The following is a 144,179-nucleotide window of genomic DNA, read 5'->3' on the forward strand; positions in this document are numbered from 1 at the left end:
ACAAGTAATGGATGATCCGTGGACTGTATACACCTTACAAGAGAAATTAGCATTTTTAGATACTGATTTGTCACATACCTTCATGTGATCAGGAGCATCTGTTTTTTACAGAACAAAAAAAATATCTATACTAAAAATTGCCCGTCGCCAGTTGCGCATCCATCCTTAAAGGAATGTTGGCTGCGCGAGGCAGCCAAAAGAATCCACCTGGATGCAGCGTAGGCAAACCCAAAGCCTTAAAAAAAAAACAACAAAAAAAACACTCAACCGCCTGCACGAAATAACGAAAAGACATGTAACTGCCCGCAAAAAATAACAAAAAAAACCTAACTGCCCGCAGAAGTATAACAAAAAAACCTAACCTTCCACACAAAGTATTAACACCTAAACCGCAAACCCCCACATCGCAAAATAATCAAGTAATTAACCCCTAATCATTTAAAAAAAATATTAACCCCTAAACCGCCAACCCCCACATCGCAATAAACCTAATTAACCTATTAACCTCTAAACCGCCCAAAAAAACACAAAACAAATAACTAATTTAATTACTAAGCCCCCTAACCTAACACACCCTAAATTAACCCCAATACTAAGTTACAATAAAAATAAAACCTAACATTAAATTACAAACAAAAAATCTAAAATTACAAAAAATAATAAACTCTAAAATTACAGAAAAAAATAAACAAAATTATCAAAAATAAAAAAATAAACCTAATCCCTATGAAAATAAAAAAGCCCCCCAAAATAGACTACTAATAGCCCTTAAAGGGGCCTTTTGTAGGGCATTGCCCTAAGTTAAACAGCTCTTTTACATTTAAAAAATACGAAGTCCCCCCTAACAGTAAAAAACCCCAACCACCAAACCCCCCAAAATAAAGAAAAACCTAACACTAAACTAAACTAAACTACCCATTGCCAATAAAAGGGGCATTTGTATGGGCATTGCCCTTAAAAGGGCATTCAGCTCTTTTACTGCCCTTAAAAGGGCCATCAGTTTTTTTTACAGCCCATTAAATTCCTAAACTTAAAAATAAAAGAAAAACCAAAAATAAAAAAAAATCCTAAGACTAAGTCCGAAATAGGTACTCACTGTTCCTGAAGTCTGGCGGAGGTTTTCTTCCAGGCGGCTCCATCATCTTCTATCTTCATCCGGAGCAAAGGTGGCACGGAGCGGAGGTGCGGAGCTGGTTTCCCTGATGCACGGATACTCAGCGGTGGTCCTCAGTGGCGTGGAGGCTCCTCTTCATGCGATCGTCCGTCGCACACTGAAGTTTGAATGCAAGGTACCCCATATTTTTTAGGGTACCTTGCATTCCTATTGGCTGAAATTTTGAAATCAGCCAATAGGAAGAGAGCTACTGATATCTTATTGGCTGATTTGAACAGCCAATAGACTTTCAGTATCTCTTATCCTATTGGCCGATTTAAAACATTTTAGCCAATAAGAATGCAAGGTACCCCAAAATTGAATGCGGTACCTTGCATTCAATCTTCAGTGTACGACTGACATCGGATGAAGAGGAGCCTCCATGCCGCCGAGGACCACCGCTGAGGATCCATACATCTGGGAAGACAGCTCCGCACTGCCTTTGTTCCGGATGAAGATAGAAGATGAGGGAGTCGCCTGGAAGACGACCTTCTCCACCAGACTTCAGAAATGGTGAGTACCTATTTGGGGCTTAGTCTTATGCTTTTTTTTATTTTTTGGGGTGGCTTTTTATTTTTTATAGTTTAGGGGTTTTTTGGGCTGGAAAAGAGCTGATTGCCCTTTTAAGGGCAGTAAAAGAGCTGAATGCCCTTTTAAGGGCAATGCCCATACAAATGCCCCTTTAGTTTAGTTTTTTTTTTAGTGTTAGTTTTTTTTTTGGGGGGGGGTTTGGTGGTTGGGGTGTTTAACGGTTAGGGGGTAATTGGTAATTTTTTTTAGGTAAAAGAGCGGTTTAACTTAGGGCAATGTGCTACAAAAGCCCTTTTAAGGGCTATTGGTAGTTTAGTATTAGATTAGGGGGTGTTTTTATTTTTGGGGGGATTTTTTATAGGGTTTTATTTTAGGTTTACATTTTTTATTTTGGATAGCTTTATTTTTTCTATAATTTAATTTTTTTTATTTTGTGTAATTTTAGCTTTACGGTTTGTAGTTTATTTTTTAAATAGACTGCCCTCTGGGCAGGCTTATCGCCTAGTAATATCTCACAAAAAACATAATTTATGCTTACCTGATAAATTCCTTTCTTCTGTTGTGTGATCAGTCCACGGGTCATCATTACTTCTGGGATATAACTCCTCCCCAACAGGAAATGCAAGAGGATTCACCCAGCAGAGCTGCATATAGCTCCTCCCCTCTACGTCAGTCCCAGTCATTCGACCAAGAATCAACGAGAAAGGAGTAACCAAGGGTGAAGTGGTGACTGGAGTATAATTTAAAAGATATTTACCTGCCTTAAAACAGGGCGGGCCGTGGACTGATCACACAACAGAAGAAAGGAATTTATCAGGTAAGCATAAATTATGTTTTCTTCTGTTATGTGTGATCAGTCCACGGGTCATCATTACTTCTGGGATACCAATACCAAAGCAAAAGTACACGGATGACGGGAGGGATAGGCAGGCTCATTATATAGAAGGAACCACTGCCTGAAGAACCTTTCTCCCAAAAATAGCCTCCGAAGAAGCAAAAGTGTCAAATTTGTAAAATTTGGAAAAAGTATGAAGCGAAGACCAAGTTGCAGCCTTGCAAATCTGTTCAACAGAAGCCTCATTCTTAAAGGCCCAAGTGGAAGCCACAGCTCTAGTGGAGTGAGCTGTAATTCTTTCAGGAGGCTGCTGACCAGCAGTCTCATAGGCTAAACGTATTATGCTACGAAGCCAAAAAGAGAGAGAGGTAGCAGAAGCTTTTTGACCTCTCCTCTGTCCAGAATAAACGACAAACAGGGAAGAAGTTTGGCGAAAATCTTTAGTTGCCTGCAAGTAGAACTTGAGGGCACGAACTACATCCAGATTGTGTAGAAGACGTTCCTTCTTTGAAGAAGGATTTGGACACAAGGATGGAACAACAATCTCTTGATTGATATTCCTGTTAGTGACCACCTTAGGTAAGAACCCAGGTTTAGTACGCAGAACTACCTTGTCTGAGTGAAAAATCAGATAAGGAGAATCACAATGTAAGGCTGATAACTCAGAGACTCTTCGAGCCGAGGAAATAGCCATTAAAAACAGAACTTTCCAAGATAACAATTTTATATCAATGGAATGAAGGGGTTCAAATGGAACACCCTGTAAAACGTTAAGAACTAAGTTTAAACTCCATGGCGGAGCAACAGCTTTAAACACAGGCTTGATCCTAGCTAAAGCCTGACAAAAAGCCTGGACGTCTGGATTTTCTGACAGACGCCTGTGTAACAAGATGGACAGAGCTGAAATCTGTCCCTTTAATGAACTAGCTGATAAACCCTTTTCTAACCCTTCTTGTAGAAAAGACAATATCCTAGAGATCCTAACCTTACTCCAGGAGTAATGTTTGGATTCGCACCAGTATAGGTATTTACGCCATATTTTATGGTAAATCTTTCTGGTAACAGGCTTCCTAGCCTGTATCAGGGTATCAATAACCGACTCAGAAAAACCACGTTTTGATAAAATCAAACGTTCAATTTCCAAGCAGTCAGCTTCAGAGAAGTTAGATTTTGATGTTTGAATGGACCCTGTATCAGAAGGTCCTGTCTTAGAGGTAGAGACCAAGGCGGACAGGATGACATGTCCACTAGATCTGCATACCAAGTCCTGCGTGGCCATGCAGGCGCTATTAGAATCACTGATGCTCTCTCCTGCTTGATTTTGGCAATCAATCGAGGAAGCAGCGGAAAGGGTGGAAACACATAAGCCATCCCGAAGTTCCAAGGTGCTGTCAAAGCATCTATCAGAACCGCTCCCGGATCCCTGGATCTGGACCCGTAGCGAGGAAGTTTGGCGTTCTGGCGAGACGCCATGAGATCTATCTCTGGTTTGCCCCAACGTTGAAGTATTTGGGCAAAGACCTCCGGATGAAGTTCCCACTCCCCCGGATGAAAAGTCTGGCGACTCAAGAAATCCGCCTCCCAGTTCTCCACTCCCGGGATGTGGATTGCTGACAGGTGGCAAGAGTGAGACTCTGCCCAGCGAATTATCTTTGATACTTCCACCATTGCTAGGGAGCTTCTTGTTCCTCCCTGATGGTTGATGTAAGCTACAGTCGTGATGTTGTCCGACTGAAACCTGATGAACCCCCGAGTTGTTAATTGGGGCCAAGCTAGAAGGGCATTGAGAACTGCCCTCAATTCCAGAATGTTTATTGGAAGGAGACTCTCCTCCTGATTCCATAGTCCCTGAGCCTTCAGAGAATTCCAGACAGCGCCCCAACCTAGTAGGCTGGCGTCTGTTGTTACAATTGTCCAGTCTGGCCTGCTGAATGGCATCCCCCTGGACAGGTGTGGCCGATGAAGCCACCATAGAAGAGAATTTCTGGTCTCTTGATTCAGATTCAGAGTAGGGGACAAATCTGAGTAATCCCCATTCCACTGACTTAGCATGCATAATTGCAGAGGTCTGAGGTGTAGGCGTGCAAAAGGTACTATGTCCATTGCCGCTACCATTAAGCCGATCACCTCCATGCATTGAGCTACTGACGGGTGTTGAATGGAATGAAGGACACGGCATGCATTTTGAAGCTTTGTTAACCTGTCCTCTGTCAGGTAAATCTTCATTTCTACAGAATCTATAAGAGTCCCCAAGAATGGAACTCTTGTGAGAGGAAAAAGAGAACTCTTCTTTTCGTTCACTTTCCATCCATGCGACCTTAGAAATGCCAGAACTAACTCTGTATGAGACTTGGCAGTTTGAAAGCTTGAAGCTTGTATTAGAATGTCGTCTAGGTATGGAGCTACCGAAATCCCTCGCGGTCTTAGTACCGCCAGAAGGGCACCCAGAACCTTTGTGAAGATTCTTGGAGCCGTAGCCAATCCGAATGGAAGAGCTACAAACTGGTAGTGCCTGTCTAAGAAGGCAAACCTTAGATACCGGTGATGATCTTTGTGGATCGGTATGTGAAGGTAAGCATCCTTTAAATCCACTGTGGTCATGTACTGACCCTCTTGGATCATGGGTAAGATTGTCCGAATAGTTTCCATTTTGAACGATGGAACTCTTAGGAATTTGTTTAGAATCTTTAAATCTAAGATTGGCCTGAAAGTTCCCTCTTTTTTGGGAACCACAAACAGGTTTGAGTAGAACCCTTGTCCTTGTTCCGACCGCGGAACCGGATGGATCACTCCCATTATTAACAGATCTTGTACGCAGCGTAGAAACGCTTCTTTCTTTATCTGGTTTGTTGACAACCTTGACAGATGAAATCTCCCTCTTGGGGGAGATAATTTGAAGTCTAGAAGGTATCCCTGAGATATGATCTCTAGTGCCCAGGGATCCTGAACATCTCTTGCCCAGGCCTGGGCGAAGAGAGAGAGTCTGCCCCCCACTAGATCCGGTCCCGGATCGGGGGCTCTCGGTTCATGCTGTCTTTGGGGCAGCAGCAGGTTTCCTGGCCTGCTTGCTCTTGTTCCAGGACTGGTTAGGCTTCCAGCCTTGCCTGTAACGAGCAACAGCTCCTTCCTGTTTTGGTGCAGTGGAGGTTGATGCTGCTCCTGTTTTGAAGTTCCGAAAGGGACGAAAATTAGACTGTCTAGCCTTAGCTTTGGCTTTGTCTTGAGGTAGGGCGTGGCCCTTACCTCCTGTAATGTCAGCGATAATCTCTTTCAAACCGGGCCCAAATAAAGACTGCCCCTTGAAAGGTATATTAAGTAATTTGGACTTAGAAGTAACATCAGCTGACCAGGATTTTAGCCACAGCGCCCTACGTGCCTGTATGGCGAATCCTGAGTTCTTAGCCGTAAGTTTGGTTAAATGTACTACGGCCTCCGAAATGAAGGAATTAGCTAGTTTAAGGACTCTAAGCCTGTCCGTAATGTCGTCTAGCGTAGATGAACTAAGGTTCTCTTCAAGCGACTCAATCCAAAATGGTGCCGCAGCCGTAATCGGCGCGATACATGCAAGGGGTTGTAATATAAAACCTTGTTGAACAAACATTTTCTTAAGGTAACCCTCTAATTTTTTATCCATTGGATCTGAGAAAGCACAGCTATCCTCCACCGGGATAGTGGTACGCTTAGCTAAAGTAGAAACTGCTCCCTCCACCTTGGGGACCGTTTGCCATAAGTCCCGAGTGGTGGCGTCTATTGGAAACATCTTTCTAAATATTGGAGGGGGTGAGAACGGCACACCGGGTCTATCCCACTCCTTAGTAACAATTTCAGTTAGTCTCTTAGGTATAGGAAAAACGTCAGTACTCGCCGGTACCGCAAAGTATTTATCCAACCTACACAGTTTCTCTGGTATTGCAACGGTGTTACAATCGTTGAGAGCTGCTAAGACCTCCCCTAGTAATACACGGAGGTTCTCCAATTTAAATTTAAAATTTGAAATATCTGAGTCCAATCTGTTTGGATCAGAACCGTCACCCACAGAATGAAGCTCTCCGTCCTCATGCTCTGCAAGCTGTGACGCAGTATCAGACATGGCCCTAGCATTGTCAGCGCACTCTGTTCTCACCCCAGAGTGATCACGCTTGCCTCTTAGTTCTGGTAATTTAGACAAAACTTCAGTCATAACAGTAGCCATATCTTGTAATGTTATCTGTAATGGCCGCCCAGATGTACTAGGCGCCAAAATATCACGCACCTCCCGGGCGGGAGATGCAGGTACTGCCGCGTGAGGCGAGTTAGTCGGCATAACTCTCCCCTCGCTGTTTGGTGAAATTTGTTCACATTGTACAGATTGACTTTTATTTAAAGTAGCATCAATACAGTTAGTACATAAATTTCTATTGGGCTCCACCTTGGCATTGGAACAAATGACACAGATATCTTCCTCTGAGTCAGACATGTTTAACACACTAGCAAAAAACTTACAACTTGGTTATAATCTTTTTTAGTAAAAAACGTACTGTGCCTCAAAGAGGTACTAACGATTAAATGATAGTTGAAATAATGAACTGAAGAACAGTTATAGCATCAAACTTTAAAACAACAAAACTTTTAGCAAAGGTTTGTTCCCATTAGTAAAATAACAATAATTAAATTTGACATAAAAAATACAAAGCAACGTTTTTATTCACAGTCACTATAAGAATTCTCACAGCTCTGCTGAGAGAATTTACCTCCCTTCAAAGAAGTTTGAAGACCCCTGAGATCTATCAAATATGAACCGGATCATGCAGGAAATATAAAAGTAACTGACTGGTATTTTTTGATGCGTAGCAAAGAGCGCCAAAAACGGCCCCTCCCTCTCCCACACAGCAGTGAAGAGAAACGAAACTGTCACAATTAAAGCAAAAAAACTGCCAAGTGGAAAATAATGCCCAAATATTTATTCACACAGTACCTCAGCAATGTAAACGATTCTACATTCCAGCAAAAACGTTTAACATGATAAATAGTTATTAAAAAGGATTAGTGACCTTTAACAGAGTAGTTCCGGTGAAATACCATCCCCAGAATACTGAAGTGTATACATACATGTCATTTTAACGGTATGGCAGGATTTTCTCATCAATTCCATTCAGAAAATAAAAACTGCTACATACCTCAATGCAGATTCATCTGCCCGCTGTCCCCTGATCTGAAGCCTTTACCTCCCTCAGATGGCCGAGAACAGCAATATGATCTTAACTACTCCGGTTAAAATCATAGTAAAAAAACTCTGACAGATTCTTCCTCAAACTCTGCCAGAGAAGTAATAACACGCTCCGGTGCTATTTTAAAATAACAAACTTTTGATTGAAGTCATAAAAACTAAGTATAATCACCATAGTCCTCTCACACATCCTATCTAGTCGTTGGGTGCAAGAGAATGACTGGGACTGACGTAGAGGGGAGGAGCTATATGCAGCTCTGCTGGGTGAATCCTCTTGCATTTCCTGTTGGGGAGGAGTTATATCCCAGAAGTAATGATGACCCGTGGACTGATCACACATAACAGAAGAAATGAGTACACCCCTCACATTTTTGAAAATAGTTTTATATCTTTTTATGTGACAACACTGAAAAAATTACACTTTGCTACAATGTAAAGTAGTGAGTGTACAGCCTGTATAACAGTGTAAATTTGCTGTCCCCTCAAAATAACTCAACAAACAGCCATTAATGTTTAAACAGTTGGCAACAAAAGTGAGTACACCCCTAAGTGGAAAATTGGGCCCAATTAGCCATTTTCCCTCCCCGGTGTCATGTGAATGGGGAGCAAGCGTGTTAAAATTGGTGTTCTCGCTCTCACACTCTTTCATACTGGTCACTGGAAGTTCAACATGGCACCTCATGGCAAAGAACTCTCTGAGGATCTGAAAAAAAGAATTGTTGCTCTACATAAAGATGGCCTAGGCTATAAGAAGATTGCCAAGACCCTGAAACTGAGCTGCAGCACGGTGGGCAAGACCATACAGCGGTTTCACAGGACAGGTTCCACTCAGATCAGGCCTCGCCATGGTCGACCAAAGAAGTTGAGTGCACATGCTCAGCGTCATATCCAGAGGTTGTCTTTGGGAAATAGACATATGAGTGCTGCCAGCATTGCTGAAGAGGTTGGAGGAGTGGGGGGTAAGCCTGTCAGTGCTCAGGCCATACGCCGCACACTACATCAAATTGGTCTGCATGGCTGTCGTCCCAGAAGAAAACCTCTTCTAAAGATGCACAATAAAGCCCGCAAACAGTTTGCTGAAGACAAGCAGACTAAAGACATGGATTACTGGAACCATGTCCTGTGGTCCGATGAGACCAAGATAAACTTATTTGGTTCAGATGGTGTCAAGTGTGTGTGGCGGCAACAAAGTGAGGAGTACAAAGAGAAGTGTGTCTTGCCTACATTCAAGCATGGTGGTTGGAGTGTCATGGTCTGGGCCTGCATGAGAGCTGCCGGCACTGGGGAGCTACAGTTCATTGAGGGAACCATGAATGCCAACATGTACTGTGACATACTGAAGCAGAGCATGATCCCCCTCCCTTCGGAGACTGGACCTTTTCCAACATGATAACGACCCCAAAGACACACCTCCAAGACGACCACTGCCTTGCTAAAGAAGCTGAGGGTAAAGGTGATGGACTGGCCAAGCATGTCTCCAGACCTAAACCCTATTGAGCATCTGTGGGTCATCCTCAAATAGAAGGTGGGGGAGCTCAAGGTCTCTAACATCCACCAGCTCTGTGATGTCGTCATGGAAGAGTGGAAGAGGACTCCAGTGGCAACCTGTGAAGCTCTGGTGAACTATATGCCCAAGAGGGTTAAGGCAGTGCTGGAAAATAATGGTGGCCACACAAAATATTGACACTTTTGGCCCAATTTGAACATTTCCACTTAGGGGTGTACTCACTTTTGTTGCCAACGGTTTAGACATTAATGGCTGTGTGTTGAGTTATTTTGAGGGGACAGCAAATTTACACTGTTATACAGGCTGTACACTCACTACTTTACATTGTAGCAAAGTGTCATTTCTTCAGTGTTGTCACATGAAAAGATTTAATAAACTATTTGAAAAAATGTGAGGGGTGTACTCACTTTTGTGAGATACTGTATATACATTTTAGACAGATATTTTTCTCTATAAAAAGTTAAAACTTATGTTAAATTGTTTGTGTAGAACTTCACCATCGATGCATTTTAGGTGCTTGTGCTTTATGTCTGGATAATTTTCCCTGCAGTTAATCACTTCAAGTCCTCATCATGAGCAAATAGTAATTATGCTGAAGGCATGACAATAAAAAATAAAGTGCAATACTAGAAACTTTATTGTGGAATAAATGCATACAGAACCATTAATTGCTAGCGGATAGCAAGGTACAGCATTTGTTTAAATAACTTTTTGTTTAACAAAATGTAATACTATATTTGGTATACAAATAAATACTCTAAATATCACAAAACAGTGGCATATTTCAAACAGCAACAGATGATCACACAACATTATTTGCTTTGTAATGGTCCTCTAACATTTTCTTCTATTGACACTATATCATTTTGCTTAAAGGGACATGATACCCAAAGTGATGCAGCATAGCTGTAAAAAGCTGACTAGAAAATGTCACCTGAGCATCTCCAAGTAAAAAAAAGATATTTATCTTAACATTTCCTTAGTATTCATACCCTATTGTAAAGGGACTTTAAGCAGCCAATCAGGATACAAGTCCCAGGACTTGCAAGTGAGCATGGACCTGGCACGTGCAGGACCAGTTATGTTATTTCCCTATTCAGTTTAAGGAAGTTTAATAAGAATTCTCATGAGATTTCAGTAAAATCTCATGAGATCACAGCAAAACATAGCATGACTGCAGCACTGCTGATTGGCTATTGATTTTTTTTCAACTAGCAGCTGAAGAATAACTGCTCACAGAGCACTTACTCTTGTGAGCTGAAGAAATTGAGGTAAAATAAAACTTTCTTTTTTACAGAGATGTTCAGGTGATATTTTCTTGTCAGCTTTCTACAGATATGCTGCATCACTTTCAAGTGATTTAGCACATGGGCATTATGTCCCTTTAACTTTAATTAGAGTGAACAAACATAACTTGCAAATCCATTTCAGACACTTATCTTAGCTCTTGCTGTGTAATGCTAGTGACTTGCGTATGTTGTAACGTCACTTGGCTAAAGGAGGAGAACAATCCCTTCAGGCAACTAGTATAGCTGTATTGTGCCATTGTCAAAGAACCAAATTGAGGAACCTTATTAAGAAACTTTAACTTCCATCCTATTACAGTAACTTCTGCAAATAAAAGCCCCTACTCAATTTAACAGCCATTTCTAAAAATATACATTTAAAAATAATAATAATGGCTCTCCAGAAATCTTGTGCTTTGCCTCTTCTGAAAGCGCACAGTGCACTGCTGTCTTTGTTGAGTTCTTTAGCCTGCAAATTCACTCTCCCTGGCATTACTCCCAAATGTGCTATTGACTGTTACCTGACTATAGAAGTGCCGAGAGCCATTCCAGCTCCCTACAGATGATACAGCAATTCACAGCACTGTATGAGTAGAAACAATGGAAAGGCCCAAAGGCTCACTGCAGTGAGTTTTAAACAATAAACTCATTAAAATGCCTAACATATTGAATAAAGACCTTTATGCAATTTTTTAAAAATAAATCTTTTTAGTAGACAGCAAAAGAGTCCATAATCCAGGAACATGATGTGATGTTTAAAATTCCCTCTACAAATCGGCTGCCCAGTGTACAACAGCTAAGCTAATGTATGGGTGCACGAGTCACCGTTTTGCCCAAACTGTGCCTTTTACAACATAATAAATGCTTAACAGAACCAGATACACACTCAGCAAACACCTACGCAGATCTGCATCTGGATGAAACAAACATTTGTTTAGAACCTCCTAATTTGGTAAACAAAAGTCTGCTGTTATGCTAATTTATTCACAATATTGTCAAGGCAAATATCCATGGTTCTACTTGTGCACTGGGGAACAACCACAGAGCAGAGTGATAAATTTAGTATTGTGCGTTGACCACAAGATAAGGGATATCAATTAGTAATTTAAGGTCATGTAAAGTAATAAATAAGTCATTCTATATTATTTCTCCAGGGCTTGCAAATATTTAGTAATGGTAATTTGCAAAAAACATCTATAAAATGTGTTAAATTTTCCAACATGTTGAGAGTTTGCACAGTCTTCTCAGGCAACTGCAAACCTGCAAGCCTTCCAATATTATTTTACAGTAAAAGAAAATACTTGCAGATAATCAAACAACAATGTTTGTCAATTGTTTAACCAGCTAAGTGCTATGGAGACAGCTTGAGGAGGTTTGTTAAGGGAAACTACATTAATTTGTGAACTTCCCACTAATCATGAGAACCATTATATTTATTTTCCAGAGAAATTATCTAATTTAAGACTGTTACAGTATGTTAACTGTAATATAACATCTGCTTAATCATTTATATTCTAAAAAAAGAACATGACGATCTCAAGAAATACAATTTTCTCTAATCTGGGCATCCAGCAAGCCAGTAATTACCCAGAAGCGACTATAATTGTCCTCTGTAGCTTTCTAAAAAACATTGTTAAAGTTCTCTGCTTAACTGGACTGAATTAAAGGGAATACATCAGCAACCAATAACAGTTTCTACTATATACAAGTATACCAATTATTAAGGGGGATTTATACAGAATATATTTTACCAATATATATACTGTTTATATATATATATATATATATATATATATATATATATATATATATATATATATATAATTTTTTTAATGAGTAAAGTAGCAAGAACATTGCTAGAGGTACCTGGGTATGGTTTAAAAAATGTTTATTTTTTATTTTTTCAAGATCATGTGCACAACTAATATTTTGGCTTACTAGATCAGCCAAAACAAAAGGGCACTCAACCAAATTGGGTTGGGGTCTAACAAGGTATGGCTGAGAGTATGGGTTCAGATAGCCTAGAATCTGGCTTTTTGGACACAGCAAAAAAAAAAGAGATAATCTCCTTAGCTCGTTACAAGTGTAAGGATTTTGTTTAGATTTTTTTATTCACTGTACAACTTTAAAGGGTTAGTGTATCAGAATATTTCTTCTGATTTCTAATGGACTTTCACTACAGAGCTATAGAAACTTTTGATATGTTTTTTATTTGTGTTCTACCTATTTTAAAGCACATATGTAGTATACAATTAATATTTTATGTGTCTTGAATCACTAATGTGCTATATTCTACTGTAATTACTACACTTGCTGGTATTCAGATGGCCCAGTGCAAGGTCTACATATGGCTGTTCCTGAGCGGGGTATAGTAAGGGCCCACAAAGCTCAACGAGATAACATGGAACTCTCTGATGCTGTCTACTAAAAGCAGGGGAATGCAAGGAAAAAGGAAGAAGTGCTGAATATAGGCTCCAGTTTGTAAGTGCCCCACTGAACGCAGAACACAGGTGACTTCTGTAAGGACAGTAAGTATATTTATACAACCCACTAACAACAAGTAATGTTATCTTATGCTAAACAGTATATTTTGTGCATTTAGCCAACGCATGTTTCTTTTTGTACACAGTAACCCTCTAATATCTGTGCTAGTATTACCATGTAAAGACGTCCTGTGCCATCTAAATACCAAAAGGTACCTACACTGATATAAAAACATCTATTTACAACCCTGCAAATGTGTTTTTCAGATGACACCGGACCATTCCATTTAATATTACCATTAATTAGATGGATGTTGCTAAAGCCTTTACATGGTGCTAGGACAACTGGATACTCACCAAAACTATATAGATACCTTAAAATAAGGACTCTGAAAACACTATTTAGCATGTCGGCTCCTCTGAAACAAAACATGTTTGACAGCGTTTTGTTGTATGACACTAAAACACACGTAGATTACAGTTTTTGTCCAATACATTGTTTAAATCTGTAAATGCCGAGAGGTTCTAGCACATTCATGTGGGTATTAATATCTGAAGTTTTACTCTTCAACTGGAAAGGAAAAAAAAAAAAGAAAAAAAGTTTAACCGAATTCTGTTGTGCAGTTTCCAACACAATGTACTCTATTATAAAGCTTAAAGCAATGAACTCCTTATAAAATGTTTAAGAATTTATAAGGATTAACATGTTGTATGTTTGATTTTTATAGCGTCTCATGTATATTCTGTAATTACACTTAAACCAAAAAATATGCATTTTTTTTCTAATTTATCAGAAAATAAAAATTAACCACTTTCTGAAAAAGAATAAACGTCCTAGTACACGTGCCTTCTATCTTAAAGTGATATTACAAATAACAATGGCAAGTTTATACAGTTATATTTACTTTGCTATTGTTATGGAAGAGGTTTATGCAAAACAAATGTTGTTCCTTTTTACCTAAAGGCTCAAGTAGCGCAACACTCTTAGGTACAGCTGACCGCCATGCATGTAACCCAGCTGTACAGAGAAGAGCGCACATAATTAGGTACTGCTGACGGCCATGCATGTAAACCAGCTGTACAGAGAAGAGCGCACATAATTACGTACAGCTGACCGCCATGCATGTAACCCAGCTGTACAGAGAAGAGCGCACATAATTAGGTACAGCTGACGGCCATGCATGTAAACCAGCTGTACAGAGAAGAGCGCACATAATTAGGTACAGCTGACGGCCATGCATGTAAACCAGCTGTACAGAGAAGAGCGCACATAATTAGGTACAGCTGACGGCCATGCATGTAAACCAGCTGTACAGAGAAGAGCGCACATAATTACGTACAGCTGACCGCCATGCATGTAACCCAGCTGTACAGAGAAGAGCGCACATAATTAGGTACAGCTGACGGCCATGCATGTAAACCAGCTGTACAGAGAAGAGCGCACATAATTAGGTACAGCTGACGGCCATGCATGTAAACCAGCTGTACAGAGAAGAGCGCACATAATTAGGTACAGCTGACGGCCATGCATGTAAACCAGCTGTACAGATTAGAGCGCACATAATTACGTACAGCTGACGGCCATGCATGTAAACCAGCTGTACAGATTAGAGCGCACATAATTAGGTACAGCTGACGGCCATGCATGTAAACCAGCTGTACAGAGAAGAGCGCACATAATTAGGTACAGCTGACGGCCATGCATGTAAACCAGCTGTACAGAGAAGAGCGCACATAATTAGGTACAGCTGACGGCCATGCATGTAAACCAGCTGTACAGAGAAGAGCGCACATAATTAGGTACAGCTGACCGCCATGCATGTAAACCAGCTGTACAGAGAAGAGCGCACATAATTACGTACAGCTGACGGCCATGCATGTAAACCAGCTGTACAGATTAGAGCGCACATAATTACGTACAGCTGACGGTCATGCATGTAAACCAGCTGTACAGATTAGAGCGCACATAATTACGTACAGCTGACGGCCATGCATGTAAACCAGCTGTACAGATTAGAGCGCACATAATTAGGTACAGCTGACGGCCATGCATGTAAACCAGCTGTATAGAGAAGAGCGCACATAACTAGGTACAGCTGACGGCCATGCATGTAAACCAGCTGTACAGAGAAGAGCGCACATCATTAGGTACAGCTGACGGCCATGCATGTAAACCAGCTGTACAGATTAGAGCGCACATAATTAGGTACTGCTGACGGTCATGCATGTAAACCAGCTGTACAGATTAGAGCGCACATAATTAGGTACTGCTGACGGGCATGCATGTAAACCAGCTGTACAGATTAGAGCGCACATAATTAGGTACTGCTGACGGCCATGCATGTAAACCAGCTGTACAGATTAGAGCGCACATAATTACGTACAGCTGACGGCCATGCATGTAAACCAGCTGTACAGATTAGAGCGCACATAATTAAGTACAGCTGACGGCCATGCATGTAAACCAGCTGTACAGAGAAGAGCGCACATAATTAGGTACTGCTGACGGTCATGCATGTAAACCAGCTGTATAGATTAGAGCGCACATAATTACGTACAGCTGACGGCCATGCATGTAAACCAGCTGTACAGAGAAGAGCGCACATAATTAGGTACAGCTGACGGCCATGCATGTAAACCAGCTGTACAGATTAGAGCGCACATAATTACGTACAGCTGACGGCCATGCATGTAAACCAGCTGTACAGAGAAGAGCGCACATAATTAGGTACAGCTGACGGCCATGCACATAAACCCAAATTCCCTTCAAAGTGCTGCAAATCAATAGCTGGTTTAGAGATCTTGCAGCATTACGTTTTTTGGTCTCTCTAGGGAACATGCACACGCTATTCTAGCACTATAAGAAGGAATAGTCATGGATCCATAATAAAAATTTGGGTTTGACAAGTAACAAATTTGTTTTTTTCCCTACATTTAACAATGAATTAATTATAAACTTTCTCTTTCCCAGTTAACAATTTCCCTGCTCAGTAAACCACAGTGATATTTGTTTTTTCATTCCTGGCTATATGGGTTTGATCTTTTAATTTAAAAGGACAGTCAAGTCCAAAAAAAACTTTCATGATTTAAATAGGGCATGTAATTTTAAACAACTTCCTAATTTACTTTTATCACCAATTTTGCTTTGTTATTATTATTCTTTATTTATAAAGCGCCAACAGATTCCGCAGCGCTGCCCATGGTACAAGGATAACAGTACAATGGAGAAAAAATACGATAAAAGACAAAATTTTACAGACAAATACAGGGGGAATTGAGGGCCCTATCCTGTGGGAACTTTGTTCTCTTGGTATTCTTAGTTAAAAGCTAAACTTAGGAGGTTCATATGCTAATTTCTTAGATTTTGAAGACTGCCTCTAATCTGAATGCATTTTGACCACTAGAGGGCATTAGTTCATGTGTTTCATATAGATAACATTGAGCTCATGCACGTGAAGTGACATAGGAGTGAGCACTGATTGGCTAAAATCCAAGTCTGTCAAAAGAACTGAAATAAGGGGGCAGTTTGCAGAGGCTTACAAGGTAATTACAGAGGTAAAACGTGTATTATTATAACTGTGTTGGTTATGAAAAACTGGGGAATGGGTAATAAAGGGATTATCTTTCTTTTTAAACAACAAAAATTCTGGTGTTGACTGTCCCTTTAATAATAAATTACATTTTATAAATAAATCCTATACTATAAACATGCTACGTTAAGTGACTAATTGCACAATTCTGCATAAAGAGTTGAATGATTTGAGAATCTAAATGACTTAAGGGTTTAATAATTAAATGTTTAACTCAACATGTGTAATAATTAAACACAGTAATGTCACCAATCTGATTCCTATCAACAGTACTTTTGCTATTCATTGCTACATAAAAACCTAATAAGGGGTTGAAATCTTGTGACTGCATATGTCAGATGTAGAGGTTTTATTTAGCTCTGGGTAAGTTCTCTCTCACCTCATCTCCTAGGATTTTCATTAACTACATAATGACGTTAACTCAACATCTCATGTGCTGTCCAGGCTTGGAATGCTGTAGAAAAGCATTACTTCTCCGTTTACCTGCCTAGTAAAAAGAACATTGGGGTGATTTTAAATAGCATTATAATTAATGTGCTCAAAGAATTCAGTTTTTTTTTATGTATTTATTTATTTATAAAATATTTTACCAGGAAGGATACATTGAGATTTCTCTCGTTTTCAAGTATGTCCTGGGTCCACAAGACATTGCATTGATACAATAGGGTACAATAAAATACAAAAACAAAATTAATACACAATATATACAAAATTTAACATAGAACAGGCAATTAATCAACCATGACAGGTGCATTCTGTTTTGAGATATGTAGAGAGGGATCTCTTAAAGGATTTTAGGCTTGGGGAAGGTTTGAAAGTGTGCGGGAGGTCGTTCCATAATTGTGGTGCTCTGTAGGAAAAGGAGGATCGAGCTGCTTTCTTTTTGTATTGAGGCAAACTAAATAATGTGCTGGTACTGGATCGGAGGTTATGGGAGGTGGGAACAGCCCGGGAGAGCATACTGCTCAGGTAGGGTGGGAGCTTCCCAGAAAGGCTCTTAAACACAAGGCAGGAAAGATGGAGGGTGCGTCTGGATTCCAGTGACAGCCAGTTTAGTTCTTTTAGCATGTCACAATGGTGGGTCCTGTAGTTACGAGACCATTATATGTCAGCCTTTACGGTATATGATATCTATAGTGAAAGATTATCCAAATGTACAGATTAGGTTGCTGTGAGAATATGAAGGAAACTGTATTCAGAATTAATATTTTTTTTCTTGAAATCTCCTTGATGAGATAAAAAAAATTCAACTAAAACAATTGCATGATGGACTATGTAATCTCTTATTTGAAAAACATACGGTTAGATTTAGAGTTTTGCGTTAGAAGGGGTGCGTTAGCTACGCGTGTTTTTTCCCCCCCCACACCTTTTAAATAACGCTGGTATTGAGAGTTCTCTTAAGGGCTGCGTTAGGCTCCAAAAAGGGAGCGTACAGGCATATTTACCGCCACTTCAACTCTCAATACCAGCGTTGCTTACGGACGCGGCCAGCTTCAAAAACGTGCTCGTGCACGATTCCCCCATAGGAAACAATGGGGCAGTTTGAGCTGAAAAAAAACCTAACACCTGCAAAAAAGCAGCGTTCAGCTCCTAACGCAGCCCCATTGTTTCCTATGGGGAAACACTTCCTAAGTCTGCACCTAACACCCTAACATGTACCCCGAGTATAAACACCCCTAACCTTACACTTATTAACCCCTAATCTGATGACCCCTGCATTTTATTATTAACCCCTAATCTGCCACTCCGTACACCGCCGCAACCTACATTATAGCTATGTACCCCTAATCTGCTGCCCCTAACATCGCCGACCCCTATATTATATTTATTAACCCTAATCTGCCCCCCCCAACGTCGCCGCTACCTACCTACACTTATTAACCCCTAATCTGCCGACCGGACCTCACCGCTACTATAATAAATGTATTAACCCCTAAAGCCAAGTCTAACCCTAACCCTAACACCCCCCTAAATTAAATATAATTTAATTCTAACGAAATAAAATAAATCTTATTAAATAAATTATTCCTATTTAAAGCTAAATACTTACCTGTAAAATAAACCCTAATATAGCTACAATATAACGAATAATTATATTGTAGCTATTTTAGGATTTATATTTATTTTACAGGCAACTTTGTATTTATTTTAATCAGGTACAATAGCTATTAAATAGTTAATAACTATTTAATAGCTACCTAGTTAAACTAATTACAAAATTACCTGTAAAATAAATCCTAACCTAAGTTACAATTAAACCTAACACTACACTATCAATAAATTAATTAAATAAACTACCTACAATTATCTACAATTAAAGGGACAGTCAACACCAGAATTTTTGTTGTTTAAAAAGAAAGATAATCCCTTTATTACCCATTCCCCAGTTTTGCACAACCAACACAGTTATATTAATATACTTTTTACCTCTGTAATTATCTTGTATCTAAGCTTCTGCTGACTGCCCCTTATTTCAGTTCTTTTGACAGACATGCAGTTTAGAGAATCAGTTCTCAGTCCTAGGTCACTTTACGTGCATGAGCTCAATGTTATCTATATGAAACATGTGAACTAATGCCCTCTAGTGGTCAAAATGTATTCAGATTAGAGGCAGTCTTCAAAGTCTAAGGCCTAGATTTAGAGTTGGGCGGTAGCCGTCAAAACCAGCGTTAGAGGCTCCTAACGCTGGTTTTTACCGCCCGCTGGTATTTGGAGTCAGTCAGGAAAGGGTCTAACGCTCACTTTCCAGCCGCGACTTTTCCATACCGCAGATCCCCCTACGCCATTTGCGTATCCTATCTTTTCAATGGGATCTTTCTAACGCCGGTATTTAGAGTCGTGGCTGAAGTGAGAGTTAGAAATCTAACGACAAAACTCCAGCCGCAGAAAAAACAGAATTTATGCTTACCTGATAAATTACTTTCTCCAACGGTGTGTCCGGTCCACGGCGTCATCCTTACTTGTGGGATATTCTCTTCCCCAACAGGAAATGGCAAAGAGCCCAGCAAAGCTGGTCATATGATCCCTCCTAGGCTCCGCCTACCCCAGTCATTCGACCGACGTACAGGAGGAAATATGCATAGGAGAAACCACATGATACCGTGGTGACTGTAGTTAGAGAAAATAATTCATCAGACCTGATTAAAAAACCAGGGCGGGCCGTGGACCGGACACACCGTTGGAGAAAGTAATTTATCAGGTAAGCATAAATTCTGTTTTCTCCAACATAGGTGTGTCCGGTCCACGGCGTCATCCTTACTTGTGGGAACCAATACCAAAGCTTTAGGACACGGATGAAGGGAGGGAGCAAATCAGGTCACCTAAATGGAAGGCACCACGGCTTGCAAAACCTTTCTCCCAAAAATAGCCTCTGAAGAAGCAAAAGAATCAAATTTGTAAAATTTGGCAAAAGTGTGCAGTGAAGACCAAGTCGCTGCCTTACATATCTGGTCAACAGAAGCCTCGTTCTTGAAGGCCCATGTGGAAGCCACAGCCCTAGTGGAGTGAGCTGTGATTCTTTCAGGAGGCTGCCGTCCGGCAGTCTCATAAGCCAAACGGATAATGCTTTTAAGCCAAAAGGAAAGAGAGGTAGAAGTTGCTTTTTGACCTCTCCTTTTACCAGAATAAACAACAAACAAAGAAGAAGTTTGTCTGAAATCTTTAGTGGCCTCTAAATAGAATTTTAGAGCACGGACTACGTCCAAATTGTGTAAGAAACGTTCCTTCTTTGAAACTGGATTCGGGCACAAAGAAGGTACAACTATCTCCTGGTTAATATTCTTGTTGGAAACAACTTTCGGAAGAAAACCAGGCTTAGTACGCAAAACCACCTTATCTGCATGGAACACCAGATAGGGCGGAGAACACTGCAGAGCAGATAACTCTGAAACTCTTCTAGCAGAAGAAATTGCAACCAAAAACAAAACTTTCCAAGATAATAACTTAATATCTACGGAATGTAAGGGTTCAAACGGAACCCCTTGAAGAACTGAAAGAACTAGATTGAGACTCCAGGGAGGAGTCAAAGGTCTGTAAACAGGCTTGATTCTAACCAGAGCCTGAACAAACGCCTGAACGTCTGGCACAGCTGCCAGCCTTTTGTGAAGTAAAACAGATAACGCAGAAATCTGTCCCTTCAGAGAACTTGCAGATAATCCCTTCTCCAAACCCTCTTGTAGAAAGGATAAAATCCTAGGAATTTTTATCTTGTTCCATGGGAATCCTTTAGATTCACACCAATAGATATATTTTTTCCATATCTTATGGTAAATTTTTCTAGTTACAGGCTTTCTAGCCTGAATAAGAGTATCTATTACAGAATCTGAAAACCCACGCTTTGATAAAATCAAGCGTTCAATCTCCAAGCAGTCAGTTGGAGAGAAACCAGATTCGGATGTTCGAATGGACCTTGAACAAGAAGGTCCTGTCTCAAAGGTAGCTTCCATGGTGGAGCCGATGACATATTCACCAGGTCGGCATACCAAGTCCTGAGTGGCCACGCAGGAGCTATCAAGATCACCGAAGCCCTCTCCTGGTTGATCCTGGCTACCAGCCTGGGAATGAGAGGAAACGGTGGGAAAACATAAGCTAGGTTGAAGGTCCAAGGTGCTACTAGTGCATCTACTAGAGTCGCCTTGGGATCCCTGGATCTGGACCCGTAACAAGGAACCTTGAAGTTCTGACGAGACGCCATCAGATCCATGTCTGGAATGCCCCATAATTGAGTAATTTGGGCAAAGATTTCCGGGTGGAGTTCCCACTCCCCCGGATGGAATGTCTGACGACTCAGAAAATCCGCTTCCAAATTTTCCACTCCTGGGATGCGGATTGCAGACAAGTGGCAGGAGTGATCCTCCGCCCATTGAATTATCTTGGTCACTTCCTCCATCGCCAGGGAACTCCTTGTTCCCCCCTGATGGTTGATATAAGCAACTGTCGTCATGTTGTCTGATTGAAACCTTATGAATTTGGCCTTTGCTAGATGAGGCCAAGCTTTGAGAGCATTGAATATCGCTCTCAGTTCCAGAATTTTTATCGGGAGAAGAGAATCTTCCCGAGACCATAGACCCTGAGCTTTCAGGGGTTCCCAGACCGCGCCCCAGCCCACCAGACTGGCGTCGGTCGTGACAATGACCCACTCTGGTCTGCGGAAGCTCATTCCCTGTGACAGATTGTCCAGGATTAGCCACCAACGGAGTGAATCTCTGGTCCTTTGATCTACTTGAATCGTCGGAGACAAGTCTGTATAATCCCCATTCCACTGTCTGAGCATGCACAGTTGTAATGGTCTTAGATGAATTCGTGCAAAAGGAACTATGTCCATTGCTGCAACCATCAATCCTATTACTTACATGTACTGCGCTATGGAAGGACGAAGAACAGAATGAAGAACTTGACAAGAGCTTAGAAGTTTTGATTTTGTGACCTCTGTCAGAAAAATTCTCATTTCTAAGGAGTCTATTATTGTTCCCAAGAAGGGAACTCTTGTTAACGGGGAAAGAGAACTTTTTTCTATGTTTACTTTCCATCCGTGAGATCTGAGAAAGGCTAGGACGATGTCCGTATGAGCCTTTGCTTTTGACAGAGACGACGCTTGAATCAGGATGTCGTCCAAGTACGGTACTACTGCAATGCCCCTTGGCCTTAGAACCGCTAGAAGGGACCCTAGTACCTTTGTGAAAATTCTCGGAGCAGTGGCTAATCCAAATGGAAGTGCACAAACTGGTAATGCTTGTCCAGAAAAGCGAACCTTAGGAACTGATGATGTTCCTTGTGGATAGGAATATGGAGGTACGCATCCTTTAAATCCACCGTGGTCATGAATTGACCTTCCTGGATGGTAGGAAGGATCGTTCGAATGGTTTCCATTTTGAACGATGGAACCCTGAGAAATTTGTTTAGGATCTTGAGATCTAGAATTGGTCTGAACGTTCCCTCTTTTTTGGGAACTATGAACAGGTTGGAGTAAAACCCCATCCCTTGTTCTCTTATTGGAACTGGATGAATTACTCCCATCCTTAACAGGTCTTCTACACAATGTAAGAATGCCTGTCTTTTTATTTGGTTTGAAGATAATTGAGACCTGTGGAACCTTCCCCTTGGGGGTAGTTCCTTGAATTCCAGGAGATAACCTTGAGAAACTATTTCTAGTGCCCAAGGATCCTGAACATCTCTTGCCCAGGCCTGAGCAAAGAGAGAAAGTCTGCCCCCCACCAGATCCGGTCCCGGATCGGGGGCATTCCTTCATGCTGTTTTGGTAGCAGTGGCAGGCTTCTTGGCCTGCTTACCCTTGTTCCAGCCTTGCATCGGTCTCCAGGCTGGTTTGGGTTGAGAAGTATTACCCTCTTGCTTAGAGGATGTAGAAATAGAGGCTGGTCCGTTTCTGCGAAAGGGACGAAAATTAGGCTTATTTCTAGCCTTAAAAGACCTATCCTGAGGAAGGGCGTGGCCCTTTCCTCCGGTGATGTCTGAAATAATCTCTTTCAAATCAGGCCCAAACAGTGTTTTGCCCTTGAAAGGGATGTTAAGCAATTTTGTCTTGGAAGACACATCCGCTGACCAAGACTTCAGCCAGAGCGCTCTGCGCGCCACGATAGCAAACCCTGAATTTTTCGCCGCTAATCTCGCTAATTGCAAAGCGGCATCTAGAATAAAAGAGTTAGCCAATTTAAGTGCATGAACTCTGTCCATAACCTCCTCATACGAAGATTCTTTATTGAGCGACTTTTCTAGTTCTTCGAACCAGAAACACGCTGCCGTAGTGACAGGAACAATGCATGAAATTGGTTGAAGAAGGTAACCTTGCTGAACAAACATTCTTTTAAGCAAACCCTCTAATTTTTTATCCATAGGATCTTTAAAAGCACAACTATCTTCTATGGGAATAGTAGTGCGTTTGTTTAGAGTAGAGACCGCCCCCTCGACCTTAGGGACTGTCTGCCATAAGTCCTTTCTGGGGTCGACTATAGGAAATAATTTCTTAAATATAGGGGGAGGCACAAAAGGTATGCCGGGCCTTTCCCATTCCTTGTTTACTATGTCCGCCACCCGCTTGGGTATAGGAAAAACATCGGGGGGCACCGGAACCTCTAGGAACTTGTCCATCTTACATAATTTCTCTGGAATGACCAAATTGTCACAATCATCCAGAGTAGATAATACCTCCTTAAGCAGTGCGCGGAGATGTTCTAATTTAAATTTAAATGTTACAACATCAGGTTCAGCTTGTTGAGAAATTTTTCCTGAATCTGAAATTTCTCCCTCAGACAAAACCTCCCTCCTGGCCCCTTCAGATTGGTGTGAGGGTATGTCAGAAGCGTTATCATCAGCGTCCTCTTGCTCTTCAGTGTTTAAAACAGAGCAATCGCGCTTTCTTTGATAAGTAGGCATTTTAGATAAAATATTTGCAATAGAATTATCCATAACAGCCGTTAATTGTTGCATAGTAATAAGTATTGGCGCACTAGATGTACTAGGGGCCTCTTGTGTGGGCAAAACTGGTGTAGACACAGAAGGGGGTGATGCAGTACCATGCTTACTCCCCTCATCTGAAGAATCATCTTGGGCACTATTATTATCTGTGGCATCATTGTCCCTACTTTGTTTGGACACCATGTCACAATTATCACATATATTTAAATGGGGAGACACATTGGCTTTCATACATATAGAACATCGTTTATCTGATGGTTCAGACATGTTAAACAGGCTTAAACTTGTCAACAAAGCACAAAAAACGTTTTAAAATAAAACCGTTACTGTCACTTTAAATTTTAAACAGAACACACTTTATTACTGAATATGCGAAAAAGTATGAAGCAATTGTTCAAAATTCACCAAAATTTCACCACAGTGTCTTAAAGCCTAAAAAGTATTGCACACCAAAGCTTTAACCCTTAAAATAACGGAACCGGAGCCGTTTTTACATTTAACCCCTATACAGTCCCAGGAATCTGCTTTGCTGAGACCCAACCAAGCCCAGAGGGGAATACGATACCAAATGACGCCTTCTATAAGCTTTTTCAGTGGATATTAGCTCCTCACACATGCATCTGCATGCCTTGCCTTCCAAAAACAACTGCGCATTAGTGGCGCGAAAATGAGGCTCTGCCTATGACTAGAGAAGGCCCCCATCTGAAAAAGGTGTCCATACAGTGCCTGCCGTTTTTTAACAACAATCCCCAAGATTATAATAACTATAAAGCGCTATAATCTGTCAAATATGCTTAGCAAGTAATCGTTTTAGCCCAGAAAAATGTCTACCAGTTTTTTAAGCCCTTATAAAGCCTTTATTCTTTTACTTAATCTAAGAAAATGGCTTACCGGCCCCCATAGGGAAAATGACAGCCTTCCAGCATTACCAAGTCGTGTTAGAAATGTGGCCATCATACCTCAGGCAGAAAAGTCTGCCAACTGCTTCCCCCAACTGAAGTTACTTCATCTCAACAGTCCTGTGCGGAAACAGCAATCGATTTTAGTAACGTTTGCTAAAATCATCTTCCTCTCACAAACAGAAATCTTCTTCTCTTTTCTGTTTCAGAGTAAATAGTACATACCAGCACTATTTTAAAATAACAAACACTTGATTGAAGAATAAAAACTACATTTAAACACCAAAAAACTCTTAGCCATCTCCGTGGAGATGTTGCCTGTGCAACGGCAAAGAGAATGACTGGGGTAGGCGGAGCCTAGGAGGGATCATATGACCAGCTTTGCTGGGCTCTTTGCCATTTCCTGTTGGGGAAGAGAATATCCCACAAGTAAGGATGACGCCGTGGACCGGACACACCTATGTTGGAGAAAAGTCAGTAGTTAAGAGCTTTCTGGGCTAACGCCGGTTTATAAAGCTCTTAATTACTGTGCTCTAAAGTACACTAACACCCATAAACTACCTTTGTACCCCTAAACCGAGGCCCCCCCACATCGCCGCCACTCTATTAAAATTTTTAACCCCTAATCTGCCGCTCCGTACACCGCCGCCACCTACATTATCCCTATGTACCCCTAATCTGCTGCCCCTAATACCGCCGACCCCTATATTATATTTATTAACCCCTAATCTGCCGCCCCCGCTATCGCTGACCCCTGCATATTATTATTAACCCCTAATCTGACGCTCCGTACACCGCCGCAACCTACATTATCCCTATGTACCCCTAATCTGCTGCCCCTAATACCGCCGACCCCTATATTATATTTATTAACCCCTAATCTGCCGCCCTCAACGTGGCCTCCACCTACCTACAATTATTAACCCCTAATCTGCCGACCGGACCACACCGCTATTATAATAAATGGATTAACCCCTAAAGCTAAGTCTAACCCTAACACTAACACCCCCCTAAGTTAAATATAATTTAAATCTAACGAAATAAATTAACTCTTATTAAATAAATTAATCCTATTTAAAGCTAAATACTTACCTCTAAAATAAACCCTAATATAGCTACAATATAAATTATATTGTAGTTATTTTAGGATTTATATTTATTTTACAGGCAACTTTGTATTTATTTTAACCAGGTACAATAGCTATTAAATAGTTAATAACTATTTAATAGTTACCTAGTTAAAATAATTACAAAATTACCTGTAAAATAAATCCTAACCTAAGTTACAATTAACCCCTTAATGACAACTGACGTACCAGGTACGTCCTGCAAAAACTAGCAGTTAGTGACAATGGACGTACCTGGTACGTCAGTTGTCTAAGAGAGTGCTGGAAGCGATCGCAATCGCTTACAGCAGCTCTCAGGGTATTGCAGTGATGCCTCGATATTGAGGCATCCTGCAATACCCTTTAAAAAGCATCCGATGCAGAGAGAGCCACTCTGTGGCCCTCTCTGCACCGGTAGCGATGGGGCCGTTCGTTGGTGGGTGGGAGCTTACAAGGGAGGACTGTGGGCGGCCCATCGCTACCCGGCATCCGGTTCCTACAAGTGCATTGTGCACGCCGGATGCCGGGAGCGAGCAGAGGGGGGCCTGCGTGCGTGCGCGCGCAGCAAACACTGCCACCAATGAATTTTGTTAAGAGGGAGGGGGGGGCAGCAAACTGTAAAAAAATTAATAATAATAGGATCTGGTAGGGTTAGGGGGGTGGGGGTACTGGGGGGGGCAGCTACACTACAGAAAAAATGAAAAAAAACATTTAAAAATAAAAAAAAACACACTTTATTTTTTGGGGAAAACTGGGTACTGGCAGACAGCTGCCAGTACCCAAGATGGTGGCAAATAGGTAGGTGGGGAGGGTTAGAGAGGTGTTTGGGGGGGATCAGGGAGGTTGGGGGTTAAGGCAGGGGTCCATCACAGCTGAATAATTAAAAAAACAAACAAACAAAAAAAAAAAAACACCTTTTATTTTAGTACTGGCAGACTTTCTGCCAGTACTTAAGATGGCGGGGACAATTGTGGGGTGGGGGAGGGAAGAGAGCTGTCTGGGAGGGATCAGGGGGTGGGATGTGTCAGGTGGGAGGCTAATCTCTACACTAAAGCTAAAATTAACCCTGCAAGCTCTCTACAAGCTACCTAATTAACCCCTTCACTGCTGGGCTTAATACAAGTGTGGTGCGCAGCAGCATTTAGCGGCCTCCTAATTGCCAAAAAGCAACGCCAAAGCCATATATGTCTGCTATTTCTGAACAAAGGAGATCCCAGAGAAGCATTTACAACCATTTGTGCCATAATTGCACAAGCTGTTTGTAAATAATTTAAGTGAGAAACCTAAAATTGTGAAAAATTTCACTTTTTTTTTAATTTGCTCGCATTTGGCGGTGAAATGGTGGCATGAAATATACCAAAATGGGCCTAGATCAATACTTTGGGTTGTCTACTACACTACACTAAAGCTAAAATTAACCCTTCAAGGTCCCTACAAGATCCCTAATTAACCCCTTCACTGCTGGGCATAATACACGTGTGGTGCGCAGCTGCATTTAGCGGCCTTCTAATTACCAAAAAGCAACGCCAAAGCCATATATGTCTGCTATTTCTGAACAAAGGGGATCCCAGAGAAGCATTTACAACCATTTGTGCCATAATTGCACAAACTGTTTGTAAATAATTTCAGTGAGAAACCTAAAGTTTGTGACAAAATTTGTGAAAAAGTGAACAATTTTTTTTATTTGCTCGCATTTGGCAGTGAAATGGTGGCATGAAATATACCAAAATGGGCATAAATCAATACTTTGGGTTGTCTTCTAAAAAAAAATATATACATGTCAAGGAATATTCAGGGATTCCGGACAGATATCAGTGTTCCAATGTAACTAGCGCTAATTTTGAAAAAAAGTGGTTTGGAAATAGCAAAGTTCTACTTGTACTTATTGTCCTATAACTTGCAAAAAAAGCAAAGATCATGTAAACATTGGGTATTTCTAAACTCAGGACAAAATTTAGAAACTATTTAGCATGGGTGTTTTTTGGTGATTGTAGATGTGTAACAGATTTTGGAGGTCAAAGTTAGAAAAAGTGTGTTTTTTTCCATTTTTTCCTCATATTTTATATATTTTTTATATTAAATTATAAGATATGATGAAAAAAATGGTATCTTTAGAAAGTCCATTTAATGTCGAGAAAAACGGTATATAATATGTGTGGGTACAGTAAATGAGTAAGAGGAAAATTACAGCTAAACACAAACACTGCAGAAATGTAAAAATAGCCATTGTCATTAAGGGTAAGAAAACTGAAAAATGGTCCGGTCATTAAGGGGTTAAACCTAACACTACACTATCAATAAATTAATTACATAAAATACCCACAATTATCTACAATAAAACAGGTACAATTGTACCTGGTTAAAATAATTACAAAGTTGCCTGTAAAATAAATATTAATCCTAAAATAGCTACAATATAATTATAATTTATATTGTAGCTATATTAGGGTTTATTTTACAGGTAAGTATTTAGCTTTAAATAGGAATAATTTATTGAATAAGAGTTAATTTATTTAGTTAGATTAAAATTATATTTAATTTAGGGGGGTGTTAGTGTTAGACTTAGCTTTAGGGGTTAATACATTTATTATAGTAGCAGTGAGATCCGGTCGGCAGATTAGGGGTTAATTATTGTAGGTAGGTGGAGGCGACGTTGGGGGAGGCAGATTAGGGGTTAATAAATATAATATAGGGGTCGGCGGTGTTAGGGGCAGCAGATTAGGGGTACATAGGTATAATGTAGGTTGCGGCGGTGTACAGAGCGGCAGATTAGGGGTTAATAATATGCAGGGGTCAGCGATAGCGGGGGCGGCAGAATATGGGTTAATAAGTGTAAGGTTAGGGGTGTTTAGACTCGGGGTACATGTTAGGTGCAGACTTAGGAAGTGTTTCCGCATAGGAAACAATGTAGCTGCGTTAGGAGCTGAACGCTGCTTTTTTGCAGGTGTTAGGTGTTTTTTCAGCTCAACAGCCCCATTGTTTCCTATGGGGGAATCGTGCACAAGCACGTTTTTGAAGCTGGCCGCGTCCGTAAGCAACGCTGGTATTTAGAGTTGCAGTGGCGGTAAATATGCTCTACGCTCCCTTTTTGGAGCCTAACGCAGCCCTTCTGTGAACTCTAAATACCAGCGGTATTTAAAAGGTGCGGGAGAAAAAAAGCCAGCGTAGCTAATGCACCCCTTTGGCCGCAGAACTCTAAATCTAGCCGTAAGAAATTAGCATATGAACCTCCTAGTTTTAGCTTTCAACTAAGAATACCAAGAGAACAAAGCAAAATTGGTGATAAAAGTAAATTGGGAAGTTGTTTAAAATTGCATGCCCTATTTAAATCATGAAAGTTTTTTTTGGACTTGACTGTCCCTTTAAATCAACTAAACTAAATTACAAAAAAAACACACTAAATTACAAAAAAAAAAAAAAGATTACAAGAATTTTAAACTAATTACACCTACTCTAAGCCCCCTAAAAAAATAACAAAGCCCCCCAAAATAAAAAAATGCCCTACCCTATTCTAAAATAAAAAGTTAACAGCTCTTTTACCTTACCAGCCCTTAAAAGGGCCTTTTGCGGGGCATTGCATTTTAAACAAACATACAATACCCCCCCAACATTACAACCCACCACCCACATACCCCTAATCTAACCCAAACCCCTCTTAAAAAACCTAACACTAAGCCCCTGAAGATCTCCCTACCTTATCTTCACCACGCCGGGTATCACCGATCCGTCCAGAAGAGGGTCCGAAGTCTTCATCCTATCCGGCAAGAAGAGGACATCCGGACCGGTAGACATGTTCATCCAGGCGGCGTCTTCTATCTTCATCCATCCGGCGCGGAGCGGGACCATCTTGAAGCAGCCGACGCGGATCCATCCTCTTCTTCCGGCGACTCCTGATGAATGAAGGTTCCTTTAAGGGACGTCATCCAAGATGGCGCCCCCTCGAATTCCGATTGGCTGATAGGATTCTATCAGCCAATCGGAATTAAGGTAGGAAAAATCTGATTGCCTGATTAAATCAGCCAATCAGATTGAAGTTCAATCGGATTGGCTGATCCAATCAGCCAATCAGATTGAGCTCGCATTCTATTGGCTGTTCCGATCAGCCAATAGAATGCGAGCTCAATCTGATTGGCTGGGAGTCGCCGGAAGAAGAGGATGGATCCGCGTCGGCTGCTTCAAGATGGTCTCGCTCCGCACCGGATGGATGAAGATAGAAGACGCCGCCTGGATGAACATGTCTACCGGTCCGGATGTCCTCTTCTTGCCAGATAGGATGAAGACTTCGGAGCCTCTTCTGGACCTCTTCTTGCCGGATAGGATGAAGACTTCGGACCCTCTTCTGGACGGATCGGTGATTCCCGGCGTGGTGAAGATAAGGTAGGGAGATCTTCAGGGGCTTAGTGTTAGGTTTTTTAAGGGGGATTTGGGTTAGATTAGGGGTATATGGGTGGTGGGTTGTAATGTTGGGGGGGTATTGTATGTTTTTTTTAAAATGCAAAAGAGCTGTTTTCTTTGGGGCATGCCTCGCAAAAGGCCCTTTTAAGGGCTGGTAAGGTAAAAGAGCTGTTAACTTTTTATTTTAGAATAGGGTAGGGCATTTTTTTATTTTGGGGGGCTTTGCTATTTTTTTAGGGGGCTTAGAGTAGGTGTAATTAGTTTAAAATTCTTGTAATCTTTTTTTTTTTGTAATTTAGTGTTTGTTTTTTTTGTAATTTAGTTTAGTTGATTTAATTGTAGATAATTGTAGGTAGTCTAATTAATTTATTGATAGTGTAGTGTTAGGTTTAATTGTAACTTAGGTTAGGATTTATTTTACAGGTAATTTTGTAATTATTTTAACTAGATAGCTATTAAATAGTTAATAACTATTTAATAGCTATTGTACCTGGTTAAAATAAATACAAAGTTGCCTGTAAAATAAATATAAATCCTAAAATAGCTACAATATAATTATTCGTTATATTGTAGCTATATTAGGGTTTATTTTACAGGTAAGTATTTAGCTTTAAATAGGATTCATTTATTTAATAAGATTTATTTTATTTAGTTAGATTTAAATTGTATTTAACTTAGGGGGGTGTTAGGGTTAGACTTAGCTTTAGGGGTTAATACATTTATTATAGTAGCGGCGAGGTCCGGTCGGCAGATTAGGGGTTAATACTTGAAGTTAGGTGTCGGCGATGTTAGGGAGGGCAGATTAGGGGTTAATACTATTTATTATAGGGTTTTTGAGGCGGGAGTGAGGCGGTTTAGGGGTTAATACATTTATTATAGTGGCGGCGAGGTCCGGTCGGCAGATTAGGGGTTAATAAGTGTAGGTAGGTAGCGGCGACATTGGGGGGGGGGGCAGATTAGGGGTTAATAAATATTATGTAGGTGTCGGCGATTTTAGGGGCAGCAGATTGGGGTACATGGGGATAATGTAGATTGCGGTAGATTGCGGCAGTGTGCGGTCGGCAGATTAGGGGTTAAAAAAATTAATTATAGTGGTGGCGATGTGGGGGGACCTCGGTTTAGGGGTACATAGGTAGTTTATGGGTGTTAGTGTACTTTAGAGCACAGTAGTTAAGAGCTTTATGAACCGGCGTTAGCCCATAAAGCTCTTAACTCCTGAGTTTTTTCTGCGGCTGGAGTCTTGTCGTTAGAGTTCTAACGCTCACTTCAGCCAAGACTCTAAATACCAGCGTTAGAAAGATCCCATTGAAAAGATAGGATACGCAATTGGCGTAAGGGGATCTGCGGTATGGAAAAGTCGTGGCTGGAAAGTGAGCGTTAGACCCTTTCCTGACTGACTCTAAATACCAGCGGGCGGCCAAAACCAGCGTTAGGACCCCTTAATGTTGGTTTGGACGGCTAACGCAGAACTCTAAATCTAGGCGATAATTTTTTAACCCTGTTGCAAATTTTTGGCCTTTTTTGAATGCAAAAGAATTAAATTTGGCTTATGAAAAAGATGTATTTCTATATTGAATATTATTAAAAAAAAGTGCAGATCTCTAATTAAAGGGATATGAAACCCATTTTTTTTCTTCTTGATTCAGATAGAGCATGCACTTTTAAACAAGTTTCTAATTTACTCCTATTATCAAATTTTCTTAGTTCTCGTGGTATCTTTATTTGAAAAAAGCAGGAATGTAAGCCTTTTTTGGTTCAGCACGCTGGGTAGTGCTTGCTGATTGGTGGCTACATTTTTTCAAGAAACAATTTGGGTTTCATATCCCTTTAATCTCCAGAAGCTACACATTTGGCTAATACGATGTAAATAAAAAGGAACAAAGATTCCTTAAATGCAAGGTGCGAAAACATCCTCCAAAGCAGGGCTACTGAAATTGTAATTCTAGTTCAAATTTGGTAGAAAATTGCCATAAAAGGGCAAGTTAAACAAAACAATAACACGTAGGTTATAATCTGTCCAATTTAAAAAGAAATATAGCCCGTGGCTGCTTATTCATTAGGATGTATCAGCAGTAACCCCGCACAGCACAATAGATGAAAGCGTTGCAAACATAGATATTATTCTACGTAGTTTGTTATATACCTGTTGTGACTTTGTAGCGTTTCTAAGGCAACCAGAACGCCTATAATGTCTATAAATTTGCTCAGGAGATAGAAGTATATAAGGCTGCACTGTTAAACCAGGATCAATTGATGTACTAAAGTGGGAGCTGGAAAACAGAAAAAACCCATGAGTAGAATCACTACAATCATATAATTATTTCTATTCAGAATTCAATACAAGTTTGGTTAAGTGCAAATTCCCTGTGTTCTATGGAAGTCTGAATAAAGTCTATTGCTTTAGCACTAACACAATCTGTTTACAATAATCTGTGTTCGCAACTACATACTAAACTACACTTTGTATATTCTCTTATTATAAATGTAAGCGATGAAGCATATGAACGCACCTAAAAGAGGAACATAGAACACAACATTTTTCTTTCATGACTCAGATAGAACAGAACATTTTTAACAACTTTTCCAATCTGTACCTATTATAAATAAATAAACAAACACTACTATTATAGAGTTGCAGGGACCAATCTTTAGGCTCTACAAAGAGGATTCCTGTGCAACCTGGGTTTATATTTTATCAGATTTGTTAGCCACATCTGCACCTTTTTAAAACGACATTAAAAATGTTTAATTATACAAAGTTAAATAACAACTTTTTAAAATACTTCAAACTATTTATGTTTCCCTGTAATTTAACTCAGAACATTGTTGGTTTTGGTAATTCTACTGCGTTTCTATAAAGTAATAGCACTTATTTACGGTTTAATATCCATTTCTATTATAGTATAAGAAAGACATTCTAGAACATCTTAGCCTCTTGGTTTCCTCCGAGAACATCACAGAGGGTGGCCACAAGGGAAAAGTGATGCAATGCTTGTATTTCACATTCACTGCTTGGGTTTTAAACAGTAAAAAAAATGTATTATAGTTGTTTTATTTATTTTTTACTTTATGTTGCTATCCTAAACTATATTTGCTTTTATACTTGTGGAGACTAATTTTACTGCTACTTTCAAAATGGATTTAATGCAGAAAACACAATGCCTTAATTGCATTCAATCCTATTTCTGTCGGCAGTACAGTAAAAGCATTCAGATATTAGATTAGGCCAACCTCCAGACTAATGGACATACCAAAAGCAACACACCAAATAAATTAGCTGTAAAGGACCAATCAGACTCTTCAGGCACATTCTCTGAGTTCAAAACAAGTCCCAAGGATGACATTTCATACAATGGATTCTTCCATTATAGGAATCAAGAAAACTTGAAATGTAATCATACTTACCAAAATCTCCATATCATTACTCATGTCTATTAGCACTCACCAAAAAGACTGTTCTTTATGCAAGGGCTGAGCATAAAGCCCAAAGCATAAAGGGACAGTATACACAAATCTTCATATAGGTGCATGTAAAAGATTACTAAAAAAAGAATATGCACATATACTGATCTAAAAATCCAATATAAATCCTTTTAACTTATTTAGAAGCTCCCAGTTTACAACTGTTGGTGAGGTTAGGCTGGGAAACCCATTGAAAGGGGCTGAGAAAGCAGGAAGAGCAGACACTCCCCCCCCCCCCCCCCCTCGCCGGCATATGAAAATATCCATTACACAAACAAGAGAAAGCAGGAATCTGTAGACTTCAGTCTACATTTGATACTTTGAGGCTTGGTTAGGAGTCTAAAAATCAGCACAATGTTTTTAAAAAAAATAAGCAAAACTATACATTGTTACAAAAACACGCCCAGATGGGATATATAAAGTGATCATCTACAAAACATTTATGCAAACAAAAATATTTCACGCGCGTGCAATTTCTGTCCGAGGACTGGATTCTGATTTGCTTATCAGTTGAAGAAGAAGGCAGCTACGTAACGGTGGGGGGAGTTCAGCTGCCATATTTACCCGGTATTAGAGTAGTTAGCGACGCTGATTAGGACAGAAGCAAGGCGGCAAGGCAGGAGGGGTATAGTGCAGGCGGATCTTAGTTTTTTTATTTTCAATATCAAATCATGTTAACGGAAGTGTTGACTGTCCCTTTAAAGAAAACTCCATGTAGCTGCTTTATGCAGAACCTCTAAAGAAATGTCTACATTAGCTGCCAAGATGTAGAATGAGTTTTACATTCCAGAGATACAGGTGCTATCACTACTTGATAAAAAAAATATTGTATTTGCAGACATGTAGAGATATCTAACCACATCCAAAGTATAATATCTTCCTATCCATTTACTTTTTATCAGCACAAAAAGGAGAGGATACCTATCTCTTGGGAAAAATGAAATTCACAAAGTATTTTGTATATGAATTCAGGGAATGGCCAGAAAAATATATTATCTTAATAGAAGACTAAATAAACTTAACTGCAGGATAGAGGTTTTTACTCACCTGTTTGATAACAAATTAACATATTTAGTTGATATTCTAGAGCAGTGTTTTTCAACCAGTGTGCCGTGGCACACAAGTGTGCCTTGAGAGATCCTCAGGTGTGCCACGGCAGACTGACAACAGTGTGACATATTTTTTAAACTTTGCTTGTTTTTTACTCCCAGTGCAGGGGTAGTTTGTAGGAGGCATGGCATAACAGCACAATACATACAGTATGTGTGTGTTTGTGTGTATGTGTATATATATATATGCTGTATTAGGCTACAATGTGTGATTTTTTTAACATTTTGGGATGGTGGTGTGCCACAGGATTTTTTAATGTAAAAAAGTGTGCCACGGCAAAAAAAAGGTTAAAAATCACTGTTCTAGAGAGATACTCTCAGTTTGACCAAAAAGTATAAATTAACGTTTCTAGTGACTAGATGCTATCCCCAATGAGGTAAAAAGGAAATGGGGTTTAAACTTGGATACTGGGCCCAATTAATTCAAGAAACATCTAAAGAGTAATGATTGAATTTTGCACTAGAACACAGACATTTGCAAACATTACAAATTCAGTAATAGGCAGATAGGGGCAATTTACTAGTTTACAAATGTTTGCTAGTTGTATCAGACAGTTCACACCTTTAAAAAGTCTTCTAATGTTGCGTCTGTTGATGAAAGGTTTGTTGAAATTCTATTCTCTGGAAAAAACAGGATTTATGCTTACCTGATAAATCTATTTCTTTCTGGATATGGTGAGTCCGCGGCTTCATCATTTACTGTTGGGAATATCACTCCTGCACAGCAGGAGGAGGCAAAGAGCACCACAGCCAAGCTGTTAAATATCACTACCTTACCCACAACCCCCAGTCATTCAACCGTAGGGAAATGGAGAAAAAAGGAGTAACACAAGGTGTAGAGGTGCCTGAAGTGTAGTAAAAAATAACTGACTTCAAATAAAAGGGCGGGGTCGTGGACTCACCATATCCGGAAAGAAATAGATTTAGCAGGTAAGCATAAATCCTGTTTTCTTTGCTAACATATGGTGAGTCCACGGCTTCATCATTTACTGTTGGGAACCAATACCCAAGCTAGAAGACACAGATGAACCGGGAGGGACAAGACAGGCGGAGCTAAACAGAAGGCACCACCGCTTGAAGAACCTTTCTCCCAAAAGAAGCCTCAGCCGAGGCAAAAGTATCGAATTTGTAAAATTTGGAAAAGTATGTAGAGAAGACCAAGTTGCAGCTTTGCAAATTTGTTCTACAGAAGTTTCATTTTTGAAAGCCCAAGAAGAGACAGCTCTCGTGGAATGAGCCGTAATTCCAGAGGCTGCTGCCCAGCAGTCTCATAAGCCAAACAAATTATACTTTGTAACCAAAAAGAAAGCAGTAGCTTTCTGACCTTTACTTTTCCTAGTGAAACAAACAAACAGGGCAGAAGACTGGCGAAAATCCTTAGTCGCCAGCAGATAAAATTTAAGAGCCCGCACAACATCCAAGTTGTGCAACAAACGTTCCTTATGAGAGGAAGGATTAGGACATAGAGAAGGAACAACAATTTCCTGATTAATATTTCTAACCAAAACAACTTTAGGAAGGAAACCAAACTTAGTACGAAGAACCACCTTATCGTCATGAAAGATAAGATAAGGCGATTCACACAGCAAAACTGAGAGTTCCGAGACTCTCCGAGCAGAAGAGATAGCAATAAGAAACAAAATCTTCCAAGATAACTTAATATCAATGGCATGCAAAGGCTCAAACGGAGCCTACTGCAAAACTCTAACAACAAGGTTAAGGCTCCAAGGAGAAGCAAGAGACTTAAAGTGAAGGTAAAGTTTTCAGGGTTGTAATAAAGCATTTGTTAATCCTTATATAAGTGAATCGCTAACTTGTTTTCTCTATATAATTTATATTTTGCAAAATATGAAGATTTATCATTCCCTACCGTTTCCATGATTGACTCCTCCCAAACCCTATTTCCTGCTTTTCTGATCTTTGACGTATAGAGCGGTCCCACCCGCTCTATACATCTCTCTAAAGCGCGTTCACGACATCCCTCTCCACTGCGCATGCGCTAACTGGCAACCCCTTCTGAATTGCGCATGCGTTAAATTAATGAAAACAAACAGTTGAAACCAGCTCCACTAGCCCTGTGCCCCCTTACCACACTTCCGACACAAACAGCGATATCTGTTTACTTCATGTGTCCGTGGTATCTCTACGAGGCTGGTGTCCCTGTGGAGCTGGAAACTCTACTCCTCCTCTTTTCGGGGTGTGTGTCTGTCTTGTCCAATCACATTGCAGGATTCATCGGGCGGCTCAGCTGATTCCAGGCAGGTACACAAAGAAAATGTTCGACAGATAAAGGATATATTAAAACTCACTTTTTATTAGCATCTTTAAAATTGCACAGTCTTTGTAGTACTGCAACAGAGTAAAGAAATGACACAAGCACACTGGCGTAGCACAGAACGGCTTAAACAGCCGTAGTCAAAGCCTGATTTCTTTACTCTGTTGGAGTACTCCAAAGACTGTAATTTTAAAGATGCTAATAAAGACCGAGTTTTATCTGGCGAACATTTTCTTTGTCTACCTGCTTGGAATCAGATGAGCCGCCAGATGAAACCGGGTAAAAGTAATTTCCTCACCGCATGTAGCCGTCCGTATTGTCTGTAGAAATAAAAGCCTAGTTCTTATTATTTTTCAAGATAAAATTACGCATGCGCGAATCTGGAGCGCGCGTGGAGTCAGAGGAGGAAAGAAAAAATATAGCGCATGCGCATATTGTAAAGGAGGCTAATGACGTTGATTGACGGCCGCCTAACGGCCAGATTTTCAATAGGCTAACATAAAAACGTGATCCATACAGGGAAAAAAAAAAAAAAAAAAATCGGGTTGAATTTGCAGACCATCAAACAGTGAGTAAAAAAGGACATAACTTTATTTACACTCATAATTATAAAAAATTATGAATTAAACTCATATTCATTTTGAGGAAAGTATATTATTCCGGACAGAGATGAAGGTAACTTTACCTTCACTTTAAACACAGGCCTGATTCTGACCAAGGCCTGACAAAAAGATTGCACATCTGGCACGTCCGCCAGACACTTATGAAGCAAAACGGATAATGCAGATATCTGACCCTTCAGAGTACTGACTGACAAACCCTTCTCCAGACCTTCCTGGAGAAAAGACAAAATTCTAGGAATCCTTACCCTACTCCTAGAGTAGCCTTTGGATTCACACCAATAAAGATATTTACGCAATATCTTATAGTAAATATTTCTAGTAACAAGTTTGCGAGCCTGAATCATGGTCTCAATGAGCACTAAGCGTTCAATCTCCAAGCAGTCAGCCTCAGAGAAACAAGATTTGGATGAAGAAAGGAACCCAGAACCAGATGGTCCTTCCTTAGAGGCAGTTTCCACGGTGGGAGAGATGACATCTCCACTAGGTCTGCATACCAGATCCTGCGAGGCCACGCAGGTGCTATTAGAATCACCAACACTCTCTCTTGTTTGATATGAGCAATGACTCGTGGAAGGATAGCAAACGGAGGAAACAGGTACACTAGCCTGAAAACCCAAGGGACCGCTAAAGCATCTATCAGAGCGGACAGAGGATCTCTTGAGCTTGAACCGTACCTTAGAAGCTTGGCATTCCGCCGAGTCGCAATCAGATCCAACTCTGGCACCCCCCATTTGAGGGTTAAGCTGGAGAACACCTCCGGATGGAGTTCCCCACTCCCCAGGATGAAAGGTCTGCTTGCTCAGGAAATCTGCCTCCCAGTTGTCCACTCCTGGAATGTGGATGGCAGATAGACAGCAATTGTGAGCTTCCGCCCACTGAATAACCTGAGCCACCTCCTTCAGGGCTAAGGAACTCCGAGTTCCTCCCTGGTTGTTAAGGAAAGCCACTTCGGTTAGGTTGTCTGATTGGAACCTGATAAACTGGGCTAAGGACAACTGAGGCCAAGCCATCAGAGCATTGTAAATGGCTCTCAACTCCAAGATGTTGATGGGGAGAGCAGACTCTTCCGGAGTCCAAAGTCCCTGCGCCCTTAAAGAGTCCCAGACTGCTACCCAGCCCAGTAGGCTGGCGTCCGTTGTCACAATCACCCAGGAAGGTCTCTGAAAGCATGTGCCCTGAGAGATGTTCCTGAGAAATCCACCACTTAAGAGTCTCTTGTCGACTGATCTAGATCTATCCTCTGAAACAGATCCTAATGATCCCCGTTCCATTGACTGAGCATGCACAACACCAGAGCTCTCAAATGGAAACGAGCAGAGGGAATGATGTCCATGGAAGCTACCATCAGTCCTATTACCTCCATACATTAAGCCACTGACGGACGAACAGTAGACTGTAGAGAGAGGCAAGAGGAAAGAACTTTGGCTTTTCTGACCTCCATCAGAAAAATTTTCATTAATAAAGAATCTATTACAGTCCCTAAGAAGACTACCCTTGTAGCTGGAACAAGGGAGCTCTTTCCCAGATTCACTTTCCATCTGTGGGAGCGTAGAAAAGACAACAAGATCTCTGTGTGAGATTTTGCATGTTGAAAAGATGACGCCTGAACCAAAATGTCATCCAAGTAGGGCTCCACTGCAATTCCCAGAGACTGGATAACTGCCAAGAAAGCCCCCAGAACCTTCGAGAAAATTCTGGGAGCTGTGGCAAGGCCAAATGGAAGAGCCACAAACTGCAAGGGTTTTGTCCAGAAAGGCAAATCTCAGAAATTTGTGATGATCCCTGTGAAAGGGAACATGAAGGTACGCATCCTTTAGATCTATGGTCATCATGAACTCACCCTCTTGTACCAAAGGAAGAATGGAGTGGATAGTCTCCATCTTGAAGGACGGTAAATTTGAGAAACTTGTTTAGACATTTCAGATTCAAAATAGGTTGGAAAGTTCCCTTTTTTTTGGGAACTACAAACAAATTGGAATAAAAGCCTAGACCCTGTCCCTGAACCGAAACAATCACTCCCAGGGAGGAAAGATCCTGAAGTGGACAGGGTGTACACTGAACTTGGAAGAAAAAACAGTACTGGCCTACTAACTGTTCGCACTTCTCAGAAGTGCGGACTTAAAGTGGAAATAAGGGCTATTGGTTAGTTAGTGGCGCCTTAGGCTGACTGCGGTTGGAACAAGTGTTCGTGTCTTTGATGTATAAAAATGTATATTTGTATGCTTATTAGCATTTGGTGGTAACCGTTGCTGGTTCTATAGAGGTATGCTCTAATAGCGCATAAAGGAAGACAAAGATATCTTTGACTCTCTATAAGGGAGTATACAAAATTTGCCAAAATCAATGCAAATGCAGATACGGTGACAGTAAAAATAATTTAATAAAACTGTAACATATAAATCTAAAACTTCAAATATATACACAACAAAATATTGAAATTACGTTGACACCGGTGTCTCCGTTCAAAAAAACATACATCAATAAAACTAACTTGATGTTTAAACAGTATTTACTGTCTAACACTCTCTGCTTTGCAGATAATCAAGTGAAATAAAATACATAGATCCAATAAGAAGCGGCTTGTTGTAGCTAACGTTAACAAAGTGTAGCCAGATGATTAAAAATACTATTGTATCAGACTGTCTTTGTGTGATTCAATGAATTCACAGGTATTAATAGATAAGATACTGTTGTTGGATGAACATTTGTATTTAAAAATTCATATATGGTTCCTTAGTGTTATCCTGAGGTAAACAGATTGGTTACTATATCATATATAGTTGGCCGATTGGAATTTGATGACCAAATCAAAACAGCGATGCATAAATGTGGGTTAATACGTGTGTTCCAAAGTGTAATCAAACATTCAAGTATTGGTGTATCGTGAATGCAAGGGTACTTCTTCGCCAAATAGGTTATAAAGTTCTTTGGTTTCCAAAGTAGATACTGTTGCTATAATAACATTGTTATAAACTTTCAGAAAAGAGCTTGATGAATTTATTCACTCTTTCTTCGTTGTCCTCGCCTGAATGACTCGCTTACTCTGTGGGAGCTGCCAGTGTGTCGGATCCAATCAGTGCAGGATGGTCGAAGTGTGTGCACTTTTTGTACTTGAAGACTGTTGGTTAGTACTCCTACCGCTTCAGTTTGTGCAATTTTGGCACGTTGAAAGAATTGGTTATGGGAGTGTTTCTTTGTTAGTATCCTCTTATCAGGAGCTGTATAGTCGAACGTCTACACGTTTCAGCTATTAAAAGCCTTTATCAAGATCTTGATAAAGGCTTTTAATAGCTGAAACGCGTAGACGTTCGACTATACAGCTCCTGACAAGAGGATACTAACAAAGAAACACTCCCATAACCAATTCTTTCAACGTGCCAAAATTGCACAAACTGAAGCGGTAGGAGTACTAACCAACAGTCTTCAATTTCAAAAAGTGCGCACACTTCGACCATCCTGCACTGATTGGATCCGACACACTGGCAGCTCCCACAGAGTAAGCAAGTTATTCAGGCGAGGACACCGAAGAAAGAGTGAGTAAATTCAACAAGCTCTTTTCTGAAAGTTTAACAATGTTATTATAACAACAGTAACTACTTTGGAAACCAAAGAACTTTATAACCTATATGGCTAAGAAGTACCCTTGTATTCACGATACACCAATACTTGAATGTTTGATTACACTTTGGAACACACGTATTAACCCACATTTATGCATCGCTGTTTTGATTTGGTCATCAAATTCCAATCGGCCAACTATATATGATATAGTAACCAATCTGTTTACCTCAGGATAACACTAAGGAACCATATATGAACTTTTAAATACAAATGTTCATCCAACAACAGTATCTTATCTATTAATACCTGTGACTTCATTGAATCACACAAGGACAGTCTGATACAATAGTATTTTTTTATCATCTGGCTACACTCTGTTAACGTTAGCTACAACAAGCCGCTTATTATTGGATCTGTGTATTTTATTTCATTTGATTATCTGCAAAGTAGAGAGTGTTAGACAGTAAATACTGTTTAAACATCAAGTCAGTTTTATTGATGTATGTTTTTTTAAACTGAGACACCGGTGTCAACGTAATTTCAATATTTTGTTGTGTATACATTTGAAGTTTTAAAATTAGATGTTACAGTTTTATTAAATTATTTTTACTGTCACCGTATCTGCATTTGCATTGATTTTGGCAAATTTTGTATACTCCCTTATAGAGAGTCAAAGATATCTTTGCTTCCTTTATGCGCTATTAGGGCATACCTCTATAGAACCAGCAACGGTTACCACCAAGTGCTAATAAGCATACAAATATACATTTTTATACATCAAGGAAAGATCCTGAACACATTTCAAGAACGCCTCTTTTTTTATCTGGTCTGCAGATAATCTTGAGAGGTGAAACCTGCCCCTGGGAGGAAAAGCCTTGAATTCCAATTTGTAACCCTGAGAGAGGTCTGGGACATCTCTTATCCATGCTTGATAAAACTGAGAAAGTCTGCCTCCCACATGGCCTGCTCCCGGATCGGGGGCAAACCCTTCATGCCAATTTAGAATCAGCTGCTGGTTTCTTTGATTGCTTCCCCTATGCCAAGACTGACTGGGCTTCCAGGAGGACTTGGATTGTTCCTGCTTGGAAGAAGAAGGGGAAGACTTTCCTATAAAATTATGAAAGGAACGAAAATTACTCTGCCGTCCTTTCTGTCTATGTTTTTTGTCTTGTGGGAGAAAAGAACATTTTCAACCTTAAAGGGATAGTCAACCATAGAATTGTTATTGTTTTAAAAGATAGATAATCCCTTTATTACTCATTCCCCAGTTTTGCATAACCAACACAGTTATATTAATGTACTTTTTACCTTTGTGATTACCTTGCATCTAGGAGCCTTCTTCCAGCCCCCTGATCACATGACTGTGACTGTTTATTATCTATTGTCTTAAATTTAGCATTGTGTTGTGCTAGATCTTAAATAACTTTCTGTGCCTGAACACAGTGTTATCTATATAGCCCACGTGTACTTTCTGTCTCTTTGTGTTGAAAAGAGATTTAGAAAGCATGTGATAAGAGGCAGCCCTCAAAGGCTTAGAAATTAGCATATGAGCCTACCAATGTTTAGTTTAAACTAAGAATACCAAGAGAAAAAAGCAAATTTGATGATAAAAGTAAATTGGAAAGTCGATTAAAATTACAAGTCATATCTGAATAATGAAAGTTTAATTTATACTTGACTGTCCCTTTAATATCAGAAATAATCTCTTTCAGACCAGGTCCAAACAAGGTCTTACCCTTGTAAGGAATCGCTAAAAGCTTAAACTTGGATGATATATCAGCTGACCATGATTTCAGCCACAATGCTCTGCGCCATTACAGTGAAGCCAGACATTTTGGCTCCCAATTTAATGACCTGTAAGGAAGCATCAGTGATAAAAGAATTGGTCAGCTTAAGCGCCTTAATTCTATCTTTAATTTCCTCTAAGGAAGTCTCCCTCTGAAGAGACTCAGACAAGGCATCGAATCATTAGGCTGCAGCACTTGTCACAGTGGCAATACACACTGCCAGTTGCCATTGAAAACCCTGATGGACATACATTTTCTTTAAATAAGATTCCAACTTTGTGTCCATGGGATCCTTAAAGGAGCAGCTATCCTCAAAAGGAATAGTAGTTCTCTTGGCCAAAGTAGAAATGGCCCCTTCTACCTTAGGTACCGTCTGCCACACCTCCTTAAAATAGGAAACATCTGTTTAAAAAAGGAGACAGGGAAAATGGAAACCCAGGTCTCTCTCATTCCTGCATAATAATCTCTGTGGCACGGTCTGGAACAGGAAACACCTCCACAGGTGAAGGAGCATTAAAATATTTGTTAAGCTTGCTAGATTTCTTAGGGTTAACACAAACCGGAGAATCTGAGTCGTCAAGAGTAGCTAAAGCCTCCTTTAATAAAACTTGGAGGTGCTCAAGCTTAAATCTGAAGGATACAACCTCAGTATCAGCTGATGGAATTACACTGTCTGAATCTGAAATTTCACCCTCAGAGGCCACCGATGTGTCTTCCTCATCAGACCTATGAGAAAAAGCTAATTGGTTAACAGACCCTGGAACAGAAACCTTACTTTCCAAATCTCTAGTTTTCCTCTTGCGTTTGCCTTGTAGCTTAGGAATGGCAGCTAACGCTGCAGATGATACCTGGGCAGCAATCTCCACTTTCAAAAAGACTCCATCAGGAGATTGAGAGGAACCGCAGGACACTGCATGAGATGTCGAGGTTTGGGACATATGAGGAGAATGCTGTGGCGTAGCTTGAACAGCATCAGCCTGAGAGACTGATGGCTCAGAAACAGAGTCTATCTTTATGCATAACAGTCCTCTCAATGCAGGAGGAACAAAACGACAAGGGTGGTTCAACTTGGGCATCCAAACAGATGCGGCACCTGTCCATAGGAACAGGATCATCCATGATAAAATCCCCCCCCCAAAAAAATAAATATATATATATATATATAAATAAATAAATAAATAAATAAATAAAGGTACTGTACCTTTTATAGAATTTGTAAAAAAAAAAAAAAACTGAACTGAAGGGTCTAAAATAGGCTGTTTAATATAGAATAACAGACCCCAAAAACTATCAGTGTCCTTAGCAAGGATATTGTTTCCCAATAGAGAAAAAAACAAAGGGACATAGAAATTAACTGTACCTTTAAATATAAAAATAAACTGTGCAGCGAGTAATAACAGCTGCAAATACAGCACCTCTACACCTCAGCAATACAGCTGAGGTGCTTACCTGCCCCCACTAACTGAATCGCAAAGCGAGAGAAAGAACGTGTGCGTCAGGCTCCTTCAATACACAACAGCTCCGTGTACTCTGAAAACTGAAGCGCTTCACATGACCAGTGGAGACGCTGCGCTACAGAAAGCGCTCGCTCCACTAAGAGGAGAAACCCCAACTCAGCCAAGGGCAATAGAGGAACCTGCCTCCAACAGAAACTCCATTATTGTTTTACAAAAAAAAACACAGTCGCCATAAACACACACATAGTTCTAATAAACTCCAAGTCCCGAGCCCCAATAACATTTTTCCTGAGCCATCATCAAAACGAATGCTATCTAGCATTGAAAAGATTTTTAGTTTATTTATACCACACATCTCCCAGTGCCTGCATCCTGCCATACAAGTCCTGATTCAGGACAAGTCCCATAAACAAAAGTGCAGAATCCTCTTAACCCCATCAGTGCCAATGTTTTCCATAGAGGTAAAAAAAAAAAAAAATCGCCCTTACCTGCACATCCAGCTGTCCGGCAGGACAACAGGCCACCCGGTATGAGAGGAAGCCACTCCTCACAGAAACCTGTGGAAAAAGAAAGATGAGAGTAAACCTACTCCGGCTTTCTGTACTAGGGCAGCATGATTTTAGGAAAACGCAGCAAGACCCACCTCACAAGTTCCTAACTGCTTTAATACCAGCACTGCCCTACCAAAGAGACTGACGTGGAGTAAAGCTAGACCCAGTCCTTGAAGAGAGGAAAGATCAGAGTAAACCTACTCTGGCTTTCAAAATAACAAAATCTTGATAGAAGTGAATTATCTTCAGACACTAAAACCTCACCTTCTCCATGCACTAAAGGCAAAGAAAATGACTGGGGGTTGTGGGTAGGGGAGTGATATTTAACAGCTTGGTTGTGTTGCTCTTTGCCTCCTTCTGCTGGCCAGGAGTGATATTCACAACAGTAAATGATGAAGCCATGGACTCACCATATCATGGGAAAGAAATCTGCTATTTGCTGAGATAATACACTTCTCTATTGCTGGTCCCTGCTAGACCACTACAGAAATATCTAAAATATATGTTCTGCCCCTTTCAATAGATTTGGCTTTCCAAAGTTCAAGTGCCCCTCTGGTATTAGCATAAGAAACAGCATCACAGCTGTCAGAGTACTTTTCTGTATATATGCTGGTAATTTTGAAAATTGCAAAAGGGCTGCATCACTATTGAATGAATGGATTCTGTAATATCACTCCTGATGATGGTGAAAACAGTTGTCAGAAACCAGTTCTTGTTGCAGGTGTGACTAAGTCATCCACCAAGGCAATCTCGGCCTTACATTAATACTGGGAGGCTCCCAGTTGGTTTAAAAGTATGCATAGCTGGTTAGGGTCCCAGGAAAGGGGGGACCTTGACATGGTCCTGGGCTTGGTCCTTTGGCACCAAATGTAACTGAATTCCACCAGTTTTGCTTTTAAACATTACTGTGTATCTGCTGGCAAGTACCAGTTTTTTTTTTGTGTGTGGTGTTGATAATAATTGTAATGCTTCCCTATGGGCCTGTCACCCAGGCTGCTCAGGGGCCAAATGCCTGGGTTGCTGGGAACTGCAGCTGTCAGTCAGTGCTCAAGACTGTGGAGTTTACAGTGGCTTAGGATGTGTACCCAGTCCAGTCTGAGTGTGGTCCATTCCTGTGTTCATGTTGATATAGATAGCTATAGAAAAAGGACTGATATATCTCTAAGAAGAAAGCATAGATGAAATTTTTTTTTCATGTAGCGTCTTGATCTGAGCTTCTTATAATTATGGACTATTAGGAAACAAAGAATAATTTATTTTCATTTAAATCAACAAGTATGTGCCTTTGAAGACGAATAAACACAGAATGACCCAGATTATTGGTAATTGTTTAGGAAAGAGATGTCCAAAGCTTTTATGCCCATAAAGAAAACTTACGCACAGCTGGCTAATGTGTCATGCTGGATTTTATTCTTCTCTTAAATTTAGCCAGAAATTATAGCATAGTAGGGTTTTATAAATCTGTTAGACATTGACTAATCGAGGAGCCAGGCGAAAATTAAAGAAAAGCCTGTGTATATTTATTTAAAGGGTTGATACAATGATATAATATTGATAAGTACATACATTGTTTTAAAATACAGGAAAGGAAAAATTTTTGTAGAAATATGCAATAAAGTAACAATCAAAATACAAAACTTTCAGATGCCAATGTATCCACCCTCCCGTTATTGGTCAGGACTAGTGCTATCAGCACTGCATGAAAACTTTGAGTACTTGTAAATATATAGTGAGAAATAGCTGTGAAAAAAGTTTGACATAAATTGTCATGTATCACTCGTTAAAAATCAGGTACCAATGCAGGGCAAAGTAGGAAAATAAACTGGTCTTGTCACCAACTCTTACAAAGGGTTGACTATAACAAAACAACAAACCTCACCAGCATGGAGGCAAATCACACAAAAATGTTGGCTTTTTTGAGCATTATATTGTAGCGTTTCTCCTTCACATCCAGAAACTGAAAAGAGATAAATAGCTCTCAAGGTAGAATTTACCTATATAATTTTTTTTTGTTTGAGAGACCTTGCAGTAGGGTCAATCCATCTCAAGTTGTCCAATAATTGTGAAGTTGGTTGCTTGACCATTTTTATTTAGTGATTACCTCTATGTATTGGTATTTAAAACCACCAGTTTTTAAATGTTATTTTACTTGGTTTAACCATGGTGCAAGACAAATTTTTCTTACACAGATGTTTACAGAAACAGGAGGATCCTAGCTCCTTGGATCAAGGCACATTTATAAACAGTTTGAACATAGTTGTTGCATAGACTTAAAACTTAAGTCCTAATGTAATGAGATCAAGACTGCTAAAAGTTCCACTTTTATGGTCAATTTATAATGAGAAGGGTTTGGGTTTTAGTCCTAAATTTTTAGGGGGTAGCTAGGTAATAACTAATAGAATGCCTAGCTTATATAATAAAATATTTTTGTGACTTAAGAGTGTCAATAGCCTTAAGTGACTGTGTTTTAACTTTTACATATTGTATGTTTCAATAAAGTGGAATCCCCTGGATCCTTGGGTCTATCTTTGTGAGCGCATACCATAAAACTTTGGTAGCTCAAATGAGTACTGTTACTAGGATCCCTGAACTTTTGTTTTCTCTGAGATTATATTGACTTTATATTCTTCCTCAAGTATCCAGAAGGACTGAGTATCCCTTGTGTTTTATTTTTCAGTGCACAAAATGTAGGACTGAGCTCTGAGCCACCCTAAAAGTGGAACTTTCAGCAATCTTGACCATCCTGAGCTGAGGATATTGAGATCTGTAGAACCAAAATTTGTCTTGCACTAGAACACAAAGTTGGCCACTGTGGTTAAACCAAATAAAATTAAATTTAAAAAAAATGGTGGTTTTGCAATACCCCCCCCCAAAAAAAAAAAAAAAAAAAAAAATGGGCAAGAAACCTATGTTTGACCAGATGAACTGACCCAGTAAAGAGTTTTAGAAAATCAGGTCCTTAGAGACAAAGGGACATCATAATTGAGAAAATACACTGCTCAAAAAAATAAAGGGAACACTAAAATAACACATCCTAGATCTGAATGAATTAAATATTCTAATTAAATACTTTGTTCTTTACATAGTTGAATGTGCTGACAACAAAATCACACAAAAATTAAAAAATGGAAATCAAATTTCTTTAACCCATGGAGGTCTGGATTTGGAGTCACACTCAAAATTAAAGTGGAAAAACACACTACAGGCGGATCCAACTTTGATGTAATGTCCTTAAAACAAGTCAAAATGAGGCTCAGTAGTGTGTGTGGCCTCCACGTGCCTGTATGACCTCCCTACAACGCCTGTGCATGCTCCTGATGAGGTGGCGGATGGTCTCCTGAGGGATCTCCTCCCAGACCTGGACTAAAGCATCCACCAACTCCTGGACAGTCTGTGGTGCAACGTGAAGTTGGTGGATGGAGCGAGACATGATGTCCCAGATGTGCTCAATTGGATTCAGGTCTGGGGAACGGGTGGGCCAGTCCATAGCATTAATGCTTTCGTCTTGCAGGAACTGCTGACACACTCCAGCCACATGAGGTCTAGCATTGTCTTGCATTAGGAGGAACCCAGGGCCAACTGCACCAGCATATGGTCTCACAAGGGGTCTGAGGATCTCATCTCGATACCTAATGGCAGTCAGGCTACCTCTGGAGAGCACATGGAGGGCTGTTCGGCCCCTCAAAGAAATGCCACCCCACACCATTACTGACCTACTGCCAAACCGGCCATGCTAGAGGATGTTGCAGGCAGCAGAACGTTTTCCACTGCATCTCCAGACTGTCACGTCTGTCAAATGTGCTCAGTGTGCACCTGCTTTCATCTGTGAAGAGCACAGGGCGCCAGTGGCGAATTTGCCAATCTTGGTGTTCTCTGGCAAATGCCAAACGTCTTGCACGGTGTTGGGCTGTAAGCACAACCCCCACCTGTGGACGTCGGGCCCTCATGGAGTCTGTTTCTGACTGTTTGAGCCGACACATGCACATTTGTGGCCTGCTTGAGGTCATTTTGCAGGCCTCTGGCAGTGCTCCTTCTGTTCCTCCTTGCGCAAAGGCGGAGGTAGCGGTCCTGCTGCTGGGTTGTTGCCCTCCTATGGCCTCCTCCATGTCTCCTGATGTACTGGCCTGTCTCCTGGTAGCGCCTCCATGCTCTGGACACTACGCTGACAGACACAGCAATCCTTCTTGCCACAGCTCGTATTGATGTGCCATCCTGGATGAGCTGCACTACCTGAGCCACTTGTGTGGGTTGTAGACTCCGTCTCATGCTACCACTAGAGTGAAAGCACAGCCAGCATTCATAAGTGACCAAAACATCAGCCAGAAAGCATAGGAACTGAGAAGTGGTCTGTGGTCACCACCTGCAGAACTACTCCTTTATTGGGGGTGTCTTGCTAATTGCCTATAATTTCCATCTGTTGTCTATCCCATTTGCACAACAGCATGTGACATTGATTGTCACTCAGTGTTGCTTCCTAAGTGGACAGTTTGATTTCACAGAAGTGTGATTGACTTGGAGTTACATTGTGTTGTTTAAGTGTTCCCTTTATTTTTTTGAGCAGTGTACATGCATGCAATACTAAAACTATCGATCCTGCATTACTGTGTGTTTAACCAGCAGCTTTGCAACTAGTGCTGGATCAGCAGCTTTGCAACTAGTGCTGCCGATTGGATTATCAGTAGGTCCCGAGCGGTACGTCTACTGTGTGTTTAACCCACTCCTGTAAGTACAGTGTCTATAGTCTTAAAATGATATGTTGTAACAAATTAAAACATTTAATTTTGAACTAATATGGCCCTATATTCTATGCACTCAGTAGTATATAATTTTTTTTTTAATTAGACACCACACAACTAGAATTATAGTAGATATAGACCAGGTGTGGGCAAGAGGTAGATCGCGGCCTACCAGTGGACCGCAAGTGAATTTTGAGGTGACCACCTGGAAGATTTCAAAAGTCTGCAAAATAAGAGAAACAATTCTCGCACATCTAGATTCTGAGTGAAGAGCCTCGCCACTGTAGATGTATGAGAAATGTTTCTCTTATGCAGACTTTACAAATCAGCTATGAGTCTATGACGGCGGAATGTGTACTTCAGCATGTGCGACGCGGCTGTGGCTGAACTCGCTGCCCCAGCTTTGGTTACTGCCTGTGCCAAACTCTCATACTTTTTGTCTCAAGAGCGGTCAGTCCATAGTACAGACTCCTCTTGTGCCAGGCTGAGATGCTGCTCGGTATCCCTGGGTTTGGCAGTTCCAGGTCCTGCTCTGTCTGATATTCTGCTGCTACTCCGTTACTTGTCACCAGGCTCTGCTGGGTGAATGGTCTAGTGTTGTTTTTTTTTCCCAGGGTCTGTTACTTCCCCTCAGGTTCTTTTACTTACTCTGTACCAGGCTTTGATGCTGCTCTAGGATACTCTCTCTGACACACTATTATTAGCTATACTTTGTGATAGTTTCTGCAACTTTCTGTCCCCAGAATTTGTCGTCACCAAATTGTGCAGGTCAGTGCAGTTGCTGCTATACCAGTCTTTGGTTGCTGTGTAAGGCGGTACAGAGCCTGCAGGTCCTGCCGCTGTCACTGTCCCCAACTATTTGCAGTGGTCTTCATCTAGTAGCGGACGGATGGAGAGCAGCCAACAGGACCTGCCCCCTAATCAACCTGACATGGCGTCCAGCCAATAAAATTACTTTGTAGAATGAGTCTGTCTATGATTGGCTGAGAATAGTTCATTGTCATCGTTGTACCTGAGCTGTGGGTTTCCCATATGTTCCGGGCTTGACTATTCCACTAGCCCTAGACTCGAGTCGTCTTGATTGTGAGACTACTTATTTATACGCAGGCGCGGTACACAGATAAGGTTGCTTGATGGTCCCAGCGTGACGTAAAGAGAGAGAGCTCTAGCAGTATGTAAAGAGTGTGGCTGTATTTATTATTAGAGAGTGCGGCTGATTTTTAAAGCTGTATTTGTGGCAAAAATATAATTTTCAGCCAGCAGGTCCTATTTGAGGCAAAAATACAATTTTCAGCCAGCGACTGGTGTTTTGTTTTTTTTAGTTAGATGACCATTTCACTTGGAATAAAATTAAAGGTAGCCCTTGCCTTACAAAAGTCTGCCCACCCCAGATATAGACTAACACGATAGAAGGGAACGGAGTAAACACTTCCATTTCTACCCTTTGCAGTATACAACAAACCGCGCATTCATAATGACTTCCTTCCGTGTATTGTCAGTGCATCTATTAGTTGTTATTGTGTTGTGACAAGATATCAGATTATGCATTACTTACGCAACAACAAAATAAGTAAACAATCTCAATGTTTTATTAGGCGTATAACCTGTACACAATTTTAATCTCTTCAATAACAAACATTTGGAAAAGAATTATGACAACTGGCGATGCACAGCATAGTCAGTAAATATGTACACAATAATTTAATCCTTCGTTTTTTTTCCAAGACTATACAATGTAAAAGAGGCGGGGAGGAAAGAAGTCAGGTAATTAGTTTTATGATGAAAAATAGATAAATCTAAAGAAATGTAAATATTACAATTTGAGCAGGTTTTACTTTTTTTTTTTTTTTTTTACGGAAAGCAATATACATCTTGCACACATCGTTTTCTGCGTCTATCTTTCGTGTGGTCATCTTTCTTTTTCTGTGAAACTAACATACAATAATCAGCGTACAAAATTTACAAACAAAAATGAAATGGACATGATTGATAATTACACATTTTGTTCCATACTTTTTCATATATTCAGCACCTTGGCCTGTTCTTAAAACATAAAATTAAGTTAAATGGACATTAGATTTAAAACTGAATTCCCCATAAAATGATTACTTATACTTGGTTAAAAGGAAAGTCAATGTTTTTCTTTCATTATGCAGATAGAGCATACGATTTATACATATAAAACGTGCAGCCACCTATCAGCAAATAGCAACCAGGTACTGAGCTTTTCAACAAAGGATACATAAATAATGAAAATTAGATAATAGAAGTAAATGGGAAAGTTTTTAAAATTGTATTCTCTATCTGAATCATGAAAGAAAAATTTGGGTTTCCTGTCCCTTTAAGTTAACATTTACTGTATGTTTTTTGTTTTGTTTTTTGTGTGTGGGGGGGGGGGGGGGGGAGTATACGTGTTCCCCTTTACTAAATTTAAACGGACATAAAAGCCAAAAATTTACTTTGTTTTTTGGGTACCCTTTGTTGAAAGGAAAAAGAGTAGGCTCAGGAGCAGCAATGCACTACTGGAGGTAAGCAAGATACACATATTTGCCTATTGTCACTGGCTCACCAGATGTGTTCAGCTAGCTCCCAGTAGTGCACTGCTGCTCTGGAAGACAATTAAAAGGGACATGAAGCAAAGGTTTTCTTTAATTTTTATCAAATTTGCTTCATTCTCTTGTTATCTTTGTTGATGAAGCAGTAATGAACTACTGGGAGCTAGCTGACAACAGTTGAGCTAATGATAAGCAGGATATATGTGAAGCCACCAATCAGCAGCTGGCTCCCAGTAGTGCACTGCTGCTCCTGACCCTACCTATGTATGCTTTTCAACAAAGGATAACAAGAGAGCAAAGCAAAAAGATAATAGAAGCAAAATGGAGTAATAGAAACAAAATGGTGTCCCTTTTAGTGCTTGATTCCTTTGCAGGGGATAACAGTGATCAGCAAGAAATAGTGCAATAATAACAACCCATAAACTATTTAATTTTCTTCTTTTATGCCCCTTTAATATTTGGTTTACAAATATGTTTCTGAGTGAATGTAACCTCTGAATATCCTTACAATAACTCTTCAGCAATGAAGTCAATGTAAATCAAATCCAGCGTTTCCCCACGGACATATTAAATGGTCACACCAACCAGCCAAAATATATTAAGAAGATGCGCATTCGTCACTTTTGTTCACACACGAAGATCTGTGCGTTTCACTTGCACAAGAGAATATTCAGCTCTGAAAAGAGACGAATACCAAAAGCAGCCTCTTCCGAATTCGTCACTGAACGAAACTGCCAAATGTACATCGCTAGACTATATACCAATATTAAACTAAAATGTGCAAATATTTTTATTTTGACAATGTTTATTAAAATTCAATCAATATGTTAAATTATGCAATGAATTTGTGCTTTGCATAGTTTAATATTTATAAATAACAGAACATGTTATAACATTGCAAAGTATTACACATTTTTCTGTGGAAAACACCGGAGAGCAATGTTCAAACAGAATACTTAGATGTTAATATTGTATATATGATTGATGCATTGAATACTAAAAAGTTAACATTTGTTATAAAAACATTTTTTCCTTGACATTTGTTCTACATTTCGAATGTCAAAATTTCCAACATTTGTCCTCCCCTACTGTTTGCACAAAACATCTCTCTTAACAGTGGCCATTACATATTCCCAAGGCTGTATATTTCTATATAGTGAAGCATGGGGCTGGTATAGGTGGTACCAAAACACCTCTAATCTTGTGTAAATGATTCACATATTAAAACACATTTTATTTTAAACAGTTTACAATGAAAAGGTTTGAAAACAGGGATGTCCACATCTTTTATACAAGGGACCACTTTAGATATTGCCCCCCCACACACTTATAAGAAATTCTGTTAAAGGGACATAAAAACCAAAACTTTTATTTCATGATTCAGATAGATATTATTTTAAACAACTTTCAAATTTTCTTCTACTATCTAATTTGCTTCATTCTCTTGGTATCCTTTGTTGGCGAAAAAGGAATGCACTACTTGGAGCTAGCTGAAAGCAGACAAGAGGCATCAATCAGCAGCTTCTGAGCCTACCTAGATATTATTTTCAAGGGATACAAAAACAAATTAAATAAAATTAGAAATGTATTTTAAATTGGACGCGCTATCTGAATCATGAAAGAATAAAAAAAAAAAATAGATTTCATGCTCCTTTAATGAGGCATAAAATACAAAATTAAACTTTCAGGATTCAGAATAAGCGAACAATTTTTTTTTTTTATTTAGCTCCATTATGAAAATGTGTTTTCTTAGTCTCCTTGAAAGTGAGTGCTTTTCCATTAAAGGGTCAGTACATACAGTAGATTTACATAATCAAATGTAGTATAAAAAGAAAATGCAAGAGCACTTAGTCGGAGCTTCAAATAAGCAGTAGATTTTTTTTCTAACAAATTTCAGTTATGTCTCTTTCCACTACCCCTATATCATGTGACAGCCATCAGCCAATCACAAATGCATATACTGCGACTCCTTGCACATGCTCAGTAGGAGCTGGTGACTCCAAAAGGGTAAATATAAAAAAAAAAAAAACTGCACATTTTGTTAATGGAAGTAAATTGGAAAGTCGTTTAAAATTCATCTGAATCATTAAGTTTAATTTTGACTTGTGAACCTTTAAAGCATACCGAGATACACTCAAAAGCATGCGTCTTGCGTACTATATGGCAGTGGTCGACAAATCTGTTCAAAATTTATGAGCCAGTAAGAATATTTCTGAGCCAGAAAGTGGTATTTGTATATAGTTATATAGAGAATCAGCCAAAAAGTTAGGAGCCAGGTCTAGGAGCCAGTGGCTCCTGAGTTTGTCGAGCTCTGCTATATGGAACCAATGTTTGTAACAATGAGAACAAAGCTAATTTGATAGTAGAAGAAAACTGGATATTTTTTTTATTGCATCCTCAACCATTGAAGTTTAAATTTGACTTTCAGGTTATATTCTTTAATATAAAACAAGATTTAAATGAGTCATTCTTTACAAACATTTGTACCAAAACCCAACACATATATAGAAACAAACAGAATAACCGTAAGACAGGGACAACGTTTTTGCTGAATAGAGTGTAGAGAAAGAGAGTTGTGGTGAGAGGAAATAGATAAGTATATTGTGGTTCTCCACCTTTAGCTTAGTCACACATTCCTGTTTTTAGAAAGTTCTGTACAAGGGAAAAGTACTGAATAGTTATAACCTTCTAGCAAATGATGAGACAGCCAAGTTAAAATCTAAAAATAAGAATTATCTTAGACATAAAATCTGCACCACATTAAAAAAAAGTTTAAAAAACATAATTTATGTAAGAACTTACCTGATAAATTCATTTCTTTCATATTAGCAAGAGTCCATGAGCTAGTGACGTATGGGATATACATTCCTACCAGGAGGGGCAAAGTTTCCCAAACCTCAAAATGCCTATAAATACACCCCTCACCACACCCACAAATCAGTTTAACGAATAGCCAAGAAGTGGGGTGATAAAGTGCGAAAGCATAAAAAATAAGGAATTGGAATAATTGTGCTTTATACAAAAAAATCATACCACCACAAAAAGGGCGGGCCTCATGGACTCTTGCTAATATGAAAGAAATGAATTTATCAGGTAAGTTCTTACATAAATTATGTTTTCTTTCATGTAATTAGCAAGAGTCCATGAGCTAGTGACGTATGGGATAATGACTACCCAAGATGTGGATCTTTCCACGCAAGAGTCACTAGAGAGGGAGGGATAAAATAAAGACAGCCAATTCCGCTGAAAAATAATCCACACCCAAAATAAAGTTTAATATGAAAAATATAAGCAGAAGATTCAAACTGAAACAGCTGCCTGAAGTACTTTTCTACCAAAAACTGCTTCAGAAGAAGAAAATACATCAAAATGGTAGAATTTAGTAAAAGTATGCAAAGAAGACCAAGTTGCTGCTTTGCAAATCTGATCAACCGAAGCTTCATTCCTAAATGCCCAGGAAGTAGACACTGACCTAGTAGAATGAGCTGTAATCCTTTGAGGCGGAGTTTTACCCGACTCGACATAAGCATGATGAATTAAAGATTTCAGAAATGCTTGAGCTTTCGCTGGGTTTACTGGGACACGGGAAAGAAAAAATCTCTTTGCAGGAGGTCTTATCTTGAAACCAATTCTGTACCCTTCTGAAACAATGTTCTGAATCCAAAGATTGTGAACAGAATTGATCCAAATTTCTTTGAAAAAACGTAATCTGCCCCCTACCAGCTGGGCTGGAATGAGGGCCGCACCTTCATGTGGACTTAGAAGCTGGCTTTGCTTTTCTAGAAGGCTTGGATTTATTCCAGACTGGAGATGGTTTCCAAACTGAAACTGCTCCTGAGGATGAAGGATCAGGCTTTTGTTCTTTGTTGGAACGAAAACGATTATTATTACTGTTTTTACCCTTAGATTTTTTATCCTGAGGTAAAAAAGTTCCTTTCCCACCAGTAACAGTTGAGATAATAGAATCCAACTGAGAACCAAATAATTTATTACCCTGGAAAGAAAGGGAAAGTAGAGTCGATTTAGAAGACATATCAGCATTCCAAGTTTTAAGCCATAAAGCTCTTCTAGCTAAAATAGCTAGAGACATAAACCCGACATCAACTCTGATATCAAAAATGGCATCACAGATAAAATTATTAGCATGTTGAAGAATAATAATGTTATGAGAATCATGATCTGTTACTTGTTGCGCTAAAGTTTCCAACCAAAAAGTTGAAGCTGCAGCAACATCCGCCAAAGATATAGCAGGTCTAAGAAGATTACCTGAACACAAATAAGCTTTTCTTAGAAAGGATTCAATTTTCCTATCTAAAGGATCCTTAAAGGAAGTACCATCTGCCGTAGGAATAGTAGTACGTTTAGCAAGGGTAGAGATAGCCCCATCAACTTTAGGGATTTTATCCCAAAACTCTAATCTGTCGGACGGCACAGGATATAATTGCTTAAAACGTTTAGAAGGAGTAAATGAATTACCCAAATTATTCCATTCCTTGGAAATTACTTCAGAAATAGCACCAGGAACAGGAAAAACTTCTGGAATAACTACAGGAGATTTAAAGACCTTGTCTAAACATTTAGATTTAGTATCAAGAGGACCAGAATCCTCAATTTCTAATGCAATTAGGACTTCTTTAAGTAAAGAACGAATAAATTCCATTTTAAATAAATATTAAGATTTATCAGCATCAACCTCTGAGGCAGAATCCTCTGAACCAGAAGAATCATTAGAATCAGAATGATGATGTTCATTTAAAAATTCATCTGGATAAAGAGAAGTTTTAAAAGACTTTTTATGTTTACTAGAAGGAGGAATAACAGACATAGCCTTCTTAATGGATTCAGAAACAAAATCTCTTACGTTATCAGGAACATTCTGAACATTAGATGTTGATGGAACTGCAACAGGTAATGGTACTTTACTAAAGGAAATATTTTCTGCATTAACAAGTTTGTCATGACATTTAATACAAACAACAGCTGGAGGAATAGCTACCAAAAGTTTCCAGCAGATACACTTAGCTTTGGTAGTTCCAGCACCAGGCAGCGATTTTCCTGAAGTATCTTCTGACTCAGATGCAACGTGAGACATACTGCAATATGTAAGAGAAAAAACAACATATAAAGCGAAATTGATCAAATTCCTTAAATGACAGTTTCAGGAATGGGAAAAAATGCCAAAGAACAAGCTTCTAGCAACCAGAAGCAATGAAAAATGAGACTAAAATAATGTGGAGACAAAAGCGACGCCCATATTTTTTTAGCGCCAAATAAGACGCCCACATTATTTGGCGCCTAAATGCTTTTGGCGCCAAAAATGACGCTACATCCGGAACGCCGACATTTTTGGCGCAAAAGAGCGTCAAAAAATGAGGCAACTTCCGGCGACACGTATGACGCCGGAAACAGAAAAGATTTTTTGCGCCAAAAAAGTCCGCGCCAAGAATGACGTAATAAAATGAAGCATTTTCAGCCCCCGCGAGCCTAACAGCCCACAGGGAAAAAGTCACATTTTTTAAGGTAAGAAAAAAATTATTGATTCAAATGCATTATCCCAAATATGAAACTAACTGTCTGAAAAAAAGGAATGTTGAACATTCTGAGTCAAGGCAAATAAATGTTTGAATACATATATTTAGAACTTTATAAAAAAGTGCCCAACCATAGCTTAGAGTGTCAGAAAATAAGACTTACTTACCCCAGGACACTCATCTACATGTTTGTAGAAAGCCAAACCAGTACTGAAACGAAAATCAGCAGAGGTAATGGTATATTTATAAGAGTATATCGTCGATCTGAAAAGGGAGGGAAGAGATGAATCTCTACGACCGATAACAGAGAACCTATGAAATAGACCCCGTAGAAGGAGATCATTGAATTCAAATAGGCAATACTCTCCTCACATCCCTCTGACATTCACTGCACGCTGAGAGGAAAACCGGGCTCCAACCTGCTGCGGAGCGCATATCAACGTAGAATCTAGCACAAACTTACTTCACCACCTCCATAGGAGGCAAAGTTTGTAAAAACTGATTTGTGGGTGTGGTGAGGGGTGTATTTATAGGCATTTTGAGGTTTGGGAAACTTTTCCCCTCCTGGTAGGAATGTATATCCCATCTGTCACTAGCTCATGGACTCTTGCTAATTACATGAAAGAAAAGTAAACCGTACTTACAAGCTTGTAAGAATACACATCACTCCAGCAAGCTTGTGAATAAAGAACAAACCATTATTTATTTATTTTTTTAATGTCCAATTTATTTCTATAAAATGTACTTTGTTCCCATGATATTCTGTGTTGAAGAAGTACCTAGGTTGGCATCTGGAGCACTATATAGCAGGAAATAGTGCTGCCATCTAGTGCTCTTGCAAAACTGCTGCACAGAATCTCTGTTTTGTTGTTCTTTGAGCAGTAGTATGGGGTGGCATGAAAACAGTGCTACAGTATTGAAGATGTTATGGTCTACCATTTTATATATCATCACATCCCCTGGCCATGCCAGTACGTTTATTATTTGTGTTTAGGTCAGTGCTTGACAAATATGTTCAAAAATAGGAGCCAGACATATTTTTAGGAGCCAGACAGTTGGATTTGTATATAGATATATGGAGAATAACCCAAAACGTTAGGAGCCAGGGGTAAAATTCTAGGAGCCAGTGGCTCCCAGGCTTCTGGGTTTGTCGAGCCCTGGTTTAGGTATAATTAACTGAGTACAATCAGTGCTATACTATGATAAAGGGGAGGCCTTTGCAATGTTAGGTCTGATCTCTTTCGTATTGCACAATATGTGGTAAGATAATGCATTGTGGTTTACACAATATGAACAGGATAATGCTTAGAAAAGCACACGTGGGGAAGAAAAAATAAGATATATGTGCAAAGCAAAGCATCAATCATTTAAAATGCTTCGTAGATATGGATCTGCAGTTTCATGCAGCTTTCAATTTGCATTTAATATGTTGCTTTAGGAATAAAAAAAGCTCCTCTTTCTTATTCTCGCGCCTTCCTAATACGCCGCTCTGAACTGCTGCCATACTACTGTGCGCTAGCTGCAGACAGCTCATACAGGAGCAATTAAAGGGAGGGTGGGGAGAGAAAGTCTTTTATAATTAAACATTATATTTAAATGTGGCCTACAAATTATAGTACAGATTTATGTCCTTTTCAGCTGATACTAACAAAAAGAAAATAGTCAATTGTAGGCTAAAGTAGTGTGAATAGCTACGCCGAACACACAACAGATGGAGGTCACGTTTACCAACTGCACCAATATTTTCATACAAACAAAAATAAATTACAATTCCCATCTGTAAAAAATTCCAGTTAACTAATCATAAAACCCAAAATATTTCTTTCATTATTCAGAGAGAGCAAACAATTTTAAACAACTTACCGGTTTACTACTAGAATCTGATTTTCTTTGATTTCTTGATATCCAGCGCTACAAAAATAAATGATAATATCCTTTGTTGAAAAGCAGGGACAAGTTCAGGAGCGTCCATGTGTCTGCAGCACTATATAGCAGCGGTTTTGCAATATTTCACATTAGCAATAGCACTATGACAGCACTTTATCTGAAACATAGTGCTCCAGACGTGCACACTATCTAAATATCTCTTCAAAAAAACATGAGAAAAAAAAAAGTAAATTGGATAATACAAGTAAATTGGAAACAAAAAAACAAAACAAAATTGTATTCTGTCTGAATCATGAAAGATAATTTTGGGTTTCATGTCCCTTTAAACTATGTTTTGGGTTGAACCATTTGAGAGAACATTTTTAAAAAAAAAAAATACGGAGTGATTTTATATATCAGAATTCACATATTAAAAGCATAAGCCTAATTCACATTACTGGAATGAATTTGACAAGCTCTTCCACAGGAAAAAATATGCAGCTTTTAGGTCACAAGATATACATTTGAATAGACATTAACGTTACTATCCTACAAATAACCTGATAGTATCACGGATACTGACGTACACATTCTACTGTTATATTTCAGATTATCAGCGCTTGCTCAGTATTATCACACACTAGGTCTGCACGGACAGTATTAGTCATGGTTTATTATTAATTAATGCAAAACTTAAATTTACTTGCTCCAAAATGAAACAAAAAGGGATAAAGATACAGAACATATTTCAACTATTCTAAATGTATTTACTATTAGTGCAAAGAAGTCAAGTGCTAAATAGGCTTTAAAATGATATCCGAGATATAAAAAAAAACTAAAATTTTCTTTGTTCAATACAGAATATGTAAATATCGACTATAACTGAAGTTTTTTGTTTTTTCTTTGTTTTTGTCAACCTTGATTTTTGGAATGATTTTAATGGTTTCTAAAGTGTTAACCCAGCTATTTAGATATCTTACATGTTTATTTGAAATATAAACAAAATATGATTTTATATATATATATATATATATATATATAAAAATTTAGAGAAAAAATTAAAATGTTGCAAATTCTGCAGGCATTACAGGGTTACTTACTTATAATAGAAAAAAAACATAATTTATGCTTACCTGATAAATTCCTTTCTTCTGTTGTGTGATCAGTCCACGGGTCATCATTACTTCTGGGATATAACTCCTCCCCAACAGGAAATGCAAGAGGATTCACCCAGCAGAGCTGCATATAGCTCCTCCCCTCTACGTCAGTCCCAGTCATTCGACCAAGAAACAACGAGAAAGGAGTAACCAAGGGTGAAGTGGTGACTGGAGTATAATTTAAAAGATATTTACCTGCCTTAAAACAGGGCGGGCCGTGGACTGATCACACAACAGAAGAAAGGAATTTATCAGGTAAGCATAAATTATGTTTTCTTCTGTTATGTGTGATCAGTCCACGGGTCATCATTACTTCTGGGATACCAATACCAAAGCAAAAGTACACGGATGACGGGAGGGATAGGCAGGCTCATTATATAGAAGGAACCACTGCCTGAAGAACCTTTCTCCCAAAAATAGCCTCCGAAGAAGCAAAAGTGTCAAATTTGTAAAATTTGGAAAAAGTATGAAGCGAAGACCAAGTTGCAGCCTTGCAAATCTGTTCAACAGAGGCCTCATTCTTAAAGGCCCAAGTGGAAGCCACAGCTCTAGTGGAGTGAGCTGTAATTCTTTCAGGAGGCTGCTGTCCAGCAGTCTCATAGGCTAAACGTATTATGCTACGAAGCCAAAAAGAGAGAGAGGTAGCAGAAGCTTTTTGACCTCTCCTCTGTCCAGAGTAAACGACAAACAAGGAAGAAGTTTGGCGAAAATCTTTAGTTGCCTGCAAGTAGAACTTGAGGGCACGAACTACATCCAGATTGTGTAAAAGACGTTCCTTCTTTGAAGAAGGATTTGGACACAAGGATGGGACAACAATCTCTTGATTGATGTTCCTGTTAGTGACTACCTTAGGTAAGAACCCAGGTTTAGTACGCAGAACTACCTTGTCTGAGTGAAAAATCAGATAAGGGGAATCACAATGTAAGGCTGATAACTCAGAGACTCTTCGAGCCGAGGAAATAGCCATTAAAAACAGAACTTTCCAAGATAACATTTTTATATCAATGGAATGAAGGGGTTCAAACGGAACACCCTGTAAAACGTTAAGAACTAAGTTTAAACTCCATGGTGGAGCAACAGCTTTAAACACAGGCTTGATCCTAGCTAAAGCCTGACAAAAGGACTGGACGTCTGGATTTTCTGACAGACGTCTGTGTAACAAGATGGACAGAGCTGAAATCTGTCCCTTTAATGAACTAGCTGATAAACCCTTTTCTAAACCTTCTTGTAGAAAAGACAATATCCTAGCGATCCTAACCTTACTCCAGGAGTAACCTTTGGATTCGCACCAGTATAGGTATTTCCGCCATATTTTATGGTAAATCCTTCTGGTAACAGGCTTCCTAGCCTGAATCAGGGTATCAATAACCGACTCAGAAAAACCACGTTTTGATAAAATCAAGCGTTCAATTTCCAAGCAGTCAGCTTCAGAGAAGTTAGATTTTGATGTTTGAATGGACCCTGTATCAGAAGGTCCTGTCTTAGAGGTAGAGACCAAGGCGGACAGGATGACATGTCCACTAGATCTGCATACCAAGTCCTGCGTGGCCAAGCAGGTGCTATTAGAATTACTGATGCTCTCTCCTGTTTGATTTTGGCAATCAATCGAGGAAGCAGCGGGAAGGGTGGAAACACATAAGCCATCCTGAAGTTCCAAGGTGCTGTCAAAGCATCTATCAGAACTGCTCCCGGATCCCTGGATCTGGACCCGTAGCGAGGAAGTTTGGCGTTCTGGCGAGACGCCATGAGATCTATCTCTGGTTTGCCCCAACGTCGAAGTATTTGGGCAAAGACCTCCGGATGAAGTTCCCACTCCCCCGGATGAAGAGTTTGGCGACTCAAGAAATCCGCCTCCCAGTTCTCCACTCCCGGGATGTGGATTGCTGACAGGTGGCAAGAGTGAGACTCTGCCCCGCGAATTATCTTTGATACTTCCATCATTGCTAGGGAGCTTCTTGTCCCTCCCTGATGGTTGATGTAAGCTACAGTCGTGATGTTGTCCGACTGAAACCTGATGAACCCCCGAGTTATTAACTGGGGCCAAGCCAGAAGGGCATTGAGAACTGCTCTCAATTCCAGAATGTTTATTGGAAGGAGACTCTCCTCCTGATTCCATAGTCCCTGAGCCTTCAGAGAATTCCAGACAGCGCCCCAACCTAGTAGGCTGGCGTCTGTTGTTACAATTGTCCAGTCTGGCCTGCTGAATGGCATTCCCCTGGACAGGTGTGGCCGATGAAGCCACCATAGAAGAGAATTTCTGGTCTCTTGATTCAGATTCAGAGTAGGGGACAAATCTGAGTAATCCCCATTCCACTGACTTAGCATGCATAATTGCAGCGGTCTGAGGTGTAGGCGTGCAAAAGGTACTATGTCCATTGCCGCTACCATTAAGCCGATCACCTCCATGCATTGAGCTACTGACGGGTGTTGAATGGAATGAAGGACGCGGCATGCATTTTGAAGTTTTGTTAACCTGTCTTCTGTCAGGTAAATCTTCATTTCTACAGAATCTATAAGAGTCCCCAAGAATGGAACTCTTGTGAGAGGAAAGAGAGAACTCTTCTTTTCGTTCACTTTCCATCCATGCGACCTTAGAAATGCCAGAACTAACTCTGTATGAGACTTGGCAGTTTGAAAGCTTGAAGCTTGTATTAGAATGTCGTCTAGGTACGGAGCTACCGAAATCCCTCGCGGTCTTAGTACCGCTAGAAGGGCACCCAGAACCTTTGTGAAGATTCTTGGAGCCGTAGCCAATCCGAATGGAAGAGCTACAAACTGGTAGTGCCTGTCTAAGAAGGCAAACCTTAGATACCGGTGATGATCTTTGTGGATCGGTATGTGAAGGTAAGCATCCTTTAAATCCACTGTGGTCATGTACTGACCCTCTTGGATCATGGGTAAGATTGTCCGAATAGTTTCCATTTTGAACGATGGAACTCTTAGGAATTTGTTTAGAGTCTTTAAATCTAAGATTGGCCTGAAAGTTCCCTCTTTTTTGGGAACCACAAACAGGTTTGAGTAGAACCCTTGTCCTTGTTCCGACCACGGAACCGGATGGATCACTCCCATTGTTAACAGATCTTGTACGCAGCGTAGAAACGCTTCTTTCTTTATCTGGTTTGTTGACAACCTTGACAGATGAAATCTCCCTCTTGGGGGAGATAATTTGAAGTCTAGAAGGTATCCCTGAGATATGATCTCTAGTGCCCAGGGATCCTGAACATCTCTTGCCCAGGCCTGGGCGAAGAGAGAGAGTCTGCCCCCTACTAGATCCGGTCCCGGATCGGGGGCTCTCGGTTCATGCTGTCTTTGGGGCAGCAGCAGGTTTCCTGGCCTGCTTGCTTTTGTTCCAGGACTGGTTAGGCTTCCAGCCTTGCCTGTAACGAGCAACAGCTCCTTCCTGTTTTGGTGCAGTGGAGGTTGATGCTGCTCCTGTTTTGAAATTCCGAAAGGGACGAAAATTAGACTGTCTAGCCTTAGCTTTGGCCTTGTCTTGAGGTAGGGCGTGGCCCTTACCTCCCGTAATGTCAGCGATAATTTCTTTCAAACCGGGCCCGAATAAGGACTGCCCCTTGAAAGGTATATTAAGTAATTTGGACTTAGAAGTAACATCAGCTGACCAGGATTTTAGCCACAGTGCCCTGCGTGCCTGTATGGCGAATCCTGAGTTCTTAGCCGTAAGTTTGGTTAAATGTACTACGGCCTCCGAAATGAAAGAATTAGCTAGTTTAAGGACTCTAAGCCTGTCCGTAATGTCGTCTAGCGTAGAGGAACTAAGGTTCTCTTCAAGCGACTCAATCCAAAATGCTGCCGCAGCCGTAATCGGCGCGATACATGCAAGGGGTTGTAATATAAAACCTTGTTGAACAAACATTTTCTTAAGGTAACCCTCTAATTTTTTATCCATTGGATCTGAGAAAGCACAGCTATCCTCCACCGGGATAGTGGTACGCTTAGCTAAAGTAGAAACTGCTCCCTCCACCTTGGGGACCGTTTGCCATAAGTCCCGAGTGGTGGCGTCTATTGGAAACATCTTTCTAAATATTGGAGGGGGTGAGAACGGCACACCGGGTCTATCCCACTCCTTAGTAACAATTTCAGTTAGTCTCTTAGGTATAGGAAAAACGTCAGTACTCGCCGGTACCGCAAAGTATTTATCCAACCTACACAGTTTCTCTGGTATTGCAACAGTGTTACAATCGTTGAGAGCTGCTAAGACCTCCCCTAGTAGTACACGGAGGTTCTCCAATTTAAATTTAAAATTTGAAATATCTGAGTCCAATCTGTTTGGATCAGAACCGTCACCCACAGAATGAAGCTCTCCGTCCTCATGCTCTGCGAGCTGTGACGCAGTATCAGACATGGCCCTAGCATTGTCAGCGCACTCTGTTCTCACCCCAGAGTGATCACGCTTGCCTCTTAGTTCAGGTAATTTAGACAAAACTTCAGTCATAACAGTAGCCATATCTTGTAATGTTATCTGTAATGGCCGCCCAGATGTACTAGGCGCCAAAATATCACGCACCTCCCGGGCGGGAGATGCAGGTACTGTCGCGTGAGGCGAGTTAGTCGGCATAACTCTCCCCTCGCTGTTTGGTGAAATTTGTTCACATTGTACAGATTGACTTTTATTTAAAGTAGCATCAATACAGTTAGTACATAAATTTCTATTGGGCTCCACCTTGGCATTGGAACAAATGACACAGATATCTTCCTCTGAGTCAGACATGTTTAACACACTAGCAAAAAACTTACAACTTGGTTATAATCTTTTTTAGCAAAAAACGTACTGTGCCTCAAAGAGGTACTAACGATTAAATGACAGTTGAAATAATGAACTGAAAAAAAAAACAGTTATTGCATCAAATTTTAAAACAACACAACTTTTAGCAAAGGTTTGTTCCCATTAGTAAAAAACAACACTAATTAAATTTGTACATAAGAAAACAAAACAACGTTTTTTATACACAGTCACTATAAGAATTCTCACAGCTCTGCTGAGAGAATTTACCTCCCTTCAAAGAAGTTTGAAGACCCCTGAGATCTGTCAGAGATGAACCGGATCATGCAGGAAATATAAAAGTAGCTGACTGGAATTTTTTGATGCGTAGCAAAGAGCGCCAAAAACGGCCCCTCCCTCTCCCACACAGCAGTGAAGAGAAACGAAACTGTCACAATTAAAGCAAAAAACTGCCAAGTGGAAAATAATGCCCAAACATTTATTCACACAGTACCTCAGCAATGTAAACGATTCTACATTCCAGCAAAAACGTTTAACATGAGAATAGTTATTAAAAGGATTAGTGACCTTTAACACAGTAGTTCCGGTGAATTACCATCCCCAGAATACTGAAGTGTATACATACATGTCATTTTAACGGTATGGCAGGCTTTTCTCATCAATTCCATTCAGAAAATAAAAACTGCCACATACCTCAATGCAGATTCATCTGCCCGCTGTCCCCTGATCTGAAGCCTTTACCTCCCTCAGATGGTCGAGAACAGCAATATGATCTTAACGACTCCGGTTAAAATCATAGTAAAAAATCTCTGTCAGATTCTTCCTCAAACTCTGCCAGAGAAGTAATAACACGCTCCGGTGCTATTTTAAAATAACAAACTTTTGATTGAAGTCATAAAAACTAAGTATAATCACCATAGTCCTCTCACACATCCTATCTAGTCGTTGGGTGCAAGAGAATGACTGGGACTGACGTAGAGGGGAGGAGCTATATGCAGCTCTGCTGGGTGAATCCTCTTGCATTTCCTGTTGGGGAGGAGTTATATCCCAGAAGTAATGATGACCCGTGGACTGATCACACATAACAGAAGAAAAGTGAAATTTGTGTGTGTTAAACTAACACTTATCCCCAAAGAAATGGTAAAAAAAAAAAAAAAAAAATTGTCTCGGGTACGGGAACAAAACTAAAAAAAAATTCTTAAAGATTTGTTTAAAAAAATAGTTAAAAAAACCCCCACAAAAATAAATGATTGACAAAACAGCTGACATTTAAACGTATTATTGTTCTTTACAAAATGTAAAACTAAAATAGGAAAATCCTTTACCATACAATGTTTACAGAGGTATTCATTAGTGCTTTTTCTCTTTACGTGTATCAGATATGGGTATGAAGCCAAGATAGAGAAATTAATGTATATTGAACAAAAGGAAATATTGCATTAAAGATTTAAAGGGATGTTACACAATTTTAAATAGGTGAAGTGCTATGATACACTATAAAACATTTAACAAGTTTGTGAAGAACTTGCATCTATTTAAAGGAACAGTCTAGTCAAAATTAAACGTCATGATTCAGATATATAATTTGCAATTTTAAGCAACTTTCTAATTTACGCCAATTAATTTTTCTTCATTCTCTTGGTACCTTTATTTGAAAAAGCAAGAATGTAAGCATAGGAGCCGGCCCATTTTTGGTTCAGAACCTGGGTAGCAATTTCTGATTGGCGTCTAAATGTAGCCACCAATCTACAAGCGCTACTCAGGTGCTGAACCAAAAAATGGTCCGGCTTTTAAGCTTACATTCAAATAAAGATACCAAGAGAAAGAAGAAAAAATTGATAATAGGAGAAAATTAGAAAGTGGTTTAAAATTGCACCTCTGAATCATGAGAGATTAATTTTGACTAGACTATCCCTTTAAAGAGACCTCCACTAAGGATATGTTTCTTGAAAGATGGCCAACAACCCTTTAAGCCTTAAAGAGGCTAAGCAGAAAAAAAAATGGCTGAACTATTAGTTTTACCTAAAGTTTGTTCAGAATCATGTTACAGAAATCTCAACAAGAAATAATTGCGTGAAATATCTATTATGCAAGAACATCATTACCATGTCTCTTTTTTTGCTTTACCCTTTAAATTATTTACAATATCCTATACTGTACATCTAAAAAAGAGAATTCATAAACAAAAAATACTTACAAATTAGAAACCTTTCCTTGCTCTTGTGAGCTCTCCTTCACATTTCTACCAGAGCCTGCATCTAAATCTTCCTGGGGTTCCTCATTAATATTACTTGGTCTGCTTTCGTACTCTACAACTTCTCTCGCTGTATTATACATTTTTGTTTTGGTATCAAGGGAAAGAACCTCTCCTGCCTTACTTGGGGTATTTTCTGTGCTTAATAACTTAACATCCCTAATTTCAACCCTTTTGTGTTGCTGAAGGGACACCAAGTCAACACATGGTGACGTGTTTGTATCTGCCTGACCACAACGGTATTGAATGCTCATTACATTAATGCCAGTTTCATGGGAAGCTGCACTAACAGGGAGACACAAAGAAGGAGAATTTTCTTTACACACTTTTGTGGTGAGCAAATACACACCAGAGCGAACCAAAGGTATTTTAGGAGCAATGTTAGATGACTGTAGGTCTCTGGACTTTTCCAAAACAATTCCTTTTTTCAAAACGGGCTGACAGCCTCCCAATTTTGTAACATCTACTCCTGTTTTATAAAGTTGGACATCACTGGAAACCCTGGAGGGAACAGTATTTAAAACCAGTTTTGCTTCTGTTCCAGAAACATATTTAAGACCTGCCACAAAATTTCCAGAAATGGGTAAATGGGTTTTGCCCTGAGAACCATTAACGTCAGTTTTCAGAACTACTCTGCCATGTGCAGTCTGGAGACAAGCCTCACTCGGCTTAAGAACATGGTTTTGATCTACAAAAAAGTCGTTTTTTACTATTAAAGGTTCCTGCTTAATCACTGGGTTTGCACCCTTGCTCAGTTCAATGGGCCGGTGATATAACTGCCCAATGTGAGATAAGTTCTGTTTAGTGTCAGTTAACTGATGAACTGCCGCAGCCTGCGCATTTGTCGCAGAAGGACTCTTTACCTCAGCAGCATGGACAACCGTCACAGGCAGTGACAACCCTCTATCATTCTCTTTAAAAGACCGAGTATCCTTCACTTTTTCAACAGTGGAACCTAAAACAGAGGGCACTGTTTGTGCGGCAGCTAGTTCTGCTGATGCCCTGGCTCGTTCAGCCAAGAACTTCCTTATTTCTTGCTCTATGCTGTCATCACTGTCCACAGAGCTACTGTCCTGTGCATCTGAGAAGGCACGTGCTTTAGCATTTTTGCTGTTGCATGTCATATCGTCTGAGGCACTAATTGGTTTTATTTCAAAATCTTTACTGCTATTAGAAGTGGTGACTATGCTGCTACTTCCAACAGTCACTTGTTTTTGCTTTTCTTCCGTTCGCTTTAAGATAGTCTTTGTCTTTTTTAAAGGGTTCTCTCTATTTATGGGATTTACAAGGCAACTTTTGATAAAAGGGGTATTTTTCATTAAGATATCCTTTTGGTCAGACCCATCAAATATTTCCAGTGGTTTGGTTGTAATCTCACCAAACCTGACCTTTTTCTTACACTGTGGCCTAGTATCTTTGGGTCGCTTTTTTAATTTTCTTTTTGATTTCAGAAGATCCTTTATTGCAGTGTCAAGGTCTTCATCGCTGTCTAGTGAGCTACTTTTATCTCCACTCCCAGAACTCCTGGTTTGATTGAAGAACTTCCTTTTATCTCTGTTCAGTACTGTTGATGACTTAAGCACTTTTATAGAATCTAAAGCCTCATGGCCAGTCTGTCTATTAATGTCTGACAGACATTGCAATTGCGATAGCCCATCAGTATTAATTACACTGTCTTTCTGTACATTTCCTTCTGGCTGTAGATCCTTAACTATTTCTCCACTGTTGTAGACGTTTGAAGACTGTGAAGAACTTATTTGTGGTCCGTCTTGATGCAGAAACGTGTTCTCCTCTTTTAGTTTTCTCTTCTGAGTGAGAGAAAGTTTTGCTTTGGAAAGAGATGGCTGGTTGATACTCTGAGAAGATAAAGGCTCTTGTTTAACAGGAGCTGTACTTGTACTCTCAGCCTGTGCCTTGAGAGCCAAAAATGATCTTATCTCTTGCTCTATGCTGTCATCACTGTCTATAGAGCTGTCGCTACCACACTGCGGTTGTACAGGTTCTGATGAAGGAATTGGACTTTCCTGTTTAACTGTGTAAGTACCTTCTGGGTGGGAAGGGAAAATAGTCTTTGAAATGTCAAGTATGGCTTCTGCGCACATCAACTCTGCAGCCGTTTCAACCCTGTAGGTCGTTTTAATTCCAGTTTGACATTTTGGATTCCCGTCATTTTCAGAAGAAAAGAGTCTTTTAGCAGTTAAGTCCTGGCAGTTCTGGTTATCTTTAAATGCAGTTGGTTTGCAGTGCAAAATTTTTCTTTTTCGGTTTTCAGGTTTTTTATAAACTTTAGGAGAGGAGGGTTTTTCCCCACAAGGACCTACGTTTATCGTAGCTTCAACAGAAGTTTTTACCTTTTCCTCCTTTATGGGAGGGACATTCAGAGTTATACTAAGATTACCCTCTTTCCTGTTCTTTTCCAGTTGGTAAAGTTGAATGGCTTCCTCAATGCCATCATCACTGCTGGAGTCAGAAAGTTCTTCCTTCACAGTCTGGATAATGCATGGTTTCTCATTTATGCTTGGTAATTTAGACTTTGATTGAGTTCTATTGTTAGAATTTTGGAAACTCTCCACTTTAGGCTTGGGACATTTGGCTAGTAGAGTAGGAGATTCAGAATGCTGTCCTACAAACAATTGCTTGCTTCCATGCTTCAAAGTTTGCTTTTCACATATCTTGCTTATTCTTACCTTTGGTTTAACTGGAGTTTCATTATGAGCATTCTTCTTAACTGAAGCAATTTCATTTTTGGTACTCTGTTGCTTTTTCTCATTTAGAAATTGCTCAATTTCATCTTTGATGCTCTGTTCAAAAGAATCATCACTGCTCACGCTGGCAGGAGAAACACTCCTTGGATTGTTTTGTAACCCGAAGCTACTGGAAGTGTCACTACTACTAACCAATGTTTGCGGAGCAGGACATGTACTAATCAAAACACTCTTCTGACCAAGTTTCAGCAAATCAAGCTTTGGGGAAGTGCTGGGGGCCTTTGCTTGTTCTTGAGAAGAAGTGTCAGTGTTGCTTTTTGTCTTTAGATATTCTTGAATGGCTTCCTCAATGTCTCTGTCAACTGAATCATCACTATCTGATTCCAGTATAAGTGGTCCAAGCTGAGAACTATCTTCTGTGTGTTCTTTAAACTGAGCAGGGACAACAAGGGTTGCACTGTCACGTGTATGTCCTTTAATAATGGAAGGACAGTTCTTCAGTCCTCTGTCTATGTTAAGCTCCCCCTTTCTGTTCTTCTGCATAATACACTCATATTCACTGGTCACATCAAGAGAAGATTCATCGCTCTGGAGATTATTTATAATTCCTTTCACTTGTGCACAGACACGAGTCCCAGTAATATCCTCTTCAGACTCTGAGAAATAAACTGGTAGTCTACAAGATGCTGTCTGCCCAAAAGGTGCCCATTGTTTCTGGAGAGATACCACAGGAGGGACATTCACAAGAAACATTCTAGCAGTGAACGCAGATTTTTGTATTCCCAACAGCCCAGGTAGTTTAGGTCCTAAAATATAATAAAAAAAAAAAAGTCAGACTTAGATATGTATATATTTTATTTCCTTATTTTCAAATGCCACACTCAAAATAGCAATCAGGTTTTCACAATAAAAACAAGTTTCTAAGGGAGCTAAGGACATTTCCTTTAAATGGCCAGAAGTGTCACCAAAGGTGCATACATACATGACAGGGGTGACAAACTCCTGGAGTTATGGTGTCACAACTATTAATTTTTGGCAAAAAAAATAAATAGTTATGGCACTTCCAGATATTCTGGCATGAACATAAAATTGGTGTAAAAAAATGTTTATTCATGACACAAAGCATAGTACATAGGACAAGTACAAACACTGTCATGGCAGAGCCATGGTAATCAGGGTGTGCCCACATGCAGTCAAAACCCAAGCAAGATGTTCTGTATGTGGGGTATCAGCACTAGCCAACAGTGCCACACAGACATGTATTAATATGGTCAAAGCACAGGAGGAAATGCCAGCCAGGTGTTTATTAAAGAGATGAAGGTGGCACATTATTAAGCAAGCAAATCTTTAGACAAGCCACGTTTCGGGGCTCCTGCCCCTTTCTCAAGCTTCAGAAAGGAGCAGGAGTCGGAAAACGTTGCTTGTCTAAATAAAGGTTTGCTTACTTAATAGTGTGCCACCTTTAACTCTTCATTTGATACTTACCTTGGAGGCTTTTAGAGGGAGGCCTGGAACGTGCTGCACCTACTTTTCTATAGTTTCTACCAGGGGCCACTGGGTGTTGTACTGATCCTATCTACTTCAAGCCTGGTCTTTATTAGGCATGGGCATAAAATTGACAAGAAACAGAATTGTGTGTTGAAAATAACCAAAATGTGACAACAGCAGCCATAGTCGTCATTTGTTTCTATAATTAATACATTTTTTCCCACGCCTAGAGTTTATATACGGTAAAAGACAGGAAGTGCATACACAGGGCACATTTATCCTTGATAGGCAGAAAGTGTATACACGTTTTAAAAATAAGGAGCCAAAAAAAATTTCAAGGTGTCTATTAATGTGCATGCACCACTCAAAAAAGGACATAAGTCAAAATTAAACTTTCATAATTCAGATACAGCATGTTATTTTAAGACACATTTAAAAGGGAAACTAAAGCCATTGTTTTTCTTTAATGATTCAGATAGAGCATGCAGTTTTAAGCAACTTTCTAATTTACTCCTATTATCAGTTTCTTTGTTCTCTTGCTATCTTTATTTTAAAAACAGTAATTTAAAGTTTAGGAGACAGCTTATTTCAGGTTCAGACCCTGGACAGCGCTTTCTTATTGGTGGCTTCATTTAGCAAACCAATAAGCAAGCATAACCCAGGTTCTCATCAAAAAATGGACGGCTCTTAAGCTTTACATTCCTGCTTTTTAAATAAAGATAGCAAGAGAACGAAGAAAATTTGATAATAGGAGTAAATTAGAAAGTTGCTTAAAATGTGCTGCTCTATCTGAATCATTAAAGAAAAAAAAATGTGGGTTTGGTGTCCCTTTAATTTCACTACTATTATCAAATGTAAATAGTTATTTTGGTATCAGTTTTAAGTCCTATGCATAGTAAACTTTTAAATGAAGTGCATGATTTATTCTGCCTACTTCAGAAGGCGGTGACATATCTGGTCTTCCAGAGCCCCCGGAGTGCATTGTATATTATTCTAATGACCTGGTATCTGGTCTTCCAGAGCCCCCGGAGTGCATTGTATATTATTATAATGACCTGGTATCTGGTCTTCCAGAGTCACCGGAGTGCATTGTATATTATTATAATGACCTGGTATCTGGTCTTCCAGAGCCCCCGGAGTGCATTGTATATTATAATGACCTGGTATCTGGTCTTCCAGAGCCACCGGAGTGCATTGTATATTATTATAATGACCTGGTATCTGGTCTTCCAGAGCCACCGGAGTGCATTGTATATTATTATAATGACCTGGTATCTGGTCTTCCAGAGCCACCGGAGTGCATTGTATATTATTATAATGACCTGGTATCTGGTCTTCCAGAGCCCCCGGAGTGCACTGTATATTATTCTAATGACCTGGTATCTGGTCTTCCAGAGCCCCCGGAGTGCATTGTATATTATTATAATGACCTGGTATCTGGTCTTCCAGAGCCACCGGAGTGCATTGTATATTATTATAATGACCTGGTATCTGGTCTTCCAGAGCCACCGGAGTGCATTGTATATTATTATAATGACCTGGTATCTGGTCTTCCAGAGTCACCGGAGTGCATTGTATATTATTATAATGACCTGGTATCTGGTCTTCCAGAGTCACCGGAGTGCATTGTATATTATTCTAATGACCTGGTATCTGGTCTTCCAGAGTCACCGGAGTGCATTGTATATTATTCTAATGACCTGGTATCTGGTCTTCCAGAGCCCCCGGAGTGCATTGTATATTATTATAATGACCTGGTATCTGGTCTTCCAGAGCCCCCGGAGTGCATTGTATATTATTATAATGACCTGGTATCTGGTCTTCCAGAGCCCCCGGAGTGCATTGTATATTATTATAATGACCTGGTATCTGGTCTTCCAGAGCCCCCGGAGTGCATTGTATATTATTATAATGATCTGGTAACTGGTCTTCCAGAGCCACCGGAGTGCATTGTATATTATTATAATGACCTGGTATCTGGTCTTCCAGAGTCACCGGAGTGCATTGTATATTATTATAATGACCTGGTATCTGGTCTTCCAGAGCCCCCGGAGTGCATTGTATATTATTCTAATGACCTGGTATCTGGTCTTCCAGAGCCACCGGAGTGCATTGTATATTATTATAATGACCTGGTATCTGGTCTTCCAGAGCCACCGGAGTGCATTGTATATTATTATAATGATCTGGTAACTGGTCTTCCAGAGCCCCCGGAGTGCATTGTATATTATTATAATGACCTGGTATCTGGTCTTCCAGAGTCACCGGAGTGCATTGTATATTATTATAATGACCTGGTATCTGGTCTTCCAGAGCCACCGGAGTGCATTGTATATTATTATAATGACCTGGTATCTGGTCTTCCAGAGTCACCGGAGTGCATTGTATATTATAATGACCTGGTATCTGGTCTTCCAGAGCCACCGGAGTGCATTGTATATTATAATCAGAGCTCAACAAACCCAGGAGCCACTGGCTCCTATCATTTTACCCCTGGCTCCTAACTTTTGGGGTTATTCTCCATATATCTATATACAAATCCAACTGTCTGGTTCCTAACAATATGCCTGGCTCCCAAATATTCTTACTGGCTCCTAATTTTTAAACATATTTGTCAAGCACTGATTATAATGACCCCGGAAGCCTTGCCAAGTCAAAACATACATAGAATTTAATGGGACATGAAAACCACAATTTTTCTTTCATGTTTCATAGAGAACATACAATTTTAAACAACTTTTCAATATATTGGGAAATGGTATGCTCTATCTGAAGCTAGACATTTTTTGGGTTTCATGTCTCACATTTTTATACATATATGTACAGCCACACACAGCCCTGGCAGTGGGCAGAGGGTACAGCCACACACAGCCCTGGCACTGGGCAGAGGTACACACACACAGAGACAGATACAGCCCTGGCACTGGGCAGAGGTACACACACACACACACACACAGCCCTGGCACTGGGCAGAGGTACACACACACAGCCCTGGCACTGGGCAGAGGTACACACACACAGCCCTGGCACTGGGCAGAGGTACACACACACACACACACACAGCCCTGGCACTGGGCAGAGGTACACACACACACACACACAGCCCTGGCACTGGGCAGAGGTACACACACACACACAGCCCTAGCACTGGGCAGAGGTACACACACACACAGCCCTAGCACTGGGCAGAGGTACACACACACACAGCCCTAGCACTGGGCAGAGGTACACACACACACACAGCCCTAGCACTGGGCAGAGGTACACACACACACACAGCCCTAGCACTGGGCAGAGGTACACACACACACACAGCCCTAGCACTGGGCAGAGGTACACACACACACACAGCCCTAGCACTGGGCAGAGGTACACACACACACACAGCCCTAGCACTGGGCAGAGGTACACACACACACACAGCCCTAGCACTGGGCAGAGGTACACACACACACACAGCCCTAGCACTGGGCAGAGGTACACACACACACACACAGCCCTAGCACTGGGCAGAGGTACACACACACACAGCCCTAGCACTGGGCAGAGGTACACACACACACAGCCTAGCACTGGGCAGAGGTACACACACACACACAGCCCTAGCACTGGGCAGAGGTACACACACACACACAGCCCTAGCACTGGGCAGAGGTACACACACACACAGCCCTAGCACTGGGCAGAGGTACACACACACACACAGCCCTAGCACTGGGCAGAGGTACACACACACACAGCCCTAGCACTGGGCAGAGGTACACACACACACAGCCCTAGCACTGGGCAGAGGTACACACACACACAGCCCTAGCACTGGGCAGAGGTACACACACACACAGCCCTAGCACTGGGCAGAGGTACACACACACACAGCCCTAGCACTGGGCAGAGGTACACACACACACAGCCCTAGCACTGGGCAGAGGTACACACACACACAGCCCTAGCACTGGGCAGAGGTACACACACACACAGCCCTAGCACTGGGCAGAGGTACACACACACACAGCCCTAGCACTGGGCAGAGGTACACACACACACAGCCCTAGCACTGGGCAGAGGTACACACACACACAGCCCTAGCACTGGGCAGAGGTACACACACACACAGCCCTAGCACTGGGCAGAGGTACACACACACACAGCCCTAGCACTGGGCAGAGGTACACACACACACAGCGCCCTAGCACTGGGCAGAGGTACACACACACACAGCGCCCTAGCACTGGGCAGAGGTACACACACACACAGCGCCCTAGCACTGGGCAGAGGTACACACACACACAGCGCCCTAGCACTGGGCAGAGGTACACACACACACAGCCCTAGCACTGGGCAGAGGTACACACACACACAGCCCTAGCACTGGGCAGAGGTACACACACACACAGCCCTAGCACTGGGCAGAGGTACACACACACACAGCCCTAGCACTGGGCAGAGGTACACACACACACAGCCCTAGCACTGGGCAGAGGTACACACACACACAGCCCTAGCACTGGGCAGAGGTACACACACACACAGCCCTAGCACTGGGCAGAGGTACACACACACACAGCCCTAGCACTGGGCAGAGGTACACACACACACAGCCCTAGCACTGGGCAGAGGTACACACACACACAGCCCTAGCACTGGGCAGAGATACACACACACACAGCCCTAGCACTGGGCAGAGGTACACACACACACACAGCCCTAGCACTGGGCAGAGGTACACACACACACACAGCCCTAGCACTGGGCAGAGGTACACACACACACACAGCCCTAGCACTGGGCAGAGGTACACACACACACACAGCCCTAGCACTGGGCAGAGGTACACACACACACAGCCCTAGCACTGGGCAGAGGTACACACACACACAGCCCTAGCACTGGGCAGAGGTACACACACAGCCCTAGCACTGGGCAGAGGTACACACACACACAGCCCTAGCACTGGGCAGAGGTACACACACACACACACACAGCCCTGGCACTGGGCAGAGGTACACACACACACACAGCCCTGGCACTGGGCAGAGGTACACACACACACAGCCCTAGCACTGGGCAGAGATACACACACACACAGCCCTAGCACTGGGCAGAGGTACACACACACAGCCCTAGCACTGGGCAGAGATACACACACACACAGCCCTAGCACTGGGCAGAGATACACACACAGCCCTAGCACTGGGCAGAGATACACACACACACAGCCCTAGCACTGGGCAGAGATACACACACACACAGCCCTAGCACTGGGCAGAGATACACACACACACAGCCCTAGCACTGGGCAGAGGTACACACACACAGCCCTAGCACTGGGCAGAGGTACACACACACAGCCCTAGCACTGGGCAGAGGTACACACACACACAGCCCTAGCACTGGGCAGAGATACACACACACACACAGCCCTAGCACTGGGCAGAGGTACACACACACACAGCCCTAGCACTGGGCAGAGGTACACACACACACAGCCCTAGCACTGGGCAGAGATACACACACACACACAGCCCTAGCACTGGGCAGAGATACACACACACACACAGCCCTAGCACTGGGCAGAGGTACACACACACACACACACAGCCCTAGCACTGGGCAGAGGTACACACACACACACACACAGCCCTAGCACTGGGCAGAGATACACACACACACACAGCCCTAGCACTGGGCAGAGATACACACACACACACAGCCCTAGCACTGGGCAGAGGTACACACACACACACACACACAGCCCTAGCACTGGGCAGAGATACACACACACACACACACAGCCCTAGCACTGGGCAGAGATACACATACACACACAGCCCTAGCACTGGGCAGAGATACACACACACACACAGCCCTAGCACTGGGCAGAGATACACACACACACACAGCCCTAGCACTGGGCAGAGGTACACACACACACACAGCCCTAGCACTGGGCAGAGATACACATACACACACACACAGCCCTAGCACTGGGCAGAGATACACATACACACACAGCCCTAGCACTGGGCAGAGATACACACACACACACACACAGCCCTAGCACTGGGCAGAGATACACATACACACACAGCCCTAGCACTGGGCAGAGATACACACACACACACACACACAGCCCTAGCACTGGGCAGAGATACACATACACACACACAGCCCTAGCACTGGGCAGAGGTACACACACACACACACAGCCCTAGCACTGGGCAGAGATACACACACACACACACACAGCCCTAGCACTGGGCAGAGATACACATACACACACAGCCCTAGCACTGGGCAGAGATACACACACACAGCCCTAGCACTGGGCAGAGGTACACACACACACACACAGCCCTAGCACTGGGCAGAGGTACACACACACACACACAGCCCTAGCACTGGGCAGAGATACACACACACACACAGCCCTAGCACTGGGCAGAGATACACACACACACAGCCCTAGCACTGGGCAGAGATACACACACAGCCCTAGCACTGGGCAGAGGTACACACACACAGCCCTAGCACTGGGCAGAGATTTAGACACATACAGCCCTAGCACTGGGCAGAGATTTAGACACATACAGCCCTAGCACTGGGCAGAGATTTAGACTCTAATAGCTCTAGAGAGAGGTGCAGTATAACAGCAGACACAGGTGCACACATAAGCTGTCGGCTCAGGGACAGTGGTGCTCAGCCTCTCACATCTCCTGGCACAGCTCAGCCGCCTCCGCCTTCTCACTCCCTCCCCCAGGCTTCCCCAGACTTCACCCGACCCTCCCGCCTCTCTCCCCGGCCTACCTCCTCCTCCAGCCCTGGGAGGGGGTGGGTTCTGTCCCGTGGGCCTGAGAGTGAGGACAGCAGAGCAACAACAGGTCTCCAATACGACTTATCTTTACCTGGCAGGGCGGTTTAGCCCAGGCACCGAGCGGTGGCACCGGCGCAACAACGTGGACTCGGCCTCCATCTGCTGCGGTCCGAGATCTTCAACGCACCAGGAACCATAAACAACTCACTGTGATGCAGCCGCTCTGCTCTGAGCTCTCTCCTCCTGCAGCTCCAACCTAACACGCGCACGCAAGACGTAAGCAAACCCTGATTTTGTGAAAGGTGCACGATAACATTTTGGGATCACGAGCACGTTACGTCTGGCCTTCCTATCACTATGGCAACAATAAAAAAAAGTAGGTAGCCAGTTTAGTTGGCTAAAAGAATTGTTTTTCCATTCGACAGTTTTTCCTCATGCAGTTTGAAATATATAACGTTTAATATTATAATATATATATATTAAAATAGGACAGTAGCTTAGTTTATATACATATTATAGTTCGGTTTTAGCTAAAAATGAAGACAAGAAAACAGAACTGTAAAAAAAAAAAAGTTATGTCAAAGGGTACAGAAAATGCAAAGAGTTGAGAAAAATGAAGAAAAAAAAAATATGTCCCTATATTATAATTGCAAATTCTGGTGCTTTAAACAAGGATGGGAGGTCAAGGGGGGGAAATGACTTCCTAAAACGAGGAATGTAGAAATTGTGCGCAATAATTTGCCTCAACAGCAACCAATTACCACAAAACTTTCCACAAGCAAATTTAGCAAAATGTATCACTGCCCAAGCCTAGAAGTTTTATGAGTTCTGGATTCCCACACTGAAAATAAATTGCATTAACCCCTTAATGACCACAGCACTTTTCCATTTTCTGTCCGTTTGGGACCAAGGCTATTTTTACATTTCTGCGGTGTAAGTTTAGCTGTAATTTTCCTCTTACTCATTTACTGTACCCACACATATTATATACCGTTTTTCTCGCCATTAAATGGACTTTCTAAAGATACCATTATTTTCATCATATCTTATAATTTACTATAAAAAAAATATAAAATATGAGGAAAAAATGGGAAAAAACACACTTTTTCTAACTTCGACCCCCAAAATCTGTTACACATTTACAACCACCAATAAACACCCATGCTAAATAGTTTCTAAATTTTGTCCTGAGTTTAGAAATACCCAATGTTTACATCTTCTTTGCTTTTTTTGCAAGTTATAGGGCCATAAATACAAGTAGCACTTTGCTATTTCAAAACCACTTTTTTTCAAAATTAGCGCTAGTTACATTGGAACACTGATATCTGTCAGGAATCCCTGAATATCAATTGACATGTATATATATATTTTTTTTTAGAAGACATCCCAAAGTATTGATCTAGGCCCATTTTGGTATATTTCATGCCACCATTTCACTACCAAATGCGATCAAATAAAAAAAAAATGTTCACTTTTTCACAAATTTTTTCACAAAGTTTAGGTTAGTCACTGAAATTATTTACAAACAACTTGTGCAATTATGGCATATATGGTTGTAAATGCTTCTCTGGGATCCCCTTTGTTCAGAAATAACAGACATATATGGCTTTGGCGTTGCTTTTTGGTAATTAGAAGGCCGCTAAATACCACTGCGCACCACACGTGTATTATGCCCAGCAGTGAAGGGGTTAATTAGGGAGCATGTAGGGAACTTCTAGGGTTAATTTTAGCTTTAGTGTAGTGTAGTAGACAACCTCAAGTATTGATCAAGGCCCATCTTGGTATATTTCATGCCACCATTTCACCGCCAAATGCCATCAAATTAAAAAAATCGTAACATTTTTCACAATTTTAGGTTTCTCATTGAAATTATTTATTAACAGCTTGTGCAATTATGGCACACATGGTTGTAAATGCTTCTCTGGGATCCCCTTTGTTCAGAAATAGCAGACATATATGGCTTTGGAGTTTCTTTTTGGTAATTACAAGGCGGCAAAATGCTGCTGCTCATCACACGTGTATTTTGTCTAGCAGTGAAGGGGTTAATTAGGTAGCTTGCAGGGTTAATTTTAGCTTTAGTGTAGAGATCAGCTTCCCACCTAACACATCCCACCCCCTGATCCCTCCCAAACAGTTCTCTTCCCTCCCTCACCCCAAAATTGTCCCCGCCATCTTAAGTACTGGCAGAAAGTCTGCCAGTACTAAAATAAAAGCTCTCTTTTAATTTTTTTCCCAGCATATTTACATATGCTGCTGTGTAGGAGCCCCCCATAGCACCCAACCTCCCTGAGCCCCCCCACACAGCTCTCTAATCTCCCCCCTTTCACTATTTGGTGCCATTTTGGGTACTGGCAGCTGTCTGCCAGTACCCACTTTTCAAACTTTAGTGCATTTATTTTTTATTTTATTTTCTGTAGTGTAGCTGGCCCCCCCTCAATACCCCCCACCCCCCTCTCCCAGATCCTTTTTGTAAATAAAAAATTTAACCCCCATCACCCGCTCCCACCACGGATCACCTCCCGCTCCCACCACAACCGGACCGTTTATGCTGCCTAATACTGTTAAGATCGGGGGCGCGCACATGCGCACGCAGCCCCGCCCCCGTGCACGCGCCCGCAAGCACCGGGACTAATAAGAACAAGATTCCCAGCGATGGGCCACCCACCTTCCTCACTGTAACTGCTCCCACCCACCAACGATCGGCACCATCGCTGGCCGATGCAGAGAGGGCCACAGAGTGGCCCTCTCTGCATCGGTGTGCCAGAAAAGGTATTGCCATGATGCCTCAATATCGAGGCATCACGGCAATACCTTGAAAGCGGCTGGAAGCGATCAGGATCGCTTCCAGCCGCTTTAAACACTTAGGTCGTACAGGGTACGTCGCTGGTCTTTAAAGACCAGGTTGTGTGCGACGTACCCTGTACGACTCGTGTCGTTAAGGGGTTAAAGGGACACTGAACCCAAAAAAATTTCTTTCATAATTCAGATAGAGCAGGCAATTTTAAGCAACTTTCTAATTGACTCCTATTATATTTTTTTCTTCATTCTCTTGCTATCTTTATTTGAAATAGAAGGCATCTAAGCTATTTGTTTGGTTCAGACCCTGGAAAGCACTTGTTCATTGGTGGATGAATGTATCCACCAATCAGCAAGAACAACCCAAGTTGTTCACCAAAAATGGGCCGGCATCTAAACTTACATTCTTGCATTTCAAATAAAGATACCAAGAAAATGAAGAACATTTGATAATAGGAGTAAATTAGAAAGTTCCTTAAAAGTGCATGCTCTATCTGAATCACGAAAAAAAAAAAAAATGGGTTCAGTGTCCCTTTAAAGTGATAGTAATTTTTAGGATTTTACACCATCTAATCTTCTTAAACGTAACATGTAGGTAATTAGTCGCTATATATTTTTTTTTGTTTAAAATTATATTAAAATAGTAAATTATAATCTTACCGATATGTTGCTTCATTCGTATGCTCCACTCCCTCTACTATGTTCTATTCACACAGTTACTTAGATCTTGGCTCCACCCACAATCTAATAATTTATAAGTTATGAATATATTTATTAAAAAATAAAACTGTATATGTAAATTTTAAGTACGAAATTGCTGAAAAATATCGAATTCATCGTTTGTAAAAGTTTAATTGCTCAAAATATGTACTCCGATGACTCTGTATTCCATGAACTGTGGGCAGCTATGTCTTCACAATTTAAATGCGCAAAGGAATGCTTTTTTTAATGCAACATTGCCAAAACGCCATGGATTTGATTGGCCAACACAAACCTCGTCAGAAATAAAAAAAAAATTGTTATTTGTGTCGAGGCTGTCGGCGGATAGCATTGAATAGTAGGTGTTGCATTATAATTAAACTTTTTACAAGTACATTTGTTAATTTTGATGAATTAAACTAATATTTATTTTTAGTTTAGAATCGTATGGTAATTAGTGAATCCTTTCAATTTACCATCACTTTAAGTGCATTTTTGGGGCTCTTTAAAGTGAAGGTCAATTTTGATGAATTAGTGTCCGGTTTTTAATAATCCTATGAAAAAACTAAACTTATGCTTACCTGATAAATTACTTTCTTTTACGATATGACGAGTCCACAGATTTCATCCTTACTTGTGGGATATTAACCTCCTGCTAACAGGAAGTGGCAAAGAGCACCAAAGCAGAGCTGTATATATATAGCTCCTCCCCTTCCCCTCCACCCTCAGTCATTCGGCCGAAGGTATAGGAAGAGAAAAAGGAAAGGCTAAAAGGTGCAGAGGTGACTTAAGTTTACAAAAAATATAAAGAAAAACTGTCTTAAAAAGAACAGGGAGGGCCGTGGACTCGTCATATCGTAAAAGAAAGTAATTTATCAGGTAAGCATAAATTTAGTTTTTTTCTACAAAGATATGACGAGTCCACGGATTTCATCCTTACTTGTGGAAAACCAATACCAAAGCAATAGGACACGGATGAAAGGGAGAGACAAGACAGGAACCTAAACGGAAGGCACCACTGCTTGAAGTACCTTTCTCCCAAAGATAGTCTCAGAAGAAGCAAAAGTATCAAATTTGGAAAAAGTATGAAGGGACGACCAAGTCGCAGCCTTACACATCTGTTCAACAGATGCATCGTTTTTAAAAGCCCATGTGGAAGCCACAGCCCTAGTAGAATGAGCCGTAATTCTTTCAGGAGGCTGCTGTCCAGCAGTCTCATATGCCAGGTGGATGACACTTCTCAGCCAAAAAGAAAGAGGTAGCCGTAGCTTTCTGACCCCTACGCTTTCCAGAATAAACAATGAATAATGAAGATGATTGACGGAAATCCTTAGTTGCCTGTAAGTAAAACGTTAAGGCACGGACCACGTCCAAGTTATGTAACAGACGCTCCTTCTTATAAGAAGGATTAGGACACAAGGAAGGAACAACAATTTCCTGATTAATATTCTTATTCAAAACAACCTTAGGAAGGAACCCAGGTTTGGTACGTAAAACCACCTTATCAGAATGAAATATGAGATAAGGCGAATCACACTGTAATGCTGAAAGCTCAGAAACTCTTCAAGCAGAAGAAATAACAACCAAAAACAGAACTTTCAAAGATAATAGTTTAATATCTATGGAATGCATGGGTTCAAACGGAACCCCTTGCAGAACTCGAAGAACTAAATTCAAACTCCTGGGAGGAGTAATAGGTCTAAATACAGGCTTAATTCTAGTTAGAGCCTGACAAAAAGACTGAACATCTGATACATTTACCAAACGTTTGTGAAACAGAATTGACAAAGCTGAAATTTGTCCCTTTAAGGAACTTGCTGATAACCCTTTCTCCAATCCTTCTTGGAGAAAAGACAAAATCCTAGGAATCCTAACTTTACTCCGTGAGTAACCCTTGGATTCAGACCAATAAAGATATTTACTCCATATCCTATGATAGATTTTTCTAGTGACAGGCTTTCTAGCCTGTATCAAAGTATTGATAACTGAATCAGAGAATCCTCGCTTCAATAAAATCAAGCGTTCAATCTCCACGCAGTCAGTTGCAGAGAAATTAGATTTGGATGTTGGAAAGGACCTTGAATGAGAAGGTCCTGTCTCAATGGAAGTCGATCGTTTTTCCAACATAAAACTGTCCACAGCAGCAGCTGAGTAGATAACTCACATGGCTCGTGGTACATGTAATTAAATATTTGATGGTGAATTTTCTAGTGGTACGTGGATGGCGGAACATTTTGCATGGGATCATCCCAATGCAAGTAGTGCAGCCTGTACATCTGAAGCAGTCAGTCTTTATTCTTCAGCTATTGTTGCTTTTGGTAGCAGTGCTGTGGGTCAGTGAGCATCAAGCAATCCCTTAGATATTTCCCACGTTTGTAACCCATGATTGGTGGGGTGGGTCCATCTGGCTAAATGGTAGGGTCTTATCTGTCTCAAGGATCTCCCATCTTTCTCTGATGTTACTAGCTAGTTCCTTCTTCCCGGTGTTGTACGTGGTAGTGAAGATCATCCGATTCTTATTATCCTGTTTTGGTCTAATAAGTGCCTCATTGGGGTTTGATGTAATCTCCTGTATAACATCTCTGGTTAGGCCGTTCCTGTAACCACGTTGGAGAAACTTATTTGCCACCCCTAACTCTGGGGTGGCACATGGTTGATCATTGTGATTATAATATGTAACAATATATACTACTGTGCATTATAGCAACAATAAGCCGGTTTATACTACACAATGATTATTTACACAAACAGCTTGGTACAATATGACTATTACATAGTGATTGCCCACACAAAACAGCTCTATATAATATGATAATTAACTACTGAACTAATGAGGTTTATACTCTCAAGTGTAATTATCCATTTATCCCTGCAGAGAATTTTGTTTAATATAACAATTAGCATACTGATACCTAGATACCGGGCCATTTAAGTGACTATCATACCCTCCCTATAGGACCTTGATATATAAGCACAAAATAAATATAGGCACATTTATGATTTATTTGCTTAATTGGGGTAAATTGCAGCATTAAATAAAAAATGGTTCACAATAATGTTGGCGCTCTAAATGAGATTCAGACTGTATGTTTAATTCCATTATCACTGCTTAGCCCGTTGTTTCACTGTTTAGCCTGTCACAATATCTATATTACTGCCTGGGTAACTGAGCTTGCAGAAGTGGTTATACGCCACTAGCCTAACGTCATACACTGAATGTATGCAAATTAGCCATGCGCTTTTGAATAGAACCACTGACTCGCTGGCTCCGTAATTGCGCCCAAACAATTTGCTGAATGCGGATGTTGCTCAGCAACAACTGAACGGCTCTTTTCCTACGAATGCATTATTGAAATATATAGTAGGTGGAGTTGTAGGCACACATACTTTGTATACACGCAATCCCCTGCACATATTGAATTATATAAAATACTATCCTGATGACTGTTTATACAGGCATATTCTATTCCCTGCATATACCGTTGTACGTATGGCACACACAATGCTAACCTGACAATGTACAATACTACTATATCTACAAGCGCAACTTATGAGTCATATGAGACAGTTTATTTCTAATCCAATTATATAACATCCCACATACATTAGTTTTTATATACACGAGGCTCCAGCACCTGCATTCACTGTCTATGTGTTATGATATTGCATCCTGTGATATAATACCTAATCGAGTGTAGGATTTTTGTGATATAATTATAAGCATTAGATAGGGCCTGATACACTACAATGGCGTTTTGCTATATTATTGAATGATATTTGTAAATATTACACTACACACTTTGTTTATTTCTGTATAGCTATCACATCTCCAATGGGGAAACATTTTATTTATGTTGTGTTTTGTTTTTTTGCAATTTCTGTTTATATCGGTATCCAGACAACCATGTGATTGCCATGGTAACACTTTTTGACGCAATTATTTGCACTGTTTGATGGGAGGAGCTTATTGTGTTTTAAAAGTCACCATTTTAATTTGCACTGTGTTTGGTCTGAGGAAGGGGTCTGTGAACCCCGAAACGTTACCACATAATAAATAACTAATATTTTATCTAAATCCAGCGAGTGCAGTCCTTGATTGAAGAAACCTACTGATAAACTGACTTTGGCACCCTGGTTGCTGACTAAGCTGAATTGTGAGTGCAGGTACACATGGGATTAATATATATATATATATATATATATATTTTTTTTTTTTTTTTTAATTTCTGAGTTGTTGTACCCTCAAATACCTTTACAACTTGTAGTACATAAATCTAATGAATTATATAATTAATCCAATAAATATAGTAATTGGAAATATATATATATATATTATAAATGATAAAAACCTAATTAAAAAGTACAAAACTAATAATGATAAATTATCAGCAATATATACATAATATCAATGACTAGGGTATGCACTATAATTTCTCTCTAGGCTTAGTAGTCTGAATAAGCGATCACAAAAATAGACTCTCTGCTTACAGACTTCAGCATGGCAGCTGGATAGATAATGTGCAGGAGAAGAAGCACTCTACTGAGCGTGTCCGGTGGTGACATAACTGTGCAACCTGCCCACTGCCAAACAAAAGCTAAAAAAAGAGAATAACATTTTTAAACCTCAAACTACCAAAGGACATAAGATCAAGTCAAAAGCCATCATTATGCTAAGTTTCATGAAAATACATTCAGCCATGTGAGCTGCAGTACTCACCATAAATCCCAATTATAAGTCAATGGGATTTTTTTTAGAAAACAGCACTTTTTCTCAAAACACTTTTATATACAGGGAGTGCAGAATTATTAGGCAAGTTGTATTTTTGAGGATTAATTTTATTATTGAACAACAACCATGTTCTCAATGAACCCAAAAAACTCATTAATATCAAAGCTGAATAGTTTTGGAAGTAGTTTTTAGTTTGTTTATAGTTATAGCTATTTTAGGGGGATATCTGTGTGTGCAGGTGACTATTACTGTGCATAATTATTAGGCAACTTAACAAAAAACAAATATATACCCATTTCAATTATTTATTTTTACCAGTGAAACCAATATAACATATCAACATTCACAAATATACATTTCTGACATTCAAAAACAAAACAAAAACAAATCAGTGACCAATATAGCCACCTTTCTTTGCAAGGACACTCAAAAGCCTGCCATCCATGGATTCTGTCAGTGTTTTGATCTGTTCACCATCAACATTGCGTGCAGCAGCAACCACAGCCTTCCAGACACTGTTCAGAGAGGTTTCCTGTTTTCCCTCCTTGTAAATCTCACATTTGATGATGGACCACAGGTTCTCAATGGGGTTCAGATCAGGTGAACAAGGAGGCCATGTCATTAGATTTTCTTCTTTTATACCCTTTCTTGCCAGCCACGCTGTGGAGTACTTGGACGCGTGTGATGGAGCATTGTCCTGCATGAAAAACATAATTTATGTAAGAACTTACCTGATAAATTCATTTCTTTCATATTAGCAAGAGTCCATGAGCTAGTGACGTATGGGATATACATTCCTACCAGGAGGGGCAAAGTTTCCCAAACCTCAAAATGCCTATAAATACACCCCTCACCACACCCACAATTCAGTTTAACGAATAGCCAAGAAGTGGGGTGATAAAAAAGTGCAAAAGCATATAAAATAAGGAATTGGAATAATTGTGCTTTATACAAAAAACATAACCACCACAAAAAAAGGGCGGGCCTCATGGACTCTTGCTAATATGAAAGAAATGAATTTATCAGGTAAGTTCTTACATAAATTATGTTTTCTTTCATGTAATTAGCAAGAGTCCATGAGCTAGTGACGTATGGGATAATGATTACCCAAGATGTAAATCTTTCCACACAAGAGTCACTAGAGAGGGAGGGATAAAATAAAGACAGCCAATTCCTGCTGAAAATAATCCACACCCAAAATAAAGTTTAATGAAAAACATAAGCAGAAGATTCAAACTGAAACCGCTGCCTGAAGTACTTTTCTACCAAAAACTGCTTCAGAAGAAGAAAATACATCAAAATGGTAGAATTTAGTAAAAGTATGCAAAGAGGACCAAGTTGCTGCTTTGCAAATCTGATCAATCGAAGCTTCATTCCTAAACGCCCAGGAAGTAGAAACTGACCTAGTAGAATGAGCTGTAATCCTCTGAGGCGGAGTTTTACCCGACTCAACATAGGCAAGATGAATTAAAGATTTCAACCAAGATGCCAAAGAAATGGCAGAAGCTTTCTGGCCTTTTCTAGAACCGGAAAAGATAACAAATAGACTAGAAGTCTTACGGAAAGACTTAGTAGCTTCAACATAATATTTCAAAGCTCTAACAACATCCAAAGAATGCAACGATTTCTCCTTAGAATTCTTAGGATTAGGACATAATGAAGGAACCACAATTTCTCTACTAATGTTGTTGGAATTCACAACTTTAGGTAAAAAATCAAAAGAAGTTCGCAACACCGCCTTATCCTGATGAAAAATCAGAAAAGGAGACTCACAAGAAAGAGCAGATAATTCAGAAACTCTTCTGGCAGAAGAGATTGCCAAAAGGAACAAAACTTTCCAAGAAAGTAATTTAATGTCCAATGAATGCATAGGTTCAAACGGAGGAGCTTGAAGAGCCCCCAGAACCAAATTCAAACTCCAAGGAGGAGAAATTGACTTAATGACAGGTTTTATACGAACCAAAGCTTGTACAAAACAATGAATATCAGGAAGAATAGCAATCTTTCTGTGAAAAAGAACAGAAAGAGCAGAGATTTGACCCTTCAAGGAACTTGCGGACAAACCCTTATCTAATTCTAAACCATCCTGAAGAAACTGTAAAATTCTCGGTATTCTAAAAGAATGCCAAGAAAAATGATGAGAAAGACACCAAGAAATATAAGTCTTCCAGAGTCTATAATATATCTCTCTAGATACAGATTTACGCGCCTGTAACATAGTATTAATCACAGAGTCAGAGAAACCTCTTTGACCAAGAATCAAGCGTTCAATCTCCATACCTTTAAATTTAAGGATTTCAGATCCTGATGGAAAAAAGGACCTTGCGACAGAAGGTCTGGTCTTAACGGAAGAGTCCACGGTTGGCAAGAGGCCATCCGGACCAGATCCGCATACCAAAACCTGTGAGGCCATGCCGGAGCTACCAGCAGAACAAACGAGCATTCCTTCAGAATCTTGGAGATTACTCTTGGAAGAAGAACTAGAGGCGGAAAGATATAGGCAGAATGATACTTCCAAGGAAGTGATAATGCATCCACTGCCTCTGCCTGAGGATCCCGGGATCTGGACAGATACCTGGGAAGTTTCTTGTTTAGATGAGACGCCATCAGATCTATTTTATTTATCTATTAAGTTCCCACATTTGAACAATCTGAAGAAATACCTCTGGGTGAAGAGACCATTCGCCCGGATGCAACGTTTGGCGACTGAGATAATCCGCTTCCCAATTGTCTATACCTGGGATATGAACCGCAGAGATTAGACAGGAGCTGGATTCCGCCCAAACCAGAATTCGAGATACTTCTTTCATAGCCAGAGGACTGTGAGTCCCTCCTTGATGATTGATGTATGCCACAGTTGTGACATTGTCTGTCTGAAAACAAATTAACGATTCTCTCTTCAGAAGAGGCCAAAACTGAAGAGCCCTGAAAATTGCACGGAGTTCCAAAATATTGATCGGTAATCTCACCTCCTGAGATTCCCAAACTCCTTGAGCCGTCAGAGATCCCCACACAGCTCCCCAACCCGTGAGACTTGCATCTGTTGAAATTACAGTCCAGGTCGGAAGCACAAAAGAAGCCCCCTGAATTAAACGATGGTGATCTGTCCACCACGTTAGAGTGTCGTACAATCGGTTTTAAAGATATTAGAGATATCTTTGTGTAATCCTTGCACCATTGATTCAGCATACAGAGCTGAAGAGGTCGCATGTGAAAACGAGCAAAGGGGATCGCGTCCGATGCAGCAGTCATAAGACCTAGAATTTCCATGCATAAGGCTACCGAAGGGAATAATTGTGACTGAAGGTTTCGACAAGCTGAAATCAATTTTAGATGTCTCTTGTCTGTTAAAGACAGAGTCATGGACACTGAATCTATCTGGAAACCCAGAAAGGTCACCCTTGTCTGAGGAATCAATGAACTTTTTGGTAAATTGATCCTCCAACCATGATCTTGAAGAAACAACACAAGTCGATTCGTATGAGATTCTGCTAAATGTAAAGACTGAGCAAGTACCAAGATATCGTCCAAATAAGGAAATACCACAATACCCTGTTCTCTGATTACAGACAGAAGGGCACCGAGAACCTTTGTAAAAATTCTTGGAGCTGTAGCTAGGCCAAACAGCAGAGCCACAAACTGGTAATGCTTGTCCAGAAAAGAGAATCTCAGGAACTGATAATGATCTGGATGAATTGGAATATGCAGATATGCATCCTGTAAATCTATTATGGACATATAATGCCCTTGCTGAACAAAAGGCAAGATAGTCCTTACAGTTACCATTTTGAATGTTGGTATCCTTACATAACGATTCAATATTTTTAGATCCAGAACTGGTTTGAAGGAATTCTCCTTCTTTGGTACAATGAAGAGATTTGAATAAAACCCCATCCCCTGTTCCGGAACTGGAACTGGCATAATTACTCTAGTCAACTCTAGATCTGAAACACAATTCAGAAATGCTTGAGCTTTCACTGGATTTACTGGGACACGGGAAAGAAAAAATCTCTTTGCAGGAGGTCTCATCTTGAAACCAATTCTGTACCCTTCTGAAACAATGTTCTGAATCCAAAGATTGTGAACAGAATTGAACCAAATTTCTTTGAAAAAACGTAACCTGCCCCCTACCAGCTGAGCTGGAATGAGGGCCGCACCTTCATGTGGACTTAGAAGCAGGCTTTGCCTTTCTAGCAGGCTTGGATTTATTTATGGTTTCCAAACTGAAACTGCTCCTGAGGATGAAGGATCAGGCTTTTGTTCTTTGTTGAAACGAAAGGAACGAAAACGATTATTAGCCCTGTTTTTACCCTTAGATTTTTTATCCTGTGGTAAAAAAGTTCCTTTCCCACCAGTAACAGTTGAGATAATAGAATCCAACTGAGAACCAAATAATTTGTTACCCTGGAAAGAAATGGAAAGTAGAGTTGATTTAGAAGCCATATCAGCATTCCAAGTCTTAAGCCATAAAGCTCTTCTAGCTAAAATAGCTAGAGACATAAACCTGACATCAACTCTAATAATATCAAAAATGGCATCACAGATAAAATTATTAGCATGCTGAAGAAGAATAATAATATTATGAGAATCATGATCTGTTACTTGTTGCGCTAAAGTTTCCAACCAAAAAGTTGAAGCTGCAGCAACATCAGCCAATGATATAGCAGGTCTAAGAAGATTACCTGAACACAGATAAGCTTTTCTTAGAAAGGATTCAATTTTCCTATCTAAAGGATCCTTAAACGAAGTACCATCTGACGTAGGAATAGTAGTACGTTTAGCAAGAGTAGAAATAGCCCCATCAACTCTAGGGATTTTGTCCCAAAATTCTAATCTGTCAGACGGCACAGGATATAATTGCTTAAAACGTTTAGAAGGAGTAAATGAATTACCCAATTTATCCCATTCTTTGGAAATTACTTCAGAAATAGCATTAGGAACAGGAAAAACTTCTGGAATAACCACAGGAGATTTAAATACCTTATCTAAACGTTTAGAATTAGTATCAAGAGGACCAGAATCCTCTATTTCTAAAGCAATTAGTACTTCTTTAAGTAAAGAACGAATAAATTCCATTTTAAATAAATATGAAGTTTTATCAGCATCAATCTCTGAGACAGAATCCTCTGAACCAGAAGAATCATCAGAATCAGAATGATGATGTTCATTTAAAAATTCATCTGTAGGGAGAGAAGTTTTAAAAGATTTTTTATGTTTACTAGAAGGAGAAATAACAGACATAGCCTTCTTGATGGATTCAGAAACAAAATCTCTTATGTTATCAGGAACATTCTGCACCTTAGATGTTGAAGGAACTGCAACAGGCAATGGTACTTTACTAAAGGAAATATTATCTGCATTAACAAGTTTGTCATGACAATTAATACAAACAACAGCCGGAGGAATAGCTACCAAAAGTTTACAGCAGATACACTTAGCTTTGGTAGGTCCAGCACTAGACAGCGATTTTCCTGAAGTATCTTCTGACTCAGATGCAACGTGAGACATCTTGCAATATGTAAGAGAAAAAACAACATATAAAGCAAAATTGATCAAATTCCTTAAATGACAGTTTCAGGAATGGGAAAAAATGCCAAAGAACAAGCTTCTAGCAACCAGAAGCAATGAAAAATGAGACTTAAATAATGTGGAGACAAAAGCGACGCCCATATTTTTTTAGCGCCAAATAAGACGCCCACATTATTTGGCGCCTAAATGCTTTTGGCGCCAAAAATGACGCCACTTCCGGAACGCCGACATTTTTGGCGCAAAATAACGTCAAAAAATGACGCAACTTCCGGCGACACGTATGACGCCGGAAACGGAAAAGATTTTTTGCGCCAAAAAAGTCAGCGTCAAGAATGACGCAATAAAATGAAGCATTTTCAGCCCCCGCGAGCCTAACAGCCCACAGGAAAAAAAGAGTCAAATTTTTGAAGGTAAGAAAAAATGATTAATTCAAATGCATTATCCCAAATATGAAACTGACTGTCTGAAAATAAGGAATGTTGAACATTCTGAGTCAAGGCAAATAAATGTTTGAATACATATATTTAGAACTTTATAAACAAAGTGCCCAACCATAGCTTAGAGTGTCACAGAAAATAAGATTTACTTACCCCAGGACACTCATCTACATGTTTGTAGAAAGCCAAACCAGTACTGAAACGAGAATCAGCAGAGGTAATGGTATATAAATAAGAGTATATCGTCGATCTGAAAAGGGAGGTAAGAGATGAATCTCTACGACCGATAACAGAGAACCTATGAAATAGACCCCGTAGAAGGAGATCACTGCATTCAAATAGGCAATACTCTCCTCACATCCCTCTGACATTCACTGCACGGCTGAGAGGAAAACCGGGCTCCAACTTGCTGCGGAGCGCATATCAACGTAGAATCTAGCACAAACTTACTTCACCACCTCCATAGGAGGCAAAGTTTGTAAAACTGAATTGTGGGTGTGGTGAGGGGTGTATTTATAGGCATTTTGAGGTTTGGGAAACTTTGCCCCTCCTGGTAGGAATGTATATCCCATACGTCACTAGCTCATGGACTCTTGCTAATTACATGAAAGAAATCATGTTTTTCTTGAAGGATGCAGACTTCTTCCTGTACCACTGCTTGAAGGTGTCTTCCAGAAACTGGCAGTAGGACTGGGAGTTGAGCTTGACTCCATCCTCAACCCGAAAAGGCCCCACAAGCTCATCTTTGATGATACCAGCCCAAACCAGTACTCCACCTCCACCTTGCTGGCGTCTGAGTCGGACTGGAGCTCTCTGCCCTTTACCAATCCAGCCACGGGTCCATCCATCTGGCCCATCAAGACTCACTCTCATTTCATCAGTCCATAAAACCTTAGAAAAATCAGTCTTGAGATATATCTTGGCCCAGTCTTGACGTTTCAGCTTGTGTGTCTTGTTCAGTGGTGGTCGTCTTTCAGCCTTTCTTACCTTGGCCATGTCTCTGAGTATTGCACACCTTGTGCTTTTGGGCACTCCAGTGATGTTGCAGCTCTGAAATATGGCCAAACTGGTGGCAAGTGGCATCTTGGCAGCTGCACGCTTGACTTTTCTCAGTTCATGGGCAGTTATTTTGCGCCTTGGTTTTTCCACACGCTTCTTGCGACCCTGTTGACTATTTTGAATGAAACGCTTGATTGTTCGATGATCACGCTTCAGAAGCTTTGCAATTTTAAGAGTGCTGCATCCCTCTGCAAGATATCTCACTATTTTTGACTTTTCTGAGCCTGTCAAGTCCTTCTTTTGACCCATTTTGCCAAAGGAAAGGAAGTTGCCTAATAATTATGCACACCTTATATAGGGTGTTGATGTCATTAGACCACACCCCTTCTCATTACAGAGATGCACATCACCTAATATGCTTAATTGGTAGTAGGCTTTCGAGCCTATACAGCTTGGAGTAAGACAACATGCATAAAGAGGATGATGTGGTCAAAATACTCATTTGCCTAATAATTCTGCACTCCCTGTGTATATATATATATATATATATATATATATATAGTTTAGCAGGTGGAGAGCACTTTCACTTAAAAAAACAGCTTGCCAGGGTGCAAACAGGAAAAAACATCATTAAACAATGGCTTGCACTCACTGGTCTTTTCGAAAACGTGCCTTTATTGTAACTTTCGGGGACCGTATCCCTAACGTTTCGGGGACCGTATCCCCTTCCTCAGACTTCTGAGGAAGGGGATACGGTCCCCGAAATGTTACAATAAAGACACGTTTTTGAAAAGACCAGTGAGTGCAAGCCATTGTTTATTGATACACACATAAATACACACACATATATACACACACACCATCTAGTATATCCATAGAATTGTAAGCCCAAAAGATGCACTTGTCGTAATGTGAAAACAATTTTATTTAAAAAAAAGAGTGAACGTTTTCGGGGAGTAACCCCCGTCCTCAGACTCCTATGAGAGTAATAAGTGTGCTTTTTATTTTTTATTTATTTTGCCTTGTTTCGTTATTGTCATACATTGGGTTTCATGTGGTTTTAAATATTCCACTTAGACTTTACATTATTTATTATTGTTTGTCCTGTCCATTACTGTACTGTATAGCTCTAGATTGGACCAGACGGTGCTATAGTTCTATTTTATGGATGGGATTTTATTGATGGCTCTTTATAGCACAACCATTTAACTACTACCCTATAGGTGGATATATGCTCACTATTTGATTATCCCTTGATAATCATTGGATTATTAGGGAACTAGAATAAGATAGTTATTTGATTATTTGTATATGGTATACTTTTATTTTCTGAAATTGGTTTTTGAGTACAGATTGCGCCTTTGGTTTACTTCCCCCCACTTTTTTTTTTTTTTACACATTTGTTTTCTAGCAGGGATTAGGTATATAGGGTTCCTATTTCCCTAGATAGGTACAACTGGGCAGCATTTAGTTGTACTAGTGTTTTAGAATATCTCAGCGCCAGCATCACACACCTCTTGTACATACTTATATATATTTACATACGAAGAGAGAAGCGCTCTACCAGGAACGAACAACAGCTCATCAGCTAGTTCTATGCCGATTTACCACCCAGTAGCAGCTTCTTTTAGATCAGTGTGCTTGTCACAGAGGAAATACCAGGCAATTCTCCTCTGAACAAGGAACATAACAACCCCAGACGATCGTTTCGGCCTCTTATGGGCCTCGTCAGTGAGGTGCCACCACATTCCTCTAAAACACACTGGGCAAGGAATCCACGTCTGGTTTCCCCCATCACCCATAGGGAGACCTCCCTAGGGTCATATTAATTTGCATACGAAGAGAGAAGCGCTCTACTAGGAACAAATCGCAATACAGACTTAATACGTTATTAATAAAAAACTGACTTTCGTACCAACGGCACATACTGATGAACTTTCTGTATATATAGACAGCATGAAGTTTCAGCACCAGCTGAAATTGGGAGACTTTTTCCAGAATACACCTAATGTTGACTGTCTTTACCCTTTTAAGGCAACCAGTACGTTTGATCCGGCGATCACCAACCCCAGCATTCGAACATGCACTAGATTGGCACAACAATTGTATGACCGTAACAAATCCACACCATTCAAACATAACATGACTAAAGATGAACGTGCAGCTATTACAACACTCTCTAACAACACTGAGATAGTGATTTTCCCTGTGGATAAGGGTGATGCAGTGGTAGCACAAAACTATAGTGACTGCAAAGCAGAAATACTGAGACAGCTAGCGAAAGGTAACACGTACAAAAGCCTATCAGGTGACCCTACGTTACAGCTGAAACAACAGATCAATATAATGGTTAATGATGCATTCTTGAGTGGATGGAGTGAAATGCAAACCAGCGAGTGGCTAACGGTTTCACATCCAGTAAGGCCAATTCTGTAAACACTACCAAAAATACATAAAAACCTGCAAACACCACCGGGCTGGCTGATTGCATCAGCCAGAGATTCATTGCTACAACCACTAGCCATATTTCTTGATTACATTCTGTAACCGATGGTGACCAACATGGCATCTTATGTGAGAGACTCTTGGGCTTTGGGGACAACATTAACGGAACTGACAGAGGTAGCGCCAGATGACCTACTGGTATGTATGGACGATAACAGTCTGTACACTGTGATTCCTCAAGAAGAAGGTGTACAGATCATCTTATGTCTACAAAAATATCCCTATGTGGGGCCACCGGCCGCATTCATTCAACAGCTGTTGACATGTTGCCTCAGTAACAATTATTTCAGGTTTAAGAAAAACTTCTACTTGCAACTTACCGGGATGCCATGGGATCCAATATGGCACCCTCATTTGCTAATATATAGTAGTGATGAAGTGTCATTAAATGACAACTCTGACTGCCCTACCAAAGTAAAGATAGCTTCCAGCAAGACCACTATTGATTTCTTTGATCTTCGGATCTTCAAGGAGAAAGGTCGACTAGGCACAACCCTGTTCCACAAAGAAACTGATAGAAATAAAATATTGCATGCTAGCAGCAGCCACCCAAGGTCACTGGTAAACATGATACCGAGAGTACAAATGTTAAGGGTAGTTAGAAACAACTCATCAGATATACAGAAAACAGCACAGCTACAAAAGATGGAAGAAAAGTTTGTTGAAAGAGGTTACAGGAATGAGGACATCCGTAGTGCCGTAGTGGAAGCCACACGATTGACGCAAAGGGACCTCATGATGACAACAAAGGTGCATAATAATACAAAGAGGATGAACTTCATGACTACGTACATATCACAGCTAAGGAAAATGGGTGAGATACTGACCCAAGAATGGCACATCATTCAGAGTGACACAACACTTCCATATCATGATTTTGCACCACCTAGATCGGCTTTAAACGAGGTAAAAGCTTACATGAGCTCCTGGTACTGACAGACCCATAACAAACAGACATGGCTCAAATTCACTAAGAAGGGGTCATACAGATGCCCTAAGTTGTGTCACTTGTCATCCCATGGTTCAAGGGAATAGTTTTAGACATCCCCATACCAACAAAATATACCCTATCAAGCACCATCTAACCTGCACAACTCTGTATGTGGTCTATTTATTGAGCTGTATTTGTGGGTTGTTTTACGTGGGTAAAACCTCAGATGACATAAAGAAAAGGATGGTGAACCATCAAAGTGCCATACGCACGGCCATAGAAAAAGGAGACAGTGACCAACCTGTAGCGAGACATTTTGCCCATAAAGGACATACAGTGAAGGACTTGAGATTCCAATTGATTGATCATGTTCCACCTCTGCCTCGGGGCGGTGATAGGAATAAACGACTGCTACAGGTTAAGGCTCACTAGATACATAAATTGGACACTGTACATCCAAGGGGAAGTATTGTTTGGCATTGTTTTTTGTGAATGTGTATAGATTGCTAGATCATAGTGTTATGACAGATCCATTGTCATAAATTGGTGCTAAATTAAGGTCGGATTTCCTAACTTTTTATGTATTTGTGCCAGTAGGAACTGTGTAGACATAGGTTCAATACCTTGTCCCAACATTATTTATCTTTGCCCTGTTTCTGCCCCTGTGATATACATAGCACGTACTAATATGTAGTCCCCTTTGCTTTTGGTCTGCTCAACCTTCTAGATCAGGCCTAGGTGCCTGCTAGTCTGCGCATATGTGGCTTTGTGTCCCTGATCTCTTATAAGTAAGGGGTCTTATACTTTTATTTATAATCTTCCAATGACATAACTACTTCAATATTCGCTCACCCACAGTCATGTTGTGCCTATAATGCCTGGATATCTCATACCAGGTATTTTCTTGACCGTTATTTTCTGCCAATTATTTTCTACCGGTTATTGATTTATTTGTGGTGTTAAAATAGCAAAAATGAGGTTGCAGGTGTATATCACATTTTTTTGTGAAAGTATAACTGTTATGATGTTAACATACCTTTCACCACATATCTTCATATATTATCATATGTATTAGACATATCGGCTTTGAAATTATGGGCTTATGAATTGGTATAGGACTGATCTTATAAGGATGTCAATGTCCCTACTACGCTCACTATTTTGATACAGGATAGATTGGTTTATAACTTGGCCTGCTCATATCGTGTCAGTTATTTTTTGCTGGTTATTTTTTGCCAAGTCTTTTGCCTATTATTCTCAGCCGGTTATTTATTTGTGGTGATGAAATAGCAAAAATAAGGTTGCAATTTTATATCTCATTTTTTTAATTATATAACTGTTCTCTAGCCAATAACATACCTCTACTATTTCACCACATTTTAATACTCTATCGTACGTATTAGTCATTTTTGTGTTGAAAATTGTGGGTTTACAAACTGACTGATGTTGGTATTAATGCTATGCTCTGATTTGCATGCGAACATATGGATCGGTATACTTCTAGGCCCAACGTTCCCTTAGGAAATATGCTTGTGAATAGGCTACCCATTCAAGCGATCAGATCGTATGGTTGTTGAATAATAACCCCCAATGGTACCATAAACACTGAAGTACATGCTTTGGTTTTACACATAGCAATTTCCCTGACACTATAATACATGCCCCTTATGGGCGGGGCTAATTTTCTCCATTGTCCACACAGTCACTGCCTCTTGCCAGGAAATACTGGAGGTGACAGTTAAACTCCAGATACTAAAGGCATCAATGACTATTATGGTAAAGAGTAGCTATAGATTATATACATTATGACTGCCCTTTGCTGCCATTTTGATAGAGGATACTCCGATATAATATGTCCCTGTGTAAGTCTGTATTTAGAACATCTATTTATTGATCAACACAGACAACGTTTTTTATATAGGTTAGTTTATACATCATTTTTGTAACTGTTCTGTAACTATTGTATAACTTCTTTTAGGATTGATCAATGTCTGTTAGCAAGCACTTTGGTATTTTAACATATTTATGCTTATAGTGCAATAAAAGCCCTTCTAAATATAGGAGGCTATATTACCATTTCTGAGATCATTTTAATCACTCTGACTCTATTTTTATGAGAATAATAGCTGTCATAGGCTAGATGCATCTAGTGTGCTAGAATGAGGTCAATATTTTAATTGAACCTCATGGGAGACATAAGTATATGTATATAGTTCCACGGGTGTACATAGTGCATATGGGAAAGGAAAACCAACTACCTTAAGCCAATCACAGTTACCGGATAATGTAGTGCGACTGTGATTTACCAATGGTTAATCAGATCGGTCTCTATATTTAAGCCAGAGGGTTGACTGGTCCCTAGGGTGAAGATCCAGAAGAACTCCTTTTTAAGGAGATCCCTGGACCTATCACCTCCTCTTGGTTTTTTAGAAATTTGGTCAATGACCATCCATGAGAAATCACTTGCATCTTTATAAATGTACCTCAATGAAATGTTTGGCGGCCCCTGTTGCAAGATGACCTCGCTTGATATCATTAAGTTGTGCTCGTATCCTCTCTCTGGCTTCAAGATAGGTACACCCTACATATTTTTTGTCACATTTGAGACGTGATCAAATAAATAACAAATGTGGACCTGCAATTGGTACATTACATGTGTGAGTAAACCCTCTGGGTGGCCAACCTGGTAGGAAGGTGCGGGCAGATGCCTACGATCAGCCTGGAACTTTTGGCGCTGCATAGAACGATGAAGGCAATCCTGAATCTGCACCCACGTGGAACGAAGTTGCCGGAGATGCTCCTCCAAAGCCGAAATACCCAGAGACATGAATGAATCAGGCAACAAGGATGGTTGAAACCTATAATTCACCATGAACGGGGATAACTTGGAGGAAGCATTAATAGCACTATTACGAGCAAACTCTGCCCAAGGTAACAGTTCAGACCCATTATTGTGGTGATCTGAGACATAGCAACGGAGGAACTGTTCCAGAGCTTGATTAGACCGTTGCCCAGCCCCATTGGATTGAGGGCGATATGCCGAGGAGAAGGAAAGCTGGATCCCCATTTGAGCACAAAAGAAACGCCAAAATCTGGAGACAAACTGGCTACCCCAGTCCGACACTATCTCCTTGGGTAACCCATGTAAACGGAAGACCTCCCGGGCAAAAATCGAAGCAAGCTTCCTGAGCGGTAGGCAGCTTCATCAAGGGAATGCAATGTTACATTTTAGAAAAACGGTCAACCACCATAAGGATAACAGTATTGCCATTGGAAACAGGGAGCTTGACAATGAAGTCCATGGAAAGATGTGTCCAAGGACGCTCACCATTAGCAATAGGTTGAAGAAGACCCATAGGAAGACGTAGAGGAGTCTTATTCTGTGTACAAACTGAGCAGGAGGCAACATACACAGCAACATCAGAACGAAGACCTGGCCACCAGAATTGACGACTGACAGACCAAATCATTTGGTTCTAAAGCTGCAGGTCACCCAGGCAAGGATAGTGGCAAGTGTGCAAAAGTTTAGTTTGAAGATTCTCAGGAACAAAACACTTACCACTAGGTTTCTCAGGAGGTGCATTGGTTTGTGCAGCCAGGATCTCCTCCCCCAAGAGAGAAGTCAAATTAGTACGTATGGTAGCCAAAATATGGTCAGGAGGTATAACAGGAGTAGGTACAGACTCCTCCTTGGACAGAGGCGAAAATTGTCGAGAGAGGGCATCAGCCCTAACATTCTTACTACCAGGCAGGTAGGAGACCACATAATTAAACCGAGACAAAAATAGCGCCCATCTGGCCTGTCGGGGTGACAAACATTTTGCTTCAGATAGATAAGTTAAATTCTTGTGGTCAGTAAGAATGAGCACTGGTACGCTAGTACCCTTGAGAAGATGCCTCCAATCCTTGCGTGCCAAAATTATGGCCAGTAATTCCCTGTCGCCAATTTCATAATTGCACTCCGCTGGAGACAATTTCTTAGAGAAGAAACCACACGGATGCAAGGAACCGTCAGGCGTAGGACATTGAGACAAGAGGGCACCTACTCCAGTCTCAGATGCATCGACCTTAAGAATGAAAGGCAGGACAGGGTTAGGATGAGCCAGAATTGGAGCGGCAGCAAAGACAGTCTTAAGACTATCAAAGGCCTTAATGGCAGTAGGTGACCAATGAAGTGGATCATTCTCTTTACGGGTCATGTCTGATAGGTTTGACCAAAGACAAAAAGTTTTTAATAAACTTTCTATAGTAATTGGCGAACCCCAAAAAACGTTGAATAGACCGAAGACCAACTGGGCAAGGCCACCGCAGAACTGCAGATAACTTGTCAGGATCCATGGAGAACCCTGCAACGGAGAAAACATAACCAAGGAAGGTTACTTGAGTCTGATGGAACTCACATTTCTCGAGTTTACAAAACAGGCCGTTCTCACGTAGTCTCTGAAGAACCCGTGTAACATCAGAACGATGAGCCTCAAGTGTGGGTGAGTGTATGAGGATGTCGTCTAAGTACACCACAACACACTGTTGCAACATATCTCGTAGGACATCATTAATAAATTCCTGAAAAACAGCAGGAGCATTACATAGGCCAAAGGGCATTACAAGATACTCATAATGCCTGCTCCTGGTGTTAAATGCGGTTTTCCATTTGTGGTCCTCCTTAATCCTAACGAGATTGTACGCTCCTCTCAAATCAAGTTTAGTAAAGACTGTATTCTCCCTTGAGGCGGTCAAAGAGTTCCGTAATGAGCGGAATAGGGTAAGCATTCTTAATGGTAAGATGATTAAGACCCCTATAATCGATGCATGGTCTTAACTCGCCACCCTTTTTCTTCACAAATAAGAAGCCAGCCCCTGCAGGAGAGCAGGATTTGCGGATGATCCCCCGCGACAGAGCATCTGCAACATACTCCTCCATAGCACAATTCTCTGCAACAGAGGGTACACCCGGCCCTAAGGAGGAATGGCTCCGAGTTGCAGGTCTATGGAACAATCGTAAGACCGGTGAGGAGGCAACGTACCGGCTTGCACCTTGTCAAAAATGTCTAGGATCTCTCGGTACTCCTCTGGCAATTGAGATACCGAAGAAGTGCACAAGACTTTAACTGGTTTTCGAAGACAAGTGGAAATACATTGCAGAGACCACGACAAAATTTTGGATCTGCGCCTGTTGAGACTGGGATTGTGCTTTTGGAGCCAGGGATAACCCAGAACAACCGGAAAATGTGGAGAGTTTATCACCTGGAACTGGAGGGTTTCAAAATGGAGAGCCCCAACAGCCATGGACAACGGAGCAGTTTTGTGAGTAACGAGTGCGGGCTGAAGGGGCCTGCCATCAATGGCCTCAATAGCAAGTGGAACAGACCGAGGCAAAACAGGAATGGAGTGCTTTGACACAAAAGCACTTTCAATGAAATAGTCCGCAGCACCAGAGTCAACAAGAGCCTGAGTGACTATGGAGGAGTCCACCCAGGAAATGACAACCGTGACCAAAGGTTTCTCCTTAAGCGGTTCCGGGACGAGGATAAACCACCCAAGGTCTGCCCCCGACAGCACCTTAGTGTGAGCGTTTCCCGGCCGTGTAGGACAAGACTTCAAAAGGGGGCCCTGTAACCCACAATAGAGGCAGAGCCCCTCCCTCCTCCTAAAGGCCCTCTCCGCCGTGGAGAGACGCGTGAATCCCAACTGCATTGGCTTAGCAGTACCTGGTGACTCGGGACCAGGAGGCATGGGAGGAGAGGGAGGCATGGGTGGGAACGAACACATAGGAGACAATGGAACAGGAGGCTTCCACAAGCGCTCCTTGAAAGAGGGCCTCTCTCTGAGTCTGATGTCAATTAGGATCAAAAAAAGACACCAATGCCTCGAGATCCTCTGGTAAATCTCTGGCAGCAACTTCGTCTTTAATCGCATCAGAGAACCCATGAAAGAAGGCGGCAACAAGGGCTTCATTGTTCCAACCTACCTCTGTGGCAAGCATACGGAACTCAATAGCATACTGAGCAACAGATCTTGTACCTTGCTGAATGGACATGAGTCGTTTAGCAGCAGAAGAGCAGCGAGCCAGAACATCAAATACCCTTTGAAAGGAGGCCACAAATTCAGGGTAATTTGAAATCACAGGTTTATTAGTCTCCCATAAGGGATTAGCCCAGGCAAGAGCTGTGTCAGAGAGTAACAAGATGAGAAATCCCACCTTAGCTCTGTCAGAGGGAAACGCCTGAGGTAAAATCTCAAAGTAAATGCCCACCTGGTTCAAAAACCCTCTGCACTGAATAGGATTGCCTCCATATCGCTGAGGTAGAGGTGCAGAACCGGACATGCTCCTGGTAGGCATAGGTGCAGCAGCGGAAACAGGAGCAGCCATAACTTGCGGGACACTTTGGTCCAAATGTGCACTGAGAGTCAGCAGGGTTTGCAGGGCTAGTGCAAATTGATCCAAGAGGTGATCCTGTACATCCATCCTGGAAATGATGGCAGGTAAAGGTGGATAATTAGCACCATCAGGATTCATAGCTCTTTGCCTAATGTCAGGGTGCCAGGAATCAGACAGACGAGAAGTGCAAAAATAATCACACCTTTATTAATAGCAAAAAATACTAAAAAAGTCCACAAGTCAAATAACAAGCCAGGAGTCAAAACCAGAGCTGGTAGTCAGACGAGCCGAGTCAGGAGCCAAAGCGAATAGTCAGACGAGCCGGAATCAGGAACAAGTAAAACAGCAGAGTCAGGAACAAGCCAGGGATCAGGAACCAAGAAGGACTTCAGGCAGCAAGGTAATACGCAGGAACTCTCACAAACAGGTCTGAGACAACGCAAAGGCAAAGCATACTGAACAGAGGCCCTTTAAATAATAAGTGATGACATCACAATTCTGAGACTGCATCCTTTCTCACACAGATGATGCACACCAGTCTGGCCATAAAAGGAAGTGCAGGAAATGAGCAGCTTCCCCCACAATGCACCATAGTCAGGAAGAGAGGTGAGTAAAACGGCTGGCAGCAGCACATGGCAAAACAAAACAGAGAAAAAACCCTGACACTAACCCTATTCTCATTGAGAAGTCCTATCAGAGTTACATCTAGATAGGGAGTTTACATTTTATCAAAAAATGAAGCAAAGCTCAATCCTACCCTGTTGTCATTAAGGTAATGGATAAATGCTTCAGTGTCTTCTTGGGTGCCGGACCACACAAATAGAAGATCATCTATGTACCGCTTGTAACTGGTAATAGATGTAAGAAAGGGATTCTGGTCAGCATATAGGTGTGTAAGCTCCCACCAGCCCATGAAAATATTTGCATAGGCCGGGGCAAATTTAACCCCCATGGCTGTCCCTCGCTGTTGTAAGTAGAAGTTCCCTGAAAATTCAAAGTAGTTATGTGTTAGCAAAAAGTCTAACACTCTCATGATATATTGTTCAAGATCAGCGTTGAAATTGCTAAATTTATCCAACAAATTTAGTGGCTTCATCTACGGTAAGCCAACCCATGTTGCTGTTCCACTTGTGATCGTTCATCATGATTCCAACCAATTGGATAAACTCTCAAAGAGAGATCCGATACCAGAGACAATAGGGCATCCTTTCACCCCCTCCAAATACTTATGGACCTTGGGGAGGTGATGGAATATCAGAACCACTGGATGTTTGACAAAAAGATACTCAAAACGTTTCATCATCAATTAAACCCAAGTATTTGCCGTCATCAAGCAGATCTAGAAGTGAGGTTCCAAATCGCTATGTGGGGTCTCCAGACAATCTAATATACACATCGCTGTTGAATAATTGTCTTTCTGCTTCCATTATATAGTAGGACTTGTCAAACACAACTATGGAGCCCTCCTTATTGGACTGCTTGATGACAATATCTTCCCTTTGTTGCAGTTTTTTTTTTTGAAGGCTAGCCGTTGGTTATGTGCGAGGTTATCTGTTTTAGCTTGTTCTCTTTCTAATTTAAGTAGATCCTCCTTCGTCCTTTTATGGAAAGACTCAAGGGCTTGCCCCCTGTGCTGTGTGGGATAAAAAGATGATCTGGGCTTAAAGCCCTTGTTGCACCCCACTAAAAATTCAACTGCCAATTTTTCAGATTCCAGTGCACAGAGACTTAAAAAATCCCTAGCTTCAGTTAGGTTAAAGTAGTCATGTTGTGGACTGGTATCGGGGGTCAAAAATTCCTTATCTACTGATGGATTAAGTTTATAAAAACTTTTATTGTTAGACCGCAGATAAATTTATTAATATCAATTAAGGTGTCAAAGACACTGAATCTAGAAGTGGGAACAAAATTTAAGCCTAGACTTAAAACCTCCATCTCAATCTTGGTCAAAGGGACCCTGGATAAATTTATAATGTTGGATCTCTGTATTTGTTTATCTGTTTGCCCCTACTCAATGGATATTGATCCCTCTGTGTTTCTTGCTTTTGTATGCCTCTTCATCCTCCTTGTCCCTGAGCTAATTGAAAAACCTGTTGTCCTACCGGTGTATTAGCCTTGGAGGCATTTTGTGCTTTTTTTATATTTATTGCCTCTAGGAGGCTTGGAAAGATCAGCTTTTTTCAGAATCGCTGTTGGACCTGCAGGCTCATTCAATTTGTTAGACTCTAAGGTATCAGAGGTGGATGTACTGGGTAAAGCCAGTGGTAGGGAAAACATAATTTATGTAAGAACTTACCTGATAAATTCATTTCTTTCATATTAACAAGAGTCCATGAGCTAGTGACGTATGGGATATACATTCCTACCAGGAGGGGCAAAGTTTCCCAAACCTTAAAATGCCTATAAATACACCCCTCACCACACCCACAAATCAGTTTAACGAATAGCCAAGAAGTGGGGTGATAAGAAAAAGTGCGAAGCATATAAAATAAGGAATTGGAATAATTGTGCTTTATAAAAAAAAAATCATAACCACCACAAAAAAGGGTGGGCCTCATGGACTCTTGTTAATATGAAAGAAATGAATTTATCAGGTAAGTTCTTACATAAATTATGTTTTCTTTCATGTAATTAACAAGAGTCCATGAGCTAGTGACGTATGGGATAATGACTACCCAAGATGTGGATCTTTCCACACAAGAGTCACTAGAGAGGGAGGGATAAAATAAAGACAGCCAATTCCTGCTGAAAATAATCCACACCCAAAATAAAGTTTAACAAAAAACATAAGCAGAAGATTCAAACTGAAACCGCTGCCTGAAGAACTTTTCTACCAAAAACTGCTTCAGAAGAAGAAAATACATCAAAATGGTAGAATTTAGTAAAAGTATGCAAAGAAGACCAAGTTGCTGCTTTGCAGATCTGGTCAACCGAAGCTTCATTCCTAAACGCCCAGGAAGTAGATACTGACCTAGTAGAATGAGCTGTAATTCTTTGAGGCGGAGTTTTACCCGACTCAACATAGGCAAGATGAATTAAAGATTTCAACCAAGATGCCAAAGAAATGGCAGAAGCTTTCTGGCCTTTCCTAGAACCGGAAAAGATAACAAATAGACTAGAAGTCTTACGGAAAGATTTCGTAGCTTCAACATAATATTTCAAAGCTCTAACAACATCCAAAGAATGCAATGATTTCTCCTTAGAATTCTTAGGATTAGGACATAATGAAGGAACCACAATTTCTCTACTAATGTTGTTGGAATTCACAACTTTAGGTAAAAATTCAAAAGAAGTTCGCAACACCGCCTTATCCTGATGAAAAATCAGAAAAGGAGACTCACACGAAAGAGCAGATAATTCAGAAACTCTTCTAGCAGAAGAGATGGCCAAAAGGAACAAAACTTTCCAAGAAAGTAATTTAATGTCCAATGAATGCATAGGTTCAAACGGAGGAGCTTGAAGAGCTCCCAGAACCAAATTCAAACTCCAAGGAGGAGAAATTGACTTAATGACAGGTTTTATACGAACCAAAGCTTGTACAAAACAATGAATATCAGGAAGAATAGCAATCTTTCTGTGAAAAAGAACAGAAAGAGCAGAGATTTGTCCTTTCAAAGAACTTGCGGACAAACCCTTATCCAAACCATCCTGAAGAAATTGTAAAATTCTCGGTATTCTAAAAGAATGCCAAGAAAAATGATGAGAAAGACACCATGAAATATAAGTCTTCCAGACTCTATAATATATCTCTCGAGATACAGATTTACGAGCCTGTAACATAGTATTAATCACGGAGTCAGAGAAACCTCTATGACCAAGAATCAAGCGTTCAATCTCCATACCTTTAAATTTAAGGATTTCAGATCCGGATGGAAAAAAGGACCTTGTGACAGAAGGTCTGGTCTTAACGGAAGAGTCCATGGCTGGCAAGATGCCATCCGGACAAGATCCGCATACCAAAACCTGTGAGGCCATGCCGGAGCTATTAGCAGAACAAACGAGCATTCCCTCAGAATCTTGGAGATTACTCTTGGAAGAAGAACTAGAGGCGGAAAGATATAGACAGGATGATACTTCCAAGGAAGTGATAATGCATCCACTGCCTCCGCCTGAGGATCCCGGGATCTGGACAGATACCTGGGAAGTTTCTTGTTTAGATGAGAGGCCATCAGATCTATCTCTGGGAGCCCCCACAATTGAACAATCTGAAGAAATACCTCTGGGTGAAGAGACCATTCGCCCGGATGCAACGTTTGGCGACTGAGATAATCCGCTTCCCAATTGTCTACACCTGGGATATGAACCGCAGAGATTAGACAGGAGCTGGATTCCGCCCAAACCAAAATTCGAGATACTTCTTTCATAGCCAGAGGACTGTGAGTCCCTCCTTGATGATTGATGTATGCCACAGTTGTGACATTGTCTGTCTGAAAACAAATGAACGATTCTCTCTTCAGAAGAGGCCAAAACTGAAGAGCTCTGAAAATTGCACGGAGTTCCAAAATATTGATCGGTAATCTCACCTCCTGAGATTCCCAAACTCCTTGTGCCGTCAGAGATCCCCACACAGCTCCCCAACCTGTGAGACTTGCATCTGATGAAATTACAGTCCAGGTCGGAAGAACAAAAGAAGCCCCCTGAATTAAACGATGGTGATTTGTCCACCACGTTAGAGAGTGTCGAACAATCGGTTTTAAAGATATTAATTGAGATATCTTCGTGTAATCCCTGCACCATTGGTTCAGCATACAGAGCTGAAGAGGTCGCATGTGAAAACGAGCAAAGGGGATCGCGTCCGATGCAGCAGTCATAAGACCTAGAATTTCCATGCATAAGGCTACCGAAGGGAATGATTGTGACTGAAGGTTTCGACAAGCTGTAATCAATTTTAGACGTCTCTTGTCTGTTAAAGACAGAGTCATGGACACTGAATCTATCTGGAAACCCAGAAAGGTTACCCTTGTTTGAGGAATCAAAGAACTTTTTGGTAAATTGATCCTCCAACCATGATCTTGAAGAAACAACACAAGTCGATTCGTATGAGACTCTGCTAAATGTAAAGACGGAGCAAGTACCAAGATATCGTCCAAATAAGGAAATACCACAATACCCTGTTCTCTGATTACAGACAGAAGGGCACCGAGAATCTTTGTGAAAATTCTTGGAGCTGTAGCAAGGCCAAACGGTAGAGCCACAAATTGGTAATGCTTGTCTAGAAAAGAGAATCTCAGGAACTGATAATGATCTGGATGAATCGGAATATGCAGATATGCATCCTGTAAATCTATTGTGGACATATAATTCCCTTGCTGAACAAAAGGCAATATAGTCCTTACAGTTACCATCTTGAACGTTGGTATCCTTACATAACGATTCAATAATTTTAGATCCAGAACTGGTCTGAAGGAATTCTCCTTCTTTGGTACAATGAAGAGATTTGAATAAAACCCCATCCCCTGTTCCGGAACTGGAACTGGCATAATTACTCCAGCCAACTCTAGATCTGAAACACAATTCAGAAATGCTTGAGCATTCACTGGATTTACTGGGACATGGGAAAGAAAAAATCTCTTTGCAGGAGGTCTCATCTTGAAACCAATTCTGTACCCTTCTGAAACAATGTTCTGAATCCAAAGATTGTGAACAGATTTGATCCAAATTTCTTTGAAAAAACGTAACCTGCCCCCTACCAGCTGAACTGGAATGAGGGCCGTACCTTCATGTGAACTTAGAAGCAGGCTTTGCCTTTCTAGCAGGCTTGGATTTATTCCAGACTGGAGATGGTTTCCAAACTGAAACTGCTCCTGAGGACGAAGGATCAGGCTTTTGTTCTTTGTTGAAACGAAAGGAACGAAAACGATTGTTAGCCCTGTTTTTACCTTTAGATTTTTTATCCTGTGGTAAAAAAGTTCCTTTCCCACCAGTAACAGTTGAAATAATAGAATCCAACTGAGAACCAAATAATTTGTTTCCCTGGAAAGAAATGGAAAGTAGAGTTGATTTAGAAGCCATATCAGCATTCCAAGTCTTAAGCCATAAAGCTCTTCTGGCTAAGATAGCCAGAGACATAAATCTAACATCAACTCTAATAATATCAAAAATGGCATCACAGATGAAATTATTAGCATGCTGGAGAAGAATAATAATATCATGAGAATCACGATTTGTTACTTGTTGCGCTAGAGTTTCCAACCAAAAAGTTGAAGCTGCAGCAACATCAGCCAATGATATAGCAGGTCTAAGAAGATTACCTGAACATAGATAAGCTTTTCTTAGAAAAGATTCAATTTTTCTATCTAAAGGATCCTTAAACGAGGTACCATCTGACGTAGGAATGGTAGTACGTTTAGCAAGGGTAGAAATAGCCCCATCAACTTTAGGAATTTTGTCCCAAAATTCTAACCTGTCAGGCGGAACAGGATATAATTGCTTAAAACGTTTAGAAGGAGTAAATGAATTACCCAATTTATCCCATTCCTTAGCAATTACTGCAGAAATAGCATTAGGAACAGGAAAGACTTCTGGAATAACCGCAGGAGCTTTAAAAACCTTATCCAAACGTATAGAATTAGTATCAAGAGGACTAGAATCCTCTATTTCTAAAGCAATTAGTACTTCTTTAAGTAAAGAGCGAATAAATTCCATCTTAAATAAATATGAAGATTTATCAGCATCAATCTCTGAGACAGAATCCTCTGAACTAGAAGAGTCCAAAGAATCAGAATGATGGTGTTCATTTAAAAATTCATCTGTAGAAGATTTAAAAGACTTTTTACGTTTACTAGAAGGAGAAATAACAGACAAAGCCTTCTTTATGGATTCAGAAACAAAATCTCTTATGTTATCAGGAACATTCTGCACCTTAGATGTTGAGGGAACTGCAACAGGCAATGGTACATCACTAAAGGAAATATTATCTGCTTTAACAAGTTTGTCATGACAATTAATACAAACAACAGCTGGAGAAATAGCTACCAAAAGTTTACAGCAGATACACTTAGCTTTGGTAGATCCAGCAGGCAGTGGTTTTCCTGTAGTATCTTCTGGCTCAGATGCAACGTGAGACATCTTGCAATATGTAAGAGAAAAAACAACATATAAAGCAAAATAAATCAAATTCCTTATAAGACAGTTTCAGGAATGGGAAAAAAATGCCAAACATCAAGCTTCTAGCAACCAGAAGCAAATGAAAATGAGACTGAAATAATGTGGAGACAAAAGCGACGCCCATATTTTTTGGCGCCAAATAAGACGCCCACATTATTTGGCGCCTAAATGCTTTTGGCGCCAAAAATGACGCCACATCCGGAACGCCGACATTTTTGGCGCAAAATAACGTCAAAAAATGACGCAACTTCCGGCGACACGTATGACGCCGGAAACGGAAATGAATTTTTGCGCCAAAAAAATCCGCGCCAAAAATGACGCAATAAAATGAAGCATTTTCAGCCCCCGCGAGCCTAACAGCCCACAGGGAAAAAAGTCAAATTTTTGAGGTAAGACAAAATATGATAATTTAAAGCATAATCCCAAATATGAAACTGACTGTCTGGAAATAAGGAAAGTTGAACATTCTGAGTCAAGGCAAATAAATGTTTGAATACATATATTTAGAACTTTATAAATAAAGTGCCCAACCATAGCTTAGAGTGTCACAGAAAATAAGACTTACTTACCCCAGGACACTCATCTACATGTTTGTAGAAAGCCAAACCAGTACTGAAACGAGAATCAGTAGAGGAAATGGTAAATATAAGAGTATATCGTCGATCTGAAAAGGGAGGTAAGAGATGAATCTCTACGACCGATAACAGAGAACCTTATGAAATAGACCCCGTAGAAGGAGATCACTGCATTCAATAGGCAATACTCTCCTCACATCCCTCTGACATTCACTGCACGCTGAGAGGAAAACCGGGCTCCAACTTGCTGCGGAGCGCATATCAACGTAGAATCTAGCACAAACTTACTTCACCACCTCCCTTGGAGGCAAAGTTTGTAAAACTGATTTGTGGGTGTGGTGAGGGGTGTATTTATAGGCATTTTAAGGTTTGGGAAACTTTGCCCCTCCTGGTAGGAATGTATATCCCATACGTCACTAGCTCATGGACTCTTGTTAATTACATGAAAGAAAGGAGATACATATGTGGTGTATTAGATTGAGTCACCTGGATTGGTAATACTCCATCATCAGATGACTGTCCACTTGACATGAATGTCACAAAGTCTTGAAGGTCATCATCCTCATTTGACTCCGGGTCAGTGTCTGAAAATGACACTCTTCTGGGCTTTTTTTCCTCCTTTCGACTGATGCATCTTTTTGTTGCTCTGGTTTCTATTCTTTGAATTTTTCTCAGGGTTCCAATTATAAACCCTATTGTTTTTGTAGTCCTCTGCATCCCTAGAATATTTCTTAAATGTTATGATGTCCAACTTCTTTTTGGCTCTATCCACTTTCAGTTGAATCCGGTCAGCCTGAACAGGAACTGATACCTTATCTGATTCTATAGTTTTCCTCTTACGCTTCCCCTGCAGCATGGGAATGGCTGCCAGCGCCTCAGATACCGCTGATACCTATGCCACAATCTCAGCCTTTAAAAAACACAATTTATGTAAGAACTTACCTAATAAATTCATTTCTTTCATATTGGCAAGAGTCCTTGAGCTAGTGACGTATGGGATATACAATCCTACCAGGCGGGGCAAAGTTTCCCAAACCTCAAAATGCCTATCAATACACCCATCACCAAACCCACAATTCAGTTTAATGAATAGCCAAGTAGTGGGGTGATAAAGAAAGGAGTAAAAAGCATCAACAAACGAATTTGGAAATAATTGTGCTTTATACGAAAAAATAACCACCATAAAAAGGGTGGGCCTCATGGACTCATGCCAATATGAAAGAAATGAATTTATCAGGTAAGTTCTTGCATAAATTATGTTTTCTTTCATGTAATTGTCAAAAGTCCATGAGCTAGTGATGTATGGGATAGCAATACCCAAGATGTGGAACTCCACGCAAGAGTCACTAGAGAGTGAGGGATAAAATAAAAACAGCCATTTTTCGCTGAAAAAAATTAATCCAACAACCCAAAATACAAGTTTATTCTCATAAATGAAAAGAAAAACCTAAATCATAAACAGAAGAATCAAACTGAAACAGCTGCCTGAAGAACTTTTCTACCATAAACTGCTTCCGAAGAAGCATATACATCAAAACGGTAGAATTTAATAAATGTATGCAAAGAAAACCAAGTTGCTGCTTTGCAAATCTGATCAACTGAAGCTTCATTCTTAAAAGCCCGCGAAGTGTAGACTGATCTAGTAGAATGAGCTGTAATTCTCTGAGGTGGGGCTTGCCCCGACTCCAAATAGGCTTGATGAATCAAAAGCTTTAACCACAATGCCAAGGAAATGGCAGAAGCCTTGTGACCTTTCCTAGAACCAGAAAAAATAACTAATAGACTAGAAGTCTTCCTGAAATCTTTAGCAGCTTCAACATATTTCAGAGCTCTCACCACATCCAAAGAATGTAAAGATCTCTCCAAAGAATTCTTAGGAAGGAAGGGACAACAATTTCTCTATTAATGTTGTTACAATTCACAACCTTAGATACGAATTTATATTAAGTCCGCAAAATTGCCTTATCCTGATGAAAAATCAGAAAAGGAGATTAACAAAAGAGAGCAGATAATTCAGAAACTCTTCTAGCAAAAGAGATGGCCAAAAGAAACAACACTTTCCAAGAAAGTATTTTAATGTCCATAGAATGCCTAGGCTCAAATGGAGGAGCCTGTAAAGCCTTTAAAACCAAATTAAGACTCAAAGGAGGAGAGATTGATTTAATAACAGGCTTGATACAAACCAAAGCCTGAACAAAACAGTGAATGTCAGGAAGCTTAGCAATCTTTCTGTGAAATAAAACAGAAAGAGCAAAGATTTGTCCTTTCAAGGAACTTGCAGACAAACCTTTATCCAAACCATCCTGAAGAAACTGTAAAATTCTAGGAATTCTAAAAGAATGCCAAGAGAATTTATGAGAAGAACACCATGAAATATAAGTCTTACAAACTTAATAAATCTTTCTAGAAACAGATTTACAAGCCTGTAACATAGTATTAATCACTGAGTCAGAGAAACCTCTATGACTAAGCACTAGTCGTTCAATTTCCATACCTTCAATTTTAATGATTTGAGATCCTGATGGAAAAATGGACCTTGAGACAGAAGGTCCGGCCTTAATGGAAGTGGCCAAGGTTGGCAACTGGACATCCAAACAAGATCCTCATACCAGAACCTGTGAGGCCATGCTGGAGCCACCAGCAACACAAACGATTGCTCCATGATGATCTTGGAGATCACTCTTGGAAGAAGAACTAGAGGCGGGAAAATATAAGCAGGTTGATAACACCAAGAAAGTGTCAACGCATCCACTGCTTCCACCTGAGGATCCTTGGACCTGGACAGGTACCTGGGAAGTTTCTTGTTTAGATAAAAAGTCATCAGATCTATTTCTGGAAGCCCCCACATCTGAACAACCTGAAAAAAACACATCTGGATGGAGGGACCACTCCGCCGGATGTAAAGTCTGATGGCTGAGATAATCCGCTACCCAATTGTCTATACCCGGTATATGAACCGCAGAGATTAGACAGGAGCTGGATTCTGCCCAAGCAAGTATCTGGGATACTTCTTTCATAGCTAGGGGACTGTGAGTCCCACCGTGATGATTCACATATGCCACAGTAGTGATATTGTCTGTCTGAAAACAAATGAACAGTTCTCTTTGCTACAAAGGCCAAATCTGAAGAGACCTGAAAATCACACGGAGTTCCAAAATATTGATTGGTAATCTCGCCTCTTAAGATCCAAACCCCTTGTGCTGTCAGAAATCCCCAAACAGCTCCCCAACCTGAAAGACTCACATCTGTTATCACAGTCTAGGTTGGACGAACAAAAGAGGCCCCTAGAACTATACAATGGTGATCTAACCACAAGTCCGAGATTGTCGAATATTGGGATTTAAGGATATTAATTGTGATATCCTTGTATAATCCCTGCACCATTGGTTCAGCATACAAAGCTGGAGAGGTCTCATATGAAAACGAGCAAAGGGGATTGCGTCCAATGCTGCAGTCATGAGACCTAAAACCTGAAGGTTCCGACAGGCTGAAACCAATTGTTAATGTCTCTTGTCTGTTAGAGACAGAGTCATGGACACTGAAGCTATATGGAAACCTAAAAAGGTGACCCTTGTCTGAGGAATCAAACTTTTTGGTAAATTGATCCTCCAACCATGTTTTCGAATAAACAACACTAGTTGATTTGTGTGAGATTCTGCAGAATGTAAAGACTGAGATAGTACCAAGATATCGTCCAAATAAGGAAACACCGCAATACCCTGTTCTCTGATTACAGAGAGTAGGGCACCGAGAACCTTCAAAAAGATTCTTGGAGCTGTCGCTAGGCCAAGCGGAAGAGCGACAAATTGGTAATGCTTGTCTAGAAAAGAGAATCTCAGCAACTAATAATGGTCTGGATGAATCAGAATATGAAGATAAGCATCCTGTAAGTCTATTGTGAACATATAATGCCCTTACTGAACAAAAGGCAGAATAGTCCTTATAGTCACCATCTTGAAAGTTGGTACTCTTACATAACTATTCAAAATTTTTGGATCCAGAACTGGTCTGAATAAATCTCCTTTCCTTGGGACAATGAATAGATTTGAATAAAACCCCAGACCCTGTTCCTGAAATGGAACTGGCATGATTACCCCTGAAAGCTCTAGGTCTGAAACACACTTCAGGAAAGCCTGAGCCTTTACTGGATTTGCTGGGATGCGTGAGAAAAAATCTTCTCACAGGAGGTCTTACTCTGAATCCTATTCGATACCCCTGAGAGACAATACTCAGAATCCATTGATTTCGGACAGAATTTGTCCAAACATCCTGGAAAAATCTTAATCTGCGCCCTACCAGCTGAGCTGGAATGAGGGCCGCACCTTCATGTGGACTTGGGGGCTGGTTTTGGTTTCTTAAATGGCTTGGATTTATTCCAATTTGAAGAAGGTTTCCAATTGGAAACAGATTCCTTGGGGGAAGGATTAGGTTTCTGTTCCTTAATTTGTTGAAAGGAATGAAAGCAGTTAGAAGCTTTAGATCCCTTCCCCCCAGTGACAGTTGAAATAAATGAATCCAACTGAGAACTAAATAACTTATTACTTTAGCTCTTCTAGCTAAAATAGCTAAAGACAGATTTAACATCAATTTTGATGATATAAAAAATGGCATCACAAATAAAATGATTAGCATGTTGAAGCGAACAATGCTAGACAAATCAGAATTCAATTCTTGTTGCTCTAAATGTTCCAACCAAAAAGTTGATGCAGCTGCAACATCAGCCAAAGAAATTGCAGGCCTGAGAAGATGACCAGAATATAAATAGGCTTTCCTTAGATAAGATTCAAGTTTCCTATCTAAAGGATCTTTAAAAGTAGTACTATCTTCCATAGGAATAGTAGTACGTTTAGAAAGGTTAGAGATAGCCCCATCAACTTGGGGATCTTTTCCAAAAACTCCAATGTAACTGCTGGCAAAGGATACAATTTTTGAAACCTTGAAGAAGGAATAAAAGATGCACCAGGCCTATTCCATTCTTTAGAAATCATAAAAAATAGCATCAGGAAAACTTCCGGAGTAACCACAGGAGGTTTATAAACAGAATTTAAACATTTACTAGTTTTAATATCAAGAGGACTAGTTTCCTCAATATCCAATGTAATCAACACTTCTTTTAACAAAAAACGGATGTACTCTATTTTAAATAAATAAGTAGATTTGTCAGTGTCAATATCTGAGGAAGGATCTTCTGAATCAGATAGATCCTTAGGAGGATAATTCAGTTTGTTGTCGGTCATTTTAAAAAACCTTTTACGTTTATTAGAAGGCGGGATGGCAGACAGAGCCTTCTGAATAGAATCAGAAATAACATCTTTTAAATTTACAGGTATATCTTATACATTAGCTTTGAAGGAACAGCAATAGGCAATGTACAATTACTGATGGACACATTATCTGCATGTAAAAGTTTATCATGACAACTATTACAAACCACAGCTGGAGATATAATCTCCACAAGTTTACAACAAATGCACTTAGCTTTGGTAGAACGGTTATCAGGCAGCAGGGTTCCAACAGTGATTTCTGAGACAGGATCAGATTGAGACATCTTGCAAATGTAAGAGAAAAAACATGTAAAGCAAAATTATCAATTTCCTTATAGGACAGTTTCAGGAATGGGAAAAAATGCAAACCGCATAGCCCTCTGACATCGAAAAAAAAGGCAAGAGGCATATAGGAATGGGGTTTTTAAACAATGAAATTATTTGGCGTCAAGTATGACACACAACGTAACTGAAATATTTTTGGTGCTAACATCCGGAAATGACACACTTGCGTCATTAACGACGCAACCTTGTGCAAGAAACGCAGCGTCAACTAAGATGCCGGAAATTATTTATTTGCATCAACGGACGTACCTTCGCACCAAAAACTCTCGCGCCAAGAATGACGCAATAAACTTTGGCATGTTGCGCCCTCGCGAGCCTAATTTTGCCCGCGATATTGAAAGAAAAAAAACAGTCAATTTGAGAAAAGACTAAACCCCAGGTAAGAAAAATATTTCCTAAATATGTTTTTCCCCAAATATGAAACTGACAGTCTGCAAAAGGAAATACATAAACCTGACTCATGGCAAATATAAGTACAATACATATATTTAGAACTTTATATTAATGCATAAAGTGCCAAACCATAGCTGAGGGTGTCTTAAGTAATAAAAACATACTTACCGAAAGACACCCATCCACATATAGAAGATAGCCAACCCAGTACTGAAATGGTTATCAGAAGAGGTAATGGAATATGAGAGTATATCGTCGATCTAAAAAGGGAGGTAGGAGATGAATCTCTATGACCGATGTCAGAGAACCTATGAAATAGATCTCCCGTGAGGAAAACCATTGCATTCAATAGGTGATACTCCCGTCACATCCCTCTGACATTCACTGTACTCTGAGAGGAATCAGGCTTCAAAATGCTGAGAAGCGCATTTCAACGTAGAAATCTTAGAACAAACTTACTTCACCACCTCCAAAGGAGGCAAAGTTTGTAAAACTGAATTGTGGGTGTGGTGAGGGGTGTATTTATAGGCATTTTGAGGTTTGGGAAACTTTGCCCCTCCTGTTAGGATTGTATATCCCATACGTCACTAGCTCATGGACTCTTGCCAATAACATGAAAGAAACACTCCCTCCAGAGTGTTGAGAGGAACCGCAGGGCACTGCATGTGAAGTTACTACAGGTTGGGACGTAACGGGAAGAGGCTGTGGCAGTGCCTGTACAGCATCATCCTTAGGGAATTGTGGCTCAGTATCAAACAGTCTTTGTACATAAGCGTTCTCTCAATATAAGAACTGCAAAAAAGCAAAGGGGGTTCTACTTGGGTATCCAAACAAAGTCTGAATTTCAGCAGAAGAAAAAATCTTTACTTTAATTTGACAAAAAAGTTTTACTGTCTCTTTAAGGGAAACCGCTTACAAAATTTCTTCAAAATCACTTATTTTAAGGATTAAACAAGGATTAAATATAAATAATTTGAGTAAAACCTCCTGCACTCTACTCCTCAGCGCTAAACTGAGGTGCCTACCTGCTTCTCCTGACACGGAACAATCAACTTTTGAAGACTTTCGAACTGCAGGAGAACCTTAGCAGCACAGCAGAAAGAAGTCGGAGTATGCACGCTGTGAGACTTCTCTGAAAAAACGTCGCCAAGAATCCGCGCGCTATGTGGAGGAGACACACCTACTAGTGACGTAACACTCTACACCTCAGTCCCAACACCGCCGAAAAATGACTAACGCTTAAACACATTACGATAATAAACATTCACAAGCCCCCAAAATATAGCGACTGCATGTATAAGCAGTTACGCTGACTGAGCCACCAATAAAAATTAAAATAAAAACGTTTAATTTCAATTTATTTCAAGAGAAATCTCCCTCCTACCGCCACACAGCACCCTGCAACCTGCCTGAAAAATTCCTGACCTCAGAAATGTGTGTCCCAATATGGTGCAGTTTAATTTATGATAAAAAAATACATCCTATTAGAAATAATATGACACTTACCTGCACCCCAGATTGTCTGGCAGGAGGACCAGTCACTAGTATGAGAGGAAGCCGCTCCTCACAGAGACCTGTGGATAGAAGAAATGAACAGAGTAAGCCCAGTAAGCAATCTGTAAGGAAAAAACAGTGGGGCCCATCCCACAAGTTCCTAACTTCTTAAAAGCTACCACAGCCATGCTGAAGAGACTAACGTGGAGTACAGCTAAACCCAAGAGTTAGGAAGATCAGAGCAAGCCTGCTCAGGGTTCCAAAAAAAACAAAAAAAATCTTAATAGAAGAATCTTAATCAGACACCTAATTACTTCACCACCTCCTTGCACTAGAGGCAAAGAGAATGACTGGGGGTTGTGAGAAGGGAAGTGATACTTAACAGCTTTGCTGGCCAGGAGTGATATTCCCAACAGTAATTGATGATCCGTGGACTCAACATGTCTTAAGAAAGAAATCATCTATCCTCTAATATAAGAACTAATATGTGCTACACTCCTACGTATGATAGATAATGGGCAGTGTCACTGATGTATATATATGAGTCCAGTTATTACTATAATGCTAAGAGTATTAGATTTATTAAATAAACTAAACTAAACACATGATATACATCTAATATTGAATATATTCTTGTCATTGGCTGTATGATATTATCACACTACTATACCATATACCTACCACCTGCTACAATGTACTGATATACTGATCACTGTATCATACTGATTTCTGTACTGATCCCTTTTGTCTCCAATATCCCACCCCTCCCTACCCTATATATGCTTATTATACATATCTATGTTAGGGCTCCTACCTCCTATACGAAGATATTATTTTCCTTTGACATCCTATAATATATTAAAAGATGTATACTCAAAAGGCAAATTTTTCATAGATTTAAACTATTTGCCCTATAATTATTTGTAACCACAATCAACAGCCATAACAACAGATGTACTTTTTTTTTTTTTTTATTATGGACAGTTACATATACATATAAAGATAAACATGAGACAGTGAGCTTATAAATTACATTTCTGTATAACTGTAGTAACCATGCTGCCTGTAGATGTCCCTTTTTGTCCCCCCCCCCCTTCTGAAGCTGTGCGGTCACTTTTGGACCACTAATTTGTAAATGAAACATTTAATTAGGGGATTTAACCAAAAACTATGTAAATAAAAGAATATAATACTTGATGATATTTAAAAACATAATAGGTTCATAAAGATAAGGGAAAATGAAATAAAAAATAAAATAAAAAAAGCCTCTAACTGGATATATAGTCAAATGATTGACGTCATTAGGCAACGTACTGTTTAGTGGTTGTGGTGATAGCAAAAACTCAATTAAATTGATCAGCTAGCTAAAATTGGATTAGGTGCTTGAAAAGAAGGGTTTGATGCTGTTTTTGTGCTGTAAGTAGAGAGTGTAAATTCTATATTCTGCAAGAATTGTAATATGGTCCTACGATTTAAAGTTGCATTTCTATGTTATATTATGGGCCAGTGCGGCTTGTAATGGCTCATATCAGGGATATAATAGTTATAATGGTGTTGCATTATGCTGTTAGATTTAGTTATAATTGTTGGGTTGTGATACCTGCTCCGTAGCCTCAATCACGCACTAATCTTTTTGGCGTTATAAGGCCACCAGTGCCTCTTTTATAGCTCCACACTTTTACACTGATAGCTGCTGTGTGTTAGCGCACATATTAATTATAGCTCTAAATATGTGCAGTGTTCCTGCAATGTTTCACCCGCTAAGGACAGTATTGTCTTACTGCAAATGAAAGTTATAATTTATTTTAGAGTGTATTATGCCCAATGCAGGTTTTTGACTGTACCCTCCTCATGGCTCCGGCCGTAAGCCAATGAGGAAAGGCGTGCGTTGTGTAGCGTTTGCATACTGCTAAAACAGGGAATGGGTGATGGTAATCTCCAATTTGTGAGCATTGAAGTTGTTCTGCCAGAGGCCCCCACTAACCTCCGGCTCAAACAAATATGTATGATCACGGATGAATTATACGTCCCCACTGGGGCCCCCCTCAAACCCTCAATACGGACATCAAAACAATTGCGATTACATATAACGTGCACGGTATCACAATAGAACCCAGCAAAAAACATCTAGTGCATATAAAGTATACTAAAAGTGGTGTTCCAGTTCAGTTTCTCAAATTATAGTGTGGTGAGGAGCCTTGATCACTTAATCAAGCTGGTTGATAGATCCTTAAATATTAGACATTATTAGCCTGTTATTAATTGTCCAGATGTGCTACACAGATAGTGCGATCAGTGTGATAGGTTTTGTTATAAGAAATATTAATATCCTATTTGCCTCCTATCACTATAGCAATTCAAAAGGTTATCTTAAAGTATATCATTATGTTCGTTTTCCAGTATGTTTTACAACACCTCTAACCTCAGAAAAGAGACAAGAGAAAAGAAAAAAATAAACAAATAGAAAAAATGCAACAATAAAAAACGTTAGAACAGACACTAATGAAAATTGAGAAACAGTCTCACTTAAAACTTATATAACAGGTTTACCCTTCATGCCTGAGCATTTGTAATATGAAAGTGCATGTTGACCGGGAAGGGTATTTGCAGCTTAATCCACTCCCTTCTCAGGAGTATGTCCAGTGACATGTGGGTTGAGGAGAGTCCCCTCTAATTGAGTCTTGCACGATTGTTGAGGGATTATTAATTCTGACATGTCTGTGGAATCCCTGTCAGATAAAATCTGGATTGCATATTTGTGGAGTCTTCCCCATGACATTGTAATGCTGTTGGGCGGTTGGTCCCGAGTACTCTCCAACTCCGTCTGCATCCTAGTCAGCCCTTTCTTTCTTGTCAAATCTCCAGAGTCGAGTCGTTTCTCAGCAGTTGCGTGCGGCTTGTGGAAGATGTGCGACCTTGCATCATGTACAGCTTCATGTTTTGATGTAGTTAGTTGTGGCGGCAAGTCCGGACCGCAGTCCTCTCGTTGCCGGTTGTAGGTCTGTTGATGAGGTGTTATTTCACACTGCTCCTCTTGTTGTTTAGTCTCACTGTTAATGGCAGTGTCATAATCAGAGAACGGTGGGGAAAGAGCTGTATTTAATGCTGGGTAAAGTGTCTTGCCCGTCCCGAGTAGTTTTGTCAGGTGATCATATGGCGCCCTTTCCATCAGAGCCTGCATTAGGTTATCGATCCTTTCAAAGAACCTATCCAGTCCCAATAGCTTGTTCTCATCCTCCATTCTCTCAGCTTTGAGTGCGTGAGATATTAGCATAGTTTGCTGGTTTAGGTAGTATTGCTGCCCGGTTTTGATCTCTCAGTTAGGGCCTAAGACCTCGGAATACGCCGAGTGGGAAGCGCCGCCTGTAATGAGCCGCTGCTCCAGGCCCCTATTGTCCAAGTCTGAGTTCCGGTATCACAAATACAGCCCCAAAGTTGATCATGAGCTCTGAAAAGAGCTAGGTGTTGTTCAATGAGCTGAAATAGGTGAGGTGGCTGTAAAATTATGCCTTTAATCAGCGGTTTTAAAGCATTTCAGCCGGAGCTCTAGAGAAGTGCGACCACTCCGGATCGCAGTTTGGACACGCCCCCCCCAACAGATGTACTTTACTTTTGAGTATATAACTATATGTTTATATTTTTATTTATTGTCTATTGATTTATAGTTTTTTTTCCTTTTTTCCCTTTTCTCTAGATCTTACCATAATGTTATTAATTTATTATGACATATTTGGTTGTGTTGTAGATTTATTTTATTTAATATATTTTATATTTTTTCAGTAGGTATGCTTCCCCTTTACTATGTATTTCTTATCCAGATTATTAATTCATTATCTATAAGAGAAGGAGCCAACATAGCATAATACAGCAAGGATATACTACATAGTAAGTCATAGATAGTATACACTCACATGTGATAGAGCACTGTAACGTAGTGCAGACTAGGAAGACTGGATCCTCCAAGTTGTCTGGTAAACTCTCCTCTGGTGTATGCGGCAAGGACTTCAGAGAGTACACTTCACTCAAACATAAACTCTATAATATAAGAACAATCTCCACATAGCGTAATACTGTATGGATCTGAGATATAACAACTGGTGGATATTATTTACTCACTTGTGGTATAGCACTGTAATGTAGTGCAGATTAGGCAGAGCGGATCCTCTGAGTTGTCCGGTATAACAACTGGTGGATATTATACACTCACTTGTGGTATAGCACTGTAATGTAGTGCAGACAGGGCAGGCCAGACCTCTGAGTTGTCCGGCAAGCTCTCCTCCAGAAAAATAAAAGAACCAAGTGTATGGGATCCTTTTCAATACCCACAGAGTTCAGGGTGTAAATACCATCCAAAGTGTAAGATATCGATTAAAAGTAGGATGTTGAAAAAAGTGGCAAGTAACTTAAAATTAAAAACAAGTGTTTATAAAAGTACAGCGACGCATTTCTCAGTATTGCTACTGTTTCCTCAGGCTGATGCAAACAATGGTTACTTGCTACATTAAATACAGATGACTAGCCAATCAAAAGGCTAGTAGTAAGATCACACACCCTTTCTGGTCACATGACCTCATGAAGGGTGTGTGTTAACAAACATACTGCAAATATAAGATAAAATATAAACATGATAAAATTTGTATGTAACACAAATCCATTAATATAAAATAACAATATTTGCTAAATACACAAGATACTTTTATTAATAAATAGATCATTTTCATATATAAAGATCGTATGATCTATCCAAAACTATATAGTGTATGTGTATTACCAAGTGATTGCTGTATAATCATAATATTGGTCATATTATACTATTTATGTGTTACAGTCCCATACACTGATGTAAATTTATATCTGTAGTGTATAGTGCTGGCTATGTCTATTGATCGCGTGTAAGCGTAATATAAGTTTTAAAAAGATCGCTCATGTAATCAAAACGTGAGTTCATTATACGAGCCCAATTGTGAACGTGAAAAGTCATGTGATCGCTTTTGAAAACTGGTGTAGTGGTGTTCAGTTTTTCTGATTGTGTTACTAATTACTAAGCTATCGGGTATCATTAGTAGATATTATGGCGTGTTACGCTCACGTGTCTTGTGTTTACACCCGGTAAAGTGCGCTGTCAGTGAATTTCTACAGGGGCATGAGCATTAATGTCTACCATAAACATGATTGGTAGGTATTTGTAATGTCAGAAGGGCGGACTCAAATTTACTAACAAAGTGGGATACTATATGTATATATCCGTATGGGATTATAAAGTTAACGTGAGCTAGTAGGTTCTATTTATCAAAGACTAGTGAAATACTAGACCATAGGAAAAAACTACAACAAGCCTAACAACAATAAGGGCATACATCCTTACTACCAAAATGTGTAGTAATTTAAATAAGGTTATGGTCCACTATGAGGATGTTGTGCATGTGACAAAATGAGTGAATGTGAACAACATTGTAACTATGTGATGACATATTGAGTGCAGTGTTCCTATAAAGATTAAATTGGTGAGTTGCCAGTTGATAGTGCATGTGTCAAGACTGTATTGATTATACATTGTAAATGTCATACTCGTATATGCGTGCGAGGTGAATGGTCTTATGTGTAAATTGCATGTGTTCCTAATTAGTCGGAATACCTGTGTAATAAAAGTGATAGTCCTTATCCATGTGAAATTATGATAAGTGAACACATATACTTGTGTGCATACTGTTGTGTATATACATATAGTTTATTGTCCCTAGGGTTCAAAAGTTAAATGTATGTTAGCTGTGACAAATAAATGTGAGTGAAAAGTAATAGAACGCCGTCAGATACATATTCATGTTGAGACCGTTGTGATACAAAGTACATACATACATACACATATATATATATATATATATATATATATATATATATATATATATATATATATATATATATATATATATATATATATATATATATATATATATATATATATATCCCCCCACACACACATACACTCACTGGCCATTTTATTAGGTATACCTGTTCAATTGCTTGGTAACACAAATTGCTAATCAGCCAATCACATGGCAGCAACTCAATGCATTTAGGCATCTAGACGTGGTGAAGACGACTTGCTGAAGTTCAAACCGAGCACCAGAATGGGGAAGAAAGGGGATTTAAGTGACTTTGAACATGGCATAGTTTTTTTTTTATATATATTTATTTATTTGTGGCTGCCAGAAAAGAAAGAAGCCATTGCAATTAAACATGAAACTAGATCAAGACACCACGCAGGGTGAAAACGTACATACAACTTGAAAGAAAGAAAAAAAATATGGTTAGATTATATCATTCACAATGTACAAAAATATCATGCAATATAACTAAAATGAGGCTATTTTGTCATTTTAGCGTGGAGATGTCATAAAAGAAAAAAAAGGAGGAAAATAAAATAGAACATTCAATTCTTTTGACCCTGGCAGCTCATTTTATCACAGGTTTAGAAGCAGAAACACATCCACACAAAAAAGAAAAACAGAACAACACAGAACAAAAAAAAAAAAAAAATAGAAGTTGACCCTCTAGGATCTCAAGCTACCCCTCTTCATCCCACCGACGGTCTCCTACCACACCGGATTGTCTACCGAAACTACTTCCTTACCAGTCTTCTCCAGCTATTCAATTATTCTACCTATAACTCGAAACCCAATCTGCCAGAAATCTAATAACACCAAATCAAAAAAACATTCAGTACTTAAAAATGGGTATAGAATTGTCTTTTGCACATCTTCCGAATATGTTTTGATTATAGGTAACCATCCCAGTAAGAATTTTCTGATTTCTTTTTCGCTTGCCTCCCAAAGATGGAAAGATTCAAATATAATTTGCGTCTGGATTTCTTTAATAAAGAATGAGAAACCAGGCATCTTTTTAGCTTTCCAATTACTTAATATTAATTGTCTGACAAGTAAAATTATTGTATTTACAATTTTACTTGGTGGTACTGTCCTTTGACTAGAACAGTCCAGAAAAAAAAAAGATATCCTCTACTTTAAGATGTATATTTGTTAAATACAATCTATTAATCCAGAAAACCACTTTCTTCCAGAATTGTTCAATCCTGGGACATTGCCAGAACATATGTAGAATGTCTGCATTCATATAGACACATTGCGGGCAAAAGAAATCCTGACCAGTATACTTTTTAGCCATCTTCAAGGGTGTACAATAATAATTATTAATCAATTTCATACGGCCTTCTCTCCAGCTGATTGGAATACGACATTTGTTTAATGTTTTACAGCTATCTTTTAATATAACATGATCTATGTTGTGAATTTTAGTTCTCCATTTTGCACTCAATTTTTCCATGAGAGAATCACTTTGTTTAGCGAGCATGATAATGTATAATAGCGAGATAGAGGGAGCCTTGATATGAGAAATGACCATAATTGTTCTTAACTCCGACCATGCAACCGTCTCACCGCCATTCCATCCCCTAGATGTTATAAAATGATGCACTTGCAGATAGGGATAAAAGTTATTACTCGATAGATCAAATTGAGCTTTCAGATTATCAAAAGAGATTATTTGTCGCTCCTCCGTAAAGAATTGCGATACTAACTTAAGGTCTTTGTTGAACCATTCTCTGAATACCTGCTGATTGTTTCCCGGGGGAAATTCGGGGTTGCCTATTAAAGGCAAATAGTCCGAAAAGGAATACTCTAGACCTAGAAGGGTACATAGTTTTTGCCAAGCAAGAACTACGTTATTTACCGATATTAAACTTTTTACATTGTGAGGTATTTCTTTAGGTTGAGTATGTAATAGGGCTTTGAGTGAAAAGGGAGAGACTAAGGTATTCTCCATTTCTAACGTTGAGAACCCGCTTGATTCTATGAGCCAATCGAGCGCAATTTTACCCAAAGCTGCAAGATTATAAAGAGCTATGTTGGGTAAAGCTAGCCCGGCAGCTTCACCAGGTTGCATCATTTTTTCTAATGCAATTCGTGATTTTTTCTTATTATGCCAGATAAATTGTGAGAAATTAGAGTTTAATTTCCGTATATCTACTTTAGAGTCAGTGGCAGATTCTGTAGTAGAAAAAGAAGCTGGGGGAAAATTATTGTCTTGATAAGATTCACTCTAGCAGTCAATGATAATGGAAAAGCAGCCCAGAGTTTCAGATCGGCATATATTTTCTGAAATAACGGGTAAAAATTGAGGCCATACCATCTTGCAGGGTTTCTATGAAGATATATTCCCAGATATCTAAGAGCATCTACCTCTTTAAATTCCAAATTAGCTACAACTTAGCTTGTTTTATGAATCCACATCATCTCACTTTTATTATAGTTCACTTTGTAGCCAGAGAATGAACTAAAAAAGTTCAAGCAATCTATCACGATCGGGATAGCCCTGGGTATGTTATATAGGAAGATTAGTATATCATCCGCGTATAATAAAGTTTTAAGGACAATCTTACCGATATAAATACCTTATAACGTATCCCGTAACCTTATAGCAAGAGGTTCTAATGCTAAATTAAACAGAAGGGGGGACAGGGGGCAACCTTGTCTTGTACCTTTTTTCAGTCTTATCTCTGGGGTGAGATTATTATTGATTAGCAGATAAGATATTGGACACTGGTAGATGTTACGAACAAAATGATTTTTAAACCCAATCTTTTCAAGACTCTGAAATAAGTATTCCCATTCTATGGAGTCAATTGCTTTGACAGCGTCAAGGGTTAAAAATGCGCAATCATGTTTAAAATGTCTACCTGGATTTTAGCGTATATTCCATATGTAATATAATAGGGTTGTCACTTTCCGTATATTTTTAGAAACATTTCTTGAAGCCATAAACCCTGTTTGATCTGGGTGTATAACTTCATCAAGACACAACATTAATCTAGATGCTAAGATAGAGGATAATATTTTGTAGTCCGCATTGAGTACGGAAATTGGTCTGTAAGACCCTGGATCCTCTGCATCTTTATTCTTGAACATGGCATAGTTGTTAGTGCCTGAGGGGCTGGTCTGAGTATTTAAAAAACTGCTGATCTACTGGGATATTCACACTTCTCTAGGGTTTACAGAGAATGGTCCCAAAAAGAGAAAATATCCAGTGAGCGGCAGTTGTGTGGACAACAATGCCTTGTTGATGTCATAGGAGAATCGGCAGACTGGTTTGAGATGATAAAAAGGCAAGAGCAACTCAAATAACCACTCATTACAACCAAGGTATGCAGAATACCATCTCTGAACACACAACACATTGAACCTTGAAGCAGATGGACTACAGCAGCAGAAGTCCACACCGGGTGCCACTCGTGTCAGCTAAGAACACGAAACTGAGGCTACAGTTCGCACAGGTCACCAAAATTGGACAACAGAAGATTGGAAAAAAGTTGCCTGATGAGTCTGGATTTCAGCTGCAACATTCAGATGGTAGGGTCAGAATTTGACGTAAATAACATGAAAGCATGGATCCATCCTACCTTGTATCAACGGTTCAGGCTGGTGGTGGTGGTGTAATGGTGTGGGGGATATTTTCTTGGCACACTTTGGGCCCCTTAGTACCAATTGAGCATCGTTTAAACGCCACTGCCTACCTGAGTATTGTTGCTGACCATGTCCATCCCTTTATGACTACAGTGTACCCATCTTCTGATGGCTACTTCCAGCAAGATAATGCACCATGTCCCAAAGCTGAAATCATCTCAAACTGGTTTCTTGAACATGACAATGAGTTCACTGTACTCCAATGGCCTCCACAGTCACCAGATCTCAATCCAATAGAGCACTTTAGGGATGTGGTGGAACTGGAGATTTGCATCATGGATGTGCAACTGACAAATCTGCAGCAACTTCATGATGATATCATGTCAATATGGACCAACATTTCTGAGGAATGTTTCCAACACCTTGAATCTATGCCACGAAGAATTAAGGCAGTTCTGAAGGCAAAAGGGGGTCCAACCTGATACTAGTAAAGTGTACCTTATAAAGTGGCTGGTGAGTGTACATACACACACACACACACAGAATTAAAGCTATGCATATCATTTCCATTCAAATATCTTCATATAACCCGGGAGTTAGAGATATGAAACTTATAAATGATATTTCATGATTCAGATAGAGTATGTGATTTTAAACTATCTAATTTACTTCTATTTTCATGTTTTGTTTGTTTTTTGCTATCTTTTGTTGAAAGGCAGGGATGTGTGCTTAGTAGCCGGCTCATTTCTGGAGCACTATGACAGTAGTTTTGTAAGAATGTTATCCATTTACAAGAGCACTAGATGGCAGCAGTATTGTAAGAATGTTATCCATTAGCAAGAGCACTAGAGGGCAGCAGTATTGTAAGAATGTTATCCATTTGCAAGAGCACTAGATGGCAGCAGTATTGTAAGAATGTTATCCATTAGCAAGAGCACTAGAGGGCAGCAGTATTGTAAGAATGTTATCCATTAGCAAGAGCACTAGAGGGCAGCAGTATTGTAAGAATGTTATCCATTAGCAAGAGCACTAGATGGCAGCAGTTTTGTAAGAATGTTATCCATTTACAAGAGCACTAGATGGCAGCAGTTTTGTAAGAATGTTATCCATTAGCAAGAGCACTAGAGGGCAGCAGTATTGTAAGAATGTTATCTATTTGCAAGAGCACTAGATGGCAGCAGTTTTGTAAGAATGTTATCCATTTGCAAGAGCACTAGATGGCAGCAGTATTGTAAGAATGTTATCCATTAGCAAGAGCACTAGAGGGCAGCAGTATTGTAAGAATGTTATCCATTAGCAAGAGCACTAGAGGGCAGCAGTATTGTAAGAATGTTATCCATTTACAAGAGCACTAGAGGGCAGCAGTATTGTAAGAATGTTACCCACTTACAAGAGCACTAGAGGGCAGCAGTATTGTAAGAATGTTATCCATTTACAAGAGCACTAGATGGCAGCAGTTTTGTAAGAATGTTATCCATTAGCAAGAGCACTAGAGGGCAGCAGTATTGTAAGAATGTTATCCATTTACAAGAGCACTAGAGGGCAGCAGTATTGTAAGAATGTTACCCACTTACAAGAGCACTAGAGGGCAGCAGTATTGTAAGAATGTTATCCATTTACAAGAGCACTAGATGGCAGCAGTTTTGTAAGAATGTTATCCATTAGCAAGAGCACTAGAGGGCAGCAGTATTGTAAGAATGTTATCCATTTACAAGAGCACTAGATGGCAGCAGTATTGTAAGAATGTTATCCATTAGCAAGAGCACTAGAGGGCAGCAGTATTGTAAGAATGTTATCCATTAGCAAGAGCACTAGAGGGCAGCAGTATTGTAAGAATGTTATCCATTTACAAGAGCACTAGATGGCAGCAGTTTTGTAAGAATGTTATCTATTTGCTAGAGCACTAGAGGGCAGCAGTTTTGTAAGAATGTTATCCATTTATAAGAGCACTAGATGGCAGCAGTTTTGTAAGAATGTTATCCATTTATAAGAGCACTAGATGGCAGCAGTTTTGTAAGAATGTTATCCATTTACAAGAGCACTAGATGGCAGCAGTTTGTAAGAATGTTATCCATTTGCAAGAGCACTAGATGGCAGCAGTTTTGTAAGAATGTTATCCATTTACAAGAGCACTAGATGGCAGCAGTTTTGTAAGAATGTTATCCATTTGCAAGAGCACTAGATGGCAGCAGTTTTGTAAGAATGTTATCCATTTGCAAGAGCACTAGATGGCAGCAGTTTTGTAAGAATGTTATCCATTTGCAAGAGCACTAGATGGCAGCAGTTTTGTAAGAATGTTATCCATTTGCAAGAGCACTAGATGGCAGCAGTTTTGTAAGAATGTTATCCATTTGCAAGAGCACTAGATGGCAGCAATTTGAAAGAGCACTAGATGGCAGCAGTTTTGTAAGAATGTTATCCATTTGCAAGAGCACTAGATGGCAGCAGTTTTGTAAGAATGTTATCCATTTGCAAGAGCACTAGATGGCAGCAGTTTTGTAAGAATGTTATCCATTTGCAAGAGCACTAGATGGCAGCCCTATTTCCTGTCATGTAGTGTATCTCTTCAACACAGAACAACAAGAAAACAAAGCAAATTTGATAACAGAAGTAAATTGGAAACTTTGCCCCCTCCTTCGCCAATCTCTATTTGGGATTCACAAAAAAAACAGTTTCTGGATATAGAGTTAACGATAGAGGGGGACAACATTGTTACCAATTTGTATAGAAAACCCACAAGTGGGAATACAATCCTTAATTACAAGTCGTGTCATCCTAAACATGTGTTAAATGCAATCCCCAAAAGTCAGTTTATCAGGACAAAACAAATTTGTTCTAGTGAGTCCCTGTATCAACAACAAAGTGTGAAACTACATGATAGACTTCTTGAAAGAGGGTACAAGGATACCCTTTTACAAAATACAAAAGAGATAGTAGATGCCATACCTCGAGAGGATCTACTTGTGTATAAAAAGACAGAGAGAAGGAAAGGCCAAGGATGTTTGTAAAAATATTATTTTCAGTACTCCATACAGTCTGGAGTTTAAACAGATTTGTGATATTATTCGTGAGTGCCTCCCGATACTTCATACTGATACAGTATTAGAAAAAGTGGTGGCAGAAGGTATCAAATTTGTACCAAAAAAGGCTATGAGTATAAGAGACTATATAGCACCCTCCTTTTTACCAGAAAGAAAACAACAAACCTGGTTGAAACCTAGGATGGGTTTCTTTAGCTGTAGAGCTACCCGATGTAAGACATGTGATTATGTAACTGAGGGGGACACTTTTGTGTCTCATAGCACGAACAAAGAGTATAAAATTAAATATAGGCTAAACTGTAATTCCACACATATAGTCTTTCTTATGACCTGTAAGAAATGTAAAATACAATATTTGGGGAAAACCAAGCGGAGATTAAGAGACCGGGTTTTGGAACACATCAGGAACATTGATGAACCTGATGTGTTCACCTCTGTAGCTACCCATTTCAAGTTTGAACATCTGGGGGACTCCAGTTTAGCTAGTTTCCAGGCTATTGACCACGTACCCCTCTCCAAGAGAGGGGGGGATAGAGAATACTGTCTAAGTAAGGAGGAGGTTAGATGGATATTCTATCTAAATACTAGGATCCCACTAGGTTTAAATGTAGAGGCAGATGTCAATCTCTTTGTGTAATTAAATTATTTGTAATTGGATATACTGTCACAGATATTGGAATAACAGTTCCGGATATTACTGGAATGTGGTTTTATTTTTTGGTCTTGGTATTTGTTTTGTGTATAATATTATGGATATATAGGTATCCATGTATTTATTTATTCACAGTTTTTTGTAGTTTAGTGTTTATTAATATAATTTTTTTCAATACATTTTTCTTACTATGCTCCATATTTATACACAACAAATATCGAACAGTGTAAACCACTCTTAGTTACTATTAAATTATATCCCTTTAAATATCAGGAATTGCTATAAACACATAAAAATTAGGTATGTTAAGTATGTTTCTTTCTTCTTTTTTACCTTTTCTTTTCTCCTTTTCTTTTCTTGAGACTTTCGAATATTTCCATTTGTGTGGTTCAATTTGTATTCACATAGAAAAAATTGTAATACTCCTTCCTGTGTCCTGTACATTTAAGTCTGTAATTAAGGGAATCTACTTTGACATTAATTTTCAGAATTGAATAATTGAAACACAGGTGATGTATATTGGAATTGTGTGTCCCTTTAAATAGACTGCAGGCAGATGTACTTACCAAGCAGTGATCAAGTGCGGAGGACCCGCATGAAACGCGTCTGCTGTTGCTGCCTTTTTTTACTACGATCATGTTTTTTTAATGGTTAAATGCTATTGTCCATTCTTTGTTTTTAGTGCACGGTGTATAATAAATATCTTTGGAAATTTTACATTGAAGTTTGGAGAGTCTTTCTACGGTTAGCCGGAACCTTTCTGATTGTGCTGCTTGGTCTGTGACGTCTGATACAGAGATGCACTTCCTGGCTGCTGTGGGGGAATTGTTTCGTTGGTGCACACGCTGAAGCAACGCTGAAGACACGCAGAAGAAGCCGGCATTTGAACATTGAGGGGGTAAGCACCGCTATTTGTGTATTTCATACTATTTCTCCTGTCATGTAGTGTATCTCTTCAACACAGAAGAACAAGAAAACAAAGCAAATTTGATAACAGAAGTAAATTGGAAACTTTCTTTAAAATGTTATGCTCTGTCTGAATCAAAAAATGAGTTTCATATCCCTTTAAAGCTAATGTTTTTGTTACATACTGGGATCCTTTATATACATTTCCTGAAAAGCCACCATAGGTAATGATAATACAAGAATATTAAAGTGAAGGTCAATTTTGATGAATTAGTGCTCGGTTTTTAATAATCCTATTAAAAACAAGGGCACTTTAATTCATCAAAATTGACATTTCAATTCTCTTCAAAATTTTACCTTTTAATCCTGGCAGCCGCTCCAGCGATTCCCCCGTCCGTCGGAAGCCTCTGCAGACGTAAGAAATGACAAGCCTGGCTTCCTCCAATCACAGCTTCCCCCCTGGGGGAATCTTGGCCTGATGCAACGCTATGATTGGAGGAAGCTAGAGTCGTCGTTTTGGACCTGCATAGACCGCTTGCGACGGGCGGAGGAAGTGCTGGAGCAGCTGCCAGGATTAAAAATTTAAGTTTTTGAAGAAAAAGAAGTGAAATATAAATTTTGATTAATTAAAGTGCCCTTGTTTTTAATAGGTTTATTAAAAACCTTGCACTAATTCATCAAAATTGACCTTCACTTTAAAGCAAAACAAGAGAAGGAGAAGAACCCCACGTCAAGGTAGAATAATACTTTATTGGGAGCACACACACGGTTAAAAACACTCACAAGAGGTTAAATGAAAATTTGCAACATAAGCAGACTACTCAGTCTGGATCTGATTAGGCTAAATCTACTGGTTCCACCACAGGATTGCCGGAGTTCGCCACAGCCAAGAGTAGTAAGTTCAACCTGCAGCAGTCTGCCACAGCTCTGCCCTCATCGCGTTTTGTTCGCTCCTCTGTTTTTGACATCATAGGAGGCGTAATTTAGCATAGCCGTCTTGTCAGGGTTATCCGGATCACATTATTCATTATTCCACCAATCCACTGTTACGAAGACAAAACTGCCCCCATTGTGACGTGTCATAGGGGGCGTGTATATGAGCTGTCGTAATTCTCATTGTACCAGTCCTTGATTTTTGGATTTGAAACACACCCTCTGTATTTTACATTATATGAGGCGTGTTCTGCCATAACAGTCTTGTCAGGGTTTTCAGCGTAACGTTATTCATTGTATGGCCCATCCGCTGTTGTCAAATAGAACCTGCCCCCATAATGACATCTCATAAGGGGCGTGTATACGGACTGACGTAAATTTCATTGTGCCTTAGTCAGATGCTTTCACACCCTAACTTAGTTTCACCAATCCCCATGATTTATCTATTTATTATGGAGCATCTAATTGGTAATAAAACACACAAAATAAAAAACAGTGCATGATAAAAATCCCAATCGATTTGTAGTGAGAATTTTGGAAGTAAAACCAGCTACAGTAGGCAAGGATTATCAGAGGTTAATGCAATTAAGACAGTGTGAGACTAAATGGATACACTTACTAGACAGTTTGTCCCCTAAAGGGTTAAATATAGATTTAGATTTGCAGGCCTTTATGGTCTAAATATTCAGGTTTCTTATTATTATAGTAGATTAGATTGTAATACTCAATGTATAGATAGGATGAATATGAAATTGTCTTATGTTAAAGGTTTTTTTAATATTAAATATGTTGCAGTTTTTATCTTTTTTCTTATATCAAATATATATTTTAATTTGGTAGTATTTTGTGGTTATAATGTATGAGATTGTGGTATTGATTAATGTTACTTATATGAGTGATTCTAATAAGTTGATATGGATCAGCTTTTAGTAATGTTTTGCGGACAATCAATTTATGTGAAAGACTCAATAGTGCTGTTTTTATTTCTTGTGTTTTACTTATTTGCTTTTTTTAAGTTTTTATACATTGTTACTATATTTGTTGTCAACATGGTCCTGTAATGTGACGGACCCCGGCTACCATGACTGGGTAGCTCCACCAAAAGGGTCCTGCTTCCTCCCTGCTGACTGCAGCTGTGTAGCCGCCAAGTGATTGTAGCCTCCCTCTTATGGATACCGGCTACCCGACTGGGTAGCTCCGCCAGAAGGATACTTCCTATACCTGGAACAGGCCACTATGTAGCAAAGAAAGTGATTATAGTGAACCCCCCCAAATAACTAGACAGACTAGTATTCAGGAGCCCACCCAAAGAGCTAGACAGACTAGTATTCAGGTGAAACAAGAACTGATTTTACAGTGAAACACACACTGCTTACATACACATTTAGAGCCTTATCTTATCCCAAGATCTCCTGCCATTCCTTCCCCTCCAGACAGTCCGACGCCTCCATAGGAGCCACAGTCCCAAAAAATCCCCACAGTACTTAGGTTGTGGTTTTGGAGTGATACTGTGGGAGTGGCAGCCCATCAAGGGTGTCATTGGAAAGCCCTCGGTCCCCAGATGCCACAGTCCAAACAGCATCAGGATCCGCTACTGGACTACCAGATTTACAGCCTGGTAAAGATATGGAGGTGGGGTGTCCAAAACCCCTGCTTCCCAAGGGAGCTCCCTTCGGGTAATCACCCCACCTCTGGTCCTCCATAGGGGCTACATATCCCCAAAAGAGCAGAGCTCTAGGGCAAAGGGCTGCTGGAGCGACCTGGTGTAAAAGTTAGCAGGTGTCCAGGGTGATGGGAGCAACCAGCAGTTCCAGGAGCCCGGCCAGCTGGAGAGAGGTTAGGTGGGTGTCCAGGGTGATGCAGCCGACCGGCAGTTCCAGTGTTACAGAGTGCAGGGATAGGAGGTGGAGTCATAAAAATGAAGGGGGGTTAGGTGACAGGCAGACCGTGTCCAGTGTAGGAGAACAGACAGGGGAAATAATTTATGTAAGAAATTAATTTCTTTCATATTAGCATGAGTCCATGAGCTAGTGACATATAAGATATACATTCCTACCAGGAGGGGCAAAGTTTCCCAAACCTCAAAACGCCTATAAATACACCTCCCACCACACCCACAGGTCAATTTAATGAATAGCCAAGTAGTGAGGAAACAAACAAAAAAAAAAAAAAAGAGTAAAAAAGCATACAAAAAGAGGAACTGGAAATATAATTGTGCTTTTATACAAAAAATTAAAAACCACCATAACTCTTGCCAATATGAAACCACCATGGACTCTTGCCAATATGAAAGAAATGAATTTATCAGGTAAGTTCTTACATAAATTATGTTTTCTTTCATGTAATTAGCAAGATTCCATGAGCTAGTGACGTATGGGATAGAAATACCCAAGATGTGGAAGACCACAGAAGAGTCACTAGAGAGGGAGAGATAAAATAAAAACAGCTATTTCCACTGAGAAATTAAATCCAAACAAAAATAAGTTTTCTTATAAATGTCAAGAAAAAAACTTAAATCATAAGCAGAAGAATCAAACTGAGACAGCTGCCTGAAGAACTTTTCTACCAAAGACTGCTTCAGAAGAAGCAAATACATCAAAATGATAAAATTTAGTAAATGTATGCAAAGAAGACCAAGTTGCTGCTTTCCACCGAAGCTTCATTCTTAAAATCCCAAGAAGTGGCAACTGATCTAGTAGAATGAGCTGTGATCCTCTGATGCGGAGATTGCCCCGCCTCCAAATAAGCTTTGTGAATCAAAAGCTTTAACCAAGATGCCAAATAAATGGCAGAGGTTTTCTGACCTTTCCTAGAACCAGAAAAAAAAAACAGACTAGAAGTCTTTCTGAAATCCTTAGTAGCTTCAACATAATATTTCAAAGCTCTTACAACATCCAAAGAATGTAAAGATATTTCAAGAGCATTTTTAGAATTAGGACACAAAGAAAGAACAATTTCCCTACTAATGTTTTTAAAATTCACAACCTTAGGCAAAAATTTAAATGAAGTCCACAAAAAAGCTTTATCCTGATGGAAAATCAGAAAAGGAGACTCACAAGAGAGCAGATAATATGGAAACTCTTCTAGCTGAGAAGATAGCCAAAAGGAACAACACTTTCTAAGAAAGTAGTTTAATATCCAAAGAAGGCATAGGCTCAAAGGAGGAGCCTGCAAAGCCTTCAAAACCAAATTAAGACTCCATGGAGGAGAGATTGATTTAATAACAGGCTCGATACGAACCAAAGCCTGAACAAAACAATGAATATCAGGAAGTTTAGCAATCTTTCTATGAAATAAAACAGAAAGTAGAGATGTGTCCCTTCAAAGTACTTGCAGACAAATCTTTATCCAAACCATCATGAAAAAACTAAAATTCTAGTAATTCTAAAAGAATGCCAAGAGATTTGATGAGAAGAACACCATGAATTAGAGGTTTTCCAAACCTGATAATAAATCTTCCTTGAAACAGATTTATGAGCCTCTAGCATAATATTAATCACTGAGTCAGAGAAACGTCTATGACTAAGCACTAAGCGTTCAATTTCCATACCTTCAAATTTAGCGATTTGAGAATCTGATGGAAAAACGGCCCTTGAGACAGAAGGTCTGGTCTTAAAGGAAGTGGCCTAGGTTGGCAACTTGACATCCGGACAAGATCCGCAGACTGAGGCCATGCTGGTGCTATCAGAAACACATGCGATTGTTCCATTATGATCTTGGAGATCACCCTTGGAAGAAGAACTAGAGGTGGAAAAATATAAGCAAGTTGGTAGGACCAAGGAACTGCTAATGCATTACCATCTCCGCCTAAGGATCCCTGGACTTGGAAAGGTACCTGGGAAGTTTCTTGTTTAGATGGGAGGCCATCAGATATATTTCTGGAAGGCCCCACATCTGTACAATCTGACAAAATACATCTGCATGGAGAGACCACTCCCCTGGATGTAAAGTCTGACGGCTGAGATAATCCGCTTCCCAATTGTCTACACCTGGGATATGTATCGCAGAAATTAGACAGGAGTTGGATTCCGTCCAAGAAAGTATCCAAGATACTTCTTTCATAGCTAAAGGACTGTGAGTCCCACCCTGATGATTTACATATGCCACAGTTGTGATATTGTCTGTCTGAAAACAAATGAATGGCTCTCTCCTTAATAGAGGCCAAGCCTGAAGAGCCCTGAAAATAGCACAGAGTTCTGAAATATTGATTGGTAACCTCACCTCTTGAGGATTCCAAATCCCTTGTGCTGTCAGAGACCCCCAGACAGCTCCCCAACCTGAAAGATTTACATCTGTAGAGACTACAGTCCAGGAAGGATGAACAAAAGAGGCCCCTTGAACAATACGATGATGGTCTAACAACCAAGTCAGAGAGAGTTGAGTGTTGGGATTTAGGAATATCAATTGTGATATCCAAGTATAATCCCTGCACCATTGATTCAGCATACAAAGCTGCAGAGGTCTCATATGAAAATGAGCAAAGGGGATCGCGTCCGATGCTACAGTCATGAGACCTAAAACTTCCATGCACATAGCCACTGAAGGGAATGATCGAGACTGAAGGTTTAGACAGGTTGAAACCAACTTCAACTTATCTGAGGAATCAAGAAACTCTTTAGTAAATTGATCCTCCAACCATGTCTTTGAAGAAACACTAGTTGATTTGTTTGAGATTCTGCAAAATGAAAAGATTGAGCCAGTACCAAGATATAGTCCAAATAAGGACACACTGCAATACCCTGCTCTCTGATTACAGATAGAAGGGCACCGAGAACCTTCGAAAAGATTCTTGGAGCCGTTGATAGGCCAAATGGAAGAGCGACAAATTGGTAATGCTTGTCTAGAAAAGAGAATCTCAGAAACCGATAGTGGTCTGGATGAATCGGAATGTGAAGATAATGATATGCATCCTGTAAGTCTATTGTGGACATGTAATGACCTTGCTGAACAAAAGGCAGAATAGTCCTTATAGTCACCATCTTGAAAGTTGGGACCCTTACAAAGTGATTCAAAAACTCCAGATCCAGAACTGGTCTGAATGAATCTTCCTTCTTTGGGACAATGAATAGATTTAAATAAAAACCCAGACCCTGTTCCAGAAGTGGAACTGGTACAATTACTCCTGAAAGATCCAGATCTGAAACACTTCAGAAAAGTCTGAGCTTTCACAGGATTTGTTGGAATGTGAGAGAGAAAAAATCTTCTCACAGGAGGTCTTATTCTGAAACCTATTCGATACCCCTGAGAGACAATGTTCTAAATCCAATAATTCTGAACAGAATCTGCCCAAATGTCTTGAAATAATTTTAATCTGCCCCCCCACCAGTAGAACTGGATTGAGGGCTGCACTTTCATGCAGTCTTGGGGGTTGGCTTTGGTTTATTATAAGGCTTGGATTTATTCAAATCCAACTCGACGATGGCTTCCATTTGGAACCAAAGTCCTTAGAGGAAGGAGTGGTTTTCTGTTCTCTATTCTGATGAAAGGAATGAAAACGATAAGAAGCTTTAGATTTACCCTTAGATTTTTTATCTTGGGGCAAAAAAACTCCCTTTCCCCCAGTGATAGTGGAAATAGAATCCAACTGAGAATCAAATACATTATTGATAGAGATAGTAACCTAGATTAAGATACCATGTCAGCATTCCATGATTTGAGCCATAAAGCTCTTCTAGCTAAAATAGTCAAAGACATAGATTTAACATCAATCTTGATGATATCAAAAATAGCATCACAGATAAAATGATTAGCATGTTGAAGCAAACGTACAATGCTAGACAAATCAGGATCTGTTTCCTGTTGTGCTAAGATATCCAACCAAAAAGTTGATGCAGCCACAACATCAGCCATAGAAATGGCAGGCCTGAGAATATAGCCAGAATGTAAATACGCTTTCCTTAGATCATATTTAATTTTCCGATCTAAAGGATCCTTAAAAGAAGTACTATCTTCCATAGGAATAGTAGTACGCTTGGCAAGAGTAAAAATAGCCCATCAACCTTAGGGACTTTTTCCCAAAACTCTAATTTAGCCACTGGCAAAGGGTACCACCTTTTAAACATAGAAGGAACAAAAGAAGCACCAGGCATAGTCCATTCCTTAGCAATCACATCAGAAATAGCATCAGGAACAGGGAAAATCTCAGGAGTAAACACAGGAGGTTTATAAACAGAATTTAAACGTTTATATATAATCAAACAATTGCACTCTCAGGACTTTCACAAACCATCTGAAAAAAGTTTATTGGAACGTTTGAGGATACAATCCCCCTCATCAGCATATCAAAGTGAGAAAATACACATCTTTTATAGTGAATACAACAAAAATCCTACCTCCCTCTCATCCTAGTGGCGCCAAACAAATGTGTTGGAACACAACGTCTCATGTGTTACCGGAAGAGCATATACCTCACAACCGGAAGTGTATCTAACACTATTATGTGCCGTATTTACATCATAACAATATTAGTTCAAACCGCTTCTATAAAGTGGCTTAACGGAAGATTGTTTAGTTAAGTCACTTTATCAAAGCGGTTTGAACTAATATTGTTATGATGTAAATACAGCACATAGTAGTGATAGATACACTTCCGGTTGTGATGTATATGCTCTTCCGGTAACAAGATGGTGGAACGCAAGCTTGCGTTCCAACACATTTGTTTGGCGCCACTAGGATGAGAGGGAGGTAGGATTTTTTTTGTATTCTCTATTAAAGATGTGTATTTTCTCCCTTTGATATGCTGATGAAGGGGATTGTATCCTCAAAAACGTTCCAATAAACTACTTTTTTCAGATGGTTTGTGAAAGTCCTGAGAGTGCAATTGTTTGAAAATGTGTATATGTGTATATGTGTATGTATATATATATATATATATATATATATACACATACAACACATATAAATAGATACACACTGTATATATAAATATATAAATAAATAAAGAGGATTATCACTGTTGTCCAAAGTCCAGCGAGTGCTTCTTTACTGATCTGCCATATACTTTACAATATCAAATAGCAAAAAAATGTCCAGCACGGAGGGTACTGTATGCACGCACGCCACAGGAGTACCACAAAACTCCTAAATAAACATACAAAGAATCCAAAATGTGGCAGCAAAATAGGAGTTTTTATTATAAACACACACAGGAACAACAGAGCAACGTTTCGGGAGTAACCCCTTTGTCAAGCTTGACAAAGGGGTTACTCCCAAAACGTTGCTGTGTTGTTCCTGTGTGTGTTTATAATAAAAACTCCTATTTTGCTGCCACATTTTGGATTCTTTATATACCTTACAATAGCACCCTGGCAGTTGAAGTTCGGTGGTGAGAGTGCATACATTATACTACTGGGATATATATATATATATTATTGTTGGGTCAATCCATAGGTTGTTTGACCATTTTTAATTTTACTAATATTTTTTTGAGCGATTATTCTCTAAGTATTGTTATTGCAAAACCACCAGTTTTTAAATTTTATTTTACTTGGTTTAACCACGACAGCCATCTTTGTGTCATGGTGCAAGACAAATTTTGGTTATACAGCTGTTTATGTAAACCTCAATATCTCAGCTCAGAATGCTCTAAGGTCTTTGGAACAAAAACTGATGTCTAGAGCACATTACAAGGTACATGTACATATATAAACATGTTGCACATTCTTGTTCCATAGACTTAGAACTTAGGTCCTAATGTAATGATCAAGATCGCTGAAAGTTCCAATTCTAGGGTCAATTTATAATGGGAAGTGTTCAGGTCTCAGTTCTACATTTTGTTTAGAGGGTACAGTGGTTAGTAAACTGTGCATACAGAAAATTTCAGTTTCGAGACTTCTCTTATGGGAGAAAGTACAATGTTATAAACATTTGAGATTCCAATGGTTCCAGAGCTAGGGATAGTAGAAAAATATTATATTTGATATTGACCATAGCAACGCTTGATCTATCATGTTGCTATAGCCACAAACATGACATTACGACAGAAAGACTTGTCTCTGCATGTCTGCTGTCAAAGTTTTAAGTTTGAGATTCCACTGGTTACAGAGCTATGTCTAGTAGAAATATGGGGAAAAGTCTACTTTATTACAGTTTGAGAAATAAGCAGATGGTATTAAGTTACTCAATTGGAACTTTTATTGTAAATCAAGTAGGATTTGTATAGGTTGAACTCAATGGACTTCTGTCTTTCAGCCTTATCTAGTATCTTACTATATAGATGTAATAGGAGAATAAAAATGAATAATAATGTACAGTATTTTATAGTAATTATGTTTATGATTGAAACACCACACGTTCAAGCTTCATGTTTGTTTAGAAGCTGTAAGATTTATTCAGTCTCATAAATTTTGTAGGAGCATCTGGGGGAAGAAGTCAACTTGGCAGGTGTCGCTTTTCTGAGAACACTGTTTATGGGAAACCACGCTTTGTCCTCAGTAGATACCTTGAATGATGTTCTTGGTCCAGGTGGGTGGAACATTTTTACAAAGACATCAATTTTCCTTGCTGATATCCTCAACCAAACCTAACCACCACTGGTCATCATAAACACAAGCGAAGCAACAGACATTAGGATCAGGGGGGCAGATTTCATCACTAGATGTTCTTCAAACTCTTGCGATGCAGATGTAAAGAAGCATCTGATAGTACTTTCTGATACCGCCTGAAAACAGTGAATTTTTGTAATAGGGAATTCTCTTACACTTATTGAACCTGTCCGTGATTAACAATTCCTGAAGTTCAGTCACTTGCTTTAGACAAATTTCTTTTCAAACTATCATTACTACTTTAGCTCTCAAAGCACCTCGTCTTATCTGCACTGATCTTTCTAATCTTGGATACAGCAGATACAGCAAGAGCAGCACAAGCTGAGCGGACACTCTTGAAAGTTTGGGTGTGACCAGACATGCAGAGACATGTCTTCCTGCCCTAATGCCATGTTTATGCCTGTACCAACATTATAGATCATGCTTCACTATTGTTAATTTCAAATGTAGTAGCATTTAACCTAACTACTGTAATATACTGTTCATTTGTATTATTGGTTATGCTTATATTACATCTGTTCAGTTCTCAAAACGCATGAATAAAGTTAGCTTGTCCCCAGATTTCTACTAGATCTAGCTCTGTTACCAGTGGAATCTCAAACTCAGGTTTCCTATCTGGTCCCCCACCAGAGATAATCAACCTGAAAGTAAGGCTAAATGTTAAATTGCACTTTTCTTGCCCCATAGAAAAAAAATAAGAGCAGTCTCAAACCTGAAATGTTCTGCATGTAGACTATACTTACCCCATACAACAAATTAGTACTGAGACCAAAATCCTTCACATTATATATTGACCCTAAAAGTAACTATCAGCGACCATGATCATCACATTTAGATTTAAGTTCTAAGTTTATGGAACTAGCTATTGATTGGTGACTATACACATGCCTTTTGTCATAGGCTCATCAGATATGTTTAGCTAGCTTCCTGTAGTGAATTGCTTCTTAGGAGGGGTTTAAAGGGGTTAAACACATAGGTATCCATTCCAATCTCTCCTTTTTTTCCTGATACTGGAAAAAAATTCAACTTAATTTTTTAGTAAACAAAGTGATCATGATCTTGAAAAACAGCCCAGGGTGTTAACTCACACAAAATATGATCTCCCATTCTCCACAACTACACTCAGAACTGACAATAATAGTTGCTGATTACTAAAATCCGATATGGGTTACTGGAGATGGGGTGTGTGTTTTGCAGTTGGATAGAGCAGGGGTCGACAAATCTTTTTTTAAATTTAGGAGCCAGTATGAATATTTAGGAGCCACACATACTTTTAGGGGCCAGACAGTGGTATATGTATATAGATTTATGGAGAATTAACCAAAAAGTTAGGCGAAAGGGGTAAAATTTGAATC

General features: G+C 40.0%; 1 protein-coding gene across 1 annotated transcript; it reads right to left on the reverse strand.

The window, feature by feature from the left end:
* Positions 1-17,561: 17,561 nt before the first annotated feature.
* PPP1R26 (protein phosphatase 1 regulatory subunit 26) lies at positions 17,562-79,346 on the reverse strand. Its single transcript, XM_053695776.1, has 4 exons — positions 79,183-79,346; positions 68,031-71,598; positions 32,566-32,692; positions 17,562-17,722 (listed from the first exon to the last, which is right to left on the reverse strand). The coding sequence occupies exons 2-4, from the start codon at positions 71,543-71,545 to the stop codon at positions 17,693-17,695; spliced, it is 3,672 nt and encodes a 1,223-aa protein (XP_053551751.1). The 5' UTR covers positions 71,546-71,598; positions 79,183-79,346; the 3' UTR covers positions 17,562-17,692.
* Between the last annotated feature and the right edge of the window lie 64,833 nt (positions 79,347-144,179).

This window comes from Bombina bombina, chromosome 12, assembly GCF_027579735.1.
Source record: "Bombina bombina isolate aBomBom1 chromosome 12, aBomBom1.pri, whole genome shotgun sequence".
In the NCBI taxonomy this organism is placed as follows: Eukaryota; Metazoa; Chordata; class Amphibia; order Anura; family Bombinatoridae; genus Bombina; species Bombina bombina.

What these genes read in the sequence shown, in the direction of transcription:
- PPP1R26 (XM_053695776.1), bottom strand. Translation starts at nt 71,545, where the DNA reads ATGTTTCTTGTGAATGTCCCTCCTGTGGTATCTCTCCAGAAACAATGG. An exon ending in CAAGGAAAGGTTTCTAATTT is followed by an intron (nt 32,693 to 68,030) that starts GTAAGTATTTTT and finishes TCTGTTTTCCAG; the next exon opens with CTCCCACTTTAGTACATCAA. An exon ending in ACGCTACAAAGTCACAACAG is followed by an intron (nt 17,723 to 32,565) that starts GTATATAACAAA and finishes CTTTCACTATAG; the next exon opens with ATATCATATACCGTAAAGGC.